The sequence below is a fragment of the Macaca mulatta genome, chromosome 1 (assembly GCF_049350105.2).
Source record: "Macaca mulatta isolate MMU2019108-1 chromosome 1, T2T-MMU8v2.0, whole genome shotgun sequence".
NCBI lineage: Eukaryota > Metazoa > Chordata > Mammalia > Primates > Cercopithecidae > Macaca > Macaca mulatta.
The window spans coordinates 23726172-23870350 of NC_133406.1; the positions used below are offsets into that span (position 1 = coordinate 23726172).

Below are 144179 nucleotides of genomic sequence, written 5' to 3' on the forward strand. Positions count from 1 at the left end.
TGTAATCCCAGCACTTTGGGAGGCCGAGGCGGGCGGATCACAAGGTCAGGAGATCGAGACCACGGTGAAACCCCGTCTCTACTAAAAATACAAAAAATTAGCCGGGCGCGGTGGCGGGCGCCTGTAGTCCCAGCTACTCGGGAGGCTGGGGAAGGAGAATGGCGTGAACCCAGGAGGCGGAGCTTGCAGTGAGCCAGGATCGCGCCACTGCACTCCAGCTTGGGCGACAGAGCAAGACTCCGTCTCAAAAAAAAAAAAAAAAAAAAAAAGAAATGTAATCTCCAGTGTTGGAGGTGGGGCCTGGTGGGAGGTGTTTGGATCCTGGGGGAGGATCCCTCATGTACTGGTGCTGTCCTCATCACAGTGACTGAGTTCTCACGAGATCTGGTTGTAGTAAAGAATGGTACAATCCCCACTTCTTGATCCGCTCTGCCGTGTAAGATGCCTGCTCCCGCTTCACTTTCTGTCATGAGTAAAAGCTCCTTGTGGCCTCCCCAGAAGCCGAGCAGATGCCAGTACCATGCTTCCTGTACAGTCTGCAGAAGTATGAGTCAACGAAACCTCTTTTCTTTATAAATTACCTAGTCTCAGGGATTTCTTTATAGCAATGCAAGAACAGCCTAACACATAGATGTTATACTGAATCTCTGAGGGGCTGCCTTCCTTTCCAAGTTCCTGCCTCCTAGTGTAAGTTGGTAACAAAGGAGCTAAACATAGATACAGGAATTTCCCTGTTCATAGCTTCTGGTTTCTGCCTAAGTGAGCTCACCAGCAGGAAAATCTTTCATTCAGGAGGGAAGGAGGCAATACTGAGCTGGGGCCCTCTGTCAGCTTTGGTGCTAATTTTTCCTGAGACTTTTGCAGGAGCCTCCCTGCCTCTAAGATCACAGGATGACTGGTCACTAAGTAACTCAGCACTCAGACTCACTGTGCATGCACACACAATCACTTTGCAATGAGCTTCAGCCCATTGATCCTGAGACCTCCTGGTGTCTTTTCCATCTTTAGGGGAGATGGAGCTGTGTGATAGGAGAATAACACAGTAAGTAGCAAACTGTCAGGGGAAAGCCTGGAAAGAAAAATATCACAGGGCCAGCTGGGATTAGGTCTGGGATTGGACCTCTTTTCCAAAATGTGTTTCTTCATAGAGCACGTGAATCAGCCTAGAATTCTCTTGAAATCAAGCTTCCTAGAATTGGCCCAGATGAGGGGGATTTCCTCAGGGCTGGGGATGGGAGGTGCCCATCAGTCTTTTCCAGACCTTAGCAGGGCTTCTGGGCACTCTGAAGGATCCCTGACACAGCTACCTCAGCACCTACTTCCCAAGGCAGCAGGAGCCTTCAGCTAGAAAGGCGTGTGGTGAGGGGCCCCGTTTTTGACTGAGCTGGTATGTGGATGAATTGGTGAATCAGTGGACTACAACTGATACTCCCTGGGGCTTCAGTGGTATTTGGAAAGAGGGAAACATAGGGGTCTCACATCCTAAGAGGAGGTGGTTTCCTGAAGCACTCCCATTTCTGTGGTAGCTTTTGGCATGGAATTGAGGCCACACATGAAACAGGCGACTTACTGTTACTCCCCAGGAGTCCCTCAGCCCTTCCATGACCCTGGAATGGGTTCAGAGCTAGGATTGTAGCTAGGATTCAGAGCCAGGATGGTAGCTGTGTGGCAGGTTCTTATGTTGGAGGCTCACACTGCCTGGAGGGCTTATCTCTACTGGAAGCAGAACAGATGGAGGCACAAAACCCAGTGGAATAAGTTGGAACATTCCCTGCCTCTCTCCCACCTAACAGGGGAGGGAGAAACTTGGGCTGAAACTGACCCTACCCTCAGTCCTCTCTCAAGGGCCTTTCCTTGGAGTGGCAGCCTCTCCATCCCTGAGTCGCCAAGACCCCAGCTAGCTAAGAGCAGGGGTGGAGGATGTCTCTCTTTGCTGAGCTCAGGAGAAGCTATGTGGCTAAGCTAATGGACTTAATTGTTGGACCTCAGCGTTCTTCTCTGAAAAAAATGGCATGGCTGCATAACATGTAGGCTTCTTTCTCAGCTTTAAACTTCCACACCAGAGCCATGCCAAAGCACACTGGATAGACAAGATTGGGAAACTTCAACTCAAGCCCCAGCTCTGACATTTATGAGACTGTTTTTTCATATGTAAATCAGGGCTAGTAACACCCACAGGGTTGTTGATAGGATGAAGTGAAGTACCACTATGTGTGTCAAAACTTGGTAAGCCATGAGGCTTTAGACAATTGAGAGGGCTTAGGAATCTCTGAATCTGAGAAAGAGAGATGCATGGAAGTCAGGGGACATAATGGATCTTAACTCTTGGGGAGCTAGGCCTGTTCACTTTTCTTTTAAACTAAATTGCATAGCTATACAAGTGGATGGCAGCCTCATGGCTGCTATTTATTTGACATTGAGGAGATATTTGTGTATCATTAAACACTCAAGAGAATCAGACTGCAGGCCACCTCTTGGTAACCTTGAAATGTAGCCTGGTCATGGGCACCCTAAGTTCTCCTACTTCCCACTGAGGGGCACTGCTCCTCTAGGGGTTGGGCTCTCCGGAAGAAGTATGATTTGGGGGATCATTTCTGCCATCGGTTTAGTATTTTGGAATTCAGGAGTGCCAGAGTCAACTCAGAATTGCCCCAGGGATGAACTCTTCAGCCTGCTGCATTTGCCACTGAATTGTGGACTCCTCTGTTCCGAGTAGGAAAGGGATGTCGGGAACAGAAAACACTCAAAATTCTCCACCAGGTACCATTTTTTTTCATCCTCTCAGAATCTTAACAAAGGGTCCATAGGGCTTCAGTTGGAGCCCATTTCTCTTTCCTCAGTGACAAGAAATAACTGGTTCCTCTCATCTTCAATGTAGATAGTCTTACAGGATGAAGAATTGCCACGGACTAGCTGTTGAGCTGAAACAAAGATACGTTCTAGAATTTGGGGGAAAGATTTGATTTAAAATATTTTATGTCTTGATCAGGCTAGGGACAGAAATTTTTGGTTTGGAAACCATGATCATCATGATTTTAGCATCCTCGTATCTTTGTTTTTTCTTCAGAGATGGGGTCTTGCTCTGTTGTCCAGGCTAGAGTACACTGGAAAGATCATAGCTCACTGCAGCCTTAAACTCCTGAGCTTGAGCAATCCCCCCATTTCAGCCTCCCAAATAGCTAGGACTACAGGCATGTGTCACCACACCTGGTTAACTTTTATTTTTTTTTTGTAGAGATTTCCATACGTTACCCAGGCTGGTCTCGAACTCCTGGGCTCAGGTTATCTTCCCACCTCAGCTGCCTACAGTGTTGAGATTACAGGCATGAGCCACCACACCCAACCTTCATCTCCTTTTTATTTACTCCTGAAGTTATTTCATTTCTGTCTTGGTTCATTCTCTATCTTTCCTCCTGAAAATGAGACTTCCTCACTCCCTTCATTTTGAACCTAGGCTCATTATCTTTGTTTTGGGGGTGGTTTAATCCAATTTCCCTTGGAATCTTGGTGAGGAGCCTCAGAGGCAGGGATAGGACAGTTTTGCACATCCCCAGACTGGGTGGATGGCCGAGGAGCTACCTGTCTTTGCTTGTTCTAAAGTCTCCCACTCTGACCATGGGTTCAGAGCTAGGATTGTAGCTAGGATTCAGAGCCAGGATTGTAGCTGTGTGGCAGGGGAGAAGAGAGAAGGCGACATTTGCAGCTCTCTGAAGGTACACTTTTATTTTTTATTTATGTATTTATGTATGTATGTATGTATGTATGTATGTATGTATTTATTTTTAGGGCAAGAACATTCCCTTTGTAAAAGCACAGGGATGGGGCAGAGAAGCTTCAGAATCTTTTCAGAAAGTAGAGTATGCCTCTCCTCTTATAGTTTGTACCTCCTAAGATCTCCCTTCTAAGATCTGCTAAGCCGAATTCAGTTTTATTTATCAGCTTAGACTGATGGACTCGCTACCAGCTGCCTTGCAGGCCAATGTGACACTTTTTTCTGTTCACTGGTGGGCATTCTCCAATGACTAGGATAACAAAGAGGGAGAGACCTGGAACAGGAATAAATCCAACTGGGTGTTCACAGCCACCCCTACACCCCTGGGAACCATCACAGGCTTGGCCATTTCTCCACACTTGCACTGTGTACACTGAGTGCTGAGAGGCTGGTCACAAAGGCCACGTGTTGGTGCTTCTTCAGTACACGTACTGTAATTATGCACATGCTTTTAGAGAACACCTTAGAAGTGGGCTTGCTTTGAATCCATTTGAATCAGATAATTAGTTTATAGACAGAAAATATATGCTGTTTTAATTTTTCAAACTTGAGTAAGGATTGCTTTGGGAGTTGTGTGCAGTGTGTTATAAAAATAACTCCTTTTAATTATATTATTTACTTAATGAATCACACAGATGATAGGTGAGTGGGGTTTTGAGACAGCCTGCAGAGTTGCCCCAAAGCCTCACATTTGTACTGTGCCTTATGATTTATAAAGTAATTTCACATCCAGTCTTTCTTTCTTTTTTTGAGATGAGATGTCACCCAGGTTGGAGTGCAGTGGTGCTATCTTGGCTCACTGCAGCCTACACCTCCCGGGTTCAAGAGATTCCCCTGCCTCAGCCTCCCGAGTAGCTGGGATTACAGGCATGCGCCACCATGCCCAGCTATTTTTTTGTATTTTTAGTAGAGATGGGGTTTCACCATGTTGGCCAGGCTGGTATTGAACTCCTGACCTCAAATGATCCACCTGTCTTGACCTCCCAAAGTGCTGCGATTACAGGCATGAGCCACCGCACCCAGTCACATCCAGTCTTATGTTTGCAGGGAACATTTCAAGGTTTTGTATACCTAGTAAGAAGCAATGCTGGGTCTCTATTTTAGCTCCCAGCTAAATTTAGCTCTATTCCAGCTTCATGTTTTGTGCTTTTTACAAGTGCATTGAGAAAATCATATGATGAAATCAAAAGAGCCATACTGGAATCCTCACTCTAATGTTTAACAGCTGTGTGAACTTGAGAAAGTCATTTTAGTTTTCAAAGCTGCAGTAAATGGACTCTCCATGGATTATGGTAAAGACAGTAGACGATAATTCTGATTCTGCTCTGAAATGTATAAAGTGTAGATGTGAAGCCTTTAATGGAATAGGATGCCTGTTAATGCATAGACTAAAGGAGGTGCCTGGAGAGGCCAAAAATTATCTTTATTAAATGTAATAATTGATAGCTGCTTCGTGGTATAGCCCAGACATAAAGGGAACAACTCTGTCCTTTTGGTTCCCCTCATCTGTTCTTTTTTCTCCTCCCGTATTTCTCATTGCCTAACATATACAATTTCTATACTTATCATGTCTACAGTCTATCTTTCCTCTCACTAGAATGGAAGTTCTAGGAGGGATGGATTTTTGTCTGTTTGGTTTGCTGAGGAGTTCCTAGCATCTAAAACTCTGGCACATGGCAGTCACATAATAAGTGCTTGCAGAAATAGTTCATCCTTTTGCTCTGCAGATCACTCCAGTGATCTTTAGTTATGAAAATGTAGGGTTTCAGGGAGAAGAAGGGCATGGAGGACATGGGAAGTTCATTAATTTGTAAAGGGAAGCTGGAATTCCTATAAGGCAAGGAACTGACAGCTCAGCTCTGGAACTTTCTATAAGGCAAGGAACTGACAGCTCAGCTCCTCTTCCTCAAGGTTTGAAACAGGGATTCCCATGGGAGCTCCAAGGGGGCCCACACTGGGCTGGCAGCCCAAGAAAATTGGCAGGTCACCAACTTGGGGAGGACAGCGGTTTAGGTTGTTGACTTAGGTGTAATGAACAAACTCAGAGAATTGGGAGGGAATCTGTTTCAGCACAACTTAGGAATGATTCTGGACAGCCTTCCAGTACTGGCCCCTTGGCGTCTTCCTGCTTTGAGAATAATGACTTGGTACACCAGAAGCTATACTAAGGTGACAACTTATGTCCTGGGCTTCCTGGCTGCAATGAACTGCCATCTTCCTTTAGGCAGTGGGCAGGGAAGGCAGGAACAGGTTAGTATGCCCATCTTCTGCTTGGGGTTTTGAATTTCTTGGGACTGAGTTCAGGACCCAGGATTTTTGAGAAATTGGAAGTAGATGGACTGGGAAAACCTTAAAAAGGGATTACTGTGCTCTCTGTTAACAAAACATAAGATGGTTCAAGTAATTAATTTCAAAAAATAAAAGAAATGTGACCATAATGTAACATGGCAGGCTATACCATTTCTTCATGTAGGTAACAATAAATATATAGTTTTGTTTGAATATTGTCTTTGCTCCCCCAAGTGACTTCTTTAAATATATGACAATTTGGTTTTCAAAAAATCAAACACATCCCTGTTCCCTTTTCCAAGTTAACATGGAACTTACAGTTTTTTTTTAAGTGAGAAAGAAATACCACTTGTATTTTCAGTTTGCCTCAACTGTCACTATATTCTACCAACCCTCACTCATACGTTTGTGCTGTATATATACACACATACATACTGCAGTGTGTTCAGCAATTTCCAGTTCCTTATTTATTTCTTGAAATGAATGAACTAAGAAAAAAGTGCCAATTGTTCTTTCCAGAGATCATGCATTCTGATAGAGAAGATGCAGGAATCCCTTTTCTAAAATGTATCTGCAAAGCTGCTTGCTCCAGAGTTGAGCACGTGCTGCTCAAGTGACCTGGTGAGGGTAGAGGGTTATCTTAGGTTAGGTTGGACATACGTATATTTAAAAACATTCCCTCACCCCATGACATGCATTGCAGAGGCTCTTTTCTTAAATCTTTTTTTCCAGGAGTGATAACCACTATTTATCACTTTTTATTTCAATATCTGGGTCTCCTTGCTCTCCTTCTTTTGACTGGTGTGTGTGTGTGTGGGGGGGGCAGGTGGCGGGGAGCGGGGAGAGAGAGAATATGAATGAATGAATGTGAATTAGTGACTCTCAGCCCTCTTAAAACTGTCGACCCCACAGAAGGGTCATATATCTTGTGGAAAGGTCAAGAGTGCAGGTAGTGGGGAGGGACAGGAGGAGGGCTCTGATAGGCTGGGTCTTCAGTCCTGTCAACCTCCACAGTTTTCAGAATCCAAGTACATCTCAAGACCTGTCTTCCAACCATGCAGTTCACACTCTTGCCTGGATAAGTCTGACCATTTACAGATGCCAACACTCACGGAGAGAAGGCAACATTCCAGAAACCTAACTGCCTTCAGGAACTCAGACTTTAAGATGACCTGTTTTGATCAGATCCTAGGTGGCAAACATTAAGCTAAAGTAAAATAATTTAGCAACAGCAAAGCCGAATCTGGTCACGGGTGTTCCACGAAGAAATGGTAGTAGGAAAGAGATGGATGGGCAAACTTTATCCTCTGGTTCTAGAATGTTCTCTTTCTCCCAATTTCACAGCACTGAATCATAGATGAAAAGAGTGCTATGTTCCAATATCTGTATCCCCCACAAATTTGTAATTTGAAATCCTAACCTCCGTGGTGATAGTATTGGGGGGGGGGCTTTTGGGAGGTGATGAGGTCATGAGGACAGAGCTCTTGTAAGAGAGGCACAAGGAAGCTCATTTGTCCTTTGTACCATGTGAGGGCACAGCTGGAAGGTGCCAAGTATGAACCAGAAAGCAGGGCTTCACCAGTCATCGAATCTGCCAGAGTCTTGATCATGGACTTCCCAGCTTCCAGAACAGTGAGAAATACCTTTCTGTTGTTTATAGGCCACCCAACTTACGATATTTGGTTATAGCAGCCCCAAAAGACTAAGCCCAAAGCGTGTCATTAGGGAGAAAGGCGAGGATCCCTTTCTTTCCCTTACAGTTGTCCATGCTTTTCCTCATCTTAGAATTGTCTTTTGGACCAAATTTAGTGGCGGAATTGTGCCTTAGCCTGCCAGAGCTTTCCTAGCTGGGCAGGATTCCTGCATCTGCCCTCTGTATGTTCCAGAGCTTTCTTGTTCCTGGGGCCATCCCCAGGTTTTGTAGAAAACCAGGCACTGCATCTTTGAGGACCAAATTAAAGAGAAAACATATTTTGTTGTTGTTGTTGAATACACACTGTATTTAACTTTTTTTTAATCCCAGAGAAGTGAAATGCAACATCTGTTTGAGTTTATGTAACATCTGAAGACCGACAACTCAGAATTTCCTAATTAAAGTCATTTTTAAGGCACTCTGCAGAGCCAGCTTTCATCTCTTCCTTCGCTGGGTTTTTCTCCAAACTGTAGCAGAATACCTGGTTTCTCTTTCTTCAAAGTGATACACACATGCTCATGCCTTAACCTGCTCTTCTGTCCTCTAGGACAACGAAACACAGCACAGTTCCAAGGAGGAAACGGTAAAGGAAGGAAATACATAGTGTAGGGGAGCAGGGTAAGGAGAGAGCAGGGAGGACACGTAGAAGTAAATTAACTGATACAGTCGGTCGTAGCTGAAAAGAGAAAGAGCAGAAGGGAAATTGAACAGGGTGGGGTGGGCCAGATGGCTGGCAGCCGGTGAAAAAATAGGCTACGTTTCCCAGTGAGATCTAAATTAATTTAGCTAGTTCCTTTTTTTTTTTTTTTTTTTCATTTTTAAAGATAGGGCCAATGCAAGGAAGGTATCTCAAAATTATGGAGGGTATAACGTAGATAGTGTGCTTGCTTGTGCTCATGCACTTACGAAGGGCTGCACTTACAGACAGGTATGACTTGGGGGCTCTAAAATGCCCTCCTGATATAAAAGAATCTCCCTTACTGGCCCACTTCTGTGCCTGAAATTCCCACCATTACAGCCACTCTTTCTGATTAAGGCATTATCTGTAGCCCCTATTAAAACATAAATGTCACCTGGGAAGGGTAACACTCGACTCTTTAGCACCCACTGACTGAACTGTCACCTATCAGAGAGTAGGACCCTGAGAGATGGGACAGAGGGCAGGGACATTTGGACTGATGGGGAAAGGTGGCTTGGTGGTATGGGATGCTGGAGAGGGAATGGCTGGGCAGCTGAGGGGAGCGTGTGAAACCATGCTTGCCCCAGGAAATTACTTAGGTGGAGGAGATGGGATGGCGAAATGAACTTACCCACATCACAGGTTTCCCTAGGCTTTCTATGTGTGTGTAGTGTGTCTAACAGTTTGTATATATTACACATTCTGTGTATATACCTGAAATGGAATTCACTGGGGCCCATCATGAACATAGTACAGTGAAACTCCATCAAGTGAAAGACAACGGAAGCCCTCAATTGTTTTCATGTAAAATGTAATCACATGTAAAGTGAAGTCTGGCATCTCTATATATCTAGATGGTTTATATGCAGATAGTGTGTGCACACGTACGTGTATACACACACACACACACATTTACTCATACTCAGCAGTGGAGATCTTGTAGATGTGAAGGATGAGATGCCTCTTCTCAGCCATCTAGGACATGAATGCACAGTGGCTGCTGCGTTGTGCATCCAAATCCTAGACAGCTGAGAAGGTTGGTTGCTGGAAAATGGACTTGCTGGGGGAGCACTGTGACCCCTTTCTCTGTTAACAGTAGACCCTCATTCAACTCAGTTGGCTCTGCAGAAATGGCCAAGGCTTGGGTTTTAAGACTTACATGGGCCACACCACCAAGATTGGGGCTTGGAGACAGAAATGTCGCCAAAGTGCCCTTTAAACTTTTGGAGTTTGGGAACCTGGAGAAGGTGCCGGTGAACAAAGAATCTTGCAGGGGATAGGTTTCTGCTCCTAGAAAAGCTGGAAACTGTTTGGGAGCAGCCCCCAGGCTAGAGGCAGGAACCAGCCTCAGAGTACCACTTATGGGACCTGCCCCTCTCCAGGGATCTGCTATCGTTGGCTGCGCTGATGGGGGGAAGGTTCAGTGAGGAGAAGGGGCTGGAGGAACGGGAATAGGACTCCAGAAAAGCCTGGGAAGTAAAGAAGAAAGAGTCTGGGTGGGGAGGGGCAAGGGAGAGGTGATACTAGAACTTTCCAACCCTATTTTCACATTAGAGTCATCTGGGTAACTTACAAAACTCCAATGCCCAGGATCTACCCTTCCATGCTGTAATTGGTTTGGGCAGGGGACCAGGCCTGGATATTTTTTAAGCCCTTAGATGATGCTAATGTGCATCTGATGTTAGAATACTACATCAAAGCAGAATGAGAAGTTTTGTTCTGCACTGTTAGGCTGAAGGTGGCTGGTCAATCCCCACCCGAGTAAAGGAGAATGAGAGGATTGGTGCAAGGTGGTTGGGGTGGAGGCCGGATTCTGAGAGCTGTCTGGACAGTCAAGCCTCTGCTGATTTGTGTGACTTTACAGCCTTGTTAGCTGGTGATTTCTAATCCCATGTCTGGTTGAAAACGTGGCTGAGGTGGAGGTGTTTGGGCGTAGGGAGAAAAATTTCCCTCTCTATTCTGAAGCTTCAAAGAGAAATAATTCACTGTGCTCTATGGGCCCAGGAAGACAAATTCTGGGGCTGATGTTTAAAAAATGGAAATGGATTTTGTGTTGTATAATAAATATAAATAAATACATTAGTAAGCAAGCCAATAAATAAACCAATAAATAAACCAATGCACACCAGTTTTGCCCTCTTAAGGTGGTTTTCCCCTCACCCCACTGATCCTGGTGACTTACACTCTGCCCCTGGTCACCTGAAGGCACCTAGCCTGGCCGTGGAAGGGGGAACAAGATGACTGCCTTGGCCCTGGCTCTCCGAGGGTCAGAGAACTTAGAGAAACCTAGAGAGGTCACCCACATGGAGAGGGAGGAGGAAGGGAGATACAAATCCCCCGTTTCCCACCCAAAAGCAAAAGGAGGGAAGGCAGGGTTTGGGAACCAAGGCTGGGCCACGTTAGGTATTTAAAGTCCCAGGCTGACCAGCTTTTCATCTCCGAGAGGCTTCGCTTTGAGGGTTGGTGAAAGGACTTGGGATCTGAATGAACCCCATCTTTCCACACACAAAAAGATACAGCAGGCACAACTCCCACTTCAACACAGCTCCCCATGGGCCAAGCAGGCAGCCCCGTCAGCCCAGGGCAAGTGCCGCATGGCTCGTGGAGGGTGGGTAGGAGGGACTGGTCATGGGATGGGAGGAAGGCGAGGAGGTAGGCAGGATGGTACACGTTTTAATGGGAAATCAGCTGTCCAGGGATTCAGCTTCTGGAGCCGCCAGCCATTGCTCACTTCCTCCTTCTCAGTCTCTGCCATGTGGTTGTGCTTGCTGGGCTTTCCTTGTCCTACTAGGAGACCTGTATGTGGACACGGAAACATGTAAATAAAGTGGGCGTTAAGACAGTGATCAAATTAATTCCCTAAAAGCAGATGGTCATGATCTGGGCTCCATTAATAGATTTCAAGGGGAGATGACCCTGAAATTTTATGCAACACTTTTGTTATTTATTTTCATATGCACTTCTCTATAAAGAGAATCTATAACTTTCATATGGTTATTTTAAAAAGATTAAAAATAAAATAATATTAAAGGATTACAGGTCATTTATATGTATAACCTGTTAGCAAGGCACTGCTAAGCAATCCACGGAAATGGGGGGGAAGTTGAGATCCCCCATGGCATTGTTTTTTAGCATCCAAAGCACAAAGGGACTTGCAAGAATCATTGAGTGACCAGAGCTGTAGCTTACCCAATATTCCTGTGCAAGGGGGTCACACCATGACTGAGCTAAACTTAGTTTTATTCCAGAGTCCAAATCACTGGTAAAGAGATAAGTAAGAGATAAAACTTACTTCTTGAATATGCAACATTAGAGAAAACTGAAGTTATTCAGTTATTCAACCCGAAGTTGTCATGTAATAGTTGTGGTCATAACAAAGTGGGTGAACTAAAGTTTTAAAATCAGAAAAAAGCAGTCTTGAATATATGAAGAGAGTTGCTCTAGCGTAAAGCCAAGCATCAGGCATCCTTCTCTTTTTTTTCTTGATCATTCTTCTGTTTGGTATCTTTGAATTTTTGACATGCTCGGTTTGCTTACAGGGATGTACTGCTATAATGAGACAATTTTTTATGATTATAAATTAATTAACATGTTGCCTTTGCAGATTGTATGCATGGTTTCAATTTTAGAAAAAAACCAAATTTCAAATTCTTACATAGATGGTTAAAAAAAACTTGTTCCAATTGTTTGAAGTCAGTAGACAACGCCATTGCATATATAATTGGGGACTTAACAGCCTAGAAGCCATTCTAGAAAGTGTTCCTCTGTATTCCCTATGCTGTGGAACAGCTGCCATGCTCTTTGGTGCCACTTCCCCTTCCTGCAATGAGATTGGTTAGAATTGGTCAGAGGCACTGACTGTGCTAGGCTTTGACAGCTCTCAATACCTTGTGTGACACAGAATGACAGACACAACAGGAACAGAGGGGAATGAGTAGGGCACAATGTGGCTGCACGTGTGCAGAGGCCTTGAGACACCCTGAGTCTGCCTATTTCTCCTGAACCATACTGGAGAGATGCCTGTGTGCCAGTCACATCACCACAATGACTGCTTTATGTCATCATTATTTCACTATATTATTTCGGTTATACTTATTATACAATAAGGGTGTCTCTGGGTTAGGATAATTTTTCTGCAGAAAATATTTTAAATGCATGTTTGGATTCTATCAGTTTTCTCTAAGGCAAGGCACAGAGGCTCAGGGCTCTCTGTCAAATGTGCTCTCACAAGCCTAAAAACTTTGAGGGTGAATATGGCACTGAGATTGGCCTTCTTCCCATTTCACAGACGGAAAAGCGAAGATCCCAAAGATGGCCTGCATCAGACCACCATCAAGCCAAAATCAGGCCTCGGGGTCTCAGGTCTCCTGGTCCCTGACACCACCCTGTGCCAATGAACACTGTGTTTGATACAGAGAGCGGGCTTGGAGAGATCTAATTCTACTGAAGAGAAAAAGACAGGATCAGGTCAAGCTGCAGAAGCTTTGGAATCCAACTGAGTTTAAAGCTGCTTATTCTTTCACAATAAATGCCCTATTTCCCTTCTGATGAACGTGCCTGAAGAAGGCGTTTTCCTTTGTTTGATTTTGTGAGTGGCTCCTGGGAACAGATGCTTTCTTGCTATTTCAGAAGACTTAGGAAATTTTTTAGGTGAGACAGATGAGTCTTTAGTTCCCTGATGCGTGTGCGTGTGCCTTCTCAAAGAGGTGGGTGGGGCAGCCTCTCAGTCCCTGCTCATCTGATATGCATGTGCAGAGTCTTTCTTTCTTTCCTAATTAATTAGAAGTAATAGCTTTCCATAGTTTCTGGTACGTGAGGGAGTGAAGTGGGAAATAATTTAATTGGCTGTCTTGCTTTCAAAGCCCAGTTTAATGAAATAGTTCTCAGCCTGAAGTGCATGTATTATCTTTCCTGTTATTTTTCCAATTAACATTTCATTGGATCACGTCTGTGTGGAATATTCTAATTGGTTTGAAGGGTGGGGTGAAGGGACAAGAGCAGATGGAGAGATAACCAGCTGTTTCTTTCATCCCCAGTGTCTGTGCACGTACTGACGTGGCTGTAGGTTTTTCCCAGGGCCTTTCCTTGGAAGAGCTCTAAGTGCTCGACAGAAGTCCTGCCCTGTCAACCTCACCCATCCTCATGGAGCCCCTGGGCCAGGAAGGCAACATCTCCTCACAGGCACACTGGCTGATGCACTGGATAGAGAGAACTAAGCAGGCATTTCTGTAGGTTCTGGGCTCCCCTCTGATGGGTGAGCCCAAGGGGGAAAATAAGTGGCTCCCAAAGCTTCCTGTTGGCATTGTCTCCCTGAGGACAGGACTCTGTTTAGCCTGACACATAGGAGACACTCACTACAGACTTGTTGACAGAACAAGTATTCAGAGGGATCCCACAACATCCTTTCTGCTCGATCTTCTTGTGAAGAGAGCAGTGAGTTGGAGGTGGGCATGAAGCAGGGCTGGGACTGGGGGAGGTAAGCCAGGTGCCTAGGGTAAACACTGAATGAGGCTTGCTTGCACAGGGGCAGGTGAGTGCAGGACCCAGTATTTAGGAAGGGTCTTACTCTCAGGCCTGGGCACGGCCTGAGAGTGCCTTCTTAAATACAGGATCTTATGAGACCAGCCTGGGCAATATAGCAAGACTCCAGCTCTGTTAAAAAATAATAATAAAATAAAAATATCCTGGATCCTAGTGCCTGCTTGGCTCACCCAGTCCCAGGACTGGCATGAAGCAAACAATCTCTCCTCCTTTATATTTCCTCTCTGTTCCTAGTAATACTGGCCCTCAGCCAGCCTGAGAACAGCCCTAGGCTCAGCGATCTCACTATCCAAATACTTCATGGCACTGGCTGTATTTCTCACAGTTCCCAGTGAGGTCCGTGTGGCACTGGGTTGTGCTCTGTGTCTCTGGCCTCTCCCATCATTGCTGTAATTCTAATGTTTTCCCTTCTCCCGGGCATTTCTGACCCAGCACTCAGCTGTTTTGAAGATCAACCTGTTTTCTGGGTTAGCCAAGGACAAATGTGGGCCTGGAGGCAGAGGAGGGGCTCCTATGCTTGGCCACATGGCCTGCTGCCCAGAGGCCTGGCTTCACATTTGTCCTGGGAAGAAGAGTTGGTTAGGTTCTCTTGGGGGCCATTCCTAGGCCCAGCTGGGAGAGGCACAGTTTGGGGTATTAGGACAGGGAGCCCTTGGGAAGCAGCCCTGAGGCAGTGTGGCTGGTCCCTGTGGGGCCATGGGGAATGGGGCTGCCTTGGGCAGGTGCAGAGAGACAGAGGTCATCATCATATATGCCTCCAGTGTGGTGAGACAGCCTGGGGACTATAGGATACAAAGAAGTATTTCTTCATTTTATTTGCACCCACATGGCCAAATGTGAAACAACACCGTTAAACTGTGGGGGCCCAGCCAAGATCTGGGACATCAAAAACTGTGTAGAGACCCACATAAAACTTTGAATATATACATATATTTTCCTCTATCTCTTGTCTGAGCCCATAACCGGAAGAATGCAGCTGTTCCTGGCTGGCTTCTCTAGGTTTAAACTATGCAAATTGGGCTGGGATTTCAAGTCTGGCCTAGATTTGACATTCCAGCCTCCTTTCCTTTCCAAAAGGCCTCTTGGAGTTCCAGCTACACATTCTTTCTAGAGCTGCTTCCCGGAGTGCTATGCAAAAATCTTTCTCTCCTTGACCACCAGGGTTCAGGCCTCCCTGAACAAGCAAGGTGGCTGGGGGAAACGGGGCCCACTCTCCGCAGGGTCCAGGCCTCACTTGGCAGGAAGAGCGGGTTCTCCTGAGATGGTTTTGGGCTTCCAAGTAGATGAGGCCAGAGGGCCTGCCATCAGTTTCAGGCCCTGTGATTCTACTCAAGTCTTAGTATCTTACATGAGGCAGCACATCAGGCAATTTGGAGTATTTTCAGACATTGTCCCACTTTGTCTTTCTGATTGTGATGTTGGGTGGGCTGTATTAATATCTCAGTTAACAGAGAAGGAAGCCAAGGCTCAGAAAAGTTAAATGATTTGTTCAAGTTCAGCTACCAGCAGGACCTCCAAGATCTCAAGTCATGCTGATGTCCCAGGTTCTGGCCTCCTACCTCAGAGCACCTCAGAGCACCCAAGTAGGCCTCCCTTCTAATGTGGGATAGGAGAGAAACCACTTGAAGGCACAGCCTGGGCCACCTGAACCCTGACTCCTCAGTAGAGCTTATTCTGTCTGGTTAAATTACAAGAGATCAATTAGGGAACTCTTTCCTAGTCAGCCCTGCCTGAGGAACAGTAGTGGCTGGACAAGCGGAGGAGGGTGCCTGCATTTAACCAGGGAGAGAATGTTCTGTGAGAAAGGAGTAAAGGTCTGGGGTAAAAATATCTGTGTGTAGAGGGCTCAAGTTCTTAGGGCACCACTAAATTAGTGTGACCTTGGACAAGTCACTTGAGCTTTCTGCTTCAAATTTTTCATTATAAAGTGGTGACATAATGCCAAAATATTACAGGATTGTTGAGGATAAAATGGCAAAATATTTGTGCTGTACTATGTAAACTGTAACATACTAATCAGATGGGAGTGTTGTTACTATTAATAACAAAGACAGATCAGGCCAATACTGACTTTCCATCTAGAACAGAGATGCCTTTCATTCTACACAAAGGAATGAAAAACTCTTTATAAAAAACCATAAAGCACTTATACATAAAGGGAATTTTAGGACCCTAAGGTTGGTGATGGGCTCTGTCATGGGCAGGTGCACCGCTGACCTGGGTGGGGGATGGGGATGTTGCCTTCCTGTGAAAGTGTTTGGAATGACCAAATAACCTTGACTGTCCTCTGGCCACTGAACTGGCAACTCTTCTGATGGTCTTCCATAGGCAGATGTCCTACCAGGGAAACTGGAACCAGATGTACTCAAGATCTCAAAAGAAATTAATGGCAGTAAGACTCTGGGGTAAAAATATCTGTGTGCACAGAGCTTACTCACTCAGCTCCCTTTCTATCTAAAGATCATTTAGACTTAATTATAGAGTTCAGGCATTCATTGGGTTTTTGATTAATTTTCTTTTCAGTTTGAAGAGTATGTGAGTGTGGTGGGTCTGTGTGTGTGTTTACATCTTTCCTTGCAACTCAGTTGGGAGCTGGCTCTTGCAATGTTTAATTGTGCCCTCAGTTCTAACAAGCATGTTCAATGTGCCAACGAGGGCTTGGAAAGCCATTGTTTCCACTGCTCACACCCCAAAGGCTGCTCCAGCCATGTTGAGGGACGGCGGGTGGCAGGGCCTTGTTCAGCTGGGACCTAGTTGCAGGATGCATGCTTTCCTTCCCCTTTTTGGCCTTGTGGTGCTTAAGGGATTCTGAGACCAGGAGAGCAGATTTCCTACTCCAATTACCAGTACTCTGCTAAGAGCTGCTGAGTGACAGCTAGCTCACCCACACTGCAGCCCCTGTCAGGCATTATTTTCTGGGATAACCTCCCAAAGGGTTTCTTTACATAAGAAAGCAGTGTTTGTTCTCATATGTTTAGCATATCTATTTAATAGATTGGAAGAGACTACATGACTGTATAGATGAAAGTGACCAGCTTGCTCCTTTCCTTCCTTTTCTTTTGTGCCCTCTAGGCAGGGATGAACAGGAGAAGCAGAAAAGGATAATGGAAGGGCATGGAAGTTGGAGCCAAAAGGCCCCATTTGAATCCTGGCTCCTGACATTTTGTTTGTGTACTCATGGATATGTCACTTAACCTCTTTGGTCTCAATTTATTATCTGAAAATGGGGATAATAAAAGAGTATCACACTCATAAGACTGGGGATGAGAAAATGCATGTGGAAGACTTCTGTAAAAACACTCCATAAATCATAGTTCTTTTATTTTACTGATCAGAATTGCTGCTTAGCACATGATTCTGACCTACGAGATGTCATTCCAGCACCAGGAGAGAGGGAGTTGCACAAAGGTCCATGGAATGGGAGGTGGGTAGGGGACTAGCCTCCAACTTTCTCATGTGCCCCCATCTCATGTGAGATGAGATTCAGGAGATGTGCTTGGCTCTTCTTCTGGCTAGGTATGTGGGCTACAGCAATGACCGAGGAATGTCAAGTGCATGCAGTGAAGGGCCCAGATTAAGGGTTCAACCTCAAAACAGCCGTCACAGATAAAGGGAATCTGCAACATTCAAATTTTCTTTTACATAACAGTAACAGGGATTTTCTCTTGTTCTTTAAAGGATGGATCCAATTGTCTCTAGTTTTTAGACTCATTGATTTGTGGGTGAATGGATTAGGGATGATGATAATGTTTTGGTTGCAGACAAGAGGCTGTGGGTCCTCGCTAAGTGTGACCATGTTGTCAGATGAAATTTGGGAGATGGGGCCTTCTTTTGGCTCTTCAGCTGGCTAGGTATACGATTCTGAATAGATGACCTAATTTAATGAGGCCTCAATTTCCTTCGAGATCATGGACTAAAAGATCTCAAAGGACTTGATTAAGAAAACTTAAGACCTGATGAAATAATTTTTCTTATGGAATTCAAAACTCTTTTGCCACCAAGAAGCCATGTGTTGTGTGTGTCTAAGTCCTGAGACCACCCAACTAAAACTTAAGGCACTAAATGAGCCCCTTTAAACTGATGGCATCTGGCGTCAGGCCCAGGCACTTTGAGGGGAAGGAGGACTGGATGGGAGGGCAGAGGTGACCTCAACAGAGATTTCAAGGTTAATTCTCTCTTGTATGACAGACTTTCATTTGGCAATATCCTGACTAAGCTGAAAGATAATGACCTACAAATCACAGGAAGAAAAGGGGTCATTTCCTTGTAAAACAACAGTAACTTGAAAATAATTGGCCACAGGGCAATAGAGCGTTCTGCCAGGCTGACTTCAGAGCTGAGAGACACAACTGTAGAGTTCACAATGGTATCAATAACAATAATCACAATGTATATGATGCTTTTAACTTTCATAAGCACTTTCCCATTTTTTTTTCATTTTGTCATTACACAATTTCCCAGAAAACTGCTGTGGGGTTCATTTAAAACTCTGAAAAAGTGTGATTTTTCACGGGAAACAAGTCTAGCTAAACATGCTACACCTTGCTTTAGAAATACAGATATGCTTCTGAAAAAGTTATTTGTAAATATAGTTGTGTAAGTCATATAGTATTTTAATGCACTAGGGGAATTTGAAAACATAACTCTTCCATAGCATTTTGTAATGTAAATTCTCATTAATCTGTTGTTACAACTTTGGAGTTTAAAATATCAGGTTTTCGTCAAGTTGGGCCACACGGATTAGATTCTAGGATCAGTATCCACTCCCCAGAATCCCACAGGGGTAGAGTCTAATTCAGTCTGGGGGAGAGATTGCGGCCTGTGGTGTCAGCATGGAAAATAAGCTGCTTTGTGTTTTAGCCATGGAGCTCTTGGGGGCTGCCTTTCCCAATAAAACAAGGAAACATGGGAAGGGACAGAGAATTTCAAATGTAACAGCTGAATTATTTCTAAATGAATGTCTCCAGGTCCTCTGCGAGCCACTGATGTATTATTAACGTGCTGTTATAAATAACTTGCCATCAATAACTAATCTATAACAGAATAGTTGATGGCTGGGGTGTGAGGTTAACACTACATAATTTGGAGCAGATCTGTTAGCACTCTTACGTAAATAAGTACCATCCCCTGGGACTAGAATCTGAAATAAATTACACTAAATTGAATTTTTAATAAAAGTAATAAACCCTCCTGCTTTTTATTCTCTATCCACAAACTCTAGTAGAAGACAGCTCTTTGGAGCCAATCACGAGATTGTAAAACTGCCTTGAACTTCAACTTTCTCCCTCTGAAATTAAGTTAGCAGTGTCTACTTATTAAATCTACAATGACAATGTGAAAATTTTATAATTAGTTTGCATGGAGGGGGTGGTGAACAAGCAAATATATATACAACCATATATATGGTTGAATTACTGAGAATAAAGGGAAAAGTTCTTTTTTTGGAGTGGGGGAGGGGAGGAAGGGTGATTCAAGCTAGAACTGCAAAAATCCTCACTGCAAAGACTGGAAACCCTCAAAAACAAGTTTTATATTGGCCTGATTAAAGTAAACCTGGCCTCTCATCTTTACTGGTTAAATCTTAGCAATACAGGCTTACTTAATATGAGTAGCTTAGATTTTCTTTAAAGGGCTCTAAAGTTAAGTCTTAAGAAATAGTTTCTCACAAATGCTCAAGTTTGAGCTTCTGTGAAACAGAGCTAAAATAAATATATATATAAACATACAGTGTATGTACATACAAAGGCTACAGGTAGATATGTAGGCACTGGTGGCAAATATGCTAGTAATTATGCTATATGCATCCTTCATGTGTGCATGTGTGCATGTGTCTGTGCATACATGTGTCCATTCTATGTGTTCAGATCATTCAAAAACTCAAAAGAAATAGAATGAAAATACTGTTCTTATTTGCTGAAATGTTCTTGAAATCTTACATGGATTCATGGCTTATAATTTTTTAAATATAAATTTAGGGCTAATCATGGGAACAGAATAAGCAGCTGTAAACAACATCACAGTTAGGATTTCACTAAAACATGGACAGAGCCCCAAATATCCTAACTACTGCAGAATACAGGAATTACAAAGCCAAATACTGTGATTAAAAATACTCCGAATAAGCAATCTTTTTGGAAAGAGGTGGGTAGATGGAACTAATGAAGTGTTTCCGTTAGTTCACATCAGCACCTTGGACAGTTCCAAGGAGTCTTTCTCCCTCAGAAAGGAGCAAATATCAATATTTGTCTAGTTTTCTAAGTGTTCATTCATTCCAGTGTGTGTCGATCTGATGATCAAGTAATAAATGCAGAGGTATTAATGTGTAATAAAACCTTATTCTTCCTCTCCCCATCACCCATTCTTTCACCACCCTTTTCCCCAGCACCCTCCAGTCAGACTGCAGGAGTCTGCCTTATGACCACCTGGTGTGGATGTTTTCACTCCTACTTCTTATTGGTTGGGAAGGAGCATTTGCCACAGGCACTGTTTAATTTTGTTTCCATCCCCTGCATCTCACAGGAAAGAAATGGTCAATAGTTCAGATAAAAGAATCATCCTGGTCAGCTCCAAAATATGGCTACTTGCATGGTAATCACAGCAAGTCTCTCAAATCAGTGATTTTTTTATTCCTAAGAGGAAGGGATTTTTCCTAAGGATTATGGTTCTACCACCCAAGGAGCAGCCCTACTCTTCAAAAGTGGCTGCAAAGGCTGGCAAACCAAGAGGTCTGCTTTGGCTCAGAAACTCAGTTTGGCTCCTGCCACCCCTGGCACCCTCACTGCATGTCTCAGAGGCATGTGATCCACACACAATCAGGCCAGTCTGCTTCTACTTAGGAGGGATCACAACCAGAGGTGGCCCCCGCTTGGGCCTCCACATGAGGACCTGGGCATCATTGGCATTGGGTTTCACTAGTGCGTTAGGGGGGATGGGTTCCATCCGGCTCAGGATCCGGGGCTGCTCCTGCTGAGTCCTGCCCACCAGCCGGGCCCGCTGCCCCAAGAGCTGAAGAGGGTCCACCTCAATGTCCACCCTCATCCTCCACTTGATGGTCTGCAGAATGATCTTCTCCTTTGTGGTAGTGTTCATGGCCACCAGCCAGGTCGTGAAACTTTGGTCTCTCTTGATTCTTGTGAGCAGCGGCACATTGCTGTCGCTCACAGGCACTGCCCATGTCACACTGGGGTAGAAGTTGTCATTCATGCTGACGGAGAACCTGGAGATCTTGTTGGTGGGGCCAACCAGGGTCACAGTTTCTGTGGTGTTCCCGTACCAAGGGTAGCTCACCCCATCTGAGTCACTGATGGCTTTTACTCTCCCTTCCCTCAAGTCAGGCAGTTCCCAGCTTGACCTGGCAAAGCAGAAGACATGCACAAGAAAAGAAGAGGCTGAATGAATTTTTCAAAAGCTGGAGAGGTGCTCACTGCTTACTAACATAGTCAACTTGGGCAAAATGAGAAGTTCACAGGGGAATTCAGGTCAAAAAGTTCTATGCTGTGCTGTTTCAGGATTAAACGAGAACAAACCAAAATAAAAATAACAAAGCCATGCCAAAACAAGTTAAACACAACCATGGCTGACCCAGTTGAGAACAGGAAGCTCAAAGAGGCAGTTGTGAGACCACAAAGAGACATCAACTAGTTAAATGATAGTAGTCAGCAATTTAGAGGAATCCCATTACAAGAACCACTTTCTTGGAAATATGAGTGTAAGATTTGTTTTTTGGGAAGAAACAATGGTTGAAATTCGATGTACTTGGAAGGCAGTATCTGGTGGAAAGAAGGGCAAAAGGAGGCAAAATTAAAGGTTATATTAATTTCTTACGAAATCACAGTAATAGAATTTCTACTCAACAAAGAGGGTTGTTTAAATCCTAGGCATCAACCAATTCATCACTTAGGCACAGAAAATCATAACATGAGGAAATAATGGTCATCTTCTGGAAAACCACCTGAAAGTGAAAGTTGTTCTACAGGTTGGCATAAACTCTAATGCACTGCCCTCCCATTGCCTTCCAGTTCAGCCTAGAAGCCTCATAGTTTAGTTTGGCAAACTTGCCATTTAGCACCTACCTACTCCTGGCTGCCTCTGACCTTGTACAGAAGGAGGAACCAGTGTCTCTCCCCACTGCTGTAGACTGTTGCTAATAATAATTGCTGATACTTATTGAGTGTTACTCTATTCCGACCATTGTGCTAAGTACATCATCTCAGTTAATATTCAAAATACTCCACAAGATAAATAAATTTTTATTTCCATTTAACACATGACGGGAGGGAGGCTTAAAGATGTTAAGGTACATGAAAAAGGTCCTACAGAGGGCAAGAGGTGAAGCTGGGAGTTGCCTGACTTCAAAGTCCATGATTTTGACCACTAAATCATACTGCCTCCCAAAGTGCCCTTACACAGTGCTGGAGAGAGCAGAGCAGAGAGGACTCAGGCTGTCCAATGAGTTAGCAGCTCCAGGACCAGTCACGGAGAACTGGACTGGACCCCAATAAGGGCAGAAGTCTAGTCAGCAGAGTCTGATTATGCATTCTTCATATTTTCACTCTGGGGACCAGGGAAGGTGCTTGGTAATAATGCACTAGAATTTAATAATTAAAGAAATGTGACTGCTTTATTCATCAGCTAAGAAGTAGTCATCTTGTCTGATATAAAGTTCTTCCTCCTATGAAGTGACAGAAGATCCTGCAGGGTTTTATACAAGTGGTCTAAAAGGGAGTTGCATTGTCAAGCTGGTGCTGATTAACATCTCAGCATTCTTTACTGTCACATGGGGACACGGAGACACTAACTACTGCCTCCTACTGACCCCTCATAGTACCTCCTAGGCCAGTCAGCCCCAGCCTGAAGTGAAGGGAGGGCTTGGCTGCCTGGGGAGGAGGTAAGCCCACAGCTGCAAGAGCCTTTTCTCTTGTCATGCCCTTGGTAACTGCTGGGAATAATTGCAGTGTATCATGGTTGGCAAACACTAAGTAAGGAACTGACCTGATGCAGAAAGTCAGAGAGAGCTCATTTTGCTACATATGCTTTTGAAGCTGGGGGTAGGAGCGCCCAGGTAATTCTATGCCATTTCTTACTGTACAAAAGGGAGTACATGTTATTTGAGTGGGTCAGAAGTTGGGTAGAGATCCAATCTGCTCATTGGGTTCATGAAATAACCATACTGGAGTCGGTTTCATGCCCCCATGCAAAGGGCTAAGACAATTCTTCAGTCACAATACATCTATTTTCTGTGTTGCCTAAATCTTGTTTTTCATTTTGGTTGTAACCAGTCCCTGCTGGCCTTTGATTTCCTCCTTAGAATTGGAGGGCAAGCATTCCCAGCAGTGGCAGACTGTTCTTGCCCTCCCACCCTACACACTGGGTTTACTGTGGCATATTGCCTGGGGAATTTGGTTTTGAGTGGATGAACTTTTGATATTGTTACAACACAGTCCTTTTCAGGACTGGCTATCTTGCTAGTAGATTCAGTGACTTTATCTATAGAGTCTTTATAGTTCTCATATTTTTGCCTCCTGTCTTCCTGCCCAGAGCTGTGTGAACAGAGACTTGGGCCCAGGGTCTGCAAGTCAGTCTTGTAAGACAAATCATAAAACTTAGTTTGGTCCCAGGTTTTTTGGGGGGAAAACAAAACAAAACAAACAAACAGAGATAATACAATAAAGACACACTCTTGTGGCTCTCTCAGGAGGGAAGGAAAAGACCTTTTTCTTGGAGGAGTTTCTGGAACAGCGAAATATAAACAGACTTCTTAATCATCACATCAGAACAAACACATCTGGCCACATGTAGTCATTGGAGAATAGTGACATTGGAGGCTACACTTTAGTTTCAAACACACTGCTGTTACTTCTGCAACTGTGCTTTTGGGAATTCCTCAGGTCAGAGGCATGTTCTCCTCCATAGCCCTAGGGAATTAGGATTACATCATTAAGGGATGGTTTGATTTTGGAAACAGCCAAAATTCATTATGACTTAAGTCTAGTGAATAGGGAGCTGCTTTAGATTTGAAAAATACCAAATTTTTCCTTTATGAAAAATAGATACTAATGTACACCCCAAGGCAGTGACCTTCCCTTCTTCCCTCCCTTCCTTTCTCTCTCTCTTTTCTTCTTTTTTCCAAAAAGAGAGTTATGTCTATAAAATGCATGACTGGTTTATGTGGCTGATAAAATGTCTTTGGTCATGGTTTTTTGAGAAGTCTCTGAAAAGTTCCAAGAACAGTAGCACTATTTGAGTCACTCAATGACCATTTAAGGGGATTACTTTGAATGGAATGCCGGAGGCATTTCAAACTCCATATGGCTCAAACTGAACTCATCATTTCCACCATAAATCAAGCCGTCTTCCCCTGTCTGTGCTGCAGGGGGTGGCCCACTGCTCACCCAATCTTCCAGGTCAGAAGTAAGGGCCATCTTTGGCTCTTCCCACACCCTCCCCTAGGCTGCCACAGTGACTGTATCACTGCATCCTGTGAATTTTGTCCCATAGTGATGCTTGACTTTATCTCCTTTTCCCCATCCAACTCTTACTGCCTTCACTTAATCCAAGCCCTCAGCATCTCTTACCTGGTCTACTGTAATGGCGCATAACTTGTCTCTTTGCATCCAACTCTGGTCCCTCTCAAATCCATCTTTTAGGCTGCCCAAGTGTTCAAACATGCAAATCTGATCATGCTCTTTCTAAACATAAAATCCTTCCAAGGGTTTTCTATACGGACATCGCTGGCATCACCCACAGGGTAAAATTCAAGTTCCTTAACAGGACATACATGGCTCTCCATCATCTGGCCTCCCCATCCCCACACACCATGCGTCTCACTTCCACTGCTGTGCCCTGTGCCTATGCTGTTCCTCCTCCTATTCAATTTCCACTGTATCGAACTACTCATCCTCTGAGAATCACCACATGTATCACCTCCTCCATGAAGCCTTCTCTTCCGTGTACCCATAGATATATCTACATCTACAGGTGTCAGATTATATTATAAGGATTTATGTGTCTTTCCCATTAGATTATAGGTTTCTTGAGGCTTGGAATTAAGACTTAGTTTTGAATAATTAGTGTCTTGCACATTGCTGGCACATAAAACAATATTTATTAAAAGAATAAATACTTTATTTGAATTATTTTCATGACTATATTCCTGGAGCTTGGTAGAACTTGTATACAACAAAATGTTTTATTACAGTTTTATACTTTACATATTTACTCACCTTTAAAAAAATCTAACATCTACTATTCATTTAGAATCTATTTATTACAATAGTATCATGCCTTGCACTGAAAGTTGCTTATCCTTAAAAGGAGGAGGCACACTTAAATGAAGCTGAATGAATTAGTGAATATGAATGTATTTTAGTGACTACTCATGCCATCATATACCTACATATAAAAATGAGTGTCAGAGACGCCAAGTGATACAGCAATTTGGAGACATCGACAACCATGCAGGCTACAGCAGGGGAAAAGCTTTGTGAAGGAAATGGGATATGAACACTTTGGAATAGAGACAGGCATTCCAGGTGGGAGACTGCGTCATAGGCTAAAGTGTGATATCAAGCATGGATGTGGCGTGTCCAGGAAACAGAGAACACTGGGAAGAGTGAAGACACTGCTGGGGCGCAGGGTACTATCGGTTTGTGGAGCACCTTCAAAAATGGATTTAGGTACTTGGGCTGTATCCTAGAGGTGGTGAGACTTTTGCTCAGGAGAATTAACTGCAAGGAAGAGTAATGAAAAAAGTAGGATTAGAGGGCTAAAGGGAGGGAACGAGGATGTTTAGGAGCTTCTGCAACACTGCACATGATCTTTAATGATGGCTTCATCTAGACTGGTGGCTGAGAAAATGGACAGGTGTCACATATAAGAAATATTACAAAGGTAGATTCTCCAAGGTTTGGTAACCAATTGCCTGTTAGAGACAAAAGAAGACAAAGAAAAACAATCACTCAGAAGAGGCAAGTATGGCTGACTCTGTGTGTGTGTGTGTGTGTGTGTGTGTGTGTGTGTAAATCATTCACAGAAGTAACAAGGTTGTGGTCTCACTGTCCCTGACATTTTACACCCATCCCTGAACCGATCACAATGGTATTTCAAGGTGTAGTACCTGACTCCTGCATTAGAGCATGAGGATGGTGAGGAAAGGGTCGTATTTGTCTTTGTATCCTTTGTCTGGAGCATGGTGTCTGGCACATGATGTATACTTACTAATCTTGTTTCTCTTTATATCTCATTATTTCTTTTTCATTGTCCTTTGCTGGTTCTGCCTCATCTTTCAACCTTTTAACATTGGAGGGCCCCAGGGCTTAGGCTTTGGTCTTCTCTTTTCTATCTATTTGCATTTCCTTGGTGATCTCATCTGGTCTCATGATTTTAAGTACCATCTGCACTGTGACAACTTCCAAATTTGTATCTCTAGGCTGGATTGCTCCCTTGAGCTCCAAATCCATATATTCACCTGCCCACTTGCCAAAAACTTTGGAGTCACTCTTGGCCACTCTCTCACATTCCACATGCTACCTATCAGCAAATCCTGTGGATGCGATCAAAATATATCTAGAATTCAACTCCTTCCCACTACCCCCATCACCATGACACCGGTCCAAGCTAGAGTTGTCTCTCTTAGATTACTGCAGTGGCCTTCTAACTGGTCTCCTTGCTAATTACTCAACTTTGCTTCCCTGGTCTATTGTCAACATGGCAGCCACAGTGATCTTGTTAAATATTTGTAAAATCGTGTCACTTTCCTGCTCAAAACATTTCCATGCCTCCTAAAGCACTCAGGAACAGTTCAGCTACTTAAAATGGCTTATGTGGCCCTATATGATCCAGTTCCCTATTTCCTCTCTGATTGTATCTCCTTTTCTCTCCCTCTTGCGCATTCTGGCCTCTGTGCTGTTCACTGAACATGCCAAATAAACTCCCACCTGAGGGCCTTTGCACTTACTGTTCATTTCACCTGGAGCAATATTCCCTTGGATATCTGAAAGGCTCGCTCCCTTGCCTCCCTCATTCCTGGCTCCAATACCATGTTCTCACTGCAATCTTTCCTAACCACCATATTTAAAATTGCAACCTCCTGCCCCAGTGCTCCCCATCCCCCATCTCTGCTTTATTTTTTCTCCATAGTACCTTCTAATACACTATAACTCACTTATTTTGCTAACAGTCTGTCTCCCCTCATCCCACTCTCCAAATACTATCCCTAAGAAGGCAAGGATTTTATGTATTTTATTCACTGCTATATCTCCAGTACCTAGAACAGTGCTGGAAAAATAGAAGGAGTTCAAAATTATTTGTTGAATAAATATCAAATTGATCTGAAGTGAAAGATGAGTGGAGACCATGAATTTCAATTTGGACACTACTATCTTTGTGGAATTGACTAAATAGGCTGACACTGTGTCTGTGAGTTATTGCAAAGTTGGGTCCAGAGCTTAGAAGAAAGTCAGGGCTAGGGATGTAAATTTGGCAACCATCTGCATGGAGAGGATCAGGTGCTGGGTGAGCTCTTTGAGGATGACAGACCTGTCACATGGCCAGAGACAAAGAAAAGTATAAAAAGCAAAGGAATAGCCAGCAAAAAAGGAGAATTAATTTCCAAAGTCAAGAATTTCAGGGAGTCAGCAGTGTCAAAAGTCACAGAAATTGAAGAGAAAAAGCCATTCAACTTGTTAATTCTCAAGACAGCAGTAAAGATATGCTGGTGGAAGTCATTCTGCAAGGGAATTAACAAGCACAAGAAAAAAAGGAGAAGTGGGCAACAAAGGGGAGAAGAGAGATGAAGTAGAGAGCTGGTCCAGCATCATGGCTGAAAGCAGCATTCTGGAGCCAGACTGCTTAGGCCTGTAAACCTAGTGCTACAGTTGTGTGAACTTTCCATACCAGTTTCCCCATCTAAGAAATAAGGAATAAAGATGATACTTACTTGATGTACTTGGTGTGAGAATTAAATAAGATAATGAATGGGAAGTACTTAGCACAGCTAAATACTTTCATGTGTAAAACAGGAAGAAAAATAACTCCAAGTCTCCCTACATCTCAGAACTATTACAGAAATCAAATGAAGTGATGATGTAGGAGGAAATGCTTTGTAAACTACAACACATGATCTCTCTCTCTCTCTATATATATTTTTATATATTTATATATTTTATATATATTATATTAAAAATATATTATATATATTTTTTGATATGGAGTCTCGCTCTGTTTCCAGGCTGGAGTGCAGTGGCACGATCTTGGCTCACTGCAACCTCCGCCTCTTGGATTCAAGCGATTCTCCTGCCTCAGGCTCCCGAGTAGCTGGGACTACAGGCGTGTGCCACCACACCCAACTAATTTTTGTATTTTAGTAGAGACGGGGTTTCACCATGTTAGCCAGGATGGTCTCATCTCCTGACCTGGTGATCTGCCTGCCTCGGTCTCCCAAAGTGCTGGGATTACAGGCGTGAGCCACTGCGCCCAGACGTCAACATGAGTGATTATCTAATTCCCTTCCTTCTCCTACAATCCTTCTCCTCACTGTGATAAACAGTGTTTTTGCTTCAGACAATCAGCCATTGACCCAAAGCTCACAGCTAACGGACTTGCCAATGGGCCTAATAATGAAAATATCGATTATTGCAACTTTCATGCTTTCTGCATCCCATTTTTAGAAGAAAGAGGCAAATCTCAATCAAATATCATGTTAAGCATTTCATTCAAATAAGAAGTCCATGGGTTTAGGTCAAGACTCCACTCAGACCCAACAAATTCTCCCATTGCCTTTGAGGGGCAGAGCAACCTCTCTGAGAACCCCACTTTGCTCCCCCTGAAGCCCTGCAGTCACTGGGGAGTCTGGAGAGAAGCTGGCAGCAACATTCTTGAAGGCAGGGAGTGGGCAGTTGTACAGGGACTCTCTGATACTAATGTCCCCTGATGCGGTGTGGGATAGGAGTTAGGGGGAACCACACATGGAAGACTGATGGTTTCAAGTCTAGAGAGCTTCTAGGGAAGGCTTTGAAATCTGGGGCAGTACTACCCTTAGACCCAGGTGAGAGGAGCCCTGGCCTGGCCTTACATTTTTTTTTTTTCTTTAGAGATAAGGTCTCACTCTGTCACCCAGGCTAGAGCACAGTGGCACAATCATAGCTCACTGCAGCCTTGAACTCCTGGGCTCAAGCGATCCTCCCGCCTCAGCCTCTGGAGTAGCTGGGACTATAGGCATGCACCACCATGCCCAGCTAATTTTAAACCATTTTAAAAGAGATGGAGTTTTGCTATGTTACCCAGGCTGGTCTTGACTTCCTGGCCTCCAGTGATCCTCCCGCCTCCGCCCCCTGAGTTGCTGGGATTACAGGCATCAACCACTGTGTCTGGATGGCCTCACCCTTTGAAGGGACCCACTCTGGTATCTTCTGGCCATGCTCTTTCACACTGGGTAAGAAGTCTGTGGGGCTGAGAGGATGTGCCCCTCCTTCCAGAACACTCTCTGGGTACCTAGGATCTCAACATTTCCAGCCCACACGCCCCTAAACATGCCTCTAGAGTCTATTCAGGCCTTTTCCCTGTCCTGTCTTTCCAAGGGCAGTCCAGTCCACTGTGTATGCACTTTTGGGCCCAAGGGGTGGCCAGAGGGTGGCTGTTTGTTGGGGGTATGCATGGAGTTTGGGACCATGTGTTTGTTGGGTGCCCACATGCATGTGTGTGATGGAACATCTCTTTCAACAGGGTAGAGAGCCAGAGGTGGGAGGGGAAGTGGGTGGGGCTAGGGGTTGAAGGTCACTTGTTCCTATGCTGCTAGGTTCTGGCACAAAACTTTGAGGAGTCCAAGAATCCTAAATTTGAACATAGCCTTCAGGTTTTTATAAAAGGCATAGTTGTCTAGGTAGGAGGACAGAACTTACTTGATTCAGCCCTCTGTTAGTCTGACCTATAACTTATAAATATTGAGAAATATGGCACCCAGACCTTTGTATTCTTACTCTGAAGCCTCAAATGTTAGGGATGGGCAGAGCTGGAAGATCTAGATGCACAGTTCTGGAACCCAGGACAGTTCCAATCTGGAATATTTTCCTTTTGTTATGTGTGGTTTCACTGATGCTTGTTTAGCCATAACATGCACAAAGCACCCTTACAACCAGAATCACATGTACTTTGTACATCAATTGCATGAGGTGGGCATTATTCTATTTTCCACTATGCAGTAGGGAACCTGCTCAAGATCTTTCAGCTAGGGAGGGGTAGAACTGAGCTGTGATTCAGAATCAGGTCTGTGATTAGAATCAAGGTCTGATTCTAAACACACGCTTTCTCATGCTGCCTCCCTGGTACAAAATTAAGAGTCCAAAAGCTCTGAAAAACAATAAAAGTCATGGATGAGATTAGCTGATACACACTGCTATGACCATGCCAGTTGTTAAAATATTGAAACATTTTTGGAACAATTGCTAAACGACCCCTCTTGCTCCCCGTAATGCCTTCTCTTTGGCCACCCAGGTTCCTCCTCAGCTACCCACCACCACGTCTCCAAAAATTAATCAACTAAAGGGTTAACACAGGCACAGCTGGGGATCTCCAAGACAGGCTCTGGTTCTAAGGCTGAGTATATTAATAGTTCTGATAACATCACCTTGATCATAGCTCACACTTAACCTGAATGCCAGGCACTGTCCTGAGAGTTTGTGGTCTAACTACTATGTTCAGTCTGCTCTTTAAAGGAATCCTGACTACTGTGTTAACTTTACTGCACTTAGAGGGTGGGAAAAGAGGATTCTGCCTTTTCTCTTCATCTTCAGGGCTGGAACCTAAGGTGCTACTATGTGGGTATGTGGAAAGTTTAGTTAAAGAGAGCACCACACCCTGAGCACACTGAGGCTTCCAAAGCTCCATCTAATGTGACAGAGAGCAATGTGCTCCCGGTCATGTGAGTCTTATGTTCCGTGTCACTGCTCACTTTGCAGCAACTTTCTCCTCTCAACCCCTCCACAGGAGCAGCTGGAAATAATGGGACAGTGAAGAGAGAGGAGGCACAGAGCAGGTGGGGAATGGTGTAGGGCCAGGCCCCTGTTACCTGGGCAGCCACCTGGCCCCTGAGACCAATTTCCAGCCCTGGCTCTGGCAGAGGTCCTGATTCTCAGATGCTTTGCAACCATGATTACAGAGTTAAGTGTTAAAATTAGGATTTTCCTCATTCTGCACTGTTTATATCAGACTCCAAGCAGCCTGTAAATACTCCCCTCCCACTTTCCCCTCCGCCCGCTTCCTTTCTGACCACATCCTTTTCTTTTTGGCGCACGGGGAAGCATTTTTCCTATTGCAGAAAAGATCATTTTCAGTGTTTTCCAAGAGTCATCAGTGCGGAGAGAGGCTTCATGTTTGTTACTACCCTTGCGTTCGGTTTAGTGAGTTCTTCCAGCATTGGAGACATCTTCTCACTGTGTATTTCACCTTCACCATGTGGAGGTCAGGTCACCTTGTGCCCTCTAAGTTGCTCCAGCTGGGTTCTCGGAGTCCTTTGCTGACTTGTTTCTATTTGACAGCCCTGAGGTCTGGGGTCAGTGGCCAGTTTTCTAGGTCACATCTGAAAATGGTTGACTTCTGACTCCAATTCTGAGTTTCTTGGGGCAAAGTACCTTATCCCACACAGAGAAGCAGTGTTTGCTAACACCTGCAGAGCGCCGTGCGGCCCCAGGCTGTGTCCCTTACAAGGGTTATGTCCTCTGGCCACACAGCAAGCCCTTTTGGCTCCTTACCAGTCACTGGGCCTTGTGCTAGGCCCAGTGGTGTTTGTTCTCCATCCTGAAGGAGGTCACAGCCCACCCGAGGTGACAGGTCAGATACCCTCCCACAGGAGTAAGGCCCTGCTTATGCCAGGCTCTGGGGGTGCCAAGAGGAAGCAGAGGAAATGGCCTGGGGGTAGAGGTCAGCAGGCCTCTTAGGGGAAATGGGGCTGCAGTGGGACCCCAAAAGATGAGGGGAAATCGATGTGGGTGGCATTCCAGGTGGCGAGCATGGAGACCTGCCTGTCCCTCACCATGCCCCAATCCTTATCTGCTCTTGGACCAACATGTTTCTCCACTATGCCTCTGGAATATGGCCAGAATTCGTCTCTTCTAACCCCATGGCCACCAGCCTGCTCCAAGCCATTTCTCCTCTATCTGGGACCATGCAGGTCCTCTCCTCACTGGGGCGCTGCTTCCAAGCTTGTGCTGCCCCTACAAGCCACGAATGTGGTTTTTATAAGATGTACATCAGGCCATGTCTCATCTCTGGAAAATTCCACGATGGTTTTCTACTGCATTCAAATGTCCACGTTTCCTTATTTGCCCCACCAGTTCTCCATCCTCATTCATCCTCACTCCCTCCCTCCTGGCTCTCTAGATTCCAGCAACTTGAACTGTTCTCATTTTTCAACAAGATAAGCTTCCTCCCACTGGACTTGTTGGGCCTTTGGATTTGCTGTTCCCTTTGCCCAGGACCATTTTCTTTCAGTTCTTTACATTCTGGACTCCTTTTGTTTTTCTGAAAATAGAAAAAGAGTCTCACTACCTTTCCCAGGCTGGTCTTGAACTCCTAGGCTCAAATGATCTTCCTGCCTCAACCCCTACAAAGTGTTGGGATTATGGGCATGAGCCACCACCCTTGGCTCCCTTTCATCCTCAACTTGCAGCTTCAGGTCACCTTCTGAGAGTGGCTTCCAAATGCATACACATTTCAGTGTGCTGATTTGCTTGTGTCTATGCCAGTTTTCCACTAGACTGCATGCATCCTGAGGACAGGCTTTGTTGTATTTTCAGTACCTCCAGAAAAGCCCAGAACAGGTGCTTCCTTCAAGCAGCACAATGAATGGGGCAAGTGTTTCTGGAAGAGCAGGCAGGGCTGGCTGTGAGGTGAGTTCAAGGGAGCTGCAGAGGGAGTAAGATGGGGAAGGCTCTTCTGGAGTCTAGGGGAGAGTCCCACGTGACAACAGAAGGGATGAGTCCCATGTGACAGCAGAAGGGACTGAATACAGATACATTGGAACAAGTGTCCCTGGGGCTCCTGGCAAGGTGCTGAGTGCCTTTCCTCAGACAGCTTGCATTAAATATGAGCCCACCTAAGCTGGGAGAGGATATAGGGGCTGGGTGGTGGTGTTGAGGGGCATGAGGATGCAACACACATTCAATCCAGCCCATGGCAGTAGACTGTATCCTCTACTTCCAGCCCTTGAAGCTAGACAAATGGCAGGTAGAGGAGATGGGGAGTGGATGTGTTTTTTCCTTCCTATTTTGGAATTCTGCTATTATAGGCAGAACCTTAGTTAACCTGAGAAAAGACATTACTGGGTGGATACACCAAAATGTGAAAAGTGGTTATCTATAGTTGTGGGACTATACGAGTTTTCTCTTTATTTTTGTGTATATTCTCATTTAAAAAATTAATTTGTCTTTATTCTGTACTAAAAAGGAATGAGTTACCTCACAGAATTGCACAGAATGAATGTGAAGCATTTCGGGGAAAGAGAGAGAAGGAGGTAGGGGAAGAGTGTGGGGTGGGACTCCCAAGACCTGTATGCAAATCTGGATGTTACCACCTGCTGACCATGTGGCCTTGGACAAATCACTAAGCCGCTTTGGGCTTCCATTTCTTAAGTGAATGAGGATAATAACAAAACCTACTCTGTAGGTTTTCCTTTTTTTTTTTTTTTTTTTTTGAGATGGAGTTTTGCTCTTTCACCCAGGCTGGTGTGCGGTGGTACAATCTCGGCTCACTGCAACCTCTGCCTCTTGGGTTCAAGCACTTCTCCTGCCTCAGTCTCCCGAGTAGCTAGGACTACAGGTGTGTACCATCACGCCCAGTTGACTTCTGTATTTTTAGTAGAGATGGGTTTCACCATGTTGGCCAGGATGGTCTCAATCTCTTGACCTCATGATCTGCCTGCCTTGGCATCCCAAAGTGCTGGGATTACAGGTGTGAGCCACCATGCCCGGCCTTTTTTTTTTAAATGAGAACTCTATGAAAAATAATCTATATCATGCCTTCCTGGCACATAACAGGTCACAAATGAGAACTGTTATTATGGTATTGCTCATTCAAAAAGGACGTTGGCTGGCTGGGACCTGAGCTACTTCAAAGAGTAGGACGCATTTCCTCGCTTTATGCAAGTGAGAACTGAGTATTTCCCTTCCATCCTGACAAGGGAACAGGAGGGTAGATGGTCACACTTCATTTACATAATAAGGACATTGAAGTAGAGAAATGACTAATTCATGGCGTGCACCAAGAAAGATGCACATCCACAGATAGTATTCTTTTCACAAAGGGCACCTACTTTGTTCTTCACATTGCGTTAGGTTTTGTGGATAACAGAGGATGTAGAAACCACACACACACACACACACACATACACACATACTCTCTCTCTCTCCTTCTCTCTCTCTCTCTCTCTGTATATAATTTCATCTGGTGAGGGTCTCAAGTCTAAAAATATCTGCTCTGGAAGCTACCAGCCTAGATGCCCTTTCTGGGATGACTTTTGGGCTGCAATGTGAGCCCTTTCACCTTTAATTTCCTCATCTATAAAACGGAGTAGAATAAACAACCTCATGGATAAGGATATATCCAGCTCCTATAATCTCTGACCAAAGACCTCAGTCCTTGTGCTGATGGCGAATGGGATTTTCAGGGCCACAAGGGACGAGTTATGGTTTCAGAAGAGAGAAATGTGGTTATTCCCAAGGGATGAGTTGCTCCTCCCAGAATACAGGACACCACACAACTGGTTCTCCCTGGGCTGTAAGGCTCCCAGGGATTCAGAGTGGCTTCCCTGTACCCGAGTCCACATCTACTCTTCTATCAGGTTCCAGCTCCTCCTGATTGAGTTGTCGTGACAACACCTGCAGCTGGGGAAGGACTACAGCTCTTGAGCCCTGCTGGATGTCTGACTTGCTGCTTGTCAAGCTTGCCACCTGCGCATCAGGTGGTGGAAGTGGGGCACCACTCCTGCCTGCACATGGCCTGGATTCCAGCCCCACAGCCTGGCCTACCTTGGTGCCTGGACCTGGAGTCTGGAATCTTGTAGGTCCTGTGGCTATAAAAGGCCTTAACACTGTGAACACCTAATGCCTTTTAATTTTTTTCCCTTTGTGCCTGGGCATTGACAGAGAAGGTGTGGTGCACTTCTTTCTTTTTACCTTATTTGTCAAGTAAGATTCCTAGTATGGAATCTTCTGGTGGATCCCCGGAAGAGGAGCTCTTGGGGCCCTCCGCCATTTACCCTGTCTTGGTTAACTGACACAGTTTGGCAATGCATCCTCATCTCATGGACTGTTTTAGCACAGAACATGTGCAGTTTTAACTGTTACTTGTAAAGACAGGACTAGTTTTTTTGTGGCTGAATCTAATGGCAGCACATGCATCTGATGGAGATAATGAACACTGAGCACAGTTGGCTGGGGACCCTGGGCAGCTCAGGGGAAGGAGGGCCACGGTGCCATCCCTTCCCATCTGGACCTAAAGCTGATGTGTTAGCTTTGGAGACTGGGGTCAGAACTCAAGATCTCTTCAGATCTTTTGGCCCAGATAGCAGCACTTCCTGCAATTTATTCCCATCTGATTTGGGAATCATTAAGGAGAACAAATTTTCAAGGTCAAGGAGACACTGTTAAGGACACGGTTGTCAAATTTTCTCCAGGATGAGTCAGGAGTTACTAGATACTTATCAGCTGAAAGAATGAATGAACCAGGGCAGGTCTGCTGGGCACAGCGTGTTGAGCAGGAGTGCAGGGCACTACCAGCCCTTCTATCAGATAGCATTCTTGCCTTTCTCCTGCCTCCCTGGTTACTGAGGCCTCAGTGACCCCATGACAAGTGATCACGACCAGAAAGAACATAACCCATAGGGTCTGGGTACCTGGGAGTCCAAGGCAAGTCTGGGCTGGGGCTCCTTGGCCTCAGTGGTCTGGAGGGGTCCAAAGTCTGGAAACCAGGAAATAAAGAGATGTGTTTACTGGGGCAAGAACAAGGCCAGGACAGTCACACAGCAAAACAGCTGTGGTGATAAAGTTGAGATGATCAAGACAGGCTGGAGGCAGGAATCTCAAATGTCAGGTATTATTAATACTGCTACTACAGGTAAGAGGAGCTAATATTTACTGAAGGCTTCCAGGCAGTCTAAATTCTTGCTATAGTAACCTTCAAAGTAGGTACTATGTTACTTTTTTTTTTTTTTGCATAAAGGAGCTGAGGTTCAGCTAAATCACTCGCCAGTGTCACAAAGCAAATAAGTGGCAGAGATGGGACAAACCTAACTCTGGCCTCTGGCTCTCCAGTACCCTTGACCCCTCTTCCTGGTCAAAACCCAAGGCTTTTGCAGCCAGTACTGACCCAGGTCCTCTAACCTGATTCTCGCTCCCCCACCATCCCCAAAGCACAGGGTTTCCTCATAGGTGACACTAGAGCAGAGAAATGTCCCCAGAGAAAGTACAGTGGCAGAAGGGCAGGACTCTGCTGCTGGAGCAGTCACTTCTCTCATTTCTCTCACTGGTGCTGGGCAGGGTGAGGGTGGGAGGATGGAAGGGGCTTCCCAGTTTCCACCAAATAATGCTCAAGGTGAAGGGGGAAGGGTCAAGGGCATGAAAGCTGGGCAGAGGGAGGCAGATACAGGAAAACAGAAGGGGAGAGGCTGAGGATGGAGTGCTCTAGCAGCACAGACTTTAAAATCAGAGTTTATTGTTTTCATTAACTTTCCACTGTGTGTTCTGTGCATGCCACATTTCACTGCATGCTGAGTAGGCCAGCAGATGTGGGGAATTTCCGGCAGCAGCTGAGCTGGGGCAGGAGATATAAGGATGCTGGCAGCTGAGTGTGTACCCTGGTGACAGGACCATGGAAATGTCTTACTAGGCAGATGCCAGCTTAGAACACAAAAGAACACTAGGTGCCTGTCTGCAGTTGGCAGAGGTGGGGCCACATTGTCCACACATGTGTGGACACAGGAATTCACATGGATATGATCAAACTAGAGGGGCAGAGAGAGACTGCAAAATTCCTAGGGATGCCTAAATGTTCCCCCAGTGTGGCTACATGCAGTCTGGCCCAGGTGAGATGTCCCTCTCAGCGATTGTGGATGAAAGTGGTACACACACTTGCTTTCATTTAATAATGTGCAACAACACTGCCGGGCGGCTACTATGATTACCTGATTACCATCTCCATTTTTTTTTTGACAGAGTTTCGCTCTTTCACCCAGGCTGGAGTGCAATGGTGTGATCTCAGCTCACTGCAACCTCTGCCTGCCAGTTTCAAGTGATTCTCCTACCTCAGCCTCCCAAGTAGCTGGGATTACAGGCGCCCGCCACCATGCCAGCTAATTTTTGTATTTTTAGTAGAGACGGGGTTTCACCATGTTGACCAGGCTGGTCTCGAACCCCTGACCTTGTGATCGCCAGCCTCGGCCTCCCAAAGTGCTAGGATTACAAGCATGAGTCACCGTGCCCAGCCCACCATCTCCATTTTGCAAAGGAGGAAACTGAGACACAGTGATACCCAGGATGACAGCTGGAGTAAACCAGGGAGGCAGGATTCTCACCCTAACAGATACCTCCACAGCCCAAATTTAAGTATTCGTGGAAGGAAAACTACCATGTCTTGAGCACCTGGTGTACTTCAGGCACCATGCTAGGTACTTTGTGTGGGTTAACTCATTTGGTCATCAAAAGTCCTTGTGAAGGAGGCATCGTAAGTCCTGTGTTACAAATGCAACAACTTAGATGGAGAGAAGTTAAGTAATGTGTCTCCATTTGCCCAGCTTGTAAGCAGCAGAGCTGGGACTTACTTAAACCCAGAGGAAACATCCACATGACTGTGTTGTATTTTCAATTTTTTAAAATTACATTACTTATCTGCACCCCCTCAAATGTTTTATTATTAATTGATTGGTTAATTCTTTTAACGGGTAACGTTTGAAATGTGTAGGCATCTAAGGCAGTATGTGGGCCGGGGGGTTTGGGCGGGGAGACACACAAAGATGACTCTGATCTGGCTCCTAGCAGGCATAAGCCATAAGTAAATGACTGCAGTGCAAGGAGGAACGGGAGGAGTGCCTCTCAGGCTGGAGAGCACTCTGGGGTGCTGGGGATGGCAGAGGGTACTTGTGTCTGCTGCTTTTACCTTCTGCACCCTGGGGTGGCTGGTTCAGAAGTCAGCCTGCCCCAACGCAAGGCCCAGGCTGCAGATGCTTTGACCCCATTCTGCTCAAGCTGTTGGTCATCTCCTTCCAACACTCAAGAGACTGGCTTTTGTCCCCGGATGGATCATCTCTGCTTTGATGATTCTGGCATCCATGTGAGAGCCAGCGGGGGAACTGCCATGCAACAGAGGCCTCTGGAACCTCACGCTCTTTAGATGTTAAATTGAAATCAGGCCCTTTATGACTCTTCTGTATTCAGGAGCCCATCAATGCTGCATAGGAGCTGCTGTGGATTCAAAAGAAACACCAGTGTCATCACTGCATGGCCCTTTACTCCACCGGGCTCCATGTTCTCTTCACTCCCTCCCAAGGGAGTTTTCTCCCATCTGCAGACCCTGCTGGGTGGGGCAGAAAGAGCACTGGGGTTGGACTCAGAAGATCCAGGTCCACTAGCTGGTCTGTCACTCAGCAGCATGACTGTCATGAAGGCTCTCCTAGGCCTCAGTCTTCTGAGCTGTAAAACGGAATAATAATGCCTTCTCGCAGAGCTGCCATGTGGGGTTGCATAAGAAGTATACGGAACGGTAGGTGTTACACTTATTGCATTTCCAGGCCTCACGACTGGCATCCAGCTATGGCCAAGTCATTCCCATCCTCTGTGAAGGGCTTCCTGACTGTTCCAGCCTGCCGGACTTCTGGAGGAATGAAGGACTAACCCGAAGTATTTGGCCAACCAGGGGGAGGGGCAGAGGGGGCAGACACTGGGTGAATATGGCTTTGGGTTGTGTGGGGCTAGTGGGCTCCTCCAGTGTACAACTCTTGAGAGGCTTCCTAGTACTGATAGAATACCACCCAAACTTTCCCTAATGTGCTCCACACAGTCCTGCATCCTCTGGCCTCTGACTCCCCAGCTTCATCTCACACCATACTCCCCCATGCTCTCAGTGTTCCACCGCCAACAGCTTTCCACCCCCAATAGCTTTCCTTACGGTCGTCCAACATGCCAGGCTCTTCCCTGCCTCAGAGCCTTGGCACACACTGTCTGGAAGATACTTTTTCCCACTGCTCACTTGGGCAACTGACTAATCCTTAGGTCTAAACTCAAGTGTCACTTCCTCTGGGATACCTCCCCTGATCCATGCACCTCCTCCCACGCTGAACGAAACTAGGTCTCTGCTATAGAACTGCATCTTTTCCTGATTCATAGAACTTATCACCATTTGTAATTATATACATGTGAACCTATTTATGACTTAATGTGTCTCTCTTCATGTGGACTGGAACATCTTAACTGATCACAACTACTGATGAGGACCCACCACCGCCTGGGATATAGTGGTATTCCATCAGCATGTACGAAGAGTGAATGTCTACATGAAACAGGTAGCAACAAGGGGCAAGAGGATGGAGGAGAGTGGGGAGGGAGTGGTGGCAGTGATGTGCCTGAGAGGTATCACAGTGGGCAGCAGGGAAAAAGCAGAGGGCTCTAGGAAGTGAAATAATGGGTCAGGAGGAAGACCTGAGAGTCGGCTGTTTGCAGTTAAGATTTCAGAGGGGCAGCCATGAAGCATGGCCTGTTTTGAGGCTCCTAGGAAGGGGCAGATGCAGCCTTGTGATGGGTTTTTGTGCAGTTAGGGCATCCAGAGTGCCCTAGGAGCTGGGAACTGGCAAGGAAGTAAGAGAGAGCTCTGGAATGGGGGGTGAGGGGGTGGGTACTGATGGTGCCTGTGTCCCTGTGTTATGGGGTGGCCCTGCCCTCCAGATGTCACCAGTATCCCTTGGACTCAGTAAGAGGGAGCTCCCTCTGGGGGAAAGGGAACTCTGTTAACATAACCGCAGTGGGGGTTAAACAGCAGCTTTCCCTCAGTAGTACAGAGCCCTGAGGCTGGCAATGCTGCACAGCTCCCCGAGACTCAGCTCCCACTGTCCCTGAGCCACACTGGGGCTCTTCACCCTCCTGGCAGCAATTATAAAGTTGAACAGCAGAGGCAGGGAAGGATCGAAAGCCAAACAGGAAGCCGGTAATTGCCTCTTGCAGAAATAGCTCTTTCAAAATAAAAGTGAGGTCCTGAGGTTCCTACCCAGGTCAGTTATACAATGCTGCTCCTGTCCCTCCTAGAGCCCTGTAATCTTCCCAGCGTCTACTTTCTGGCCCTGAACTCCAGTATAGGTCAAAAGATGTCCATGTGAAAACTAAGAAAAGAAAAGTCCAATCCCCCACGCAACACTTTTTAGGGCTCCTGAGCACATAAACACGAATGAACATATGACATTTTTTAAGCCTGGTCATCACAATCATCTGTCCACACACCGACACATGAACCTTCTTAGCTCCCAGACAGGCAGAGCAATGCTTCACTCACTGAAACTGACCCCTTACTCAACGGGAAGACTAGGCTGAAAAAAACAAAACCAACAGAGGAAGTAGGTGTCAGGAACCAAAGGAGGAGGCCACTCCAAGGACAATGGAATGAGAGATCTCCAAGGTCACAGGATATTAACTCGGTCCTTTCATGGGTAAAACTAACCCCTTTGAAGGGAATGCAGTCCCAATCAAAGTCAGTAATAAAAGCCACCTCAGAGATATAGTTCATGAGACATCATTTCGAATGATTTCTTCACCACCTGCCATGTGCTTGGTACTCTCCTGGGTGCAGGGGACACCAAGACTAATGAGACAGCGTCCCTGCTCTAATTCTGGGATATAATTAGAGGCAGATCACTTCAATACAATATGGGATATTTGGGGACAGAGACATGTTATCAGGGGCAGCAGCAAAAGCCATCTGGCCATCTGGGAAGAGGTGGATGGTGGTGACCATAATGATGGCTAATGTTTATTGAGGGCTTACTCTGTGCAGGTATTGCTCATGGCACTTCACACGTACCAACTGATTAATCCTCACAACAACCCAATGAAGCTGGTACTAACTTTATTCCCATTTTCCAAGTTGGGGTGGGGGCGCGACTGAGGTTCGGGGAGGTGAAGAAACTGGCCTAGGGCAACACAGGATTTGAACGCAGGCTGACTAGCTCCTGAGCAGCATCCTGGATGAAGGATAAGCAGCAGAGGAGGAAGCAGCGTGAGCAATGGCCTCAAGGTGTGGCACAGGCAGAAAGGGTAGAACTAGTTGTTTCTGTATTTCTTAAACACAATGTTGGGCCAAGAGTGAGGGAAGTCAAGGCTGAAGGGGAGGTGGTGGCCTTGACAGCTCCCCCATGAAAGCCTGGTTGGGTTGGTGCAAGAAGGATGGTGATATGGTTTGGCTGTGTCCCCACCCAAATCTCATCTTGAATTCCCACATGTTGTGGGAGGGACTCGGTGGGAGGTAACTGAATCATGGGGGCAGGTCTTTCCTTGCTATTCTCATGATAGTGAATAAGTCTCACGAGATCTGATGGTTTTAAAAAGGGGGAGTCTCCCTGCACAAGCTCTTTTTGCTTCCTGCCATCCATGTAAGACATGATTTGCTGCTCCTTGCTTTCCACCATGATTGTGAAGCCTCTCCAGCCATGTGGAACTCTAAGTCCAATAAACCTCTTTCTTTTGTAAATTGCCCAGTCTCAGGTGTATCTTTACCAGCAGCATGAAAACGGACTAATACAGATGGTATCTCAAGCCTAATTCTTTACAGGTCCCACCACCTGACACTCCCACGGACACCTGACACCTGACACTGCCATAAGGATTTGGTGGCTGAATGAATGGGAAAGTAACCATAACCAGATATGGACTTAGTACTTTACATTTCACAAAACAATCCCATGTAAATGATCTCATTTAATCTTCACAATAATGCTATGAAATAGGTATTATGTCCTCTACCTTAAAAACAAGGAAACCAGAACTCAGAAAGGTTACATGATTTTCTCAAAGTCCAACAGTTCGTAAGTGATGGAGACAGAGGACTTAAACCTACATCCACATTCTGTTAACGTTTTCTACCACACTACCCCTGCTTCTCAATGAGGCAAGACAGCAGGAGAACCTAGACACTGTGTAGTTAACATGACTGAGTCATCATATTTTTTTTGTTTTTGCAAAACAAAAAGTGGGAGAAGCTTATGTATCAAAAATCTAACTTTTTGAAGAATTTTCCAGAACTTAGCGCTCAGGAGGATGATCTGCCCAAAATACCAGTAGTATACTTGGTAAACATGAGCCAGAAATAATTAGCTAATGAGCTACCATCAATGTTAACTAACTGTACCAATGGAAGCGAGCACTGATATGGAGAATAAAAAGTGTGGCAGTGTCCCTTGGATGGCAGAGCCACAGCCCTCCTCCTCCCAGTGGGGCATGCTGAGTTGTCCTACCCTATGTGCAGCCTGCACCTCCAACCCTCCCTGGCATTGCTAATCACCACCTGCCCACCAGGGGCTTGTTCAAAGGGGCCCCTCCAGGTGGTCAGTGCTCTCAACACCTCCTCTACACCTCCTCCCACCCCTAGTTAGTCCTGCCCTGCTTCTTCTCTTCTGTAGACCCCTTGCTGTGGATTCACAGTTTTGGTTCTCTGCCTATTCTATGCCTACTGGTCTTTAGGCCTCAAGCTTCCTTAAGCCTGATCTTGTCATGAAGGATGCAGACTCTGAGTCCCCTTTACCCCATGCTCCTCAGCTGCAAGCTGGCTTTGCTCATCCAGAACTTCAATCCTGACCCCTGGGACCCTGGGCGTGGGCTCCCCAATATGAATTCTGTGTATACAGCACAGCTTTCATTTTAGGTCCAACCATCCCAAACACATTCTTTAAATTTGATGACATCTGTCTAGTTATTTTTATGTGATACAGTGAGAGTAAAAGAGGCCTTCAGAAATGCCATTCTAATATACATTTTTGATGAATGAAGGAATAAGTAACTCGTTAAATCCTCCCAACAATGTTGGTTAGGTTGATATGATCATCATCAGACAAGCTTGCTGGATCTCAGAGACATTCTAACTTGCAGATAAGTGGCCGGGCTGAAATCAAACCTGGGTCTGAGCCCCAAACCTACACTCATACAAATCCACTTATAACAATATTAGTTAAGAGTATATTTAAAAAATAATAAAATATACTTGGGTAGATACTCCTAAAAGGAGCCCTGAGAGAAGCATTGTTTGGAATAGAAAACTCTTTACATAATACATAAATAAGCACCTATTAAATTTTCCTATTTTATATATTTTTTCAAATATATCTCTCTCCAGCTTCTTAAAGTGAGGCACGCAGTTTGTGAGAAATGGCCCAGAACAAATATTTGGCAGAAAGGTGGGAAGAAGACACGGCCAAGTCTTGTCTACATTCCAGGTGTGAACAATGGTTATAATCAGCAGGAAAATGATAAAAATGATTTTAAATCCTCATCTCCAAGCAGAGGTTCCAAGTCCCTGCCCTTCCCATTGCTCCCACCTCTTGTCAGAAACAAGAGGCCGACAGGGCATGTGTCTCCTTTTATTTCCTTTACTCCTGGGTCAAAGGCAGAAGAGAAGAAACAGAAACATTACTGCCCTGACATGTTTGGGCAGATCCTATATGACCTATATGATCATGGAGCTGCGTTTCAAAGCCAGGGGCTTGCCTTCTTTTACAGAAAATATCTTTCTATTCCTCCTCACATGTAAAGGCTCTAAGAGACTGAATCTTTGCCAAATTAATGGAGGACAAACTCATGAGAGAAAAGTATTTCAGGGCAATTCTTTGCAGAATAAAATAATCCTGATCAGCTGAGGCTTCTCCAGGGCCTGTCAACGGCAGACAAGCAGGTCACATGGGAAACACTATGTTTTTTTTTAAAGAAAGCAATAATATTAGCAGTTGTAGATTGGGCTCTGGTGGTAAGGCAAGCACTGATTTTCTTAGGAAAGATCTGAATTATACCTTGATGTGTCTTGATTGGCTGGGACGATACAGAATAGGGCTGCTGCAGAGGGACCTGCATAGGCCCAGGATCAATGATGGTGCACGGGGAGAGAGGAGCAGGATGGGAGCATGGGGGGACAGGGAAGAGGGGCATACAGGGCTTGTGAATGACTGTGTGTGTGTGTGTGTGTGTGTGTGTGTGTGTGTGTGTGTGTGGTGGTCTTCAATCTGCTTTATTGAGCCAGTGGTGCAGCAAGGGAAGGAAGCAGGACGGTGGGATGCAGGACTGATCCCAAATAGGAAGCACTGAATGCAACCCTGAAGCAGAAGCCACCAGAACAGACAGCACTTAGGAACATGCCTGTGCCTACAGCCAAGGGACAAATGATGGCAAGTGAGGAGCAGGAACAGAGGTGGCAGGAATGACTGGAGGGAAGTGGGCCCTGATGGAGCAGGAGGCTGTAGTTTGGAGGAAACAGAAGCAGAAGGCTACCACCCTGCTCTGGGACGGCTATAAAAAGAATCTGTGTCCCGTGTTCCACGTAGGGCTCAGTCTCACGCCATGGCGGGGCTCTCCACTGCGAAGTGTGCATGCAATGCTGACACCTGCACTTTGACAGAGAGCTGGTGGGCATTTCCCAATCACTATGGACCTACAACTGCCTGTGGCCAGGCTGCACTGTGTGGTGATGAGTCTGTGAATTTGTGCCATTGTGTTCTGTCAGGGCAGATGTTCCTTGACTTCCAACAGTCTGCACTTTTCTTGGAAGACTGATAGTGCAGGACTGTCCTATAGATGTGGAGACAGAATGTGCCTTAATGTTTCTGCAGTGAATATTCTGACCCTATATGGATGCTCCCGTGAATCAAAATGGTCACATATTCTGGACGGAGCCCTGAAAAGAAGAGGAGGACATCTGGATGCCAAGTCAGGTTAAGATATGCTGGGAAGGACAAGACAGAACTTCCTTGGTCGTGACAGCAATAACAGTGCTAGTAACACTTACTGAGGTTTATACACCTATTGAATGCTGGAGGGGGTAGAGCATGCTACATACATTTCTTTGCTTCATCTTCAGAATGACCATTCTGCCTAGTAGATATTATTAGATCGGTTCTGTCTACGAGACAAGTTTAGGGAGCTGAAGAGACTTGTCTAAGGTGACTAAATCAGCAAGTGGCTGAGCTGACAGTTCTGATGCTCAGGACACTTTTGCCTTCATCATTAGATCTGGTCTAATGATGACTCTGTCTGTCCACACCAGTCCTTACAGAGTCATCATCATCCTTGCAGGAGCAAGTCTGCTGACAACCCTTCCCTCAGAGGCTTGGAAGGTCACTCCTCAGGGTGGCTTCATTTCCCCGTTCCCAGAGGGCTTGCCCATGCCCTGTGTGCGGGGTGGGCTCCCTTCCCTTGAGCACGGCATACTCGATGCAGCAGCCCCGCAAGAGCAGCCAGGGTGCAGGTGGCAGCAGAAGAGCGTAAAGCTATCACAGGTGAGAACAGAGGTGTGCTGAGCAGTCTGGACAGGTTTAAAGATGGCAGAGGGGAGGGTAGAGTGGTCAGTACAGCCAGTGGGCCAGGAGCCAGGACAGGCAGACAGGAATGCTGATGAGGCTCAAATAGGCCTGGTGCTGCCCTGAGGTTCAGGTGCCTTTGGGGGCGTGTGTACTCTTCCTAGCCAATGCTGGGGCATAGGCAGGGGAAGGGAGATTAGGAACTTCGTACTTTTAATAGGAACATTATGGCCAGCCCCTCCACCTCTGCCCCAGTCATTGTGAGTCCGCAGGAACCCCAGGCCCACCCAGAGTCCCCTCTCCTCATCCTGCCTAAAAGGGGGCAGGGGGAAAAGGGCAGGGAATTGCTTATGTGATAGACAGTGAGTACTACACAGACCACCCCCAGTCCCAAGCCAGGGAGAAGGTCTCTGGGACCTGAGTAGATGAACGATTCAGAACTGTTCTGTGTGTGTGTGTTGCGGTGGCAGGGGGTTTGTGTGGGGGGGCAACACTCCAGTGGCACAGAGGAGTAAGGTGCTGGCTCCCAGGATCAGTGACAGATTAAACACAGAGAAAAATCAAATACTAAATGCAGGAAGCTGCAGACAGAAATGTAATTCCCAGCTGGAAATGGCAGCACCTAAAAATACTGAGCCGTGGTTCTCACAGGAATGCTCAATGCCCCACATTCAATCTAGAATGGCTTCTGGATTATGGGTTAGAGTAAATAAAAAAGATACTCTAAGCAATGTAACCATAGGTTTTTAGCTTAAAATGACATCTGGTATCAACATATTATCTGTCTCTAAGAAACTCAAATTGCCAGTCGTCCCACGAGCCTCTGCTGCTCTCAGCAGATTTTCATCCTGACTTGCTATGACTGCTGGGGAGAACATAAGTTTGGATTTCAGCTCTCCCTTGGGTTTTGGAGTTCTACTATTACCCAGGAGCCACTGTTGAAGGCAGGCTGGTCATTGGTCAGCACATGGCCTGGCCACTCTGGCATTGCACAGTGAGCTTGGGCTACTTACATCTGTGGATGGGCAGCTCATTTCACTGGCCAACCCAAGCAGCCCCATGCATAGATCACTCTACATCCATCTCTTCTCCAAGAAAAACAACTTTGTGTGTACAACCTCTCGATGGTGTCAGTGGTAGCATTTTGTTGTTGTTGTTGTTGTTAAGAAGGAAAGCCTGCTCCATAATAGATCTAATTCCTGGTTCTACAAAGTCCTAGCTATATGACCTAGGGTGAGTCACTTGGCTGCTTTGTGCCTCGGTTTCCTCATCTGTAAAAGAACTAGAGTATCTCCGACTGTCCTGAAGTAGTGAGAGAGGCCTGCCTCAATGTTCTTGTCCTCCTCTCCTTACCCAGTTGGTCTTCTCCCTGAATACCTACTATGGCAGCTATGCCTGCATCCCACCCTAGGCTGACCTTTGACTCCAGAAACCAGCCTGGAGTCCTGGGATCCAGAGTAGATGAAGAGTTGTCTTCAAAAGAAAAAGAATGGGGCGAGGGGAGAGATCATGGTGGACGGGAGGCAAGACTAGATTGCAGCTCTGGACACAGCAGCGGGCAGTGGCTCACACTGTAAGTTGTAGCTCCAGATCGACTGCAAGAACAAAACAGCACTCCCGAGAGGACCCACAGACCCTCTGAAGGAAGCGGACTGCTCCTGCAGGACCCAGGACATCACCCGCCAAAACTGTGAGTGCCCCAACTGCAGAAGCAGGAAAGGGAGACCCTTCTCTCTTGAACACACACCCCTGCTGGAGAAGCTGAAGGTCTGTTTGTGGGAGAAGTTTCTGACTTTACCTGGAGTTGAGTCAGTCTGGAGAGCTGAGCGAAATACTGGAGTAGAGGAAGCAGCAGAAAGGCCCTGGGAGCTCGCTGGGTTCCCTAGCAGGCCATTCCTGCCTGGCACCACAGGGATCCAACAGGAGAGGAGTAGGGGGTAAAACTCCACAGGGAAAAGGAATTCTCTAGCTGAACTCTGTAACAACTTGAATAGGGCAAGAAGCCTCCTGGCTGGAACTCGGGGGAGGGTGCAAATCCAGTGTATAGACTGCAGAGGCAGGGGAAGAACCAAGCCCCTTTTCTTGCGTGGCTGAGAGGCAGATAGCCGGGGGCAGGTTTTCAAGCCCATATGGCTCTCCACCTGGAAAGGGTCTGGGGACTGTTGTGGGGAGCATGGTGGGAGTGAGACCAGCTCTTTGGGGACTGAGACCAGCCTTTTGGATTGCATGGGAGCTAGATAAGGCCTGTGACTGCTGGCTTTCCCCAACTTCCCTGACAACCTATGAGACTCTGCAAAGGGAGCCATAATCCTCCTAGGTATACAACTCCAGTGACCTGGGAATCTTACCCCCATCCCCACAGCAGCTGCAGGAAGACCAGCTCAGGAGAGTCTGAACTCAGACATGCCTAGCCCCACCCCCACCTGATGGTCCTTCCCTACACACCCTGGTAACAGAAGACAAAGGGCATAGAATCTCGGAAGTTATAGGGCCCCACCCACCACCAGTTCCTCCCCATATTACCACAGCTGATGCTCTCTGGAAAGTGCCACGTCCTGGCAGGAGGCCAACCAGCACAAAAATAGAGAATTAAACCGCTAAAACTGGACGGAGTCCTCACGGAGTCCACTGCACACTCCCACCACCTCCAACAGAATAGGCACTGGTATCCATGGCTAAGAGACCCATAGACCCGAATCACAAGACTCTGCGCAGAAAACCCCAGTACCAACTCAGAGCTGAGGAGACTCACTGTGTGGCTAGACCCAGAAGACACAACAATTACTGCAGTTTGGCTAACAGGAAGCCACATCCACAGGAAAAGGGGGAGGTACTACATCAAGAGAACACACATGGGACAAAAGAATCTGACAACAGCCTTCAACCCTAGACCTTCCCTTTGACAGAGACTACCCAAATGAGAAGGAACCAGAAAACCAACTCTGGTAATATGATAAAACAAGGCTCTTCAATACCCACCCTCCAAAATCACACTAGTTTACCAGCAATTGATCCAAACCAAGAAGAAACCCCTGATTTACCTGAGAAAGAATTCAGAAGGTTAGTTATTAAGCTAATCAGGGAGGGACCAGAGAAAGGTGAAGCCCAGTGCAAGGAAATCCAAAATATGATACAAAAGGTGAAGGGAGAAATATTCAAGGAAATAGATAACTTAAAGAAAAAACAATACAAAATTCAGGAAACTTTGGACAAACTTTTAGAAATGTGAAATGCTCTGGAAAGTCTCAGCAACAGAATTGAACAAGCAGAAGAAAGAAATTCAGAGCTCAAAGACAAAGTCTTCGAATTAACCCAATCCAACAAAGATAAAAAAGAATAAACTATGAACAAAGCCTCCAAGAAGTCTGGGATTATGTTAAATGACCAAACCTTAGAATAATTGGTGTTCCTGAGGAAGAAGAGAATTCTAAAAGCTTGGAAAACATATTTGAGGGAATAATCAAGGAAAAATTCCCTGGTCTTGCTAGAGTTAAGACCTAGACCTCCAAACACAAGAAACACAAAGAACACCTGGGAAATTCATCGCAAAAAGATCTTTGCCTAGACACACTGTCATCAGGTTATCCAAAGTTAAGACAAAGGAAAGAATCTTAAGAGCTGTGAGACAGAAGCATCAGGTAACCTATAAAGGAAAACCTATTAGATTAATAGCAGATTTCTCAGCAGAAACCCTATAAGCTAGAAGGGATTGGGGCCCTATCTTTAGCCTCCTCTAACAAAACAAAAAAAGCCAAGAATTTTGTATCCAGAGAAACTAAGCATCACATATGAAGGAAAAGATACAGTTGTTTTCAGACAAACAAACGATAAGAGAATTTGCCATCACCAAGCCACCACTATAACTGCTTAAAGGAGCTCTAAATCTTGAAACAAATTCTGGAAACACATCAAAACAGAACCTCTTTAAGGCATAAATCACACAGAACCTATAAAACAAAAATACAAGTTAAAAAGCAAAAACAAACAAAAAACAAAGTACACAGGCAACAAAGAGCACGATGAATGCAACTGGTACCTCACAAATCAATACTAACATTGAACATAAATGGCCTAAATACTCCACTTAAAAGATGCAGAATCACAGAACGCATAAGAACTCACCAACTAACTATCTGCTGCCTTCAGGAGACTCACCTAGCACATAAAGACTCTCATAAAGTTAAAGTAACGGTGTGGAAAAAGCCATTTCATGCAAATGGACACCAAAAGCAAGCAGGGGTAGCTATTCTTATATCAGACAAAACAAACTTTAAAGCAATAGGAGTTAAAAGAGACAAAGAGGTACATTATATAATGGTAAAAGGCCTTGTCCAATAGGAAAATATCACAATTCTAAACATATATGTACCTCATACTGAAGCTCGCAAATTTATAAAACAATTACTAATAGACCTAAGAAATGAGATAGACAACACCACAATAATAGTAGTGGACTTCAATACTCCATTGACAGCACTAGACAGGTCATTAAGACAGAAAGTCAATAAGGAAACAATGGATTTAAACTATACTTTGGAACAAATGGACTTAACAGAGATATACAACAACCACAGAATACACATTCTATTCAACAGTGCATGGAACTTTCTCCAAGACAGACCATATGATAGGCCATAAAATGAACCTCAATAAATTTAAGAAAAATGAAATTATATCAAGCTCTCTCTTAGATCACAGTGGAATAAAACTGGAAATCAACTCCAAAAGGAACCTTTAAAACCATGCAAATACATGGAAATTAAATAACCTGGTCCTGAATGAGCATTGGGTCAAAAACAAAATCAAGATGGAAATTTAAAAATTCTTTGAACTGAATGACAATAATGACACAACCTACTGAAACCTCTGGGATACAACAAAGATGGTGCTAAAAGGAAAGTTCATAGTCCGAAATGCCTACATCAAAAAGACTGAAAGAGCACAAACTGACACTCTAAGGTCACACCTCAAGGAACTACAGAAACAAGAACAAACCAAACCCAGACCCAGTAGAAGAAAGAAAATGACCAAGATCAGAGCAGAACTAAATGAAATTGAAACAAACAAAAATACAAAAGATAAATGAAATGAAAAGCTGGTTCTTTGAAAAGATAAATAAAACTGATAGACCATTGGCAAGATTAACCAAGAAAAGAAGAGAGAAAATCCAAATAACCTCACTAAGAAACAAAACAGGAGATACTACAACTGACACTACTGAAATACAAAAAATCATTCAGGGCTATCATGAATACCTTTGCGCACATAAACTAGAAAGTCTAGAAGAGATAGAAAAATTCCTGGAAAAATACAATCCACCTAACTTAAATCAGGAAGAATTAGATACCCTGAACAGACCAACAACAGACAGACTGAAATGGTAATTAAATTACCAACAACAAAAAAAGTCCAGGACCAGACAGATTAATAGCAGAATTCTACTAGACATTCAACTAAGTATTGGTACCAGTCCTTTTGACACTCTTCCACAAGATAGAGAAGGAACTCTCCCTAATTCATTCTATGAAGCCAGTATCACCCTAATACCAAAACCAGCAAAGGACATAACCAAAAAAGAAAACTACAGACTGATATCCTTGGTGAACATAGATGCTAAAATCCTTAACAAAACATTTGCTAACTGAATTCAACAACATATCAAAAAGATAATCCATCATGATCAAGTGGGTTTCATCCCACGGATGCATGGATGGTTTAACATACGCAAGTCCATAAATGTGATACACCACACGAACAGAATTAAAAACAAAAATCACATGACCATTTCAATAGATGCAGAAAAAGCAGTTGACAAAATCCAGCATCACCTTATGATTAAAACTCTCAGCAAAATAGGCATACAAGGGACATACCTTAATGTAATGAAAACCATCTATGACAAACCCACAGCCAACCTAATACTGAATGGGGAAAGGTCGAAAGCATTCCCTCTGAGAACTGGAACAAGACAAGGATGTCCACCCTCACCGCTCCTCTTCAACACAGTACTGGAAGTCCTAGCCAGAGCAATCCGACAAGAGAAAGAAAGAAACGGCATCCAAATCAGTAGAGAGGAGGTCAAACTGTCACTGTTTGCTGACAATATGATTATTTACCTTAAAACCCTAAGGACTCCTCCAGAAAGCTCCTAGAACTGATAAAAAATTCAGCAAAGTTTCCAGATACAAGATTAATGTACACAAATCAGTAACTCTTCCATACACCAACAGCGACCAAGTGAAGAATCCAATCAAGAACTCAACCCCTTTTACAACAGCTATGAAAATAAATAAATAAATAAATAAATAAATAAATAGGAATATACCTAATCAAGGAGTCAAAAGACCTTTACATGGAAAACTACAAAACACTGCTGAAAAAGATCATAGATGACATGAACAAATGGAAACACATCCCATGCTCATGGAGAGGTGGAATCAATATTGTGAAAATGACTATATTGCCAAAAGCAATCTACAAATTCAAGGCAATTCCCATGAAAATACCACCATCATTCTTCACAGAACTAGAAAAAACAATCCTAAAATTCATATGGAAACAAAAAAGAGCATGCATAGCCAAAGCAAGACTAAGCAAAAAGAACAAATCTGGAGGCATCACACTACCAGATTTCAAACTATACTATAAGGCCACAGTCACCAAAACAGTATGGTACTGGTACAAAAATAGGCACACAGACCAATGGAACAAAATGGAGAACCAAGAAATAAACCCAAATACTTACAGTCAACTGATCTTTGACAAAGCATATAAAAACATCAAGTGGAGGAAAGGATACCCTTTTCAACAAATGGTGCTGAGATAATTGGCTAGAAACATGCAGAATGAAACTGAATCCTCATTTCTCATCTTATACAAAAATTAACTCAAGATGGATTAAGGACCTAAACCTAAGATCTGAAGCTATAAAAATTCTAGAAGATAAAACTGGAAAAACCCTTCTAGACATTGGCTTACGCAAGGATTTCATGATGAAGAACCAAAAACCAAATGTGATAAAAACAAAGTTAAATAGCTGGGACCTAATTAAATGAAAGGGCTTTTGCACAGCAAAAAGAACAGTCAGCAGAGTAAACAAATGGACCACAGAGCAGAGAAAATCTTTACAACCTATACATCTGACAAAGGACTAATATCCAGAATCTACAATGAACTCAAACAAATTAGTAAGAAAAAACCAAACCAATCCAATCAAAAAGTGGGCTAAGGACATGAGTAGAAAATTCTCAAAAGAGGATACACAAGTGGCCAACAAACATATGAAAAAATGCTCAACATCACTAATGATCAGGGAAATGCAAATCAAAACCACAATGCGGTATCACGTCACTCCTGCAAGAATGACCATAATCGAAAAACCAAAAAACAGTAGATGGTGGCGTGGATGTGGTGAACAGAGAACACTTCTACACTGCTGTTGGGAATGTAAACTAGTAGAGCCCGCTATGGAAAACAGTGTGGAGATTCCTTAAAGAACTAAAAGTAGAACTACCATTTGATCCAGCAGTCCCACTACTAAGTATCTACACAGAGGAAAAGAAGTCATTATTTGAAAAAGATACTTGCACATGCATGTTTATAGCAGCATAATTCACAATTGCAAAATCATGGAACCAACCCAAATGCCCATCAATCAACGAGTGGATAAAGAAACTGTGGTATATATATCTATATGATGGAATACTATGCAGACCTAAAAAGGAATGAATTAACAGCATTTGCAGTGATCTGGATGAGACTGGAGACTGTTATTCTAAGTGAAGTAACTCAGGAATGGAAAACCAAACTGATATGTAGGAGTTAAGCTATGAGGACACAAAGGCATAAGAATGATGCAATGGACTTTGGGGACTTGGGGGGAAGGAAGGGGGAGAGGGATAGAAGACTAAATGTGGTGCAGTGAATACTGCTTGGGTGATGGGTGCACCAAAATCTCAAAAATCACCACTTAAGAACTTACTCATGTAACCAAATACCCCCTGTACCCCAATAACTTAAGAAAAAAATAAATAAATAAGAAAAAGAATGGGGATATATCACTGGTCCTGATCCTGCTATTCCCCGGGTACCATGAAATCCCAAACTCAGACCCTCCCTCTGCATAGCTGGGCATCTTTGAAGAGTCAGGCAGTAAGAGATAACAAATGAGCTTTTACTTCTGCCGTTTTGGATGTGACTCATTATTATTATTATTCTTTTTCCCTGTGGCTGAGGACAACACAAGTGGTAAGCAATCAATGGCTTTTTCTCCATGTGCTAGTACCCAAAGCCCAGATGAGAGTTAACTTCACCACTGCTTTCTTGCTTGCCTGTCATGGAAGCAGTGACTGTACCACCCGTGCACACTGGCTAGTGGCTTGGTGGGCAACAGTGACTTAAGATGGTATTCATCTTTGAACGGAGCCACACGGGGAGACCCCAGGAGTCTCTGCTTTTAGACAGTAGAGCCTATGCCCCCAACTATTAGAGATTCAGCTTATGACACCTTCCCAGAGCATCTGGCAGAGTTCTGTGCAACTGAGCACATTTAGACCTGAGAGGAGTGAGGCAGAAGTTATAAAGAGATAAAAAGATATTAGGACAGGCTGTGAATTAAGAGGTTACAAGTGTGAGCATACATTAGCACTATATAATCAAGCTTTGGAAAGTCTGTGCCCCTATAAATGTATATAGAAATGACAGAAACCTGAAATGTCCCTGCTGGGCAAATATGAAGGAGGACACAGGAGTTGAGGTGAATAAAATGACCAGTATGAACTACCATCTGGACAACCCAGCTAGTGGGGTGGAAAGTGTAAGGTCTCTCTGCGAAGATAAGCTGACAGGGCCACTGTAGATAGGTGTCTCCTGACCATCCCAGAAACACTAGCCCAGACTTGGCCCTTCTCTTTCATATCTCCTCTGGGTCAAGCAACCGTGAGGTCCAGGTGGCTAGGATCTGTCCATGGATCAGCGCTGCTTTCTGCATCAAGGACACTCCAAATGTTGGCAGAAACAGGAACTCTCTCCAGGACTGACGGGCAGGGACAGGAAGGGTAAGGTGATATTGAATTTTGTATTTGCTCTCTGCACTCCCACCAATGGGCCTCTGCTTTCAGAGGTGGGTTATCAAGTTGAGAGGCCTAATACACAGGTGTAGAGAACAAGTTAGAAATCTCAGATATGTCCAGGGCTCCCTGTTATATAGGCTGGAGCAGTTGTCTACAGCAGTAATACATCGACTGTGATTCAGACAGTGTCCCTGCTGTGCCTATAGTCTATTTTGGAAATGTAAAAAGTCTCTTGCTTTAGTTACAAGTAACTGGGAATATCACTTCCTTTTGGTCACCTGAAGTGGGGGAAAAGTCAAACTCCCAAGGTCAAAGTCTACGTCTTTATAACAGAAAACTGTCAAGGGGTAACTGGACTGGGATGCCCTCTGCATGGGGGTTTTTCAGGGGATCCAATGAATGCAGGTCATCGAAGTTCACAGCACAGTTCCTGGCACATAAAAAGCACGCAGCAAATGTGCAGTTATCGAATTTCCTCTACCATTTAAAATACAACTAGCCATAGAGCAGGGTTCCTGGCTTCCCAGAGGCTATATTTCATTGCCTGTTCCATTCTTTATTGCTATCTGGCTAAATTTCCATCCAGGTCATAGTGATTTTGCCTACGAGAATGTAAGTTGAGTTCAGTTAAGTTGCGTGATCCAGGCTCCTGAAGTCACGTTTTCTTTATTATAACATCAGAAGACATGACTCAGTGCTGTGGCCTTCCCTGGCTATAATTCTGCAGTTTCATCTCCAGAAGCAGCCTGGCCTCTCTGGCATCACTGCCCCTGCCTAAATTCTTGGGGTATATCTGTCCACTGCTCTGCAATTCTCTTCCAGCTAGCTCATTCCCATCTTCAAAACAGATTTACCAGGGGTTAGCCTTCTTACTTATTTACCACATTTCTATTATAATTGTGCTCACAACCCTGGTCCTTGGATTGACAGACACAAAACAGATTAAGGATGAAGAAAATAAAGGTGTGAGCCCAAAGCAGAGCGGAATTCTATGAAGCCCCGCTGATTTCATTTCTTGTGATCTTCACCTCAATTCACCCTGTTTATTAAAAAGTACTCATCAGGTTTTTTAGGTCAACAGTCTGAATTAGTCTAGGAGTGAAGTCTCCGGAGTTTGAAAGGGCACCTTCCCATAGAATCTGCCACCAAATGCTGCAAGACCAAGTGCTCTCATGGGTCTGCCTCAGGGAAGGCCTTGAAAAAAAGATACTAATTCTTGGATTCTAATGATGACAAAAGGAGTATACACTAATGTCCCATTCCAGCTGCTCCTTTCTGAGGATGCCCTATTATTCAAGGAGTGGCTAGAATATGCTGGTGCTCCATCACTCCATAAGGCAGGCATTATCCACACCCCTGCTCTCAAACCAATAACGGATAGAGATATGGCAGCAAGGCCATGGTCCACCTTGGATTCTGTGAGCACTTCCTACATGCCAGGCCCTGTGTAAATACTATGCAGGCGACTTGTCTTCCCAACAATCCTATGAGGTACACACTAGCATTACTCCCATTTTACAGATGTGGAAACTGAGGCCCAGAGAGGTTATATAATTTGCCATAGTCATATCACTAATAAGTGCCAGAGTTGAGAAATAAACTCAAGTCATTTGACTCCAAATATCTGTATTATTGGGAAATCCACTTAAAGTGCATTGTTCAATTATCTAAGTTAGAGAAATGAGAGATTTTTAAAAATCTGTTTTCTAATTTAAAAAATGAAAATACAGAAACCTATTGTAGGGAAAGAGGCTCAGCTGTGCTGTCGGATGCTCACTCAGCTGAAAGATGCTCAGCGGCCCCAGACCCTACATATCCTGTCCTGGTCAAGGTGAGGAGGTGAGCAAACTGACTCTCAACACGGCCTCTGGACCAGGTTTGTTGGCCTTGACCAGGACCCTCCTTTGGTGGGCCCTGCGAATCCCCCAGTCAGGGTTCTGCCTCCTTACAGACTTCCTGGGAGAAAAAGACTTGCTTTCCAGGGGGATAATGTTAGGTTTGGAATCCCATCTCTGTTCCTTGCAGATGCATGTTCAGATTACTTCACTGCTCCAGCTCTGGTTTCTTCATCTGTTAAACAGGGCTAATAGCTACTTCACAGAACTATGTAGATTAAATTAAATGTGTGATGAGATAGCACGTGTGAAAGCCTTATAACATTAGCAACTAAGTATACAACTACATTTATTTTCACTGGGGTGTGAATGCCCATTAGGATTTACCCTCCAAGGATATCTGCAAACAAATGATGCTCAAATTAGTGGGATGTGTATGTGGCATCAGAAGTTAAGGAGTCCTGAGACTTCCTCCAGCTGGCTGGAAGGACTGGAGCCACACCTGCCACCCTTCTGCAAGGCGTGTCCTGCCATAGTGTCCCAGCTGGCTTTCCCTGAGCTCTCACTTAAGAATTTTGCCTTAAGCAGCCCTGGGCAGCAATGAAAGGGTGTTTCCTGGGACAGAAGGGATGCTGAACAGGCATAGGAGATGGGCTGGTGTGCAGATGGGTGTACCTTTGAGACCACCAGGCCTCTACTCAGCTCTGTCCTCAGTGGGGAATGGAGAACTGGAGAAGGTGCCATCTTCACAGGGGCAGTCTCAGGGTCCAAACTGGTGAAAACCATTGAAGGTCAAATACAGGTCAAAAGAAAGCAGCCCATCAGAACCCTTAGCACTGTCCACCACACTAGGGCCCACCAACCTGAAAACAATTGTTAGACATGCAAATCCTTTACCAAACAAGACATGGGACAATAAATAAATAGACATAGACACCAATTATCCTTTCACCGTTCAGCCAAAGGCCTCCTCTGTGCACACTCTATGCTGGGCACACCTCTGGGTGCACGATGATAAAAATAAATTTCTGTTGCACATTTGAATTTTTGAGGTGCTAACACATGCATGATCCAACTAAATTCTTGACACAAACCTGTGCAGAACATAGTCTAAGAGCCCATTTAGAGGTCGGGAAACAGGCTCAGGGAAGAAGAGTGCCCTGGGTCATAGTAATTAAATGACAGAGCCTGTGCCGAAGCCGACTGGTTCACTCATTAATTCACAAAATGGTTCAAATTTTTCAGAATTAATTTTGATCCAGTTTGGAATAGATGTGCCACCTTTTAGAAAGACTGGCATTTAGAAAGTTCTGTGTGAATACTGAATACTACACTTCCCACCAGGATGGGGTTTATAATAGAGACAAATTCTCCAGAACCAATTTTCAAGGAGAAAAGAAGAAATGCACTGCAAGCAAGAAAACTGGGTGTCTGGGAAGGTTTCCAGCCAGGAGATTTCCAGCAGGACTTGAAAAGACTTGGTCCATCCTGCATTAGAACAGATAGTGGGAGTAGGGAGGAGGTGGCCTTTACTCATTCCTCCCTGTGCTAGTTACCTCAGAGGACATGGGAGGGGAAGACAAGGAGCCTTCACAGAAGAGAATAACAATGTGGATTCTTTATTTTAAAAGAGAAAACAATATAGCGTATTTTCTTGTTGTTCTCTTTTTCCTCCCCAAACTCAGAAACCATGGCCATCCTGGCAAACAGCTTAGAGTTAGACTACATCTGACGCATGTGTATCCTGGGGCCTCCTGACTCCCAGGGAGATAGTCTGGTCTTCTGGAACAAGTTCCCTTTAGCTTTCTCCATTGATAGCATCGAGGTGGTGATTCTCAAATTTTAGAGGGGAAGGGAAAGGGTGAGACTGACAGTTTTGGGAGGAGCATGTGGTATGACTGTCCTCTCAAGATGCGACAGAAAACACCTTTGGGTGCCTGAACATGAACCAGCATGGTTTGTTCGTTCATCTGACAAAAGTCTACTGAGTGCCAGAGACCACTCCAAGCTCTGGGCTCACAACAGTGAATGAAACAAAGCTCCCGCTCTCAGGGAGCTTACATACTGGCCGGGGAAAGAGACGATACACAAACAAGATAAAGGTAATGAGAGATGGGGCTGCTTTTTAAGCCAGAAGGCAGAGATGGCCTCTTTGAGAATGTTGTCACATTGTCATTTTAAGCAAACCCCCAAACGAAGCGAGGGAGAGAATTGCATGGTTATCTGGAGGCAGTGTTCCGGGCAGACGGGACAAGCAAGGGCAAAGGCCCTGGGGTGGGAAAGTGCTTTGTGCATCTGAGCTCCGCTTGGGAAGGCAGGTAGGGGTGAGGTCAAAGAGGTAGCAGCCCAGCAGCAGGACAGATCCTATGGGCCCTGGAAGCCATGCTGAGAGGACCCTGAGTACTTATTGTGCAACATCTATGTGCCAGGGATGTCCTAGGGCCTGAGAGGAGAGAAAACCATGTCATGATCCCTGCCTTCACTGGGGCAGCTTATGATCTATCAAAGGGTGACAAAGGAAGAGGTGAGTCCAGGACACTGTGGTAAGTGCTGAAAGGCATTTGGAGGGGCTGAGGGCTCAAGAAAGGGCTTCCAGAGGAGATGACACCAAAGCTGGAAGGAACAGTTGTGAAATAAGCCAGAAGTCAGCTGTGTTCTGGAGCCACTTTTGCCCATTTCCCATCTCAGTCAAATCCTTGGAGCTTTCTGAACTTCAACTTCCTTGTGTAAGAAATGGAAACAACAATACTTGTTCTCTAAAGAGAAAACAAGGTCAAAGGTGTGAAGGTCTTTTCAAGACTGTAATGTTCTAGAGAGGTATAAAATACTCCTACTATCTCACCACAGTGCTTTCTCTTCCTACAGACCTGCGACTGTGTGTGAGTGCACACAGCTAAGCGCACAGGCTCCTAGCACCTCTCCTTGCACCCACCAAAGCTGGTCAGTTTGTAAAGCCAGGCTTCTTGGCCCAAGGCCTGGTTGCATTCTGCAGCTTTCACGTGTCTTGCGGCTCTTGGTGGGGCTGCTGGAGACACCATCCCTGTGGCATTTTCTCCGCTGGTTAACTGGAATTCCTCAGACATGTGTGCAGACTCCTGTTGGCTTCTGGGCTCCTCATCCTCTCTGACCAGAACCAGAGATGGGATCCTGCCCCTGCTTTCCAGGCCTCAGAGAAGAGGCGGCCACTAGGCTGCAGGTGCTTGGTCATCCTGCATTGCTGTTTGAATGCATTCAGGTGGGGGATGCTGTTCCCACATAGGCCAGGTTTGGCTCTGTCCAGGGCAACATTTCTCCGTAGTGACAGGCGCTCAGCCAGGGAAAGAGAAGCGTCTGCCCTCTCTATTAAGAAGGTACTTTGGGCTGGGTGCAGTGGCTCATGAAGTTAGGAGATCGAGACCATTCTGGCTAACATGGTGAAACCCCGTCTCTACTAAAAATACAAAAAATTAGCTGGGCGCGGTGGCAGGCACCCGTAGTCCCAGCTACTCGGGAGGCTGAGGCAGGAGAATGGCATGAACCCGGGCGCGAGCCAAGATCGCGCCACTGCACTCCAGCATGGGCAACAGACCGAGACTCCGTCAAAAAAAAAAAAAAAAAAGAAAGTACTTTGGGGGACTAAATTTCCATCAGCAGATTGGCAAGGTCATGGTTTAAAACCAACAATGAAAGCCAGATTGCAGCATGATCCACCTGCCCTCTCTGGGGTTAAAAAGTTCTTTTTATCTAGGACCCTTCAGAAAGAAGAGTCTATTTTCACCAACCCCAAGGCTTTAATGTATTTCATCTTCCAGTGTATTTTCTCCAATCAGAGCTGTCCTACAGTAATCTTACCCTCTTCAGCTGAAAAAATCCCCTTTCAACTTATGGGAAAACACTGGCTGGGTTCAAGTGTTGGTTCTGCTCTGTGACCTTGAGCACCCCTTTGGCCTCAACAATGATCTGTAAAATGGGAGGATTAAGAACAGGTGAACCTTAAGGCTCCTTCCAGCTCCAGCCTTCTAGGATCCCATGACCCTTTGTCTCTAATGGGAGCACCCTGCCATCTGTCTTGGCTAAGGAGTCACCACATCCCTTGATGTTGACCTTGACTTCTGCCTTTTAAAGTAATAAATGAAGCCTATAAATGCTAAATAAAATATGTGGTATTCTCCTACTTTGACAACTATATCCTCATATCTGGAAGACCAAATTCAAATTTAGAATTTTCAGACCCCCCAGAACTCTGTGTCGCACTATGGTCTCTTTCTGCTGTTTTCCCCCTTAGTTTAAGGAGACACACGATCTCCCTGAGTAGAATTCTTGTTGAATTCCAGTAGAATTCCAGAATCCTACTGAGCAATCCCTGAGTAGGATACTTGTCTATTTTGCATTTTGTATCTTGTGGGACATGTAGTTTGCTGTTGCTGTAGATACAACAGCAGACTAACGGACCTCCAAATAGCACATTTTTTCTCTCTCCATTTTTTCTTTTCTCTTTTTTTTGTAAGGGGATGAATATTAGTTGTGAGGCACATTTTTCTTTCTTCATTTAGACAATCAGCTGTTAGTCTTAGCACCCCATATCACATTTCCTCGTCAGCAGAAGCCGCTATTTCTCCTATCCATTAATTTCCATGTGAAAAGTGCAGCTTCTAAGGTCCCCATTTCACTACAGTTTTAATGGCGCTTATTTTTCTATGGATATGTGCTTTGTTAGCATAGGTTTCCGTCAAGAAGGCAGTTAGTTGTTTTATTCAAGGCAGGAGTGGCAGACCTATGGGTATTATAGGTACGTGGAAGGCACTGGAGGTCTCACTGGTCGAAAGAATGCCCTTTAAATATATAAAGGGTTATGGTATATTTTAAACCTTTTTCCTAGAGGAATTAGGACCTAGGGGCTGGACACAGCAGGGCTTCTGGATATCTGGGAAGAGCACAGAGGTTGAGTCGAGTGGGGTCTAAAAGACAGAGTCAGGAGCACAGCTGGAACGGAAAGCCAAGCAGACAGTCCCGGAACAGAACTGCTCACCTTAAAAATCTGGGCAAGGGCGAGCAAACCCGACATGAGGCAACTGGGAGGGGCAGGGGTGCTGGGCCCACGGTCAGGTTCAGACTGGAGAGGGAAGGAGGCAGAACTGAGGTGGTCCTCTGAAGCAAACCTCATGGACTCTGTAAGAGAACCGCAGCTCCATTCCTGGAGACAAAGGTAGAAAGAAAAGGTGGAATGAAGGAGCAGGCATAACTAGGACCGCTGGGAGAAAGTCACACGGAAGCAGATTCCGCCTTCACTAAGAACCTGCTCACAGACACGAGCTTGGATGGTGTGGGCTGCCGCCTTAGATGACAGGCTTTTTGCAGGATACAGATAACCAGGAGTTAGGAACTTGTCGAGCTTTCAGCATGGAGGGCGCAGTGGCACTCTATGATTGCTAAAATCTCTTTGAGCTCTAAGGGTCTGAAATTCCATGAGATTTTTAAAAAGTCTGTACCAAGATACCTATCTAATGTATAGTTTCAGTTAATCACATAGCAAATAAAAGAACCAATAATTTCACACACTAATAGGTTTTGTCTTCACAAGATAAAACATATAGCTTTGTTGCTAGAAATAACCTTACGTGTAATTTAATCCAGCACTTGACAAACTATGGCCTACTGCTTGTTTTTATATTAATAAATGAAGTTTTATTCAAACACAGCCATGCTCATTCATTTATATATTCTCTTTGACTGTTTTGGGGCTATCATGGCAGAGTTGAGTGGCTGCAAAAGAGACCTTACAGCTCACTAAGCCTAAGATACTTGTTCTCTGGCCCTTCAGAGAAAATGTTTGTGACGCTTTGATGTAATCTAACCCCCCATTATGCAGATAAGAAAACTGAGGCCTTCAAAGTTAAGGGCTTACTTCGAGGCAGCTAGGTGGTGACTGAGTTGCGGCAAAAACCATGACACTTGACAGCTAGGCCTTTGTTTCTCCACTTCCGCTCCCAGTGTCCCATCCCCGGCTCCTCTGCTGATGTGCACCTCTTCACACCATTCCATTTTGTCATTTTGCAGACACCAGGCCCGAGAGGCAGAGGTGAACTGACTGGCCCAGGGTCACTCTCACTCTGCCTGTCTGCCGGCCACAGGACAGGCCTCACACTTTCGAGTTCTGATCCTACAGAACCGGCTTCAAGTGGTACTCTAAGTAAGAGTAGAAGAGAGAGAGAGGAGTGGAAAGCAGAGCTTCTAAGAGCTTTGAAGACAAGAACTCATTTGGCTCCCCAAGTCCCTCTCAGCATTAGCATTCACCTTCTGCTTTCCAACAAAAGGACACATTTACAACTGTCTCGAGTTCAACTTGAAAACCCTTTTCATAGGTTTCCAGGGAAATTACTCCAAGCAGCCCTGTTGGGCTAAAATGATTTCAACACACCCAGCTGTCTTCAATTCCTTCAGTGGCATCTGCTACAAACAGCAAAACATATGAGTACCTGATATTTACCTTCCTTTGACATGAGAGATTCCAAAGGAGATAACGCACAGGGTAAAAAACAAGCCCTATCTACCCACAATCACATTTAAAGAACAAACAGCCAATCTGAGGCCCAGATCGGGCCTCCGTTCTCTGTGTGGGAGATTTCCCAGAGCGACAAGAATCAATCAGCCCATTAGCATGCTCTACATTTGTCCAGGAGAGCATCGGCTGAAAGCCGACCCCGCTTTAACCCTTCTTCCAGCTGCCTCCCTAAGAGAGCCGATTTCCTCCTCTTTGCCATTTACAAGCCTTTACAGTTTCTGCATTTCCACTTCTATTACGCATCTCTCTTGGACAGACAGGAATGAATATTCATCCAAGAGATTAAAGCGCATCAGCAGTTCTAACATAAGTGGTCAAAAGAATAAAGGACGCGTGTCGTAAGTGGCCACACGAGACTCCCTGAAGCCTTGCCAAGGCAATACGCTGAACGTATGCATGGTTCCCCAGGCCCACAGAGCTTCTGCCCAGCTCAGATGTAAGCCTGAATTTCAAGGGTGACATTTCCAGCCAAAAGAGGGAAGCTAAGCATGAGAGAGATGCGTCAAGAGAGGCAGCTCTGTCTGGGGCTCAGTCTGTGGATCTACTGTTCCTTGTGCCTCTGAATTCAGCCCACTCCCTCCCATAAAGTCAGCTCCTCACAGCTTAAAGGTGAAAACCAATAAGGATTGTGAGAGGCACCGGGTGGGCTGCCAAGAATCAAAGGTAAATCAAGTCCTTGTCTTTACATTTATTGAGAATCTCTCTGTGCCAGGTGCTGTGCCGGGGGCTTTACATATGCCATTTCTTTAAATCCTCACACAGCCAAAAGGTCAGCATTATTTTCCTCATTTTATACACATAGAACCCACAACTCAAGAGAAGTTAAGTAACTGGTCCAAAGACACACAGCAAGTTGGTGGTGGAGCCAGGCATTCAAACTCACAAGTGTGCCTGTGTGCTTTCCATCACACTGCACCATATTCGATGCCTGGAGGCTTTCTTTCATCACAGTTGCGGGCTGACCGTGCCACGCCCACTTAGCAAGGTGCCCAGCAATTGTGGGAACACGGGTCGAGGCTCAGGTGCATTCAGTGTGCTGTATATCATGTTGAAACGAGAGCACGTTGAGCTGAAGATCATTTGGAGAGCGGAGGCAGAAGAGTGAAATGAGAGAACAAATCCAACTTGTGTGGAAATATAACTTTGTGTTAATGTGAATTATTTGGATTGATTGTGGCTGGTGGGAACTCCAGACGTACAGACAACAGTACTTGTTTGGATAACAGGGGTCCTGAAGATGGGTTCCTGTGGACCACTTCAAGGGAGGTTTAATATAGCAAAAACACAAGCTTCCAGCAGAATCTGAAGTGAGGTGGGTGGATGAAAACAGAAGGAGCTAAGAGCTGTCCCTAAGAGCAGCAGCAGGTGGTGAGCAGAGGACATCCATGGTGAACTCATAGTTAACTGGGGCAAGGGATGAATGCACTAGGCAGGAGACTCCAGAACTCTTGCCATATCTGCAAACACCATTTGTCTTGTTCTTTACAGCTAAGTTTCCAACACTTTCCCCTTCATCCACTTGGCCAAAGTGAGTAGATGGAGAAGTGTGAACATAAGTCAATACAGTAATACTATCACTTCTAGATGCTGTCACTAGAGCTTCAACTCAGGGCGACCTTTCTTGATCTCATTCTTTACCAGCAAGATTATTATCACCAGGTATACTCTTAAAATTTGCAGAGCCTCAGGCAAATTTTTTAAAAAGCCCACCTATCATATGACTAAATATTTAAAAGTTATAAATCAAATCTACAAATGGTAGATAAAAGACATGTTGCACTATGGGGCAAAGGATGGCACACACATCGGTGTCGACACCATCAAGGTCCACAAGGGTCCACATGTATATGGTCCTGGGGACTTCAGCATCCCACCATGGTTGTGTAGCTGTGGTGGGATACTGAAGTCCTCAGGACCCGGTTCTGTCCACACCCTCACCTCAGTCACTCTTGGACACCTGAGGGTTCACAGGGTAGTGGGGCCCACCCTTAGGAAGCAGACTCAGGGAAAGTGTCCACACAGGTTCTGGGAGCTCTAGACTGTCTAAGCAGGGAATTCCAGGGTCCTGGCTACCACTGAAGAATAGTCTAGAAGGAGAGGTATGGGCCTGTGTTCTTGGCCCTTCAGAGCTCCATACCCTGTGGAAAGGGACATAAGAGAGGGCCAGAGCAGGGCCCTCTAAAGCATGGGTCCCAGGGCAAGGGACTCCAAGTGGTAATGACCTTTGACAGCACCACGCACTAATAATGCTTCTAATAATTAACACCACGTGCCAAGGTTTAGTTGTCCCAAGCATTTTACATGTGCTAACTTGTTTAATCCTCCTAACAACTCTATGAGGTAGGTACTATTACTACTGTCATTCTACAGATGAGGAACCTGAGACACAGAGCAGGTAAGCAACTTGCCCAAGTTCATAAGCGATAGAGCCAGGTCATCTGGCTGCAGGTCCTCACTCCTACTGACTACACCATGCCCCTTCTAAACACAGCAGGGCCCACCTTTGAGGCACATACTGGCCTATAGGTCAGCCTCCCAGAACTCAGCCCTGAAGGCAACTCCCAATCAGCCACTATGGAGCACCTACTGTGTACTCATGGCCTATATTCATGAACATGTGGGACAACTCTTCGTCACATCTCCACACTTCTGACTGCTTTGCAGAATCACAGATTAATTCCCAGATCCGTCCAGTAGGTTTGCTGAAGCACCATTTTGGAAAGTTGGAAGTGAGTCACGAGATGGCTTTTTTTCCTTGCCTCAGCCAGGATAAGGAATGAAATCATCACCTATGGGAGGGGGTAAGCATAGTCTGAGGGCATTGGTGGTTTGATGCCACAGCTGATAATCAGGAGAAGGCTGCTCTGCCCAGGGCACAGATCTGCCTGAAAGCAGGAGAGATGGAAAACACCCCAGATGAGTGGGGTTTCTAGCAGCCGGTGATGATAGCTGCCCTTGAGTTGGGAGAAAGTACAAGCCAAAGAAAAGAGATCTCAGTTCTCTTGAAAGCTTAAGCCACCTCTATCTAAATCAGGTAACAAATGCCAAGGAAAACACCATCAGCTTGATATTTATACATGTTTATAAAGCTTATTATCTAACATTATATAAGCCAACTCGTATCTCAGATATTAATAGGTCTCAGAATAGAGATTTACTACAACCCACTCACAAATGCTTAAAGAAATCTTTCCAAATGTGGAAAGGGCATTGTGTGAATCACCCGGAAACTGGGTTCAAATCCGCATTCTCTCTCTTAGCAGCTGTGTGGCGTTGTATATGTTATTTGATTTCTCTGAACCTTGGCTTCTTAGCTGCAAAATGGGGATGGAAAATATCTAACAGGATTACTGCGAGAATTCAATGAAATAACATGTAAATGCTCTGGTATACAAAATCTGCTTTAAATATGTTACTTTTCCCCCTTCTTTGGTCATTTCCAGCTTCTCCTCCTCCCTCCTGGAAGCCTCTGTTCTCAGGTTCTCTTTAAGATCCCATGGAATGGGTTATTCACAGTTATCTGAGGCCCCTCTTTTACATGGGGGAAATGTGGTCGGGCTGAGAGCTCCAGGACGAAGGTATAAACAGAGGGCAGAGCCTGCTTTTGATCAGGGGCCACTCTAAGAAAGGCAGGAAACTAGATAAATACATTTAAAAGAAATTTCGCAGTGGCAGGGACAGCAGAGCAGCATGGGGTAGATCCCGACATGGAAAGGTAACAGTGTGATATGGCAGAAAGGCTTTGGTTGCAAGTGGAGAACAGACGTATCTGGCTGCCTCTGGCAGCTGCCTCCTTCTGGGCCTTGACCTTTCAAAGCCAGGCCAGGCATCCCCTACCTGTACCACCTGTAGCTGGTTCAGGGGCCCCAGGCTGGGCTTCCTAGGTGAAAACACAGCTGACTCCGTCTCTGGCTCTGTCGGCTCTTGGCCACCCGGCCGCTCCCATAACTGATTCTCAGGTCAATCCGTCTTCCCCATTCCTACGTCAATGACCTCAGGTCAGGCCCTTGCCACTTCTCTCCTGGACAACGATGACAGCCCTTCACTGGTGTCCTCGTCTCCAGCCTCTCTAATTTATCCTCCACAGTGCTGTCAGAGTGACATCTCTAAAACACAACGACCCCAATTTAATATTCTTCAATGGCTTCTGAGGACGAAACCCAAGCTCTTTAGTCTATTAGTCAGGACTTTTTCATTTGCAAATATCAGAAACCAACTTGAAGAAGCTCATATTAAGAACGAACGAAATGATTTATTGGTAGGATACTGGGAAAGTTCCTAGCAGAAAAGAACCATAAGAACTGGGCAGTTCCTGGGATCCCAGGGGTCAGGGCAGGGGCCTTCACCATGGGGTGAGGAAGAGGTGTTTAGGGGCCCACAATCACACTCCTCCAGCAACACGCCATGAGGGGCAAGCTAGATTCTTCCACCCTAGCTCCAGCAGAAATCCTGGACAAACACTGCGACTGGCCAGCTTGGGCTGCATGCCCATTGCTTGATAATTTTTGTGGACAGAATGGGGAATGTGATTGATACCTGGGTCCTAGGCCTGGGCCTAGTCCAAGGTGGGAAGAGGAGGAGTGGGATCTGGGCTGCAGAAGCCAGGAGAAGGTGCTGAACTGATGAGGACAAAAGCCCCCCATAAGCTGACCCTGCTTTGGCCTCATCACTCACTATGCCCCACTCCGAGGCGGCCACCATAGCAACACCAATCTCCTTGCAGTTTCCAGCACACACCAGTATGATTTATGCCTCTATGTCTGGCTCATGGGTTTCAACACCCTTGTCCTGGAACATTCTTTGCACCTTCTTTGGTTGGGTAATGCACAGTCATCCTTCCAGATTCAATTCACAGTTGCGTCTCCCCAGAATCCTTCCCAGAGCTCTTAGACTAGGTTGCTTCTTTCTGGGCTCTCAGCACACCTGTGTGTCTTCATTGTAGTTACTACAGAGTAACACTAAACAATGACGATAATAACAAAAACAAACACACGCAGAACTTACTATATGCCAGGCACTGTTCTAGGCATTTGGTATATTTTAATTCACTTGCTCCTGTAACAACCCTATGAGGTGGGTACTACTACTAGCAAGTAGAGCTTGCTTTATTGAAGCAAGGAAACTGAGGCACAGATAATTTATGTCACTTGCCTGAGATCACAGAGTTATAAGTAGCAGAGCCAAGTTCAAACCCAGGAAGTATAACTCTGAGTTCTGCTTTAGAAATAATTTAACAGGCTTCAGTCTACCCGGTTAGGCTGTGAGCCCTCCAGGGCAGATACTGTGACAGCCATCCTTGCACTGCTGGTATTGGCTGAGTCCCTCATGAAATACTGTCTGAGAGCACTGAACAGAACCTCCTCTGTTGGGCAGCAGGAGGAGGAAGAGGGAAGTAGAAAAGGCCACTTGGGCCCTTGGGAGCAGGATCATAGAGGGCTGTGGAAGGAATGGAGTCACTGGAGTCCGGTCCCAGGTTGGCTGCATCCTTGCAGACCTGGTGTGGGAGAAGGGACACAGATGCCCAGCAAGCTGGACAGTACCCTACACCCACCAGGTCACCTGAGAAATGTCTCTTCCCAACTCAGCTACACTTTCTCTCTCCAACTTGTTTCCTATTCTTTAAGCAAATCTGGCTTCTTCTATGGTCAACTGAGACTTGCCAGCATTGAGCTCTCACGATTGCAGTACTTTTCCATGTGTAACTTGATAAGGCCTATGTTGGGGTATGCATGTTCTGGAGTGATTTTCACTCAGAGCTGATTTTCACCCATTAACTAAATTGAGCTAATCCCTTAGTTTAGCTTCTTTTTCCTACAGTTGTGGGATCAAGGGCCAGGCAGGTCTCTGACTCACTGTCTGTCCTTAAATAAGCCATTGAATGCCCCCTGACAGTTTCTCCAGTTGCATATTGAGGCTGAGTCTAATAATCTGCCTCAATGGGCCTCGGAGCTCAGTATGAGGGCCTATTTGTCTCCACTGGGAAGACTAGTGGCAGGAGGGAGGGACTGCAACCATTATGGCCAGTCATTAAACATGGTCCATCTTCCCTGCCAGTGGGACCTGAAACTTAACTATAACCCGACAGCAAATTTATCAAGGTCAAAATCAGATATGATGAGAGAAGCCTTATATTGAGTCCTTCCTATGGGTCAGGCATTGAGCTAAACTATTAACAAATACAATTGTCCCTCTCTATCTGTGGTGGATTGGTTTTATGACCAATTCAAATACCAAATACCCAAATCTGCAGATGCACAAGTTCCATATATAAAATGGCACAGTATCTGCATATAACCTATGCACATCCTCCTGTATACTTTCAATAATCTCTAGCTTACCTATAATACTGAATACAATGTAAATGCTATGTAAATAATTCCAACACCATATTGCTTTTTGAATCTCTGTTATTATTGTATCACTACTTTTAATTTTTTTTTTGAGATAGCGTCTTGCTCTGTCACCAGGCTGGAGTGCAGTGGTGGGATTTCGGCTCACTGCAACCTCCACCTCCCGGGTTCACATGATTCTCCTGCCTTAGCCTCCCAAGTAGCTGGGACTACAGGCACATGCCACCATGCCCAGCTAATTTTTGTATTTTTAGTAGAGACAGGGTTTCACCATGTTGGCTAGGATGGTCTCGATCTCTTGGCCTGGTGATCTGCCCGCCTCAGCCTCCCAAAGTGCTGGGATTACAGGCGCGAGCCACCGTGCCTGGCCTATTACTTTCAATTTTTTATTTTCTGAATATATTCAATCCATGGTTGGCTGACTTCTTGGATGCAGAACCCATGGATACAGAGGGCTGACTGTCCAATCTAATTTAATCTTCACAAGTCTGTGTTAATCCTTTGACAATTATGATTAAGTACCTGTAGATGCCAGGATCTATATTGGACATTTGGGAAACAGCAGTGAATAAAACAAAGATTTCTGACTTGTATACCGACAAGCAATAAACAGAATAAACAAGTAGTAAACTACAAGGTAAACCGTGTAGTAGGTTAGGGAGAAACAGTATGGATGAAATAGCAGAGCAGGTAAAAGAGACTGGGAATGCCAGGGGAATGGTCCAGGTAGGCCTCATTGAGGAGATGGTAACTGAGCAAAAATTTGATGGAGGTGAGGGAGTCAGCCATCTGGGGGAGAGACATTCTGGGCAAAGGTCTAAAAGTGGGAGCATGCTGGGGTGCTCAGGGAGTGGTAAAAGGGCATGTGAGGCTGGGAAGGAGTGATGATGGAAGAGATGAGGCGAGAGAATGAGGGACCACATCATATGCGGTGTAATATACACAATAATATGTGATAATTATTATATTATGTAGGCTACAATATTGAGTACCAATATTAGCCCCATTTTATAGATGAGGAAACTGAGGCAAAGGAATATTACATATCTTGTCCAAGGTGACATAACCAAGTATTGGAGCTGGGAATGCACCCAGGTGGTCTCAGCTCAGAGCTTATGTGTGCATCTTAATGCTAACACATGGAAACCAAGATGTTTCATGATACCTTCCCCTGTCAACCAACTTAGGCACAGTGACATTTGTGATCTGAAAGGAATCCAAGAGATTTCATCTGATTCTGTTGTGGTAGAAGGAATAAAAGATTTTGAGGCTGAAGCCTGGGTTTTTCTCTCTCTTACTGGGTGACATATAATGTAACCTTTCTGAATGTCAGTATCCTCACCTGAACAATGGAGAAAATCACTCCTGCTTTACAGGGTTGTGAAGATTGAAATGGATGCATGTCCAAGGGCTTTGAAAAGTGTAGCAGCTCCTCTTTCATTTCCTACCATGTCCCCAGCTTTTGGCAGCTGCAATCACTGACAATTCATCTCCAAGTTCAATTCTGCCATAGACAGAGACTGCATCTATATTGGCTGCCTCTACCCCAATCACCACCAGTCCAGGAGGGAGCTTGGAATTAAGTCTTTCCCCAGCCTTTGGGCAGAAGGGTTTACCTACGATTGTGGAGGACCACCTCCCTTTTTGTCTCTACTACATGGAGAGTCCAACTTCCTTCCAGGCGACTCAGGATCTGGTGCTCGAGGAGTCTCTAACCTTGAGACACTGTAGTCCCTTTTCTACCAATTGGGGCCTACTGTATGTGCTCACAGCTCTGTTTAAAGTGTTAGACACATATTAGGTGCTCAATAAACAGCTGTTACTGATAATAGTACTAGTAGAAATGGAATTTGTTGCTACCAAAATGTACCGCCAGTTTGAACAGATGTTGGTAAAGGAAAGCCTGGTGATGAAAAGAGAAAGACAAATGTAGTTCAAAAATGTGTCTGACTGCTACTGGGTGTCTGTAGCAGGGAGAGGGGGTGGGTGCAGTGACACAAACACACTAAGGTCAGAGAGCACACAGACCACTGCTGAGGTTAACTCAAAGGCTAAGGATGGTATCAAGATCATATCTCACCTGCAATAGCCCTGGTCCATCAGGTGGCAAATGGATCCACACATAATTACTTGCCACACGCTTATGATTATTTTAGAAGTAGCTGGTATAAAATATAGAGCCACCACATCAGACAAGATATTTTGCTATTTGATAAAAACCACCTATGAAATTGGCCTCAGTAGTATAAACTTTATTATAGGAGCACTGGAAAACTTATAGTAAATAAAAGCCTAAAACACAGGAAGTTAAGGAAATGTGGAAACTGAGAAATAGGAGAGCTAAGCCAACAAAAGTAATTCTGACACCCTATTATCTATAGGAGCCAAACTTTTCTTCTCTGCAGTTCATCTCCTTTTATTCCTCTTTTATTTATTAATTCATTCACTTTATACTATCCTCATTAATTTTATACATTTATTTCATTCCTCCTTTATTTATTCCTCACTCCACGAAGGTCATAATGAGCGCTGAATAGACTGGATGAAGCCTGCAGCAAGAGAAAGGGATGCAAAGGGCCGTGGCAGAAGTCAGCAGGTGGACAGAGCCTGGGCTGGCAGTCAGACACCTGGGGTCTGGTCCTTGCACTGGCACTGAATCACGTCCCTCCCTCTCTGCACTCTGTCCCTTATAAAGCAGGCAGTTAACGCCTGCACTAGTTTGCACTGTGACAACTGAATGCACTAATGTTGGTGAAAATGCCTAATTGTGAAAGGCTATCCCCATGTAAATCACTGTTCTTTGGTTGTAAGTCAGAGAATAGAGGAGAGAAGGTTTCACAGCTGGATACCACTGCTAACATTCACAAGCTAGAGCCAAAGGAGGTCTGGTCTTCGGGCATCTCTTTCCACTTTCCCACTGGGAGAGAACATGGCATTGAGTCTGTGAGGGCCAGTGGGTGAGGCAGGCTGACTTGGTTCCCTATGACGGACCCACCAACACATGGAGCTTCTCTTTGGCTGGCTAGTAGATAAACATTAATGACTAAATATGTATGCAGGGTAGAAGACAGATGGGTGTCCTGGGAGCCATCACTTTGATTGTCCCTTCTTAGATGCATTTAAGGATCTCAATATCGTAATTGCATAGAGTGCTGGAATGAAATAATAGAAAGCGTGGGAGGAGGTGAAGCAAGCTCCATGGGAGGAAAAATAGACGAAAGTCGGGTCACCTGCTGGGGTGCCGAGATGCGAATGTGATTGAGTTGTCCCTGAGAACACAAATGTGAGGATCCTGCTCACACCCTCAAGAGTCCAGGCGATGCTTCTCTGTCTGGGTGTGTGAGTGGTGGCAGAAGGCCCAGCTGTGCCAATTCAGTGTCCAGAGCCCCTGCTGTGGGCGCACTCCTGTGTATATAGATTCAGAGCATCCCAGTGTATTGTTAGAATATTAGAAAAAAGCAGCATATGGCATATGCTCTGCATGCAATTCTGCTCCTGCTGTTAACTTAGTTAAATCCAAAGTCTGATTCTTTCTGCTCATAAAAAGGTGCTTTGCACAGGAACGAAAGCCCCAGGCTGAGTTGCTTTTTTCTTTTCTTCTTAATGTTATTTTTTGAGGGCCACATAAATAGTCCTTAAACGATAAATGGATTCAAGAAGCCCATCTCTGCAATAAACAAAGCATCGAGCAAACTCTCATGTGCCTTTTCTCCCGGGAAGCATGTGAGACCTTTTCAGGCATGGATATGGACGAATTTAGGAAACCCTCAATTTTAATGTTTTACCTTGGCCCTTCTCCAGTGCTCGAACTTCCTGATTCCTGGTTCCTCCTCTTTCTCCTGTTCTATTCTGGGAAATCCTTTTCTCCAAGCTCCAGAGTCAAAATTGTAGTCCTCTCCTCCTCCTCCCTTTCTTCACCTTCACAGACCCTGCTGCTTCTCCTCCTGCACTTTCTCTTCCATTAACCTCATCTCCTCCCTTCTTCTACCACAATCACTCTTGTGATTGGCCTCTTGTGCTGGCCTCTCCCTACTCTAATCCATTATCACATGACCCCTTCAACACAGCTATGGCCATGCCATATCACTGCTAAATTAGGGACAATGAACACATTTGGCATTCCAAGCCTTCGCAGACTGACCACAAGGTCTTATCTCTTGCTACCTTCTCATCTAATCCTATGTGCTTTCTACCCTGGGTTACACCGCTCCCTCTGATTCAAGCCCCTTCAGGCTATACCAGCCTATCTCCGTCTACTGAAATCCAAACATCACCTCCTCTGTGAAATCCTTCCTCTCTGACACCTGAGCATGACTTTCTGGTCTTAGTCGTTTCTATGCTTAAATATTCCTCCCATGAAAATGTGTCATCCATGAAAACAGGCACTGCTACTCACCTTTGTGGCTCTTCACACACAGTAAGTATCAAGTCCATTAGAAAAGGAGACACTTAGCTGAATTGCACAATGTGAAGCATGGACATAACAAGTCACTTGCTGGACCATGTAGGGATGTAGACAGAATATGCTGTTTCTTCTTTCTGCTTCTACATAAGTATAGACAATCAGAGAAGACTGGAATGCCAGAGGAGGAGGAAGACAACCATGATGTCTTGTATTTTCACACAGTTATTTAAAGTATCCTGCTAATCCTATGAGTTAATGCAGTGGTTCTCAACTGGGGGCAAGTTTGCCCTTCAGAGGACACCTGGCTATGTCTGGGAACACTTTTGGTTGTCACAGCTGGAAGGTACTACTGGCATTTAGTGGGTAGAGGCTAGGTATGCTGCTAACATCCTACAATACACAGGACAGCACTCCGCTGCCACTCCAACAAAGAACTAACCAGGCCAAGATGTCAATAGTACTGCTACTGAGAAACCCTGAATACTTATTAGTTCAAATAAGTATTATTAATCAAGTTGAAAAAACTGACGCACAAACAAATGAGGTGGCTTGTCCAAGATAGAACTATTTAAGTGGGAGATACAGGCCCAAGCCCCAGTTCCCTGACTCCCAGACCTGTGCTCTCTCTCCTGCATTGTGTGTACACCTGCACAGCCAGATACTGTGGCAGAACTGAGAAGAAACAGAACCAACAAAGAATGCTGTCATTACTAAGCTTGGCAGATGTCACAAGGCTGTGGGCCCAGGAGGTAGAATAACTCAGTCTATCCGCATCTCCCCTACGTGCTTTTTTTTTTTTCTTTTTTTTTTTGATACAGGAGTCTTGTTCAACATGTTGCCCAGGCTACAGTGCAATGGTGCAATCTTGGTTCACTGCAACCTCCACTTCCCAGGTTCAAGTAATTCTCCTGCCTCAGCCTCCTGAGTGGCTGGGACTACAGGTGCGTGCCACCACACCTGGCTAATTTTTGTATTTTTAGTAGAGATGGGGTTTCACCATGTTGGCCAGGCTGGTCTGGAACTCCTGACCCCAAGTGATCTGCCTGCCTCGGCCCCCCATATCGCTGGAATTACAGGAGTGAGCCACAGTGTCCAGCCCCCTCGGTGCTTTTTAATAGTATCTCCAAACTGTGTAGGACAGTGAGAGGCAATGTCAGAAGCCCAGCAGACAGCTAAGGCCCATCCCAGTAGTCCAGACAAAACTGCTCTAGAGTTGAACCAACTCCACTGGTCCACGTTATAGAGGGGGTTAAAGGATAGCAAACTACCTCGCAGTAGTGGGCAGCTGAACCCTCCAATAGACAGTGACTTTACTGAGACCAAGCAACAGCAAGGTTAGTTTTCCTGGCTCAGAGAGCTGCGGTGAAGTCTGGGAAGCAGCCCAAGGAGAGTAGATATCTTTGTGATGGGAGTAACATGCTGGGAAATCTAACACCACCCTTCCTTGGTTACTGAATTCCTTGACTCAAGAGAGCAGAGAGGTAGCATGCTGGCACGGAGGAGGAAGCGCTTAACAAACATAGATCATAGATGCCATTTTTCCTGAGCATTTGGGCCCGTGTCCTAAAACCTACCACCTGCATGAGTGGTGGAGTAGAGGGCTGGGGAGGACTGATGCGGACAGAACTGAGGCGGGGGGGCACAAGCACATCCTGAAGTCTGCAAAGTGGCTATGTGTGTCTGTGAGAAGAGCTATCTTGGGGGGCTCTGGTGGGCAGAACTGGGCTGCATGAAGAATAAAATTTGACCGATTTGGGCTCAATATGAAGAAGACTGGGGAGAACTATCTAAAATGGCACAAAGTTCCATGTCATTGGGGTTCAGGTAAGTTGGGTTTCTCCTAAGGGACACTCAGTGTCAGCTGATATCCCTATAGTAAGGGACACTCAGTGTCCCTCAGAAGAAAACAGGAAACATATTTTTACTATGTTTTATGAAAAAAGTAAGGTTACACGGCTATGCACTAGTTGGAGGGCCTGAACTGAAGACCCCAGCGGCAGGGCTGTCTAGGGGTGGGAGATAGAACTTGAAAAAATCCTGCCCTCACATGGCAGAAAATAGTCAGCTGGGGGCAGAAGACCCAGGTCTTAAATTGCAGTGACAGTGGTGTACGTGCATTGCTCTCCCTCTGATGAAAGCTGTTGACTTCAGTTGAGAGAGCCTTCTGCTTCAATCTGAGGCTGAATGTCAGGAAGGCCATATAAAAGGCAAGGCCTAAACACAATTTTCTCCAATTTTAAAAACTTGTCAGCAGATATCTCTACAGTAAGAGCAACAGGCTATTGGAAACATACTGGAAACATACTAGCTGTCATCATAAAATAAGAATAAAGTAAGTATGACATGTTTAGTGATGTCCTATCATTACCATTGTGTAACACTAGAATTAAGCAGTTCACATAATAGCTGAAAGGGTATGTTTTGGTTTTTCTGTCCTCTCTTTGCTACCTAGAAGAGTGGTTCCAAACCTCCCCTCTCCCCTAACCCTGGCAGTGTGAAGAACATGACACACTGGACTTGACTAGCAAAATCTAGCTTGCAATTTAACAGTGTGACCCTGGGCAAGTCAAGTCATTTTTATTTTGCAGTTTCCTTATTGCAAAATGGAGACAATACTACTGCTTACCTTTATTAGGTAATTGTTGAGGATGAAGTGAGATGTTTGTGAAGTGCAAAAAAACCCAGGTGTGTGCAAAGTAAGTGGCTTGTGAATGTCAACCATTATTACAAAGGGCTTTACCACATGCTATCTCCCTTCTTGTACAGCAGTGGGAGATTCCCTCCATCCCCCCAATGAATGAGTCTCCACCTGACTATTGCTCTCTCTTGCCAAATCATTCCACCTAATTAGACAAAAATTTTCATGTTAGGATGAAGTCACCAAGTTCAAAAGCCACTTGCCTCTAGTTGTTTTCTGTGAAGAAACCACTATAAAGATAATACTACATCAGCTAAGTGTACCAGAAAGGCCAGCTTTATTTTCTGCCCGATATTGTTAGATAAATGTGACTTGAGTTACAGTACCAGCTTATCAGTGTGATGAAACTGCTTCGTAGTATCTGCTGGTTTCTCAAGATAAACCATGATTAAAATGGTAAGGGCAGTTTGTAGGAGTGTCACTGGCATATTTATGCCCTCTGGGATACGAGAACAATCTCTGGGGCTGGTCTAAGGTTATCAGCAGCACTGAGAATTTGTTGAGGAACTGGAGCTTCCAAAAACAAGGAAAGGTATGAGTTGTTCATTAAACTGGTAGATCTTGGCAGGGCAAGGAGATTGCTGACTCTGAGAATAGCAGAGTGGCCCTCCTTTTCTCTTTGAGAACAGTATTTCTGCTAGAGGTTAGACCCCAGCGTTCTTCTATTGGCTTCCTGGAGGAGGAATAAGGGCTGAGCTCTGCACAGCTGCACATCCTGACCTAGCGGCTTCATAGTAGTACGGGAAACTCCTCATAAGGTCCACTCTGGTCTTCCTCAAGAGTTGGTTATGAGAATTCTCAGGAGAAGAGAGGATACTTGTTATTGTGCAACTTTAGGTTTAGAGTTACATTTTCCTAAAGATAAGATGTATGTTAGAGGTAGAATTTCTCACGCAAAACCAAACCTGCAATTTGCATATTCTGCCAGCAGGTGACAGCGATATGAACCAAAACACAAGTTTTGCTTCATGTGGGGATCTTTCTGCAAATCCCACAAATGTGTAACTGTTAATTTCAATGATTTATTAAAATATATGTAACTTTTAAATAATATTAATCTGTAAAGTTGAACAATCTTAAAGAAAAAAGAACCATAAATATAATGTGAAAGAGTGAATCTGATTTTTGGTGGTTAGAAATGTATTCCAGTGCTAATCTTATGCCTAATTAGAGTGGGCCTTTGCACAGCTGTGGGCTTCAGGATATGGCCTTTCTCAGGATAAGGCTGTCTGCTTCAATTGCGCTGGCTTCTCCTTCTCTGATGGCTACTCACAAGGTGTTTACCATTATAATTGCCGTTTTGGAACTCCCATCTCCTTTCTTTAAACATTATTATTTATTAAGCACTTACTTTATACCAGGAACTAAATGAGATAACTTCATGCCACTAGTCTCATTTCATCCTCACCACCCCAAAAGTTACATGTACTTACCTCCATTTTACCAACAGGAGACTGAGAGTCAGTGGGTGACTGAGCCCAGACCTGCCTAAATCCCACCCTATGCTCTCCCAACTATCTACCTTCTCAGGTTCAGAGAAAAGAAAGTTCGGGGGGTTTCCCCATGCTGACAGGGGCTTCCCTGCACTGTCCCTACAACATTCATTTTCTCCTGTCAGAAGAGAGAAGTGCTCTACTTTATCCTCCACCCCTGGTGGGCAGTCCCCCACCCCACGCCCAACCCCATTATTCTTTTATTCTAGGGACTCCCTGAGTGAGTGTGCATATAATATTTATTTACTGATCCATAGTATTTTGCTGCCAATGGGGCCTTGGAGGGCATTTAATCCAACTCCCTTTCTTTGCAGAAAAATGAAGCAGAAGTGCAGTGTTGCCCCTAGTCAAGCAACTAGCTAGTGGCAGAGGCAGGACTGGAGCTTAGGTTTCCCATCTTCTGGTTGGGTTGAGTACCCCCTAGCTTTTCCAATTCATTTCAGAGAGTTCTGAAGAAGTGGCCATTTGAAAGACACCAGAACATTAAAATAATAATAATATGTATAGAGGTTAAACTGACCTAAAAAGACTGGAGTATAAATAGGTATAGAGGTTAAACTGGCTTAAAAAGACTGGAGCATATGAATTTAATAACACCTCAGTAGGTCAGACCAGCATTCATCCACCTAACATTCTGTTCCTGATTGTGGTGTCATGAGGGTCACTGGAGAATATGGGAGATCCATTCATAATGATAACTTAAAACGATTAGAAAATGCCCCCAGCGTCCCTTTAATAACTCAATTTATATCTGTCATCCATGACGCTCTCTAGAAGTTTGTGTCTGGCATCTATTTATAATTTCAACACATACTGTTTCTGGGAGTAATGATTTTCACACATTTACTACCTACGGTGTAAAGTACTACTTTCTTTTATTTGTCCTAAAACTATCAAGCTCTTTGGCTCTGCTCAGCAGGGCAGGATGAGAAGCCATTAACATCTTTCACCTGAAGAATTATTTTTAAAGAAGCTAATTAAATGTACAATGAAAACAGGTATGTTACTATGCAAACACATTAATTAGGTCAATTTTGTGAGGTTCCTACACGTTCCCCGAAAAAGTTCAGTCCACCTACAGAGGTTAATTTTCCCCAGATGACTTCCAGTTAGAACTACTTCCATAGGAATTTTCTCTAAACAGCTGTATCGACATGGCTTATAACTACCCCAGATGAAAAAGTGATAAAAAGCAAGACCAGTGGGCAGGAATGTATAAGTTACAAAGTCTAACAGCAATGACATCTTGAAAACACATTCTTTTGTTTTCAGAGTCCAAAACTCTGAAAACAAAGTTTTTGGACAAAGGGTACATTGATAATGGTTAACCAACTCCAGTATCTAAAGCTAACGCTGGAAGATGGTATAGCAGGAAGCGTCATCCTGATGATGATTCACATGGCAATACCTGAACCCTTCCACATCAGGATTTATAACGAAAGCATTTATCATGTATTGCTCCTTGTCTGTTTCACTAGCAATAAGTAGTAAGATTCCATTGCTCTTCTACTCAGTCCAGTAGCATGAGACATGCTGGGTGAAGACATTCTGCTTGAAGATTCAAAGAAAGGACAGAGATAGATAGCACCCTCTGAGTATTCTTTTGCAGCCAGGTGGGGAAAAGGAGAAGGAACCAAACTAGAGAGAATTCCAAATGGAGCTGTTTCCACCATGGTCTCAGGGTTCTGGACTACCTGCCCCAAACAACACCAGAGCAGTCACAGCACTTTTAACTCAACACCATGACTTTGTCAACTGCGGAGGGGAGGTTTAGGCCCAAAGACATTTCTTTCCTCTGAATAGTCACATTCGGTGTGTGTTCTGCAAAGATGGTGCAAAGGTTAACAATCCAAGGTATTTTAGAATCAGTACAGACCAGACCCATTTTCCAGAAGTTGGTTTTTGACATATTAACAAGAGATCTAGTCTCCTAAGACATAGAAAATCCCCAGGGGTTCCTGCATTCTCAAGATGGAGCAGAAGGAACGTTGTAAGCCTCAATGCTAACATTTTTCAAATAGCTCTTTTAAAGGGGACTTGTCTCTCATGAGTATTCTAGGTGGACTAAGTTCAGTGTCTTAAACAAACCCTGCCAGTAATTTGCTTGTCTGTGGGACCAGCTGGGAACTAGCAAAGGACACTGAGGATGTAACAGAACAAGACTGTATGAATTCTGATGCATGGAGGGTGTCAGAGATTTAATAAGAGTTCAATCTTTTAGCCATGCCTGAATTCACAGCATGGCTTTTTCCAAGAAGTGCCAAGTGCTTTAAAGATGACACGCTAATCTTCACAGAGTCTGGGTAATGGAACGCCTGAGCCTGCAGGGACAGGGTGTGAGGGTTGGAAGCTGACTTCTAGCTGTGTGCTGGCCCCAGTGAGCGGATCAGTGACGTAGGTAACAGAGCAGCCATCTCCAGATGCCTTCTCTCTCTGCCCTCGCAGCTGCTGCTGTCTCTGCCAACTCTCACTCCAGGGTTATTATGAACCAGGATCCCTTCTTCTTCCCCTCTTTAAAGACAACAGCATAACTTTATCGATAAGTAATGGCAAAAAATAAAGGCACCAAAGAGCAGACAAACAAGTAAAGGGCAACAGGAAGATCTACCAAAAAGAAAAAGCAATGAACTCCTGGAAGGTAACGTTATGAGATTAAAAAAAATCCACCTCTACCTGAGGCCCTAGGCTACCTTGCCCCTAACTGGGCCGGTGACTCTGATTTAGAACAGTTGCAGCAACACAACTTGCCTGGATGGTCAATAGTCTAAGCTCCTATTCAGTTCCTGAGAGGGAAGAGGGTCTAGATGCCTGGTGGGGAGCTCAAGTTGCTGTGTGTTAGCACAGTGCCTGGCACACAGTTGTCAAGCACTGACGTCTGCTAACTGAAAGTACTTGTATGGCTCATAACTAACATGTGAGGTAGGTGTTATTATACTCTGTGAGGATACTAAGCTCCTAATGGAAAGAGAAGGGTCCTGAACCTAGATCTTATTTTAGTCCCTTACTTTTCCTACGGATCTATAGAAAAGGAGTGTTCCAGGATGACGTGATGTAGAGAACATGAGGCTGGAAGGGAGGAGACCAGTTTTCTATGCCCAGAATGCTAGACTGGAAAAAAACTTGGAGAGCTAGTTGAGGAATGGCAAGCAATTTCCTTTTATGTGCTAACCCTGATTTTCAGCAGTAGTTGCTGGCTCCCAGGAGCCCTGTACTGAGGACTCTGGGCTGCATCTGGCTCAGCAGGACAGTGAGCTATGATCAATTAGCCATGTCTGCCACAGGCGTGCAAAGGACTAAAAGGACTAAAGATGTCCACCATCCGCCATATTTTCTTTTTCTAGTCCAACCTATTTATTTTATAGATAATAAAATTAAGCATCAGAAAACAGATGTATTCTAAGTCACATAGCTGGACAGTAGCTAATATGTGAACCCAGGATTCTTGACTACAAGTCCAGTACTTTTTTTTTTTTTAAACTATGTTAGCTATCCTGGTCCTAATACTAGTTATATTATAGCTCCACAAGTATGGATAAATGTGCTCCCTGTGACTCAGTTTCCTCACCTGCAGATCAGAGGAAATAATTCCTGTTTTATCTACCTCACAGAAATACTGACAATCAAATAAAATACTAGAATTCCAGAACTTTGAGTTCTGAGGCCATGTTCTTGCTGTCGTACCACGATGTTATTAGTAAATAGATGTGGAAATACTGAAAAGCACAAGCAGCACTACAAAATGCAGAGTAGTAGTATCGGAAGTAAGGAGTCTGGGCTCTAGACTCTGCTTCAATTGCTGCATACCTGCAGGCTTCCTGTCTACATCCCCACAAGCAGGAGTGCAGGAGGGAACCAAGGCTAACAGCAGAAACAGACCCTGGTCCCCCTGCAGGCAGCTGGTCTCAGGTATGTCTCAGAACAGAGTGGGTGTCTGGAGGCAAAAACTCCTGGCAGGGCAGGGCTTCTGCCCTCTTAGAGCTCTCTATCCCTCCTTCCTGCTCTCACAGTGGATGTCCCACTAGTCCATGAGTATGAACTTGTGTTTGCAACCCGGGACACTGCACCTAGACTCTCACCTTTATGAAAAGAGGATGACGGCAGTAGGACCTAGAGCGGAGGGAGGCCGGGTTTCTGGGACTTGAGTTGGTGGTTTCCCTGTGTCTGTCTCCTACTTCTGCTCCTCCTCACTCCCCTCATCAAAGGCTTCACCCCACCTCTCCTGCTCTCTGTCTCCTCCTTCTCTTCCTCATGACTCACATTCTCTGGTTCTTCAGTGAAGTTGCCCACCCACTGTGTTTCTCTTTCCTCATCCTCAATATCACAGGGATCTCAAGAAAAAGCAACCCCTCCACCCAGACACCCACTACAATGCACATTTCTAAAGTACTTTTTTTTCAGTGCCTTTTCGTAAGAACAGCCCGCCGCAACTACCTTATCTCTCTTCCTAGAGTGACAGTTGTCATTGAGTGGAGGTCATGATTTGGCTTAGCTGGTGTTAGAACAGAGAGATCACACATCTTCACTAGCCTTAGGTTCATGGGATTGCCGGGCTAAAAACACCTAACAAGGTCATTTAGTCTAAGCAGCCACTGGAAGCAGATTTCTAAGTACTAAACGTATTCCCAAACACAAAGAGCTCAATAGTTCACAGGCAGTTCGTTTTGAGGGTCCAAGAAGCTCCTCTCCATTGTGTTTATTTTTGAATTGTCTCTGTTCACTAGAATGTCAACTCCATAAGGGCAACAAGATTTTTGTCTGTTGCATTCATTACTGCATCACTATTGCTTAGAACAGTGCCTTGCACATCGCAGGTACTCAAAACATTTGTTGAATGAATTAATAATTGGTCTTGTTTATAACCTGTGGGGCTTTTCAAGATAATCTAATCCTTTTCATCTTCTACAAGATAACCCCTCAAATAATTCCAGACAGCTGTCATGTTCCCTGAGTGTCTCCCACCCTGAATATTTTATGAAGAATTTCCAGACCCTTTGTCACGTTGGGGTGTTCTCTGAATGTACTCCAGAATTACAAAGCAGCAAAGGGGACACCAGAAATTTTTCTAGCTAGCTCACACTCTCATTTTACAGACAGGAAAATGGAGGTCCATAAAGGTATAGCAGGTTTGTTAGAAGGGGAAGCCTAGACTCAGAGTTTTATCTAGTTGGTGATGAGCCAACATAAGAAACTTTGTAGGCAAAACAAATCCCAGACCAATACATTTCCCATCATCTTGATACTGTCCATATCAGTAGAAGAATTCCAAAACAAGTGTCTCCAAAATCAAACCACTGTAGCTTTACATGCAAGCAGATTCTTTATTCATTCAATAGGCATTGAGAGTACTGTATGTGCTATGAACTATGCTGAGTTTTGGGGATACAGAGTTGAAACAAAAGTCTCTAAACACTTGATATTTACAGTCTAGTGGAGACACCAAGCCAGTAATTAAAATTCTATAAAATGACCACAGTAATAGAGGGGCAGAGTTGAGAGGGAACAGAGAAGGAGCCCATAAGGCACCCTTGGGGAGGCGAGGAAGTCTTCTTGGAGGAGGAGGTGGCATTTGAACATCAACAAGACCACACTCATCTGGGATGGGTTCGCGACTGGCTTCAGCACCAACTCTAGCATATATTGGTTCTACAGCTGACAGAGGAGCCTGCAGCATTGGTCTTAACCAGACTAATGGATCCCAAAGGCTGTTCTTCCTGTGGACACCATCAACCAGGTCTGTGCTGCCCCAGAAATAGCACAGTATGGTCTTTCAACCAGAGAGGTGAACAGCCTCATGAGGGTCTCCCTGTTGCTGTTGCTTCCTCATGAAAATCCAAGTTTGGCTGTGCTGCTTTGAGGGTGGAGGGAAGAGGCTGGGCTTTCCCACATGTAAAGCCAGGTGGCGGCCTCCCTACTACCACGACCAGAGGAACCTTGGAACAAGGATGTGACAAAGGCCACGCAGGATGGAGGACAGGGTAAAGGCAGGTTTCTGCAGACCTTTTCAGGAGACTGCTTTAAATGAGCAGGAAAGAGCTTAGAGCACACATGCTTCTGAAGCCTGTAGCAGGGCTAGACTCTTCTAAGGAATAAGATGGCCTTTCTAATAGTGGCCTGGACATTCCAGGAGCAGTAGCATTGCTCTCTACCCCAGCAAGGCTTCAAATGTGCAGGCTACACATTCACTCTTTCCATGGCACAATCCACCGTCAACATGTGGCTTCTAAGTGTCCTGGAGAATGAAAGCTGACTTGCCAGGAAAAAGTGAGCCCACAATCGGATGAGGAAGCAGCCCCAGCTTGATTGCTGCATGGGAGGATTTGGATTGGACGGTGAAAGTGAATATGTAAACCGAACTCCAGCTATTGTTAGGGGCTAGAAACCATGGTCATAAATCTGGGAAGCCAGACAACAGCATTACAGGACTTCGGGCCTTCAGGAAATGATAGTTAGGATGACCAATAAATCTGAAACTTGACTTCTTAACTGAGCCAGAGCAGCGAGAAAGGCACCATCATCTCTGCTTAAGAGAAGGAAGATAAAGCTAATCCAAAGGAGACTTCTGTCTTTTGTGAGGCTGCTGATGCTGAATAAGCCATCAAGGTGTGCCTCAGTTTTCCTTATTGCAAATGGTGGGATAAGTGGCTGATTACTAGAAAACAGTGTGGTTTGTTGAGGTTCTCTAAGAAAACACTTGGGGTAAAATACAACAAAGAAGCCTTTCTTTGGCATATGATTTGTATCCTCCCTGATCACTGGTCCACCACTGATTTGTACTATGGAGAGGAAGTCACTTGAAGTTTACGAAATGGTTTTCCATAATTCTGTTCACTCTCAAACCAATCCTGTGAGACAGGTAATATTATCATTAGCGCTCAGAGGAACCAGGCAACTTACTTGGAGCTCACAGCCAACAGCAGAGCTTTGAGTGCAATCTGGTCTTTAAACACCAAAGCCAGGCTGCCGCACTGCCTATGTAAACAAATGCAGCACAATTAGAGGGGCGTTAATATATCAGAAATGCTCTCCTGACATTAAAGGCCAGGCCAGTGAGCAGGTGGAACCCTCAGAAAGGGCTCACCTGCCGTAGTCCAAGAAATATGTATGAAGTGCCTACTGGGGCAAGGTGCTGTGCTAGGTACTGGGGACAGTAATGTGCAATGTACATAGGTCTGATCTCTGCCCTCATGGTCTCTAGTGGAAGACACAGACAAGATGCATGTAGGTATGTCACAGTGAGACAAATGGTTGAGGGGGCAGGTTCCAACACTGACCACACCATAGGTTTGGGGACAAAGAAATCTAAGTGGGTTTTACTCCAGTTATCGAGCAAGATATTCCTCTCCCTGAACATCCTTGTCATAGAGATCGTTAAACAACTGAAAAAACAGCATGGACTACTACTTCTTGTATACTCTGCACATAGTTTTGAAACTCCTTTGTCTAAGACAGATTTTCTTCAAGCTATTGTAATTGAGTGTTTACTATGTGCTGGTAGCTAGGCCCATAATAGGTACTGAATAGTTGTTAAACTAGTAAACGTAGAATCTTCAAAAAAGCTCTGCAAAGTAGGCAGGTTCATACCCATTTTACAGAAAAGTAAAGTGTATTCCGGCTTGGAGGTGATGGGAGGTACATATCCATGTGAGGCCTGTCAAAGGGTGACTGACAGATAAGTGGCAGCTACCTCTGGTAGCTACCCAATGCACAGTCCATCACAGCTTGATTGGCTTTTGCATGGACACTGACAGATGCAAAGCTGTACATGCCAAGCACAGACGAAGAGTGCCCTGGAACTGGAGGAGGGACAACGCTTTGGGATGGATGATCGTTCATCCAAATCATCCAATGCTGGATGAGCATTCATCCATATCATATTGATACGGAGAAAGCGAGGAGGCAGGCTGACAGATGCTGGTCCTGCGAAGTTGTGGTGTTCTCTCCTGGTCTTGGAAGGGCATGCCACCTGTGAGAGGTCCCAGGTGTCCTTGCCCTGAGCACAGCTCCTCAACGATCAGACTGGCTGTGAAGGTGAGTGGCATGGTGACCAGCCCTGCTCTGACTTGGGGTAGTCTGCATGGAAGGGGACAGCTGCCTTGCGGAGAGTTATACCCAGGCAGGTCACTAGAGGACATTATGCAGTGGAAAACCATTACTGGGGAGTGGAGGGTTAGACTGCACTTAAAGGAGGTTCTAGTGTCCCGAACTACTGGGCTCTATTGCAGCTTGAGACTCTGTACCCAAAAATCTACTTCCAACCTAGACTCTCCCAGACTCTCTCTGTGCCCTAAGTCTTCTGGGTGCCTGCTACCAGCCAGGCCTGGGAAGACTGCATAGCTGAGGCTAGGACATGGGGCAGCAGCAGAAGCCTGAAGTCCACAGACAGGGTCAATGGTGCATTAGCACCAGCACTTGCTGAGCACTGGGCATTGACATATGCATGGTACACTGTGGGGTTCCTCCCCTCAAGGATCTTGAGGTCTAGGTGGGAAAAGAGGGAGACTATTTTTACTTGAGGATTGACCACAAAACAAAGAAACCGGTTTTGTTTGTGATTTGAGGGACTCATTTTCATTACTTCAGGTTTGGGTATAATCTTTATCTCTTCAACCAAATTCTAAGTTCCTCAAGGGTGGAGCCTTGTCTTCTAAGTCTCTTGTCCTTACCACTGTAGCATATAAAAGGCCCTCTAGGCACTTTTTAAATGAAATGATGTATGGGTAACAGGTTGTAAAAGGTGGGCTAGTCTTAAATCTACTGAATACCAAGGGCCTAGAAGGATAAATAGGTTGCAGGGTTAATTAAGAAGGAATTGTGCTCTTGCCCTATGTCAGGGCACAGGGTGCAAACATGAGCAGCACATGGTTTCTTAGTTCAGGGAGCTCAGTCCAGAGATGGTCATGGTTTGGTCAATGGTACAGCAGTGTTAGAGGCCACAGAGCCCAGTGGTTATGAGTGTAGACTCTGGAGCCAGATCATTTGGGTTCAAATCTCAGCTCTTAAGAGCTGTGAGATGTTGGGCAAATCAGATAATTTCTCTGTCTCAATTTCCTTATCTGTAAGTAACCATAATAATAACAGTACCTAATATAGGGTTGTTGTGAGGATTAAATGAGTTAAAACATAAAATATTTCTGAACATATGCTAACTATGAATATATAGTAGAGGCTGGGACAGTGGCAGGGAAGATGAATAATTCAGACTGCGAGAAGGGTGCCAAGGAGGGCTCTGAGGAGATGCACAGGTGTCTTCTAGGAGAGGAGAGGGTAAGCCTGGTTGGGGAACAGCATATGCAAAGGTCTAGAGGTATCACGGCTGGGAGCTACATGCCATGTGGTATAGCTCTGCCCCAGTGCCAAAGAGAGACTGGCAGATGAAGACAGGCCAGAGATGGTTCTGGTTCCCTATCCAGGAAAGGTCAGGCCAACAGAGGCTTGGCATTACTTGCTAAGGCGTGTAAATTTTATCTTGAAGGGAATGGGGAACCTTAGGAGGCTTTTAAATGGGAGAGGGTGATATGATCAGATTTCTATTCTGAGTTGCCTACTTGGGCTGTGGTGCAGAGGACAGGTGGTGGAGGGGAAGAACGTGGAGCCGGGAAGAACAGGGGCCCAGCAGGAGGCCATGGCAGTAATGAAAGTGAGAGGCAGTGAGGGTTGCTCTAAGGAAGTGAGGTGGAGAGGAAAGCACAGATCTGAGAAAGATCAAGAGGTTAAACAACAGAACTCCATATACTAAAACACCATCACTGACAAAGCATTGGGCTCCTAACCACATGTCAGGCCCTGTGCCAGACACTTTGCATGGAGCATCTCTTTTAGTTCTTACCCAAACCCTATGAACCACAGTGTATGTGAGGGTTGAGGGCAGAATGGGGAGGGAATGTCCCTCCTATTTGGATGCTATTTTGACGCATTCAAAATAGCTGATAAAAGGCACCAGAGAACTCCTGGGCCCAAATTAATGGGGGTCCAGTAACCAGGGTTCCCAGGAATGAAAGGCTTGGTGGGTGCCCACTTCCAATTATTTAGGAGATGAACACCAAACTCTTCATTTCCTGACAGTCTGTCTTGTGTGTGTTAGCGTTTTCACAGATCCCTGCTCAGGCATTTGGATTGGGGAGAGCTGTGAGTAAGGCCGGAGGGTGGGGGTGGGGGTCTAGAAATGGGCCTGATTTTCTTTATGAATGATCTTGATGTGGGTGTCACAGGAATGAAATCAACAGATGGCAATACATTTGTAGGAAATGAGAGAGACAGATTTAAATCCAGAATCGCAGGAACCCTTAAACTGCCTCTATGCAAGGAAGGCACATGAACATTAAATATTTTTGAAAGGATTAGCTCAACTCTGATCTGTCTCCGTCCAAAGGTGGGAGGCAGGGATGGGGAGGAGGAGATTGGCTGTTGTCCTCATAATGGAGAAGGAAAGATCAGAGAGCAATAGGGTGGGCGGAAAGAGGGGCAGAAGGAGGTCCCCATTCATCTTAAACCGTACTGGCTCTTGACAGACAGGGAGTGGGTGGCTGTTTATCTCTCAATCCTCAGCTATTTTCTCCAGCAACAAGGTGTAAACTAACTTTCCCCGAGGCAAAAATCTTCAGCTGCAAGAGGGGAAAAGCACATCAAAGGTATGGAGCCCACAAAAGAAGGAGAGACCTGCCACTTCCTCATGGGAGAAACCCCCTTCTGTTCTTCATCATGGCACATCACCCAGGGCTTTTGCTGTGAACCCACCAATCTTTCCATAAAAAGGCAACCCACTCCTTTGATTTCCTGTTCACGGAAGGGAGAAGTTTGGGGTTTCTTTGGAAAAGATAGAGGTGGGGTGGGGGTTGGGAGGACTCACACCACCTACCAGACTTGACTATCATTTTAAAGGATACTTCAGTCCCCAGTTCCTTGAATCTCAAACCACACCAAAGACAACACGTGGGAGGATGGGGGAAATGCCCTCAACTTGGGTCAGGTCTATTCCAGTCATGGTGAAGATTATAACAACTGGCTGGCCCTGGACAAAAAAGCGGAACCCCTCTCAGTTTCTGATATCCACAAACTAAGGAGGCCAAGCACTGCAGGAATCACCATCCCTGCCTCAGACTTCCACCTCTTCCATCAAAGCTGCTTCCATCAAGTTTATCTTTGCAAGTCAAAGGTGCCTCCTAAACATGGTACCAAAGCAAGATTTTACATGTTGGGTGTGCTTCCACCTGTCTCACTCCCCTGTCTGAAGCCTACCTTCTCAGGGTGCACCAAGGCATCCTGTAGGTTGGTACCAGGTGCCATCATGGCAGCAGCACTTTGCCCATGCTTTCAAAGGGAAAGAGGGCTTTTTGATGGGCAAACAGATGCCTGCGTACAGGATATTTGCCTGCCTCTCAGTTGCAGGGAGGAGGGAAAGGGATGAGTCAGATGTTTTCCAAAATTCTCTTCCAGCTGCTTTAGGACTCTAAGGCCACAATGCATTATCTTAGCAGAAATCCAGCAAAACATCTAGTCTTGGATCTGTAACTTATCAAAGACAATCTCAAGTCAGACACATTTTTGGCACCAAATGAAGCCCATCCATGCAAGCTTTTCAAATGAAATGTGACTAACACTTTTTCTTGGTTGGCTGCACATTAAACTGATGCTAAATTCACAACCTGAAGGCTAGTAGGGTGGTAAAGTAGACAAATACTGGATAATGAGTCAGAAGATACTGTTTTAGTCTTTTGTCTCCTCCTTCTGGCCTTGGACAAGAAGAATAAGTTCTCAAAGTCTTAGCTCTTTTTGTTTGCGAAGGAGAGATGATAGCTTCTCTGCTTCCTCTCACAGCTACTGTGAGGAGCAAAAGAAATGTGAATGAGAGCACTCTGTAAGCTTCTACTACCTGTATGAAGGATGAAAGATGGTTATTATTAACATTGCTCAAAAGGTCCAAAATATTCCCTGAGGGCAATTCAGGGGGATGCTTTAAAACATTAGTTCAATGGACTCATGTCTCATGGTGCCACTGCCATTCTGTTGAAAAGACTTCTGACCCAAGGACTAATTTCTATGTTCTTCACTCAGGGTTTTACGGCATCTGGGACCACAAGGCATTATGTTTATTTAGGATACCGTCTGAGACATTTCTTCTACGTTGAATCAAACTTATTGATTTTCATAGTCCTCTAGTATCTAGTACGGTGCTTGCTATAAAGCTGGTGCTTGATAAAATAGATAAAATAGTAAGAGCTACTGACTGGACAGGTAGGATGATGCAGTCCCACAGGAATGAAGATGGACAGAAAGTTGCTCTTGTTTACCAGTTTTAGGAGGAGATTTCTAAAACCTAACTGGGCTAAAAGTACTCCAAGGTCAGAGATCTACTAAGCCAAGGGCAATGGGGGTCTGAGGCTGCCTATGACAGTCTCCACACATTCAGAAAAAGGAGGTTGAGAAGTTGTGAATATACAATGGGTCAAGGGCGGCACATTAAGCTGATGCTCAAATTCAGAACGCAGAGCGGAAGTGGGATGTTAAAAGTAGACAAATTATAGATAATGAGTCTTAGGAAACATCTCAGTCAACCTCTCAACAACAGTAGAAATGGCCTTCTGAGCATCGGCATTCATTTCATTTGTGCTGGCAGGGGTTATCCTGAGCTTCCTCTTTGCAAGCTTCGGGTCATTCACCTCCCTCTGTATTGAATGCGCAGGCTCAGTTCACCACTCTGTGAGACTAACCTGCGATGTCTCCTTGCAGGTCTGATCCTCACATCACCAAGCACATACACAAAGCTGTAAGGTTCCTAGACATTCTGAGCTTATAACCTCATCCCAGAGCTTTGAGTTCCAGGTCTGGTACTCACTTGACTGGAGTTCATAAGAGACCAGATCTAGGAGGAGATAATCAGAAAGAGCCTTACCCTAGGAGAGGTGGTGAGGAAAGAACAAAGTTCAGCTTAGAAAGTGCAGCAGTGGACACAAGGAGGGGAAACTTGCTCAACACCATGACAGGAAAGGCTGATTGTGTGTATGGTGAGCACACTCAGAAAAGTCCTAGGGGTTGCTGAAGGTAACAGCCAGCCTCTCTTACTGGCCTGCTAAGGTTTCAGAGACAAAAAGCAGGCAATGCCAGGATAATAATGCCTAAATGAGCATCAGTGGGCAGGAGGCCCAGGGATGTCCTCTCATGGCTGCAGCCAGCTTAGGCCAGACCCCAAGAAGTTCCCCAAGAAGTTGGGGAACCGAGTTCAAAGGATGAATAAGTTAGAACCCGTAAGGATGCTTTAGAGAATTCGCACAATTCTGTCTGGGGAAGGCTGGATGAGAAATTATGGTATTGTCAAGCTGTTTTTATGGGTCTCCTGCGTTCCCCCTGCTCGGACAATTAATGTGCCTGAAATCACAGCTAGTAAATGGTGCAAGCAGCATTTGAACTCACATACTAAGGTTCCAGAGACCATGTTTTTTTTTGTTTTGTTTTTTGTTTTTTGTTTTGAGACAGGATCTCACTCTGTCACCCATGCTGGAGCGGAGCAGTGCAATCATAGCTCACTGCAGCCTTGACCTCCTGGGCTCAAGCAATCCTCCCACCTCAGCCTCCCAAGTGGCTGGGGCTTCAGGTGCACACCACCATACCCCAGGCTAATTTTTGTATTTTTTGTAGAGATGTGGTGTTGCGCTTTGTTGCCTAGGCTCGTCTCAAACTCTTGGGCTCAAGTGATCCTCCCACTTCGGCCTCCCAAAGTGCTGGAATTACAGGCATGAGCCACTTCCTTGGCCCAAAGTATGTGCTTTTTAATGTTGCCTGCAATCAAAGAGGGGTTAAGGGAAATGAATTCTTGGTGACTGGTGACTTCTGAATCTCATGCTCCTCTCCACTGTGGTACACTCTTTCTGTTAATTTAACACTTCAACTTTAACAACAGTGAATCTCTTTTTGTAGAAACCCATCTAGCAATCTCAGATGAATGCAAAGTAAGATATGAGGGATCTAGAGAGCTGGTAACTCAAATAATTCAACTCTAATCAAATGTTTTAAGGAGTGTCTTATGGCTAACAGATAAATCTCGAAATACCTCTGGTACAGTAATTTGGGAAGAGTGATTGCAATAGTTTCACCATGAGATGTTCAAATTATTTGCTGTGCCCAGCTTTCCCAAGCCCTGCTCAGAATCTGAGGTTCCCTTTTCTCTTTTAGGTGAAGCATCTATATACACATGATGGTAGTCAGAGGCATAGCTTTGGAATTCTTCGAACCTGGTGTTATATTTTGATTCCAGCACTGAAAGTTTGGGCAACTTACATGGTCTTTCATGAGCCATAGTTTCATTATATGTGAAATAGAGGTAATGTGAATGAGTGTTAAATGAGATATCATTTGTGTAAACGCCTAGCACCTCATGTTCATCTGTTCCCATTAGGTGATGAATCAATGATGAAAACCTGCATTAGAAAAGGATCTGCCCAACGGTGGGCAGGCAGCTGGGATGCAGCTCAGACTTCTAATGGGAACTCAACGGAAATGAGAGAGAAGACAACCTGTGCTGTCACTTTGAGCCAGGAAGGTCAGGTGACAAAGGGAGCTCATATCCTTTCCTCCCAATGCAGTTGTCCATTCGGCTAGGTTATTCCTGTAGACTGTCATCCCACCACAGAGTGGGTTTCTCAGAGAAGCGATAAGCATTCATAAAAATTACATTCACTGAATTGAACTGTTATAAAAAACAGATATTTTAAAATAAACTCCATCCTTTGAGGATCTCTTAGCTTTTTGTATGAGCTTGGGCAATTCCTTTTTACCTCTTTTTACATGTCTTTTCACCTGTCAAGTCAAGGAAGAAGACTGGAATCTCCAAGGTCTTTTCAGCTTCAGAAGTTCTATCACTTTCCCCTTTTCCAGCATCAGCTACCTAAAGGGAGTAACTAATTTGGAATTGGATAGGGAGTGTGGCCACCTCCTAACCATGTAAACCTGCTGAATCAGTTCAGCATGTGGAGCCTTGGTTTTCTCTCATCACATGGAGAACAATAATACCATTTCTAAACGTGAGTGTGAAGCTCAACAGGAGTAACATACATGGGAGCATTTTTGTAAACGTTAAACTTCAAGCCTAGCCTTCTTCATTACATTCAAGGTTTATGTGGCCCCAACCACCTTGAGCTCCATATCGCAGAATAGCTCCACACAGGGAATCCCCATGCTCCATCCCCACCTCAGTGTCAGCCTGCTGAGTGCAGGGTGATACTAGGCATGTGTGCCTTCTTGGGGGTTGCTGGCTGCACCTTCCAAATGACATTGCTTTGCCTCTTGGTCTCCTCTCCCATCTCCCCTCCCTCTGCTGGTCCTTCCTAGAGCCACCTGGAAGAGAAGAAAGCAACAAGCTTCCTGCCTTCCAGAAGCCAAATGCCAGTGCAAAGTGAGCCTTTGAGGTAAAGTCAGGGAACAGGTGCAGAGAAACCTGGAGCTAGCTACTTCACATTCTGATACTGCACAGGGACAATGAGGATGGCTGTGCATCAGGGGGTTTGAGATGTCTGAGGAATGCATCTCAGAGAAACTGGGTCTGCTGAGGCAGCAATATACCCCAGGTGGTTGTGCCTAGTGCACAGTGGGACAACGTGCTGGACTCTCTTGCCCTTGGCCTTAGACCCAAACCCTCCCAGTGCCTTGGCTCCCACTTCACCCCTAACAGTGGGGTGCTAAGTAAAAAAAAAACCTCAGTTCTTTTTATCAAAGAGCCTTGCCTAGATAGGCAGCTTGCTTTGAAAGACATTCATTCAAATCAGAAACAGGAGACATGAAAAGCTCACTTTTGTCTATAACTGAGGAACAGAAGAATATAGTAAGTAAATCATAATAGACTAAATCTCCTGAAAAACTCCCACATTCCAAGTTTCTTCTTGAATACACAGTTGAATTTGCAAAAATAAATTCCTAGGGGTCAAAAATGAAGAGGAAATCCACAACTCAAGAGGTAAGCAGCCTCATCCTCAAAATGTATAAAGCAAAATATGAAAAAACTGCCAAAAGAGTTATGACCACACTAGCATACACAAATTTCAACAGACTTTCTCAACTGATAGATCAAACATAAAAATTACCAAGAATGGCTGGGCGCGGTGGCTCACGCCTGTAATCCCAGCACTTTGGGAGGCCGAGACGGGCGGATCACGAGGTCAGGAGATCGAGACCATCCTGGCTAGCACAGTGAAACCCCGTCTCTACTAAAAAATACAAAAAAATTAGCCGGGCAAGGTGGCGGGCGCCTGTAGTCCCAGCTACTCGGGAGGCTGAGGCAGGAGAATGGCATGAACCTGGGAGGCGGAGCTTGCAGTGAGCTGAGATCCGGCCACTGTAGTCCAGCCTGGGCGACAGAGCGAGACTCTGTCTCAAAAAAAAAAAAAAAAAAAAATTACCAAGAATATAGAACATTTGTACAATACAACTAGCAAGTGGGATCTTATGGACAACAAGAAATACACATTCTTTTAAAGTATACATAGAAGCAGGCTGGGTGCAGGGGCTCATGCCTGTAATGCCAGCATTTTGGGAGGCAGAGGCAGGATTACTTGAGCCCAGGAGTTTGAGACTAGCCTGAGCAACATAGTGAGACCTTGTCTCTACCTATATTTAAAAAATAAAAAAATTAAAAAGTATAATAGAGATAAATCAGAAACGTTTAGAAGTTGGATGGTATGACCCAGAACTGGGGTTTTAATCTGACATAGAAGTTGATTTTTGCCAAGGAGCTTGCAGGGGTATTCACCTCGGTTCTGTGCTGGGTTATAGAGGACAGCATCAGAGAAGTTGAACGCTTGAGACTGGAAACAAATGCCTGTAGGCTTGTAATAGCTCAGGAGTTCAATGCTACCCTGTAAATTGGCCTGTGCTTTTGAAATGTCTCAATGAAGACAATCTGACTATCTCGTCTACTTCTTTCTCTCTGGTTACTCTGCTTCAGTTTAACCAGGGGCATTTCTGATAGAATATTTTTTCAAATTTTTTTTTTTTTTTTTTTTTTTTTTTTTGCTTTTTGAGGATGGCATGAAAACATTCCAAGATTTTCCTTTTTGTGGAAAGTCATAAGTAGTAAGGTATAATTCCAGATTCTAATTCTGATGACCAGACATTTCAGGAAGCACCAGATGTTGAAGGTAAATCTTGAAAAAACCCTCCCAGCATCCAAGGAAGACTCTTCCCTCTTAGAATAAAGCTCTAAACATTCCTGGGTTCTGATCCAGAAGCATCCTGCTCTTCTTGGCTCAGCAGTGAGTTTGTCCAATTGTTGGCCTAGGATCCCTCAATCTGAAGTCATTGATACAACCACAGAAACCATGGCCAGATGTAAGTGGACAAGTAACCATCTTAGCCTCCAGGTGTTCACAAACACTCCTCAGTAGGGGCTGTACCCAAGTATCTCTGCTTCAAGTGCCAGACCTACTCAACTGTTCAACCATTTGGCTAAAGAGAATTAGCTGCTTCATGAAAAAGTAACTATGTACAGATCCCAAGGTTAAAGGTCGACAGACAGGGTTTCCGCAAAAACTTTATCATGTAGACAAATGCTACCTCTCCCCTTCCATTCAACTTTGAGGGCCTGGTAGCAGGAAGGAGCCCATTAGCACTAAATCCACACCAGTACTCAACCTTCCCTGGCCCCAACTCTCAGCCTAATTATACAACAGTCCCATCTCTGAAAGACTTTTCAATTGTGATTAAGCAACCCCATAGTTACCCAGATTAGATTATCTAGAGTCTCTGTCAGATTCTGAAAAGACAAATTTTCTCAAAGACATCTGGGAATCCCAGCAGCCCAGGCACTGGCCAGGGAGAAGGATGTCCACCCTGGCTGTAGAACGGCCCTTCAGTGTTCCTAGCGCCTCCCCTCTCTGGAATCTTCTACCTAAAGCCATCTGCTCAGCCGTCCAACTGGAGATGTTACCTCAGGGAACTTTGCAGCACAGAAGCCTGTGGTGGTGGTGGTTCTCAGGTGTCAAGGATAAGGATAGGAGCAGCTGCTAACCTTGCCTAGGCCTTTCAGTTCTGTGCTGTCAGGACACAGCAGTACCTAAGGTCAAGAATTTGTCTGGTCTTGTCGTGAGGAACTAGGCTCACCATAGCTTCTCTTGGCCCTGCCTGCACCCCATTAATTGTTCTCTTTTCCACATTTTAGAATCTACTCTTGATATTCAGGCCTTTAAGATGCTTGCCAAGAGGACAACCATGTTCTTAAGCTTCTTTCATATGCCCTCTCTGCTGCAGACTTGCTGTATTTGAACTGGCCTCGGACACTTGTTGAATCAATCCCCCTTTAACCTGCGCCCTCTGGATTCCAAACCCCACATACTCAGAGGAAGTTCTCAGTACTCTATTTTTTTTTTCTTTTTCTTTTGTAAGATGGAATCTCACTCTGTCACCAGGCTGGAGTGCAGTGTCGCGATCTCTGCTCACCGCAACCTCCACCTCCGGGGTTCAAGAAATTCTCCTACCTCAGCCTCCCAAGAACTACAGGTGCACGCCACCACACTTAGCTAATTTTTGTATTTTTAGTACAGATGAGGTTTCACCATGTTGGCCAGGATGGTCTCGATTTCTTGACCTCATGATCTGCCTGCGTTGGCCTCCCCCAAAGTGCTGGGATTACAGGCGTGAGCCACCACGCCCAGCCGGTACTCTGGTTTTAACTGTTCCCAGCTTCCTCACCAGCCACCCAAAACTCTAGTTGAGTTGCCCCTTTAGATCACAAGTAATTTTCTTTATAAAGATCATCCGTGGTTTTTGGAAACCCGCTCATGAGATGAAAGAAGAAGCCCAGCTAGGCATGGAGGCAATGTGCAGGACAGAGTGACTCACGAGTTCCCAGGAGACGGGTGAATGGTTCTGCTCCAAGGGTGGAGGACAGCTTTGCTCCTCCAGCTGTGGTTCCTTCCATATTTCTCTCTCCAGAGGGAGATGGGGAACACAAGTCAGAAGGTCAATGAGAAGTGGGGGGGAGGGTCCAGGGGTTTGGGGAAGGGCATCTAGCTAAAGTCCTGCAGCTTGAAAGAGTGACCATTCTAAGACAAGCAGAGGTCAGAAATCAAGCCAGCAGAACTTGGGATGGACACAAAGATGAACAAGCAGTTCAAAGGCAGGCAGGAATCTGGCAACAAATACTGAGTATCAGGCAGCAAGGCTGATCGATCAGACAGGCAGGAGCCCTGCGAGCTACAGGTCTCGAACAGGCCATGCCAGGCAGGCAGGACAACAGTGAAGGGTCCACATAGCCCAGGAAACATGAGGATGCCTCTTTCTCTACAGAGGCCCCCAGGGAGGGCAGAAGCCAGGTCCCAGTGCAAGCTTGGAGAAGGAGGGCCAGCCTGCAACAGGACTATGTAAAGAGGAGGTGGACCACATGACATCGCCCTGGATTCCCAGAGTGCTCATGACAGGCAGCGTGGAGTGGTACATAGACTACAGCTTTAGAGTAAGCCAGACAGGCAGTGGTGGCAGGCTGCTCAGAGGTACACACTCACCTCCCTCTCCAGTCCTCCCTCTATACCCCTCTTAGATCCCAACAAGGACAAAGCAAAATGGCGTGTTGCCTGGACCTGTTCCCTCCCATTCTTCCCCAACCACACCTCCTTTAGGGTAAGCAGACACAGCACCATCTGATCATGCCCCTATGCTGAAATGCCTCAATAAAACAAAACAACGACAAAAGAATTGACTGAAACCAACTAAAAGTCACAACACAGACAGGGTCTCCACACTGCTAGGATATCCCTCTCAGACTTCTCCCATCTGTTCTGCTCCACAGAGGCCTCCCAGCTGAGCCCTGCTGTCAAGGGAGGGCCCGTGGCCCCCTCACAATCTGTCATATTTGACACTACTTGGATCTTATTTCTTCTAGAGCTGCCACGGGCTATGACAATACCTTTCCTGTGTGTGGGTAGGGGGCCAGGAGGGCCCATGCATGCCATCAGCACAGGGGCTGGGGTGAGGCGGGTATTGAGGGGTGGAAGAAAGGGATTCTGGGTTGTTGGGAATCCCGGCTAAATCTCAATTTCTCCATACTTTCCCCTTCCCTTGGGCTGCCAAGCCCTCCTATCTCCTGCCATCTGTGATAGGTGTCTCTGGGGAGACCCTCTTCTTTCTTGCTTGCTAATCACTGCATATAGAGACTGAAAATAGGCTGGACTCTCTGCTCCTGGCAACTGTGTAGATATCCCTTGGGCTGATTTGAGTTCCTCTCTGCTGCCAAGGGATGGGTTCTTCTTGCACCCTGTGCACCTTTCTTTCCTGGGCAGGTGGCCATCTCTGCCTGAAGACCTGGACCCTCAGCAAACCTGTTGGGGGTGGGGGGCTGGCAGTGATGAAAAAACAAGGGGTGATGACTGCTGACTGCTGCTTTGAAGACTAGGTGTGCTGGGTGCCTCCAGCCTTGACCCACAGAGTGAGCCAGTGACCCAGGCTGGATCTGAGTCCTGGTTCTGTCCCTCACTAGTTGTGGCACTGCCCTTTTCTGGGCTTCAGCGTCCCCATATGTAAAAGCAGCAAATGAACTAGATGATTTCCCGCACCATTACAACACCCTGTGAGTTAAGGATGGTTCTGTTGATCTACCACTTGCATTCTTCTGGCCATTTCTCTCCTCTTTAATCAAGACCCTGCTGTGACTGGTAGCTAGTAACAGTCACCTGTGAGGTAGCTGAAAGGACAGAGCACTGCGTCTGGTGCTGGGATGGTCCCTTGGGTCTGGTCCCAAGACCCTGGTTTCATTATTATCACATCCTGAGCAGCTGAGTGAACCAGGCAGCTGGGAGGCGAGGCGGCTAGCCATTTCCAATTTGATTTAAACCTTTTGTTTCCCAGGTCTCCTCAGCAAGGACAAAAGCAAACACTCAAGCAATATCCTGAACACCTCCTGATCATTCATTCATTTGGACATTCATTCGTTCAACCCTTATGAGGCAGTACAACATCATAAGGAGTCACAGGAATTAGCTTGACCTGCTTTCTAAATCTGGCTCTGGCACTACTTAGCTGAGTAATGCTGGACATGTTATCCAACCGCTGTAGGCCTCCGCTTCCTCTCTAATATGAGGAAAATAATGGTGCTATCTACTTCACAGACAGTACATCTGAAGCATCTGGCACTAGTTAAGTGTTCAACAACTAGTTGTTGTTATCATCAAGTTGAGTAAGTTTCTTATGGTTTCATGCGGAGACAGATGATGAGTACATAGCTGCCCATCACTCAGTGTGTGCAGGTTTCTTAGCAAAAGACAGGTTCCTGGGTTCTGAAAGCCAAGAAAACAACTTCAACAGGAGTTTGGGGGTCAGTTTGTGGCACAAATCACTCATCCTTCCTAAAGAATGTGAAGATGGTTCCTGGAAACTTGAAACAGACCCTCAAATCATTAAGTCATAACAAAAAATCTGTTCTTGAATTGATTTGCCCAGCTCAGGTGTGGGGACTGCCATTTTGGAATGGAGGTTCAGCGTGTGTGGTCTCGGGAGAGGGACTGGAAGGTAAGTAAAATTCTGCTCTCACAGAACGGGCATGTCTGATTCCCTTCACGCCTCTCTTCCCCTACATATCCCAGCCTGCGCCCCCATGCCGAGGGCAAAGCAACATCTAATTTGCCTGTTTCTGGCAGCTCTTGGACTTGCCAAAGCCCGTACCTGCCGCCACGCATGCCCCAGAAGCCTCTGCCTGCTCCCTCAGGATGTTGCCGAAAGTGCTGACTGCGGACGCCGATTTACTGCTTCCCATTAGCCAGGCCTCTAACAGCCTCTGAGAGCCTGTGCCGGACACAGGCCCACCAGACAGCTCTGAAAGGTCAGGCCCCAGGAGCAGGAGCCAGGCAGGGGCTTTGCGACAGTGACCCTGTTGATGTGCCATCCTTTATTTTGTTTTAATAACAAAATGGCCTTATTTATTTTGTTTTAATCTGACAGCCTGAAAATTTCTCTTTGCGCTTGTTGAAGACATTTAGGTGGTCCTGTTTACCCTCTCTTGTCTTCAGACACCATAAATGATGCCCCTAAAAGTGTCCACATGCTGGCTGAGCCAGAGGTGCCCAATGCACACGGCTCTGAGGATGACCTCTCCCATCCCCGACTCCCATTCTTGGTTGGCTGAGTATGGACTCAGTATGGGGGGCACTGGGAGAGGAGGTGGGACGCCTGAGCATCAGGCCTGAGTCTACCAGTGCTTGCCAGGATGACCCTGGACACATAATTTAATCTCCTTAGGCCTCAGTTTGCTTATCTGAAATAGGAATAACTATTGCCTTAAATGTTTCATGATTATGGTGAGGTTAATTGTGACAGGTCCCCTTATAAAGAAGACAAAAATCATGAAAGGGGCTTGCAAAGAATAAAGTACCTTAAACACAGCTTTGGACACAAATGACTTCAGGTGTTGGTCTCACTGTCCACCCAAGCCAGACACTGCACAACCTTCCTGAGCATGAACAGCATGGCTCACATGCTCCAGCATCACCCAGCCCTCAAGTCCTTGGTCTGGACAAACTGTAGCTCCTTCCCCCAACCTGAGTGACACTGTTACCAAAGGAGGGCTCAGGGATGGGGCAGGAAGTCCCCACAAGGATGTGGCTAGGCTGCAGGTGTCATGCCTAGGGATTAGGAGCAGCCAGGGTCCCGGAGGCTTCCCAAAGTCTACAGCTTAGAGGAGAACAAGGAGGGTGACTTCTGAGTGACATGACGTCGGCGGGAGGGGGGCCTCCAGTGCCCTCCTCTGAGTTGGAATAGAAAACAGCCCAGACTCCAGAGGTACAGAGCAAGCCTTTCTCCTCCCCTCTATCTCTGAGTGGGTTTGTAGGGGAAGTTTGTATAGCTGACAGACCAGAGACCCCTCTCCAGAGTCTGAATGCTTCTCTGTCCAGGGAAGTTGCAGGGCCACAGCCACAACCTCCCTGTTCCTTAAGGCTGATCCAGAGTCATCCTCTAGCCATAATAACGAGCATACTCTGTAATAACAAAAATCACAAGTGTTGATTCTTAATCCCTATGGCATTAGGATAGGGGAGATCTTATTACTGTCCATTTATGTACAGGCAAACTGGACGCTGACTTGTTAAGGGACCTGCCAAAGGTCATGCAGCTGGCACTGGGACCCAGGTCTTCTGACTGGAACCCTGTGCTGGGGAACCAGCAGCTAAATCTTCCACTGGCACAGTGAACAGTTCCAACTGGCATGTACCCCAGAACCTAATGAGGGAGCAGGGTCCACATGGCTAACATGGTAGCCTGAAGGGGCCTCGAGAAAAGGAATAGTGCAGGAATTCTGGGGAGCCAGAGGTATCTCCACTGAGCTGATGACAGAGCCAGGGGTCCCTTCCACTACCAGAAGGGAATCCTCGTTCTCCTTCTCTTCCTAATCATCCACCTGAACAGCAACTGCCTGGAGAGTTTGAGGGATGAACAGAACTCCATATCCAGTACCTGGGTGGTCTGGGTGACTGTCTGCTAGGGCCCAGGGCTGCCCATTAGGGCCTGAAGGTATGGGCACAAGGCTAAAAGCTACCGCCCAGATCAACCAGCTTGCAGCCCAAGAGCTGAGGATGTCATCTTCCTGCTCCCAGGGAACATGCTCCTCGGCATGAAAGGAGCTTATTCCCTGCTGTCTTTACTCCTGGCCCCTCACAGAGATACGGCTCTTGGCCGGGCGCGGTGGCTCACGCCTGTAATCCCAGCACTTTGGGAGGCCGAGGCGGGAGGATCACAAGGTCAGGAGATCGAGACCACGGTGAAACCCCGTCTCTACTAAAAATACAAAAAATTAGCCGGGTGCAGTAGTGGGCGCCTGTAGTCCCAGCTACTCAGGAGGCTGAGGCAGGAGAATGGCGTGAACCCAGGAGGCGAAGCTTGCAGTGAGCCGAGGTCACGCCACTGCACTCCACCCTGGGGGACACAGCGAGACTCCGTCTCCAAAAAAAAAAAAAAAAAAAAAAAAGATACGGCTCTTACAGCTACCCACCAATGCCATTCTCAGGGGGAATGCAAGGAGGTTCACATACATGATCTCAGAGCAACTTACTCTGTTTCCAAAGGAGGGAGGAAATAGAGAAATCAGAGAAAACCGATAAAGCTAGGTCCATTATTACTATTCTGTAAAGCAAGTTCAGAGAACCTCCTTCCTGGGAGATAAGGCCATTGTCTATTAGAAATAGAATATTAGTCAGGTGTGGTGGTACATGCCTGTGCTCCCAACTACTCGGGAGGCTGATGTGGGAGAATCGCTTGGGCCCAGGGGATCCAGCCTGCAGTGAGCTGTGATTGTGCCACTGCATTCCAGCCTGGGTAACAGAGCAAGACCTTTTCTCAGATACATAGATAATTTTTAAAAAGAAACAGAGTAGTCAAAGGACATGGGCTTGACTCCTGGCATGACACCTTGCTGGCCATGAGGCCTTGAGCTAGTTACTGAGCATCCCTGGACCTCATAATAGGATAACTTCTCTCACTGGGTAAGATTTCCATGAGGCCATGTATGGAAAGCACCCCGCACAGTGCCAGGCACATAGACCTTTCACGTGTGTTATTTCCCTTGTCTTTCTTTTCCTTCCCAAACAGCATCTCCAGACATTCCTCGATCTGGACAACTCTCCCGGCACAGGCACACTCACACTTTCTTTACTAAAACCTGAAACAACAACAACAACTCTAGAACCATCCTTAAATACCACACTGATTTGGATTCATGAGAATAAGAGGCAACTTGCCTCACGACTCTGCCTCTGTGGGGGAATACCCTACTTTGTGGGCAGCTCTGCTGTTGGTGTGCAGGCGGGCATACCAGGGACCCTTCCAGGGACCCTCAGCACCACGAGGACTCTGCTTCATGAGTATTCACCAGGACGCCCTGCTACTGCTAATTTCCTGTTATTTCTCTTCTCAAAGGAGTCCATAATAACCAACTTATAAGTGACAGCCACTTCTTGTGGCCTGTTTGGTGTTAACACAACAGAAGTTGTGGCCCCTCTGTTATCTGTGACAACTTTTTCTTATCGGTAGACCAAAGTGGTCCAGGGAAGGAAGCTGGGTAAGAAGAAAGCCAATGCTATCAACTACTTGGAGCCTCTGGGCAACCCTAGGCTTCCTTACAAGCAGCTCTGAGGAAAAGCGCTAGGTGCATGATGACAATAACAGCGGCCATGACTACTAACTTTTCTAGTGCTGATATGAATGGAGGGCTGACCTGTCCCCTCACAGGCCAAACTGTGGCAGTATACAGAAAGCCAAGACCCAGGGCCAGAAGACATGGCCTGCAGTCTCAGCTCGGCCACTTACTTGACGTATGGCCTCAGGCAAGTTACCTGACCCCCTGAGACTCAGTTTCCTCATCAGTAAGATAGGCATGATAATAGTACCTTCTCAAGAACCAGGTGGGTCAGACGAGAGGGTCAGATGAAATCAGAATGCAGTACGAATTAGAAGGAAAGGGGGTATTTGGGACCGCACACCCCACAACAGACTTTGCATTTCCCTTTCACTTGCCAGTCTGCATCCTTAACCTGGAACATGATGCCTCTGCAGACCTGGCCCCTAAAAGAGCATATGCCCCTGCTGCCTGTGGAAGGTCACCAATACCTTGCAGTCTGATGCCCTCACAGTCCATCTCCTGTCCTTGCTTTCCCCAACCCATCCACTGCCCTGGAGTGCAGATTAATATCCCAGGTGACACAAGCCACATTTTGTTAACTTTCTATTTGTTTCTCCCCCTCTACATCTTTTCCTAATCATTTGTTTCCTCCCCTATCTCTCCAACCCCTCCTCCAACTCCAGAGTTGTGCTTTATCTCTAGTGAGCTTAACGCTTCCCTGATAAGACCGGTTAATCCTCTGCTGCTCCTCTTTTGCAGAGACGGAGGAGATTACAGGCAAAGGGGTTAGGCCATCTCCCCTTCAAGGGCACTCAGGACTTTAACAAAGGAACTGGATCACACTTTCCCATCTGATACTCCAGACTGGCATCCCCAGTGTTTCTGCTGAGAAGCAGTTCTGGTTACTTCCAGACCGTGAGCCTCCTGATTGGAACAAAATGGAAATGGGGGTGGGGGGGAATGGGTATTGGTCAAGTGGCCTGGAGACTCATCAGTCTCCCTGGACAGATGGGCTGATCTGGTCCTCAAGAGCAAAATGCCCAACTGTGTGACCATCTCTATGGTCACCACTGAGGCCACACTTAAAGCCACACTGGGCATGTAGCAGCATGTAACTGGTATCAAGAAGGGGAACTCTAGCTTGGGGGACATAACTGTACCAGCCAAGGTCTCTAGCCTTCTCCTCCACAAGTCCTGGGATTAGCGAGTTAGTGATGCAGGTGGCACAGTGCTACATACAACAAGGTCTCCTTGGGTACACACTGAATGCCACTTTACAGCAGGTAGGTGATATGAGAGCGAGGCTTCAGTGTTTGCTGAACACCACTCCCGGTGTACAGAACACCTCAGGGAGACAGAGGAAGTGACAGAAGTAAGCTCTGTGCTGAGAAGCAGACCATCTGGTGGGGTAACACAGGACAAATAACGCAAAAGCACAGCAGAGTTAAACTATAAGCTAGTGCTAAGTAACTGCTGGAGTGTCTTGGGTTCAAGATCTTTGTGGCATCAGGCTTAGGTTTAACATGAAAAGCTAATTTTGAAGAGACATGATGTGTTGAAGAGGACATAGACTATTTGAGGTCAGAAAAATAGTTCATTCATTTATTTTGTATCAAATGTTTATTGAACATCTGCTACGGGCCATACACTGTTCATAAACAAGATAGATATGACATCTGTTTTCATGAAATTTATACTGTAGTGGACAAGTCAGAAATTAAGTAAATAACTATATTCTCACTCCCATTCTTACTAATGGTAACCAGTACATGAACAGGGCGTTTTGAAGGAAAAAAACAGGAGGATCCTAATTTCAGCTGTGAGATCAGGGGTAGCCTCTCAGAGGAGATAACGGCTGAGACCTGAATGAGTAGCAGGAATTAGCTAGAGCAGTGCAGGAAGAAAGCACATTTCAGATGGAAAGCAGCATATGGAAATGTTCTGAGTTGGGATAAAGTTGGTTCTTTTGAAAGACTGGAAGACATCGCTTAAGAACAGAAATTCACAGAACAGAAAGAGATTTTCTTTCTTTCTTTCTTTTTGAAACAGAGTTTCACTCTGTCACCCAGGCTGGAGTGTGCGATCTTGGTTCACTGCAACCTCCGCCTCTCAGGTTCCAGTGATTCTCATGCCTCAGCCACCTGAGTAAATGGGGCGTGCACCACCATGCCCAGCTAATTTTTGGAATTTTTAGTAGAGATGGGGTTTCACCATCTTGGTCAAAGCTGGTCTTGAACTCCTGGGCTCAAGTGATTTGCCCCCACTTGGCCTCCCATGCAAGAGATTTTTCCCATTTTATTCCAATCGCAATGGTAAGTTATTAAAAGGTTTAAGCAAGAAAGTAGTAACATCTACATTTTTAATATATCACTCTGGCTGCTATGTGGGAGGTAGACTGGAGGGGGACAAGAATGGTGGTGACAGGTTCAGTTAGAAAGTCTCTGCAGGAACAGGTGACAGTTGATGGTGACATGTCCTGAGATGGTAGCAGTAGACAGAGAAAGTGGTGGCTGGATTACAGATATATTCTGGAGATGGGATCACTAGGATTTAATGATGGGCTGGATGTGTGGGGAAATATCTAGGGTGACATAGAGATGGTTTCACTCGAGCAACTCAAAGAGTGGAGGTGTCATTTACTAAGATGAAGAACGACAAAGGTGCAGATTTTGGGTGGGAGCTATAGTGGGGATCAAGAGTTCGGGTTTGGATACCCTAAGCTTGAGATGTCTTTCATTGTGTCACGTCATTATTGTGCGAAGACACACACATATCTAGACTGGAGGCGACTGTGTATCTCCCACAATTAGGACGGATGAAGTTACCCAGGGAAAGCACAGAACCAGAAGAAAAAAGTCCCATTAACTGTATATTGAGGTAATATGGAGATAGAGAAACAGCGGAAAAAAATAGCATAGAAGCTAAAAGATAGGAGCGGTTCCAGACAGAGAAGCCTGTCTACAAGGAATGCTGCTGAAACTGTGTGTCTCTCAAAAGTGTCTGAGGGATTCGGCAACATGGAAATCACAGACGAACTTAGCAAGAGCAGTTTCAGAATGGATAGAAATCAGCTTGGACTAGACTGAACAGGCAACAGAGGTGGGTAGGTACAGCCAAATCCTCAATAACCCTGGCTCTGAAGGAGGAGTAGAGGGACAGGCGGGAGCTGTCTCTTGAAGCTATGACTGAGCTATGACTTCCTAAAGTTTCACACAGGCCAAAGTTTTCCAAATTGGCAGTGGAGATGGTTTCCACACTATCAGCCCTAGCCTGACCATGGAGAGTTCCCTTATAGCCCCAGAAGACTCAAAGAGAATGAGAAGGGCCTTCAGCTATTGCTGGTTTTCCCTGACCTTGTCTTCACCTCATATCCTGGCACAAGAACCCCATTCCTTGTTTAAATCTTACTCAGGAAACCTCTTCAGCGTTGTACTCCAGCATTCAAAACTGTTCCATTATAAACATCTTCCACCTCTGTTGGAAAGCTTCTGCATACTCAAGAGGTATAAAGAAGGTACGAAGAGCTTTCTGACACCCTCTGTCTGGTCAAGATCAGACTTTAATCTTTCCCTTTACCAGACTGTGTTATTCTGGGCCCACCCAACAGACCCAAGCTACCTTTCAAACCTCATCTCCTACTGTTCTCCTTGAACACTCCACTCCAGCCAACTTATGTCCCCTTAAAACACCTTCTATTTTCCTACCTCCGTATCTTTGCTGGTCTTCCCCTTTGGAATCAGTCCCTCCTCCTTGCCTACCTGAATATTACCCATACCTCAGAGTTCGCCTTGAGTCCATTCACCTCCAGAACACCCTGCCTGGCCCCCCAGCTCTCTCTCTCAGGCATTTCTTTCACACTGCCCAAGAGCACTGCTTTTCTCTGCATGTGTCATCTTAGAATGAGAAGCAGTGAAAACCGCCTGCATATTCCTTTGTTTCCTTTGGTGCTGCTGCCTGTACATCAGAAGCATTTGGTAAATGTTTGTTTACTGACAGGTTGAGAAAGTCAGGAGCCCTTCCTCCCCAAGGGATGAGACTTACAGCAGTCTGTTCAAGGCTGCAACAGCAAGATTCACCAGGGCCAAATGAGAAATAAATAGGTGCCACAACTATTCACCAGCCTGGTTTCTATAGAATCATTCGAGGAAGTGCCATGGCAATGAGTTAAAGTTCAAATTAAACTCTGGTCATCATGGCCATCAACTATTTCAAACGTTCTTTTAGAAGCCTACCCCTTCTTGGAAAAGTTTAAAATTTAAACCACAAAACCTCAGACTTTCTTTCAATCCTGTAAAACAGAAGTTTCTTGCCATTTTATGCTGTGGATTTCCTCTGGCACAATCCTTCTCAAAATATTGAAAAGGCAGTTTTCTAACCCAGACCCTCTCACCATATTGTGGTTCATGTGACAGAACACTGCACAGGGGTGAAAATTCACTGCATGCTATTTTTTACAATCCAGGTATTGGCTAAAGTACACATAATAACTAATAGACTGCTGTAACTTTCATGCAATATGAGTTCCCATTAAAAAGTTTACACTAGCAAAGTTTTCTGGGCATAAATATCTTGTGGAAATTGGTTCATTCAAATCTGGGCTCCAAAGTGGCCTTAAACACATAGCAATTATTGCAACCATGAAGAAAACAGGTAGACTGTGGACACAAATCTATAATAATATGCTTTATTACTCACTGGGGGTCTATTTTTTGCTCTCCTACATCTACATGAAAACCAAGATTCTTAAAATACCAAAAGTGGCAGTTTAAAAACAAAACCTCTTTCCAAATCCCAAATGCAAGGATTCAGTAGAGAAGGGTCAGGAATCCTATCACTGATTCATATCCATTAAAGTTGGTTCCAATGAGGACATCTTCCCTACAGATTCCACGAAGCTCAACTACCATGTCTGTTTATATCTCAACTTGACTTCTCCTAAGGTAAAATAAGTTTTATGGAAATAATTCTGTATTTACGTATTTGCTTTTGATTTACTTATTCATAAGAGATTTGAGGCAACAGAGAGCTCCGCTGTGCAGTCTTGGGAAAAGTGAGGCTGCTTCTGCACAGTCACTCCTGGCCTCCTCTACCAGAGGCCCCAGGCTGTTGAGGGGAGTAGTTGCTGTCCTCCAAAAACCCACCGTCATCAGGGTGACGCCAGGGGAATGAGAGGGAGGGCTCTGGCCCTGCCTGTGGCTTTCTCTGACTTGGCTGGAAATAATGGATTTATTTTAAAAAGCAGTTTTAAGAGACACATGTGTTCACATATAATCATTCTTTTGAGGGTGTGTCTGTTTTTAAATGACATGATTCACCCAAAATAAAATATCCTTCATTTCTCACATCTAGCTGTCTTCCAGAAAGAATACAGTGTGCAGAGGCATATTGGAAACTGGGCCTCACATTTCTTCACTAGAAATTGAGTTTTCTCTAGCATTAAGCTTTTGTGCTCAAAGAGTAAAGTGCAAAATCTTTGGGAGGAAAAAAGGAAACAACGACCTGTCAAAATTTCTGTTAGCGCCTATGACTACTGTTAACTTACATGCTCTCAGAGTGCAATAAAAAGCCTGCAAACTGCTGCTAAAAAGATGGTTTGACCTTTTAAAATAGGAACTCCCCCACCCCATATCCATATTAAATAGGCAAACCTTGGGAGCTCTAGAGTTTTAGATCAGTAAGTGAAATGAAGTTGAATTTCCAGAAAAAGGGTTTCCCTGTAGGCTGCAGGCTAATTAGAGTGTTCTAGACCTACACTGTAACAGCAGGTAGAAGGCAGGCCCTAAAACCTTTTAGCTATTGTCGTTGCCACCTGCTCAGAGTCTAGTTCTGAAAGGAGGCGGGTGCGGAGTTATGAAAATTTGGTAAATATAAAAGTCCTGGACGCGATCGCCCGCAGCCTGCGGCCCCTGGCGGTTGAGGAGCCGCGGTGATCCTCGGTCTTCACCGCAGCAGCTAAGCCCGGCGCGCACCAACCGGCGCTGCTGAAAGTTGGAGAGCTCCCAGCTCGCCGATAGAATTCGGCGGTGGGCGCCAGGGGAATCCCTTCCAGTGCCGCAATTAGGAAAGTTTTGAAAAGTAAGGACCCTAGACAGACAAGAGACCCATCCTTCCCTTTAGCATAAGAAACACTCTGCGCCGCGCCAGCCGAAGGCTGCTCGCACAAGGCCATCCGCCCTGCTTCGCCGGGACGCACCCGGTGCCTTCCAGCTCCCCACCAGAACTGGTCCAGGGGATGCGGAGACAGAGAGGCAACTATGTCCGGCTTGTGGTTCCAGACGGAAACGCCTCCCGGCTCCCTGGCCTCGGGGAAAAGGGTTCGAAATTCAACAGTCGCGAGGGCAAGGACAGAACTACCAACTCCCGCTCGGATGCCCGGGACCTGCTCTTCCAAGCCCGCTCCGGTTTCTCCAAACGACACGCGGCACAGCCCATGCGTCCCCAGCACTCCACTCCACTCCTCTATGGTTTCCCCCAAACTCTTCCCGGGGAGCCCCACAAAGCACAGACGGCGCCCTGAAACTCGCCGGGCACTCGCCAGCCATCCCCACCTCCGCCTCTCGAACCCTCCTTGTCGCGTTCTTCCCGCCCCGCACCGTTCTCCTCGCGTTTCTGGGGAGTCAGAAGCAAACCACGAGAAAATGCCTTCGCGAGGAGCCTCCCTACACCCGCCCTGTCACTGAAACAAAAGCGTAGGGAGGAGGGAGGTGGGAGAGGAGGCGGGAGGAAGGTTTAGAAAGACGATGGGGACAGCAGTGGGAAGGAGCTGGGGAGGGGGGTTAAGGTGGCGAGCAGAGCTGGGGGCCCAGAGTCCGCTCCCGTGCCGCGCGGCGGGTCGCTTACATGCCCAGGTCGCTGTAGGTGTTGAAGAACTCCATCTGGTTGCACGCCTGAATCCAGCCCACCACCCAGGTCTCGTGGCGGGGGATGGGGGGCATGACCACGCGGGCCGAGGCTTTGAAGTACGGGGTCTTGTAGCGCAGGACGATGGGCGAGGTCTCCTCGATGCGCGTGGGGCACTGGTCGATGGTGGCGCACACATCGTACACCACGATGTTCTCGCGCCGGATCCGCGCTTTGCAGGTGATGCTTTGGATACAGCCCATCCTGCAGCCCGGCGCCGGCACGCCGCGGCGTGGGGCAGCGCGGGGGCCCGCGCGGGCAGCCGGGGGCGCGTCACGCCGGCATGGCGACGCGCCGCTCGCTCCCGGTCAGACTCAGCTTGCACCTAGGAACAGGGAGCTGCCGGGCATACTTGGGGAAGCCCCCTCCTCTTGCAGCCGCGCGGGGTCTCCGCTGCCCCGACGCCCGCCCACGCCCGCCCCCTCGCTCCGGCAGGGCGCGCGGAGGGTGCACTCCTAGGAGGCGAAGGGTGCCCTCGCCGGCTCCAGCGCCCGGGCGGAGGGCAGGGAGGGGAGCGGCGCTGCGAGGAGTGGTGCCCACCCCGGGCCGGAGCCCCCCGCCCCTCGCCGGAGAGGAGGAGGTGGCAGCGGCGGCGGCATGGAGCCGGGGGAGGGCGGCGGCGGCAGCGCCCGGTCTGTCTGCCTCCGCGGCGGCAGCAGCAGCAGCCGCCGCCGCCGCCGCCGCTGCATGAACCTCTGCACCGCGGCTGCCCCCCGCGTGCAGCGCACCCAGCGGCGGGCGAGCGGGCGGCCCGAGCGGCAGGCGGAGGCAGCAGCGGCAGCGGCGACCGGAGCTCCCGCCGGCCCCGCCCCGTAGCCGGACCGCGTCGACACTCCTCGGCCCGGCCGCCCTGGCGCTGTGGCCCGGAGTGGAGGGCCCCAACGGCTGGGGCGGCACAGGACGCGCTCCACGGAGGAAACTGGCTGTACGCCATGAGTTTTGTCCCTCTCCGGATGCCGTCCGGGTGGGGGGGGTAATGTGTAAGGGTGGGGGTGTTTAAAGGGCCGCTAGCGCCGGGGTGGGGCCCCGCACGTGGGGTTGGGGCGGGGCGGGGCCCTGGTAGGTGGTGCCCTGGGGTGGGGGAGTAGGGCGGGCCCAAGCGCCACCGGGTGGGTGGGGCCGAGCAGGGCGCGGCGCTGTCCAGAGTCCACTGGGGAACCCAGTAGCCCGGTAGGGGCTGTGGAGTGTTTCGGGCAGCAGAAGGGTTAGGGGAACAGCTTTATCAGAGATTGGTCGTTACTCAGAATCTAGCTTGTTGGATTAGATTTAGGCTTGAGCCCTCTTAGTATCCTCCCTTCAGGCTCCAGCAGTGTTACTAAATGCAGTGTATTTGCCTCTTTCCCTGACTGGATTTGTTCTGGAAGCTCTTCTTTCCACCAATGTGTAGTGGGGATACCCGAAGAATCCCTCCGTACTCCAACACTAAGTCTCTCATATGCCAGAGTTTTGGCAGACATTGGGCATTGTGTACAGTATGACCACGGTCATGTGTCTGATACTGCAGTCTAATGTGCCAAACAGGAAAAAATATTTAGCAGATGCTTTTACTAGGCATCTTCTTACATTTATATTTTCAAAGCCAATAGCTTCTAAGTATTTCATATCCGATCATTGAACATTTGCTGGATCAGCTGCCCAAGTGTGAAATACTAACAGGCCGCAGGAGGTGCTAGAGTTAGTCTTTAGCTAGGACAGATGTGTCGAGTAATTTTTAAATTGATTGAGATCTAAAAGCACTGTTCATCCTTGTTTTAACTGTTCTGACGCCTTGGTTCACTTTATAGTTAACAAAAAAGCAGTTTTTCCCTTTGATGACTCGTCTCTCTCATTTTACCATGTAGCCACAGACCTCAATCACTGGTCCTTTCATTCAGCAAAGGCTGACTGCCTGGCAGGAGCCAAACATCGTGCTAGGTACTAGGGATTCAAAGTTGAACACCAGAGCACATGGAACACTGGAGAAAATAAACCTGTTAACAGATTATTATAGTAAACTGTGACACCTGCTTTAGTGGGGATGTGTATCCAGTGCAGTGGAAAGCCAGACGTGTAAATCTCTGGCCACATGTAAATCTCTCAGTGGCCAGAGATTACATGTGACTTTGCTCAAGTAGTGACATTTAAATTGAATACTGACAGACTACAGAGTCTCACTGAAAAGAGAAAGGTGAATGAGTAGTACAGTACCAGCATTTGGCAAATGCAGAATGTATAGAGATATGAAAGAACTCATCCTGTACTGGGGGGAGAAACAACTCATAGTCAAGGCGTTTCTCAAAGTGTTATGTATCGACCGTGGACATCAGAATCACTGTCCAAGAATCAGTTGGTTGTTGATAGACCATATCTTTTTTCTTTTTAAAATTAAGACTACAGACTTTATTTTGATTTTACTAGTTTTTCCACTAATGTCTTTTTTATTTTCCTAGAATCTAATCCAAGATATGATGCTGCATTTAGTCATTACATCTCCTTATTCTTCTCAATCTGTGACAGCTTCTCAGTTTTTCTCTGTTTTTCATGACCTTGACATTTTTAAAGAGGACTGGTCAGATATTCTGTAGAATGTTCCTCATTTGCATTTATCTGATGTTTCCTCATGATTAGACCAGGGTTTTGGATTTTGGGGATGAATACCACGAAGATGAAGTGCCTTCTCATTGCATTATGTCAGGGGTACGTAATAGCAATATGACTTATTACTGGTGTTATTAACCTTGATCACTGGGTTTGGTGAATAATTTTTTTTTTACTTTTATTTTAGGTTCAGAGGTACATGTGCAGGTTTGTTATATAAGTAAATTGCATGTCATAGGGGTTTGCTGGACAGATTATTTTATCACACTGGTAATAAGCATAGTACCCAATAGGTATTTTTTTTTTTATCCTATGCCTCCTCCTACCCTTCAGCCTCTAGTGGGGCCCGGTGTCTTTTCTCTTGATAGGACCTTATCTTAAACCTCAGTGGAAGCCAATGAAGGCAAGCCATGCATTTTGAGAAAAATTACTCTGCATCAATATAGAGAATAGAGGAGGCAGAGTTTCAGAATATTGTGATGACAGATGCTTTGACCGTCGGCTACCTTGGGGCAGTGCTGTGGGGCTGGTGAGGCCTGGCTGTATTTGCATTTGAGAATCACTTAGGAGGTAAATTTATTTACTCGATAACTGAACAAGGAGATAGAAGTGGAAGCAGCTTGGGATTGTGGGTGATGTCATATTAAGTTTGAGGTTCTTGGAGGTATTTGGGAGACGGGGTGGGGTCAGTTTGAGTTTCAGTGGTTATTAGGTTCCAGGCAATAGACCAAAAGGAAAGCATTTCATTGGGGAATATAGTTATCTTTCTTAATTTGAGTTGCTTGTCAGGCTGCAGTTTTGTGGACAAATAACTCCTTTGTCTTCTGGTGACACATGTTAAACCTTCATAAACAGGAAGGGGAATGGCAGCCTTTCCCAAAATATAGGGAAATCACATGAGAGAGAATATCTTACTTTTCAAACTTAAAATAAGATTTTGTTATATTTAGTAAAGCCAATAAAATGTAACATTATTCATGGACTTGGACCTTTGACATTCTCAGAGGGTTCATCCATGACCTTGGTGAGTCTCCAAAATCATGAACGTCATCATGGCATATAATTTCCACCATAAAGTACAGTAAAGTGTAACTGAAAAATGTAAAGAATCTTTTCAGACTCTTAATGGTTCTATGAATATGGGGCCAAAGTAATTTCTAAAGCTACTTAAATAAATTTTGCCATTAAAATAAACTTCTTGGCCAGCACGGTGGCTCACTCCTGTAATTCCAGCACTTTGGGAGGCCGAGGCAGGCGGATCACGAGGTCAGGAGATCGAGACCATCATAACTAACACAGTGAAACCCGGCCTGTACTAAAAATACAAAAAATTAGCCAGGCGTGGTGTGGGGCGCCTGTAGTCCCAGCTACTCTGGAGGCTGAGGCAGGAGAATGGCGTGAAACCAGGAGATGGAGCTTGCAGTGAGCTGAGATCGCGCCACTGCACTCCAGCCTGGGTGACAGGGCGAGACTCCGTCTCAAAAATAAAAAATAAAAAAAACTTCTTACTTCATTACCTTATATCTTTACCTTATTAACGCCCTATTACCCTTATTCTGCGAAGAAAAAAATTGATCACAGTATGAGAATTATTGTGTGGATGTCGATGAGAAAGGAAGGAGAGCTAAGTGGTACTGGGACACAAATCCCAGTGTTAGGAGTGGTCATTCACTAGCTGAGTGGCTGGCAAGCACAGTCTGGCCTCCTGGCAGCCCCATTCAAATCTGTGTCTCGGCAAATTACCTCATGACAGGGACGTTTTGGATTACTCACTGGGGGTTTTTATCATTCATGCATATTCAGTCTGCAAATGCCAATGCAGGGCTATCTGTAGCTCAAATGAAATCCCCAGAATTGCAACAGTTTCTCTGTGCTGCTCTTCTAAGTTTCTCTTTCTCTCTCCTCATGGTAAGTCCCTTGCCTCTATTAACACATTTAATGCTATTTCACAGTTCCTTGCTCACACTTTGTCTCTCCCAATAAGCTGTTCACTCCTCAAGCGAACGCACCATCATGCCCTGTTGCCCAGCCTAGTGCGTGGCACCTAGGTGCTCCTCAATAAACATTTGAATGACTAAAAGTATTCTTAAAAATCCAATAAAGCATTATTTCCCATATATCATATTTAGTAGAGTGCCAGTAAAATGTAACATGATTCACAGACATGGACCCTTGACATTCCCTATAAGCTTCCCTCTAAGCTCTGTCTCAATACCTGCAGCAAGCACGTGTTTTTATTCTAATTCTTTCTGCACTGTACCTCTTTGTCCCCCTACTCTTTTCTTAATGTGCCTCCTTGATGTTAAGTGATGCCCTTTGTCTTCGAGCACTATGCATGATCTCAAGGGTTATCAGTTCTAGACACCACGAAATGGGAAAACTCCAATGACAAGACCTTGACAACAATCATTACTTGTGAATAATTTCATTGGAGTTTATTCTCAGGGAACAGTACAAATGATCCTTTGTACTTCAAGCTTCTGATGTTCTTGGGCATGACAGAGCTCCTCAGTTCCCCGAGTTAGAGCCGTGCTGTACACTCTCCAGGATGCTGGCCTCTGTGCCCCTTTACAATCCACTCCTTCAGCTGTTGATGACTCGTTCCTTCCAGAAGCAGGGTAATCTCTGACTTTATTTTTCCTCTTGATTGACTCATTACTCAATTTGTCAAGTGGGCTTTTTAGAAACTCTGGGTCACAAGGGCCTATTTTCTAGTTGACCTTGACAAGGGTTTTCAGAAACTGTAGAACAGACTACCAAGAGATGTTGAGGAATTGCCTCTGGAGCTGTTAAAAACAGAGATGAATTTCTGTCTCACTTAGATGGCCCAAAGACAGGCAAGAGGTTAGCCTCAGGCCCAAGAGTGCAGGATTAAGGAAACAGCTCCTTCTTGGTTGTGACCTCTCCCTACCACCACTTCAGAGCCAGGGTTACTAATTTCTCTTCCAGGACAGGCTAAGAAACTCAACAGGGAGTGGAATATGGCAAGAGACTAAGGCGCTGTGCAGAAGTCATTCAGTCCAAGATGTGGCAGCTATTGTGTGGTTCAAGTAGTCAATATTTATCAAGCTTTTTCAACCAGCCTTGCATTAGATTAGGTCACAGAAACTATGAAGAAGGATACCTTGGTTCCTCAGCTATTCTGTTGCAGATCTGCTGTGCCTATCTCTGCCAAATTCAAAGTCATTTTCTCTGTCCTGATCTGTCAGGTTTAACACTCTTAAAAGAAAACTACTTTGAATCCCATGATTCCGCAAATCCTGATTCTCCTTTTAGCTTCTCTGACTCCTCTTGCTTTCCTCATTTTCCAGGGTCGTATTTCCTAAGGGTCTCCCCAATTCTACCTGAACTCCCTCAGGGTATTTATCCATGTTTTAACTGGTATTTTTCATGGATATCTTCCAAGTTTGTCTTGCCAGCTGAGCATTTCTCCTGAACTCAAGGTCAGCAGGCCCATCTGCCTGCTAGATGTTTTCATTTGGATGTACTGCTGTATCCTCTTCCATCGCAATGAGTTTTGATACCTCTCTTTCTGTGAGCCAGTGTCTCTTCCTGACTACCTGTTCCTGGCTGAAGGCACCAGTGTCTTCCTACTCTTAAAGTCCAGAACCATCTTGGTCTCCTCCCTCTCCATCTTTGCCACTCTCATCTAACGCATCAAGTCAGAGCAAATTTTGATCATGTGTTTCCCTACTGTGGAAACCTTCTGTGTTTACTTATTACTATTAAATTCATCATAAATCCCTCAGGTTGGTATTGAAGTGCTGCACCATGATGGGACCCCAACCAACCTGCGTTTCTAGCCTTCTTTCCCTCTACTTCCTACCCACCCTGGGCCTCAGGTCAAGCAGATGACTCACCAGTCCTTCAGCAGTTTCCTCTCCTCTGTTTTGGTTAGGCCATGTCCTCTGACTGTGTGTTCAAGCCCCACCCTGTTCCATGACAATTATAATAACCGTGTGTATCTCATTTATTCCTGGAATAAGTCTGTGAGGTAATATCATTATCCTCTTTTACAGATAAAGGTGCAGTGGAAAAGAGAGTAAGAAACTTCCCCAACGTCACAACTGGCAAGTGGCCAGGCTAGGACTCAGACCTCCATCCAACCACACGCTAATGACCCTCTGGCTCCCCTGAGAACTTCTGGGAGCATTTCAGCTATACATGATCTTTCCCACCCTAGAGTACTGCTCAGAACATGAGTAACTGATGCCTGTAGACACTGAGTAACTGATGCCTGAATAAATAAAATAACAAGGTTTTGTAATAGATTTATAGAAAGATCAAAGGAGAAGGAAGAATCAAGGATAAATCCAACAGGCTAATAGCTTAAAGGACAGTAATACCATTGTCAAAGTGAATCACCTGAGACGAGGAGCGTTTAGTAGGTTGAGAACTACAATGATCTTGATGTTAAAGTATCCAGGTGTTCAAGTGAAGTGAAGATACCCTGTGGGGGAAGTCACTAATGAACACATCTTGTTTGAGTGGTCATTTAAAAATTATAGCTTAGTGCACCTCCTTCCTTCTCCTGTTTCTCCCTCCTTTCCTTTCTATCCCTTTCTTTCCCTTCTTTACTTTCTTCCAGAAATATCATTGAGCCTTTTCTTAGTGCCTGTTATTATGGTGGTGCTTAGCGATTCTGTGGCATGTAAAACCTTATTAATAGCACTCATACTTTAAAAAATACAATTTATTTATATGTCTGTCTCGTGAATACATTATCATTGTCTTGGGTTTGTGCATTGTGTTTAATTTGATTTTGTGTCATCAGTTCTAAGCACAGTGCCTGGCACTTTGTATGTGCTCAAACCATAATGAATAAGAGGTGGCCTGGTGAGAAGTAGGGGAAAGGGTATTGCAGGTTAAGACCAATGCTTCTCAAATTATTATGCACATACACATCACCTGGGAATCTTGTTAAAATGCAGATTCTGATTCAGTAGGTCTCAGTGGGGCCTGAGATTCTGCATTTCAAATGAGCTTCTAGATCTTTGTTACTCAAAATGTAGTCTGAGGACCAGCAGCATTGGCTTTCAAATTCAGGAAGCTCGATAGAAGGGATAATGTTCTAGGGAGAAGCAGGAAGTTTAGTATGGCAAGCATAGCACATGGGGTGCAGGGGTGGGGAGAGGTAAGGTCAAAAAAGGAGAGTAGGACCAGAGCCTGCAGATCCCAATGTCTACATGAGGCAGAGGGAGATATAGTGAAAAGCTAATGCAACTGGAGTCAGACATACATGAGTTCTAATCTCACCTTGGACAAATAATAGCTGTATACTTTCCATATCCCTAGGCTGCATGTTCCTTGTTTATAAAATGAGAATAAGGAGAACACAATGTCTTTTTTATGAGGTTGTCACGAGCATGAACTGAATGTAAATCTCCTAGGGCAATGCCTGGCCTGTGGTACGTACTCAATAAATGGTAGTGAGCATTGTCACCATTGCATGTGATGGACAATATGATAGAGAAGACATAATCCCTGCCTATAGGAATTTCCAAAATGGTCAGTTTCCAAAATGAGCCTCCTGGCTATGGCCCCTCCATTTTTCCTGTTTCAGTTTCATGACTAAAGCAGGTAAATTGTCAGTTGGTTGCACAGCTTGAGGCCCTGGGTGGGCTTGCCACTTGCAAAGAAACCCAGGTCCGTAAAACTATCAGCAGAAGGTCATTACCTTCTCTGGATTTGCTTTGGACTCATTCATATTTCTTCTAGTCACCTTTCCTCTTTTTTTCCCTTCTTACTTCGCCCATGGGTTTCCCTACCAAACACTGGCTGATCTTGGATAAGGTGTGTTTTACCGTGATCCCTCTGCATGGGTCAGAGACTGGGATTTAGTCTGAGGATTTATCCAGCATCATATTAGAGCAGCAGCTCAGTGCTGGTGCATGTCTGCAAGCATTCCTCATCAGCAGGGTTGGCAGCTGTCCAGCTTGCTGCTGTGTGGAAGGCAGAGCCACCCCTTGTCCTCTCCAACTCCCTTGCCATTGCCACTATTCAATCTTCATCCACTAGGGCACTGGTCTCCAAAGGGTCTACACTGGAGGAAAAGAATGATATAAGAGAATTTCTATTTTCCATTATTTTAAACGTTTTCTGTTAAAATTTATATTTTATGTTTTATTAGTTAATTTATCAGTGTTGTGCTACTGACATATATCATTTATAAATAAATAAATAAACAAACAAACCTAAATGGCAACCACTGATCTAAACAATTGCAATTCCTTCTAGCTGATCTCCTTATCTCAATCCTTTCTTTTATATTACACTCTGAATTATCTTTCAAAAACACACTTCTTATTGCTCACTGGTTTATCTAAAGCCATTCATTCACTTATTCATGCATTCATTCATTCATTCATTCATTCACTTGCTGAGCAGCTGCCATCTGTCAACCATTGAATGAGGTGCTGGACAGATGAAGATGGATAAGATACTGCCCTCGTCCTTACAGAATTCAGGGCTGCTTGTGACCTCCTGCTCCCCTGTGTGGTGAAAAAGACTTTGTAATCTGGCCCCTTCCTGCAGCCTAAACTCTCACCCCTCCACTCACATTTAGCCACATCGAGATTCTTAGCGTTGCCCAAACAGTTTGCCGTGTGCTTTTTATTTTTACATCCCACAAGCATGTATACTCTGTGAGGGTGGGGTCCTTGCCTTTTTGTTCACTAATCAACCCCAAAAGCTTAGTATAGCACCCAACATAGAGTGGGCACTTAAACAAATGTTTATTGAATGCATGAATGCCTTGCACATGTTGATTCCTCTTCTTTGAGGTCTTTCTATCTGATAAAATGTCTGTCCACCCTTTAAAAGTCACTTCCTCTGTGAAGCCTTGAAGCCTCCCTGCTCCCTGGCCCCCACATACATACCCTCCCATGCGCAGTGAGCTCTTTTTCTTTTTCCGGGCTGCTCTAGTGAATATTCCTCCACATTAGCAATTGCCAGGGTGTCCTGCAACTGCTTATGTGTCAGTGTCTTCTGCTAGTGTATATGCTCCTTTTGGGGTTGTCACTATATGTTTTCCATTTTTATATCCTGGTGCCTATCTCAGACTAAATATTTAATAATAGTTTCAGAAAGGAAAGGGGGATGGAAGAAGTGAAGGCTGATGTCCTTGTAGATCTTGCTGGGCAGAGAGACTGTGATGTATAAAGGGCTAGGTCAGGCCCTGGTGGTCTTCCCTTCAATCACCCTCCTGTAAAGTATTGAATTGTGTGCCCTAGAAGAGATCTTGAAGTTCAAACCCCCAGTAACTCAGAATGTGACCTTATTTGGCACAGTGTTGTTGCAGTTGTAATTAGGTAAGAAGAGGTCATGCTGGAGAAGGTGTGCCTTTAATCTAATATGAGTGGTCAGTCCTTATAAGAAGACACCGATGCAGTGAGAGAATGCCCTGTGATGACAGAGGCAGAGACTGGAGTCATGCAACCAAGGAATGCCAAAGATGGATGGTCACCATCAAAAGCTAGGAAGAGGCAAGAAAAGATTCTACCCAGAGTCTTGGAGGGAGCATGCCCTGCTAGCACCTTAATTTTGGACTTCTAGCTGCTAGAACTGGGAGAGAATAAAATCTCTGTTGTTTAAAGCCCTGCAGTTTGTGGTGCTTTGTTGTTACAGCAGCCTAGGAAACTGGAACACCTCCCTGACTTCAGATGAGGCTCCTCCCTGCGTGCTCTGCATCACCCCTGCCTGGACAATTAAGTTACACCTGACTAAGGTCTGCCAGAGGCCCAGCGACACCCTCTGAGCCTTAGCAGTGCCAGCGTATCCTGGTTGTGGGCTGAATCTGATCTACAGCCTTGTTCCCAAGGCTCACTTTGGACTCTGGTCCTTGTCACAGAGTTTCCACCTCTTTCCTAGGATCCGCTGTTTACTCCATGCCCCACTTCTAAGAACTGGCATCCCTCTGTTTTCTTGAGTGTTCCAACTGGATTCTCCACATTTGCCCTTCTCCTTTGCCCCTAACCTACTTTTTTCACACAATAATCAACATGATCTTTTAAAAACTGGAATAAGATTGTGTCCCTTATTCTCAAAAAACATTTCAATGGCTTCCTACCTCTCTTGGGACCCCATTTTCAGTCTTACCATGTGGTGTGACTATGATAAGGTGCTTCATGAGCTGGTTCCTGGCTGCCTCTCCTGCTTTATCCTGTACCATGTCCTATCTCATCTGTTCCGTCTGCACAGTTTCCTTCTTTCATGTCACTGAATGAGTCAAGCCTCACTTTCTGCCTCAAGGCCTTTGTGCAAACTCTTTCTTCTGGTGAGATCAGTCTTCCTCCTGTACCCCTGTCCTGACCTCCAACCTGCAACCTCCAACCTCCACCCTCCAGCCTCTGCACTTTCACATAGCCAACTCATCCTTTAGGTGCAGCAAACCTAAATGCTGCATTCTCAGAGATGCTTTCAACCCCACACACCCAGACAGGGCTCATTTTTGTGCATTCTTGAAGCCCTCTGGACCTCTTTCCCACAGGACTTATCATATGAGTAATTAAATAATCATTTCTGTGATTATTTAATTAATTAATTGTTTTTTTTGAGATGGAGTTTCACTCTTTTTTTTTTATTATACTTTAAGTTCTAGGGTACATGTGCACAACGTGCAGGTTTGTTACATATGTATACTTGTGCCATGTTGGTGTGCTGCACCCATCAACTCGTCAGCACCCATCAACTCGTCATTTACATCAGGTATAACTCCCAATGCAATCCCTCCCCCCTCCCCACTCCCCGTGATAGGCCCCGATGTGTGATGTTCCCCTTCCCGAGTCCAAGTGATCTCGTTGTTCAGTTCTCACCTATGAGTGAGAATATGCAGTGTTTGGTTTTCTGTTCTTGCGATAGTTTGCTGGAGTTTCACTCTTGTTGCCCAGGCTGGAGTGCAAAATGGCGTGATCTCAGCTCACTGCAATCTCCGCCATTGAGGTTCAAGTGATTCTTCTGCCTCAGTCTCCTGAGTAGCTGGGACTATAGGTGTGTGCTGCCATCCCTGGCTAATTTTTAAAATATTTTTAGTAGAGATGGGGTTTCACCATGTTGGCCAGGCTGGTCTTGAACTCCTGACCTCAGGTGATCCACCCATCTTGGCCTCCCAAAGTGCTGCTATTATAGTCATGAGCCACCACGCCCAGCCTATAATTATTTAATCTGTCTTCCTTGATAGATTATAAGCTTCATGAGGGTAGAAACTATGTTTGCTTTTTTCATTGCTATATCCCCAGCCCTCAAAACAATGCCTGATACCTAGTGACTGTTGAGAAAATATTTGTTGAATAAATGAATGAGGTTGAGACCTGTCTTGGTAACCTGCCTAGTATCCCAGTCCTTATAGAGACATTGTCCTACTTCACTCTCAACACTCCCTCACCCCCTTGAGTGGGAGAAAGATCCCCTAACTCCAGCGTAGTGCAGGGGTCATGCTACTTCCTCTTAGATTTCCCTCACACTGCCTGCTTCTGGCTGCTCCTGGATCTGTTTCTGTTATGTCCCCTGCCAGGACATGTTCATTGTTCCATCTTGGAAGCTCTAGTGCCAAGGCCAGGGCTCCTTGATGACGTGTTGTACCTGTGGGACTAGACACATTTCTCTCTGCACTTGCTTTGGGATCTCCACATTAGTTCCAGGTCCCACCCCTCCTGGTCTGCCCCATCCAGATTGTCAGGGTCAAGTGTCTGGAGACACAGCAAGAGGATTTGAGAAGCCAATGATGGGATCTTCAGGGATCGATTGTTCAGGGAGTGCTACTGTATGCTGTGTTTACTTAGAAAATCCAACATGGGCCTCAGTCCAGGCTAAATAAACACAACATAAGGGCAGAAACTTTCGTGGCATTTACCGCTAAGATAAGTAATTATTTTTATTACTGCTAGAAACTATTGAGTTATGAATAGAAAGGAAGTCCAAATCATATTCAAATAAAGGGAATGAGCAATATAGGAAGAAAACAATACAAAAGGGAAGGAGAAAACCTGAGAATCCCTTTACGTTGGGTATTGTGTTTACTGGAAGAGAAACTAATTTTATCTGTATCGCTCAGTAAGTATCACACACAGTGGAAGCAAAATAACATTAGTGTTTACACTTCCTGAGGCAGCTGGGGACAATAGCCACAATCCTGCACTGACATGAGATAAGCATCGAGCAGGTCACATAGCACAGTTTCATTTCCCAAGCCCCCCGTGGTGCTAGATGGGGAAGGCTATGCTGTTTCCCTAAAATGTTTGAAGCACAATTGATGACGTCTTACATAAGCCCACAGCCTGGCACTGGGAGCTTTATAGGAAAGTTGTGTGTCTGAGACTTTGTGCCTGTCCGTTAACAAAGGACTGGTAGCAGTAGTAACTCCTTTGGTCTTGGGCAAGTCACATAAATTCTCTGAGCCTCAGCTTCTTTGTTTGCATTTGTAATTCAAAAAGATCTTCATGGCTGTTTCCAGATTTCCTCCTGTTTTTGTCTTGGGAAACCCCTTGATAACCGCCTGGGACAGGAGATGAGTATCTGATAAAGAACTTGAGATCTGGTAAAACGATGCTAGTCAGTTCTTCCATAGAAATGAATATCAGTTTGGGGGATGGGAAGAGACCAGGACAAAGAGAAGACAAGGGAGAGAAGAGAGAATGAATGGCCTACTAAGATGTGTAGTGTGATTTACCCGTTAGAATAGGGAGATCCAATGTTCAGTTTTAAGTGGTTTCTATTATATTTTCATGTGAGAGACCCACTTCTCCATATCTCCAAGTCTTCAACACAGTATTCTTTACATACACAGTCCCTGTATGTATATGTGTGTGTCTGTATGTAAATTAAAGAATGAGTTCTAAAGCTGGGTTAATTATAGGGCAAATATATAGAAACGACTATGAGTCAAAGTAGAGACCAAGAGTTGAGAAGCTACATGAAGTCAGAGTCAAGGGAGACTATGAGGACATAAGCCCCCTGGAATTGACAGAAATCTTGAAAAGGAAATTGGATTTCCTAGCGACATGGGATGAGAATTTAAGCCAATCTAAATCTTTCTCAAGGAGAAGGAAAACCTAAGCACAACTGGGTGACATATAAAATGAGAAAAATAAGGATGACACAAGAGCAGAAATCTTTGTGGACGCTACCTTTGGAATGAGTAATTATTTTTATTACTGCTAGAAACTTCCTTGCCCTGATTATCTTATATGGTTGTCATGAGTTGAGAAGGATAATGCATGTGAAAAGATTATCGATGTCAAATAATTACTATTTTAGGGGACTTAAAGCCTTCTCTGCTTGTGTCCCAGACTTTATCACCCAATTTCCAATCTGGAAAGAGTTACACAAAGGTTATTTTTTTGTTTATTTGTTCTTGTTTGTTGGAGATTAAGGGCCACCCCATGGGACAGCATCTTCCTGAGCATGCTATGGTAATAGCTAAAATAAATGCAAAGCTGAGCAATTTGGCAGCGGTCTAGAGAGATTGAGCAATTTCCTGCTTGAAAAGAAGAAATTAAAATACTACATTAAACTTATGAAAAAAATGAGTGACCAGTGAGAGGCAGTTCAGCTTCTTTTCCAGATGAGAGAGAGTGATGGGTCCTGAAAAGGGGAATCTAAAGAAGTTCTCCAGGTAAGGAGTAGAAGCGAAAGCAAAAGTGATCTTCTCTGTTTCTTATTTATTTATTTATTTATTTTAGAGACAGGGTCTTACTCTACCACCCAGGCTGAAGTGCAGTGGTGCCATCATAGCTCGTTGCAGCCCCAACATCCTGGGCTCAAAGAACCCTCCCACCTGAACCTCCTGAGTAGCTGGGACTATGGGCATGTGTTACCAGGCACAGCTAATTAAAAAAAAAATTTTTTTTGTAGAGACAAGGTGTTGTGATATTGCCCAGACTGGTCTTGAACTCTTGAGTTCAAGTGATCCTCCTGCTTCGGCCTTCCAAAGCACTAGGGTTACAGGCTTGAGCCACAGCACCCGGGCTTCTGTGTTTCATCTAAGGTTTACAGGGATGTAGAAACAATTGAGCAGAATGTGTCAATGTGAAGACATTTGAGCAGAAATGCTAAAAACCAAAAACAGACTGGGAAGTTAGTGTGATGAGATACGTGTCAAACAACAAGAAAACCACCCCCAGGCACATTAGACTAGGGCAACGACCCCCAACACCCCCCAGGTGGAAGCTACTGTCACCATGGAACTGGCAGGCTTTGTCTGGAAGATTAGATGATTTCTAAGATGTAAAATGGTAAACTTTCCAGGCATCAATCTGAGGAAATTGTAGGGCTCTCCTCATTTGTTTCATCTCTTTCAGGAAAGCCTATTCTTTACTTCCTGTTGTCCAATGGCTGAAATCTTGTTTTATAAAGTTTGTTCAGTTTTTAAATTATTTAACGAGGGAAAGAAACTTAGGCTATTTTTACTCCATCTTGGTTGAAAGTGAAAGTAGACATAAAATAGCTTAAGGTGAAATTGCTTAAAGATCTGACTTTTATGGAGCCTCAGTTTCAAAAAATAATGCCATGTTCATGAAATCCTAGAACATGAAAACCCTAGAGTATCTAGGGAGCAAGAGGACAATCTCAACATGCCTAAAATCTGCACAATTTGTTCCATTCTGCCTCAGATAGAAGCACATGTGGGCCCTGCTGAAAGCTTTACTAGAGTAAGATAGAGGAGCCGCCAGTCATCACTGGATTCTGAGGCTCTGAGCTTACCCTTCGTTTCAGTGAACCCACCTGCCCCACCCAGGGCCCTGGTCACAGTAGATTTGCCTGGTTTCCTTGAAGACTATTTCTACCCATGTTTCCAGGGAAACAGGCCTGAGCCCTATGGGGCCTCCTAACCCCTCAACATTAAAACTCAAGACAGAGACATGAAGCCATCCTCCCATCTCCTATGGCTGGCCATAGGAGATGATGAGGAAGTAGCATGAAGTGACTTTAAAACACAATTAACTCTGTTGCAGCAGATTTATGATAAATCACTTTCTTTCCTTACAGAAATTCAGATTTCCTGGGTTGGAGGGACCTGTTGAAATAAGGAGTAAGAGCTGGGCAGCTTCCTGTGCTGTAGGGGAACTGATGGCCTGGATGGTTGAGCATCCCTGAGGACTGCCCTCTGGGAAAAGATCTTGAAATAGAATTCTCAGGGGGATAAGCCTCTCCTCGAGCCTAGATTCCTTGTTTCAGAGAGTCTGGCCAAATGGCCTAGAAGAGTCTTTTCTAGTACTCTTTGGAAGTCAATATCATTTCCCTTCCAGTTTATTTTTATTGAATCAGAGAATAGAACTGAATAGAAACCAATACCGAGGAGGTGCAGTCAGGGTGGCCCTGACAAGGGAAGCTCCCACCTCCTTGAGTGACCATGAAGTGTTTTTTGTTAGGGCAAACTGTGATGGTTCCAATAATGATGATAGATTACTGTAGTGATGACAGATACCAGGTGTCATTTCTGTGCACAATACATAGCAGGCCCTGTTGATCACAGGGTACGAGCACAGGTGTGTTCAATGCTTCTGAATCAGCAGCAGTGCCCATCATAGGTCAGGACACACAATAGGTATATAGCAAATGCTCACTGAATGAACAAGCCACAGAGTTCCATAGTTGTCATGGACTTGGACAGGGCCACGTTTATTGAGCTCTTCCCACGTGTGTGGCACCAACAATGTGTCATACAAAACTCAAAAGACCTCACCTGCCACAGGGAGTTTTCCAATCTGGGAGTAAAAACTGTAGTACAAAGTTGTCATGTCTACAAAAGCAGTGCCTCACAAGTCCCAGAAGAAAGAGATCACTTCATTCTATGTTTTTGCTTAAACAGTAGCCCTCTGCGGCACTCTCTGTTTTCTAATCAGCCTGTTCTGAAATGCTTCCTATGTTTTAGGACATTTTCTGCATTGTAAATCTCACCTCCTTAAAAGGAAAGCCAGATACTTGCTTTGCCACTTCCTTGCAGCTAGAGCATATTTACCAGATCCAAGTTTTGCCAATCAGACCCTCTGATGGAAGACTTCAATTAGGGAAAGAACAGAGTGAGGAAGCAAGGGCTGTAACCCATTTTCTGATGAGGATAACTATGGGGCACTTTGTTGTTAGGGGTAACAGAGGTGGAGTTTTGGGCTTCCAGGGCCCCGTATCGGGGCTGGAGTCTCTGTTGGAGCCAACCACAGTGTGGTCCAAGTGTTGTCCCTGATCATGTTACCTTCAAGCTTGGCTTTCTGACTCTCCTGGAGATTTTCTGAGCTACCCAATATCTTTTAATAAATTCTTTTTCTGCTTAAGGTAAGTGGAGGAGGTTCTGCTATGTGTAACTGAGAACCTGATAGATACGCCTCTTGGTTGTTGGTTGTTAAGGGCCAGTGCTTCTTGTTTATGTGAATGCAAATTAAACTCATTTGTTCTGTGATTCAAGGTACAACGTTCTAAGAGTTGCTAGGTCAGAATGAGCAAGCAGGTCCCAAATTACCCTTGAAGGAGTGAGTAGAAATCTCACTTCTGAAAGCTTCCTTACAGTTTCTGCATTCTAAATATACTCAGAATGATTCACATTAGTTTGCTTCTGTGCCTGTACCATCCATTTTTGGTAAGTACACCTGGATACCCAAGCCAGAGATGTGCAGTCATCCCAGACTCTTCCTCTCTCTCACCTCCCAGCCACAAGCTTCTAGAATTTCATTTCATTACCATTGTTTAAGTAATTGCTCTTCTGCACATCCCAACAGCTCTTGCCCTGGCTTAGACCTCCATTCATGGTATGTGTCTCCCCGTTCAGCTCCCTGCCTCTAGCCTCTTCACATTTCAGGTCATCTTCCATGCCACTCAATTTAGTTACGCCACTCTCCCTTCTAGGAGGAGATGAGTTTTCAAGCTTCTTTGTGATCTTGCCCCAGACAACTGTTTTAAACTCACTTCCTGCTACTTTCTCATCATCTCCTATGTCCAGCCACCCACCAGTCTCCAAACACCAGGTTCTCATTGCAGCATCTTAAGAGTGCACTGCTCTTTCTTCTCAAAATGTCCTTTATCAAATCATGCATCTGGCATACTCCTACACATCCTTCAAGATTTTGCGAGAATGCCACCAACTCTGGGAGACAGATTCTGCCATTTCCAGCAAAGTGAAGTGCTTTTTTCCCCCACTGTGCTCGCAAGGCACCATTCCCCATTCTTCTAGTATATCACTTAAGTACTTCAGTGTAGTTATTGACAAAGAGTGTATTTTTCTATTAGATGATGAGGATGTGAGGGGTAGACCTGGAGTCCTCTTCATCTATGAATCTCCAGGGCTGAGGATGGTGCCTGACACTTAGTAGGTACTCAGCTGATGCTTATGAAATTAATTAATCAATCAATGATAAAAACAATTTCAGGAAAGAACCTTGAAACTAATCTAAATTTGGAAACTAAACTAATTTGGGAACCTGCACTTCCAAATAGAGGCTGTTACTAAAGTAGTAAGATTCTATTCACTCCAACCATACATGTCTCCTCTTCACTGGGCCAAAGGCACCCTCACCCCCCAGGGGAATTTTTCTGCCCAGGCAGCTTAAAGGCAGACCCAGAAAAAGAAATTACATGTACCTGCTAATTTACAAACACCTAGATATCTGGAATAGTAATTAACACAGAGCTCACTAATAGGGAGTAATTAATAGTTAAACGTTGGCATTTAACAAAATGGTGTTTTCCCCTTTTTCTACCCAAGCAATGAGTTTAAGTTGAAGATGCTCAAAATGGCTTGAAATGGGAGGAAATCCTTCCAGACACCACGTGTATTTAAAAGGCAGTGCCACTTGTGGGCATCCTTCATTGCTATCATTAACCACAATGGTAACAGCAAGCATTTACTGAACATTTACTGCCAGCCGAGGCAGAGGTGCAGAATTGAAGGCAGGGCCACTTTCATAAAAGTCTCTCGTACAAAAACAAATTATGCCTGCAAATTAAATAAATTTGAAGTGAGACAGGTGATAATTCACAATCCAAAAAGACCCTCTGCTATACCAAAGGATCTCCCACAGGGCTGTTTTGAATAGGAAACTCCGTGAGAGCACTTAACATATCATTGAGTTTATAAGGAATCGATTAAGAACGAATTCCTTTAGAAACCAATCTATTGCATAATGGGGGTGTAGCTCCCTTTAGAATTGCAGCTCCAATTTTTGCCTTGTCAGCAACCTTCACACAGCAACACTATGCAAAGGAAAGTACATGGACAGAGTCTGGAACCTGGGCTTGAGTCTGGCCTTTGGCCATGCTGACTGAGCATGGGCAAGCTAGCCTCAGTGTTTTCATCTGAAACTGGGACCAACAATCTTGGAGCAAAGAGGTGAAAAAGAGACTGAATGTGAAGGGCCCATGACATAGGTGGTTGTTCATTCATTGGCTTACTAGGGCTAGCATAACAATTTACCACAAATTGAATTACTTAAACAACAGAAATTTATTGCCTCGCATTACTGGAGGTTAGAGATATGGGATCAAGGTGTTGGAGTGGTTCCTTCTGAGGGCTGTTCCACGTCTCCCCCCTAGCTTCTGGTGGCTTGCTGGCAATCTTTGGCTTTCTTGGCTTCTGTTGTGTCACTCCAATCTTTGCCTATATCATTATATAGAGTTCTCCCTGTGTCCACATCCAATACGACCCCATCTCAACAAATTACGTCTGTAATGACCCAATTTCCAAGTAAGTTCACATTCTGAAGTATTGGGGGTTGACACTTTAACATACTAATTTTGGTGGGGGACCCAGTTCATACCATAACAACTCATTATTGTTCTCAAGTCACTGAAATAACAGACAAACTGTGTTTTTCTGTTAGATATTTTGCTTTTCTTGGCTAGATGTTGCCAAGTGAAAGGTATTTTTATAGAAACAATAGCAAACCACAAAGAGAAGCGCTTGGACACAGAAACTCAAGGCAAAAGGGACGTTTTTAGCAGAGAGCAGATTGGGTTACAACTTGGGCAGCAAATCCAGTAACAGTTTCATTTATTCCTGCCATCCGTTTTGGGAAAGGAAGTGTATTCAGTGTATTCATCAGCGTTTTGGTCACATCCTCCTTACCACATTGAGGAGTACGAGGGAGGCCTGGCATTCTTCTTGTCATGACTCACTTTTTTGCAGGAAGATTTCTCACACACTGGAATAATCCTTCTGTCAGGTAGAGACAGCCCTCTGCCTCCAGAGTTCTGCCAAACCAGTTACAGAAACAACGAATCGGTAATTTCTTTCTAAGCATGGGTTTTATTATTCTCCCAAAAAAAGTGAATTGATGCTACTGTCCTATAGATTCTATTACCATTGAGTTGCTGGAGATTTAGAGGTCAGAAGCTGGAAGAAATAACTTTGGAGGCTTTCAAATCTGTGACGTACTTGTTTTGTGTTCTGGCCCGCACAGGGATCCTGGGCTATTTGGGTAGATTGTGTTAATGGCCCCATTTGTTCCCATCTTCCTGCGTTCGTGCATTTGGTAATGATCTCCCACACTGCCTTCTGGTACAGCCAGGTGTCTTGCTTTTGCCAAAGGGAGTAGCTTGAAAAGAGCTTGTGCTTTAGGGTTTATCCTTTTGCTGCTCTAGCAGCCTCTGCCTCTGCAAGCTCAAGCTAGCCTGCTGGAGGAAGAGACAGCACATGGAACCGAGACAAGCTGTCCCAGCTGAACCTTATTAGATTAGCCAGCCAGCTCTGCAGCTGATCACAGATGTATGCAGGAATCCAGCTTATATTAGCTGAGCCTGGCCCAGGCTGGCAGAATCGCCCTGCTGAGCCAAGCCCAAATTGCAGATTCTCCTATTTGTGAGCTAAAATAATGCTTTTTTTGTTTGTTTGTTTGTTTTGGGTTGTAAGTGACTTGGTTTTGGGGTGGTTTGTTATATAGTAAAACCTTACTAAACACAGATATTTCCCCAAAGATTTTTCTAGAGTCTAGTACCACTGGTAAGATCATGTGTTTTGGGATTTTGGAAGCAGTTTTCTATAAAGCTGGGTGAAATTAATAGATACTAGATCCTAGGCTAGGAGGTGGGACACCAATCATGCTCTCTGTCCTTTGGGAGCACAGGCTTTCGAGTCAACTGACTTCAAATCATGGCACCGTGTCAAGGTGGGGTAACAGGTATAATAAACAACATAAAAATCTCTGTGCTTAACACAATACAGATGTATTCCTTTTCCATGTCAAGGTCCAGTTATATATATTTGGTGTCTTATACATGTACAATCAGCTGTGGAGTTGGCTGGGGGCTGGTTAATATAAGAAAGCTCAGCTGGGATGTCTTGTCTCTGCTCTATGTGATATCTTATGCTCCAGAATACTAGTTTGAGCTTGATCATACTTATATATGTATATCTCTATGAAGAGATTCAGGGACTGTGATAGTTAATTTTATGTGTCAACTTGACTAGATCACAGGATGCCCAGATCTCTGATTAAACATTATTTCTGGTTGTTTCTTTCAGGCTGTTTCCTAAAAAGACTGGCATTTGAATCTTTTTACTATGTAAGAAGATCACCCTGGCCAGGCGTAGTGGCTCATGCCTTAATCCCAACAATTTGGAAGGCCAAGGACAGCCACTTAATTGAGCTCAGGAGTTCGGGACCAGTCTAAACAACATGGCAAAATCCTGACTCTACAAAAAATACAAAAATTAGCTGGCATGGTGGCGTGCACCTGTAGTCCCAGCTACTTGGGAGGTTAGGTGGGAGGATCACTTGAGCCTGGGAAGTGGAGGTTGCGGTGAGCCATGATTGTGCCTCTGCACTCCAGCCTGGGTGACAGAGTGAGACCCTGTCTCAAAAACAAACAAATGAAAAACTCCAGAAGATAGACCTTCCCAGCGTGGGTGGGCCTCATATAATCCTTTCAGGGCTAGAATAGAACAATAAGGTAGAGGAAGGGAGGATTTGATGGCTTTCTCCCTTAAGGCTTGAGCTGGGACATCAATATTCTTTTGCCCTCAACTCTGTGGCTCTTAGCTCTTCAAATCTACCCAGAGGAAAAGAAGTCATTATATGAAAAAGATATTTGCACACACATGTTTATAGCAGCACAATTCACAATTGCAAAATAGTGGAACCAACCCAAATACCCATCAATCACCAAGTGGATACAGAAACTGTGGTATATATATATGATGGAATACTCAGCCATAAAAAGGAATGAATTAACGGCATTCTCAGTGACCTGGATGAGATTGGAGACTATTATTCTAAGTGAAGTAACTCAGGAATGGAAAACCAAACATCATGTGTTCTCACTGACATGTGGGAGCTAAGCTACAAGGAAGCAAAGGCATAAGAATGATACAATGGACTTTGGGGACTTAGGGGGAAGGGTGGGAGGGGGCAAGGGATAAAATACTACAAATAGGGTGTAGTGTATACTGCTCGGGTGATGGGTGCACCAAAATCTCACAAATCACCACTAAAGAACTTACTCATATAACTAAACACCACCTGTACCCCAATAACTTATGGAAAAATAAAAAATAATGTTTTTTAAAAAAAGATAGTTCTGTTCAGTTGTCTTCTTGTCCAAATGCGTAAGTCCAACTCTGGGTGGATCAATTATTGCCACACACAACTCCTTTTCCAAATGTCTCACATTCTTACATTTTTATGTTAGTGGCACTGTTCTTCTCCCAGTCTCAGTAATCTTCAGCCCTTTCTCTTTTATTTTCTGTAGTTATTCAAGTTCTTTTCTTTTCCATCTTCCCTGGTTTGGACTCAGGTCAGCTTGCATCACACTCCCTATAACGCATCTGTGCTCTGCTGCCAAATGAACCTTCCTGAATACCACTTTCATAGAGTTATGGTTCCCCTGAGAATCTGCAATGCTTCCTGCTGCTATTGCATCACGACTGCCTCCCTTAAGGCTGGAGGAGGCTAGAGCCAGTGATTTGGAAGCTGCCAGCTTCCAATTAAGGATTTTTTTCTCAGATCTATGTCTAAGCCTCATTGTTCAGGAGAAAACATGTAAGGGGGGCAAAAGAAACACCGTTTTTCCTCCAAACCCGAGAGGGCTGAGCTGACCAATTTAGGGGCCCAACAGACATTGCTTGAATAAAGAAAATAACTTTTGGATAGTGTATGAAAATATAACTTCCTTAAATGACATAATTTGCCCATATTCATTCATTGATGCCACTTTAGTTATCTGTAGCTACATTAGCAAACTATCCTAAAATTTAGTGGCTAAACACAACTATCTTATTTTATATTTCTGTGAGTTGATTGGGCTCAGCTGGGCAGTTCTTTTGCTGGTCTCTCTTGGGTTCTTTAGGCAGGGATAGTCAGAAAGAAGCTTGGCTGGGACGCTGGGACAGTGGGGCCTCTTCCTCTCTTCCTGTAGGCTTAGAACCTGTGTCTCCCCATGTGGCCTCTCCATGTCATCTTTCAATGTGGTCTTTCCAGAAGGGCAGCCAGACTTCTTATATGGAGGCACAGAGTTTCCAAAAAATGTAAATGTGGAAGCTTCCAGGCTTATAACGCATAGTCCTCTAATTGGCACCATGTCAGTTGGGCTATATTTTGTTAATTACATCAAGTCTCAGGAAAGCCCAGCTTTAATGAATTCACAATAAAAGTGTGAACATGGAGAAGTGTGGCTCATTGGGAGCCATCTTTGGAGATGAGCTACTGCCTGTGGCTGTTCATGATTCATGACCTTCCCACATAAAAAATACACTCACCCTTGCAAATCTCATTCCAATATGGTATCAGCTTGAAGTCCAGGATATGGTGCACTAAATCATGTCCCAGAATGGGGCTTCTGGGATGAAGTTCCTTATGTGCATTTTCTCAGTTGCAAGGACCAAGGAAAGAAAAGGACAAGTATCTGTATCCCACTCACTAACATTTAGTTAGTTGAAAATGAGACAAGAAAATGACAATTGACTTTCCTGTTCAAAAAGAGGGGAAAAAAAGAGAAATGATCAGTCAATGATTCATAGCAATTCTGAAATCCAGACTGACACATGTCCCAATTTTTCTGACTTGAGGCAAGGGATATTCCTGATGAAGGCTCACTTTTGTTCTTTAGAAGTGGTTCTGCTCAGCTGTTGGTCTCACCCTCTGGGATTCGAGCTCTGCCTCTGAGTCATACTTCCTTTGTCAAAGAAATGGCGCACATTTGTAACTGCATATCTGTAATCCCGCTTTCTGCCCTGTGGGAAATTGGGGCCCAAAGCAAGAGAAAATTGTGGTGGCTCACCTCAAACATGCCTCAGTGAACCCTACCTCCTGGTACTCATGTCCTCCTGTCCCTCCCTCACCCACTGAATTTGGGCTGGCCGTGTGGCCTGCTTTAATCAATGGAAGAAGGCAGAAGGAACACAGCCAGCTCTGGGCAAAAGGCTTAAGAAGCCCTGACAGTCCTTGATTCTGTACTTTTGGGATTCCTAAGAATATAAAAAGTCTGTCTACCCTGCGGGAAAGACCACACAGAGAGTCCACATACAGAGGGAGAGGCCTGAGAATACAGAAAGAGGGAGAGAGGCGAAGTCATGCCAGCATCTCAGGTGAGTTTCCAGAAGCTCCATGCTATCTGAGTTTCCATTTCATGGAAAGTACACGTGAGAACCCAAGTAGGACTACAGAATAACTTCCCATGGAGCCCAGCCAACCTATGGAACTGTGAGAGATAAGAACATGAATGTCTTTTTAAGCCATTAGATTGGGGTAGTTTTCTTTGCAGCAATAGATAACCAAAACATATGTACTCACTCACTGAAAGTTATTTAACTATCCATTGGTGCCTGATATCCATCTGTGCCTGATATTGTGTTAGGCCAGATAGATGCAAAGCTAAATAAAGCATGGATTCTGAACTCTATCTTGTTTATATATGTTTGTTGGTGAAAAACCTTTGTAAATAGAACTATTTTAATTTTACATTTTAAAGGCAAAATATGTTTAAAATATACTTGTAGTGAATCCTTTCATAAAAGAAATAACTACTCTGAGATGTGTCATATTTTTCATTTTCTTCAGGTTAGACTTTTTAAATAGTGAAGTATACCTGAAGTTTTAAAAATGTAATTTAATTCAACAAATATTTTCTGAGTACTTATTATGTACTTCTTTTATGTAATTTTAAAATCTATGACTCAAGTGAGATTAGGTTGAAATTCAGGTACTGTTTTCCATCTGACTTCTATTAGCTCACATGGGGTTTGTTGTCCTAAGTTACTTGGGGATCCTGTTTTTGTCTATTAGCATATATTCTTGTAACTATTATGCATCCCCTGACTGTTTTCTTATTACTTCAGCAAGAACTACATTCAGTTGTTCAGTTTTTAAATGACCTAATTAGCAGCACTATTTTACATTCTCTTTATAATTCTGTCTTCAGTTGGACTCCCTCCCCATCACCCTCTCTTCCTCTCTGCGTTTTACTCAACATCCTGCTAATGAGTTCACGTTCCACCCTTGCTTGGCCCTCCATGAATTACTGTCCAGGCATTTGCAGACCTTCTTGCCTTAATTATCGGAGGAAAAAAAATCTCATATTGGTTTTTCCTTGTTAGACTCTAATGGCTTTGAGCTTCCAGTCAACTTACGGCTCATATGTCTTTGTTTTTCACAAAAACAGAGATCATAAAGCAGAGAGGAGCCCTGTATATCATATAATTTTACAGACGAGCACACTTTGGACCAGGGAGCCAATGGACTTGCTCACAGAATCACTATCGCCGAGGGCAGAGCCAGGACCAGAACCCAGAAGTCCTGGCTTCACTAATGCAATGAATGCACTGTGAAACCTCATCACACTGATGTAAACACACTCACTGATGATTGATGAGTCAGTTTTTATTTATAATTATTAATGGACTTTAATTAAGCCTCTGCTCTATTTTCAGTCTTAGGCTAAAACTGGGAGAAAGTAAGAGAAAAAAAGAGAAGTATGGTGGATTCAGAAATTGTAAATTATGTAGCAGTAGGTCATAGTGTTTTCAGGGTTTAGAATTTTGGTGAACATTCTTGCACCTCATATTAATGTATTCAATAAATATTTATTGAGCACCCACTATATGCATACACATAAGCATGCATGCACACATAAACCCAACACATATTTTCCCTAGAAATGTGTGAAATAGTGTACAATATCCTCATAAATATATTTATACTACATACAATTACAAGTTTCATGCCTGTTGCAATGTATCACAGATTTGTTGCTTCTTTGGGAAAATGGACACTGTGATTCATGGGTATTTTCTCTTTCTAATAATTCCCATGTCACCAGTTGTTAGAATCATCTGATCATTGTATTTCATAATAAGGGATCTCAAATTCAAATGTGTTCCCAGGTCATGCAATCAGTGTGAATAAGTGAAGCAGGCTGGGTGTTCCACAGGTAGAGGAGGGAACTGTGGAGCCTTGAGACCACAAATCCTGTTTAAAGGGGGCAGTTGCTACGTCAGATGGTTGTGGTCATGTGAAAATTCAAGGGCCAGTATTTGTAAAACTTCTGAATTTTCAAGGGATGCTGGAAATCTTTATTTTTGTGCAAAATCTCCTGAATTTTAAAATGTTGGTGATCAACTAAAAAATGTAAAACCACTGTGTGGGCCAAACTAAACATGTTTATTAGACTCAACTCCTAGGCAGTTTGCCCCACCACCCTGGTGTGTGCCTTCCTCATGGCCAGGGATAATGGTATCCAAACTCCTCAACCATGAGATTTTCTCATTTTCAAAGAATTCTGTAAGTAAGAGCCTTGAGTGCAGTGGCTCTTATTCACTGACCTCTATGACATGGTCAAACAATCACCCAATTATTTGCTTGACCAGCCTCTAGTTGATATCATGAGAAAATAAAAATCCCTTACTAGACTAAATGGGGAAACAGTTGCTTTTAAGATGATCCAAAAAGGGATTGCCTTTGCCTACTTTTTACTAGTTAGAAATGTATTAATTATTCTAGAAATTAAAATATAGGCCTGCACGCAGTGGCTTACACCTGTAATACCAGCACTTTGGGAGGCTGAGGTAGGCGGATCACTTGAGTTCAGGAGTTCAAAACCAGCCTGGGTAACATGGCGAAATCCCATTTCTACAAAAATATATACAAAAATTAGCTGGATGTGTTGGTGCACACCTGTAGTCCCAGCTACTTGGGAGGCTGAGATGGGAGAATAACTTGAACCTGGGAGGCAGAGGTTGCAATGAGTATTGATCTTGCCACTGCACTCCAGCCAGGGTGACAGAGCAAGACTCTTGTCTCAAATATATATATATAGATATACACACACACATATATATACATATAGATATACACACATACATATATATGTGTGTATATATATACACATACATATATATAGTATTGGCAGTGCCATCTGATGAGTGTGTTAGACGCCCATTCTTATACGGGTCATGCTAACACGTCTATACATGTGCTTCTTCAAACCCCAAAATGTTTATTCAACCCCCAAATAAGTGTCTGGTATTGGCTCAAACTATTCAGTTCAAAGTCCTCAAAAGTCTCTTCAACTTCAAATTAAATTTTCTGTCCTCATTGCTTGTTTATCTCATTTGTTTATTTGTCAAATACTTAATGAGCAGCTTCTGGGTATCAGATACAGTTTTAAACACTAACAATATCACAGTGAATCACAGAGACATAGCCTATTCTCTCATAAAGCTTACACCTACCGAGGTAGCTGGGAAGAAAAAGTAAAGTAAAGAAATGAATAAATAAGATGGTTTCAAATAGTGATCGCTGTTATGAAGAAGGTAAAATGGGGAAAGGTGATAACATGATTAAGGGAAGGCTATTCTGTAGAGTTATTGGAGTGGGAACCTGAATAGTGTGAAGTGGGCAACAATGCAAAGGTATGAGGGCAAAGGGTTCCAGTCAGGGAACAGACCTGGGCCAAAAGCCTCGAGGTAGAGATGGGTTTGAAGTGTTCAAAGATCAAAAAGAAAACTTATGTGGCTGGACTTCCTAGCCTAACTTCTCTCCAGCATTTGGCACTGTTTACAACCCTAGTCTTGGCACAGCACTTGCCTGCTTTCTGCTCCTCAAAATCCGTTTCTTTGTCTGGTTCTCTCCAAGGTCCTGAATATAGCTGTGCTTCCTTATGAAACTTATTATTTCAGATGAATTTTAGGCGCAGAGAAGGGGCAAGGCTCACTACCTTCTTCTTAAAACTTAAGGCTTTCTTCTCTCTGGAACCCAGACACATTTTGTAATAGTTCAGAAAGATGATGTCCTGAACTACAGTGATAGCGGGGGTAGAATCATTGGTACCTGATAGCCTATTAGGCATATGTGTGTAGGCCTGGATGTGTGTTGTGGGAGTGTGGGGACATATTCAGGGTGGGTGATCCCAGAGCATCAAACCTGAATAACTGGGTAGATAGTAATGCCACTCACTGAGATTCAGAAAGCAAGAGAAGAAGCAGGTTTCATTTAGTTGCAGAGCAGGGTGGGTGGGGACACATAGTGGAAGATCAGACAGAATGGAAAGAGTGTTAAAAAGAAGTTCCTGAATCTGAAGCTTTGACTCTAGGAAATGGGCTTTTACTGCCATCTCATATTGGAATTCCAAATTAGGGTTGACATAATGAGAATATGGTTTCATAATGCTACTGGACCCCATTATTCTTCTGTGTTAGAATAAAAAAATTTATAGATTGGTCTAGAAATATTACTCAACAATAAGAGAACTGCTTCTTAAAATCAGAATGCTGCAAATGTTAAACATTTAAAAAGTTAAAAGTTGAGGCAATTTCCTGAGAAATTCAGGCCAGAGTTGTTTGGTGTCATTTCAATTTTCCTTCTACCCAACTAAGTAGATTTTATTAGCATAATCATTGGTTTTGAGAATTAGAGGACAGGTGGTAGACATGGCCATCATTATATCCTGGATAGTGTTCATCAATCATTACACAAAATTTATTAGGCACTTACTACGTGCCAGACGTCATGCTAGGTGTTAGGGATACAAAAATGAGTAAGGCACAGCCCTTGCCACGAAATTATCAACAAATCATACCTGTGCTGAACTTTCAAACTAGTGGTTCCTTTTCTTAACTGACAGATATTGCTTGCTAAAATAGTCTGTTAATGTATTAAGAGTGTGTGTGGCAGGAACAGAAAATCAAACACTGCATGTTCTCACTCATAAGTGGGAGTTGAATCATGAGAACACATGGCCAAAGGGAGGGGAACATCATACACCAGGGCCTGTCAGCGGGTGGAGGGCAAGGGGAGGGAGAGCATTAGGACAAATACCTAATGCATGCGGGGCTTAAAACCTTGATGACTGGTTGATAGGTGCAGCAAACCACCATGGCGCATGTATACCTATGTAACAAACCTGCACGTTCTACACATGTGTCCCAGAACTTAAAGTAAAAAAGAAAGAAAGAAAAAAAAAAAGATTGTGTGTGAGCCAGGTGTAGTACTTTACTCTGAGAGGATGAGGCGGGTGAACTGCTTGAGTCCAGGAGTTTGAGACAAGCCTGGGTAATATGACAGAACCCCATCTCTACAAATAATACAAAAATTAGCTGGGCATGGGGGCACTTGCTTGTAGTCCCAGCTACTTGAGAGGCTAAGGTGGGAGCATTACTTGAGCCTGGGAGGTGGAGGCTGCATTGAGCCAAGATCATGCCACTGCACTCCACCCTGGGCAAGAGAATGAGACCCTGTCTCAAGCAAAACAAACCGAAAAGAGTATGTGGGACCCACTTGTGTTTACTTTTTTGCCAAACAGCCCTACAATTTCGAGAGACCGTAGGTCATTTTGAAAAGGGAAGGAATCTAGTAGTGGTCAAAACCTGCTTCTGATTATTTTTTCTTTAAGAGTTAATTCCACTTGGAAATAGTTTGCTTGGTTGTTACTTACGAATCTGCTCACTGGGAACTCTGATACAGTAGCTCGAGGGCCTGTGTTCTGGCATTTTGATGGAATGGGTTTATTTTTTCAACCCTGGACACCAGTTGCTACTTGTGAAAGACAGCAGAGGATTGAATCTCTCCCCTTTAGGCTCTTGGTAGCTCTGTAGAAAATCTGGCCACTGAGCTGGCCCAGGCTCTGTCACTGCCCTCCCTAATAGGTGTGTGTGTGTTGGGCAGGGGGTGGCGGCGGGGCGTGGTGTGGAGAGAGAGAGAGAGAGAGAGACAGAGAAATGTGCTTTAATTTCCTTATTCTCAGATGGGGATAGTGTCCTCTGCCTTGCTTGTTTCACAGTGTTGCTCTGAAAGTAAAATTATACAAAAGAGGAAAATGAATATGACTGTGCTTACAAAAAATGAGTTATGACAATTTAAGATATTATTAATTAGTGACACTAAATCAGTATTACTCTGCATTCCCCTGAGATAGTGTAATCTAGTGGTTAAGACCCTGTTTTGGCTCTTACTAACCATGTGATTTTGGGCAAGTCACTTAATTTATTTGAGCCTCCGTTTCTTTATCTGTGAAAGAAAGATAACTTTCCTGACTTCATGCAGTTGCTGTGAGGTTTGAATAACTTATTACCAGTAAAGTGATTACCCTAGTGTCTAGCATACGGAAAGTGTTTGCTTCATCAAGTGTTTGCTTTCCTTATTCCTGCCACGCCCAAGAAGACTACAGCTCTTTGCAAATGTTTTTGCACAGAAATGACCTCCTGTTCCTCTTATGACCCATTGAAAACCAAGAATATTTGCAAAATGGAGAGACAACATGGGCCCAAGGGAACAAAGAGTTGAAAGATCCTAATTTTAATTCTGGTACTTTGGCCAATTGGCCAGGTGATCTTAGACAGACTCTTTGTTTATGGTGGTTAGCATGTCTGCAATATACAAACAAGGGAGCTGAGGTCCTGATTCATCCCCCCAAGCTAAAATAAATGCTCAAGTGTCTCCTACCTTTAAAAACCAACCAACCAACAAACCAGCCAACCAATACTCAATCAAACATTTCAATAAAATATTTTCTCTTTTTGGTCATAGTCAAACTTCTTAAAAGTTGTCTGCATTAATCTCATCACTTTTTTCACCTGGGTTCACTTCCTAACAACAAGTGTAGCAGTCTAATTTGGCCTTTATCACTTTGTTACCCCTACTCTGGTTAAAATCTTTTCACTGACAAAACCAATGGACAACTTTCAAACTTCATCTTCCTTAACTTTTAGACACAGAAAAGAAGGCAAATGACCTTCATGGATGATAAATAACATTTTCAAGTTTGATTCCAGACAGCAATTCTTGATGCCGGAATCAAAATTGCCATTTAAAGGAACTCTATTCTGCTGAAAACATCCCATATTCAGATACAAAATGTGAATTATTCAAGTAATCAAGGAAACTAGGTCTACTAAAATATCTTACTGTGGCATCAGGCACCAAGAGTGAAGTCTGATGACAAGAAAATGATTAGAGCACAAAGCAATCTATTGCTTTGTTCTTATATGAAATAGTGATGGTGAAGTAGGCACCTGCTGCCATTTGTACCTGATGGATCCTAATACATCTAATCATTCTACCTCTGTCCAATCAAAATGTATTTGTCCTGTGTCACATACCATCAAACCCTTCTTTGTTAAGAAGCCTCTACAAAGATCAAAGCAAAATATAAAAAGTAGTCATTTGCCTTTCAACAACATTTTCAATGTATAATTTTAGGCACATGGGTAGGTGAGTATGGGCAATATTTTTGGTCATGGGTATCTTTTCCAAGCTCCCTGAAATCCCCACCTGGTCATTTGCCTTTTAATGGGACATTTGGTGAAGCTGCTACCCTGAGCTGAGTCAGATCTTTGTAGAGAAGGTTTATCATTCTGTGAAGCTGTCAAGATGATTAAATAGGGCTGTTGTGCAATAGGTCCCAAGCAACAGCAGCAATAGAGCGGGATAAACACTGGACTGGGAATCAGGGAACTGGTTCCATGACTCTGGCAAGTCTCTTCCACTCTCTTAGCCTTGGTATTGTCACTAGTAAAATGAGGGGCTGGATTAGATTATTTCTAAAGTCATGTCTAGTCAATGCTTCTGAAGTCGTTTTTAAAATTTCCTTTCTCTACTGACTCTGCAGCTCTCCTCCTAATTTCTTTGACCTATTTTTACCTTACCTGATTTTACCACTACTTTCCAAATTGATTATTTCTTATCTCTCTGCCTTATCACTTACTTTCTAGCTAATTCACTCAAAGATAAGCCCAGGAAATATGTATCTCACAAACAAATTGTCTTTTTCTTTGGAGATAGTATATCTCTCTGCTAGGTTCACAGCAGGGCAATTACATGGCAAATCTGGGATGTGTCCAGAATATTCATGCTTACAAAGCAAGGCTCTTTAGCTTGAACTCTTGGCCCTTTTCTGAAGTTTGAAACCAGATAATTCCACTAGACTACAGGGTCCTATAGGGAGTAGACTACAATCTCCCCATGCCTCTGCTCTGAAAGGAATTTTATCTAAAGATTTTCAAACTCTGGGGTTGATGAAACTGTTTATATATGTTTTTTCTTGCTCTGGTTCCTCAAACCCAAGCTAACAGAGGGCTGGAACCTGTAGGCTGTAGTGATCCACCCACTAAAGATGTCAACAAGAACTATACCCTCTTTCATGGGCTCATTTGGCATCAATATGACGAGCTTTTAAAAAATAAAAAAAGAAATTGAAACCCTCACAATTAGAAATACTGTGAAATTTCAGAACATCAAGGAAAAAGAGAATATACTAAAAACTTTCCCTGTAGGGTTGACAGATAAAATATAGGACGCCAGTTAAATTTGAAGTTCATGTAAACAATGAATAATTTTTTTTTTAGAATAAGCATGTCCCCAATATTTCATTGTTTATCTGAAAGGTAATTTTAATCAGATGTTCTGTATTTTTATTTGCTAAATGTGTCTATCCTAGTCCCTAGAATAAAGCTAGATCGCCCAAATATAGCATCAGTAACAGTGGATAGTAAAAGGCAATGTGAGTGCTGCTTTCAAAATTCCAAGACACAATCATTTTTTAACCTAGAATCCCATACCTACCCAACTCATCAATGAAGTATAAAGGGGAAATTAAAACATTGAAAGACATTCAATGACTCAGAAACATTATTTCTATAATAGATATCTTGGAAAATTATCCAGCACGTGTTCTAGTAAAAGCAGGGAGTAAATCAAAGGAGAAAGACAGGGGGTCCATGGCAGTATGACCCAGGTTCAGAAAATCAATGAAGGGCTACCTAAGATGACAGGTGCTCAGCAGAACTCAGGTAACAGGTAAGCTTCTTTGACTGAAAGTAACAGAAAATCCGACTCAAATTGGCACGAAAACAACAATAAAAAGGCAGGGAGGGCTCTTAGGTTGATTTAATGGTTCAAAGATCAACGAAGATCCATACTTTTACTGTCTCTCTGTTCTGCCATCCTCGGTATTGGCTTCTCCAAAGGCTGCTTTTCCTCTTGGTCAAGATGACTGCCAGAAGCAACCTAAGCAATGCTTTTTGTTTGTACCTAGTGGGAGAGAACTGACTTCTCCTTCTCAGAAAGTCTCTCCTCACATCCCATTGGCCCAAAGTGGCCTATGGCTGCCCATTCCCAGAAGTGTCTAGCAAAGAAGATGGAGTGGCTTTGATTCTTTCATTCAGTGTCAACTGTGTATGAGGCGCTGTTCTAAGCACTGAGGATAAGGCAGAAAGTAAAACAGACAAAACTTCCAACTTTTACGGAGCTCAGATTTAGGAAAACAGACAATAGACACAGTATGTAAAATATCTGTATGCTATATGGTGGCAGGTGCTGGTGAGACAAAGCAGAGGAGAGACTAGGTAGTATTTGGGAGGGTGATTAAATTTTAGGGAAGGTGTTCAGGAAAATCCTCACTAAGAATTAATGGGGGAATCAACCACACGCTTCCTATGACATGTACAGGACAAAACATCCAGGTCAAAGCAGAGGGACATAGAGCCTGGGGAGGGAGGTCTCCTGGGCAAAAGGGGGACTTCTTAGAATACTTGATATAATGGAAAGTTAAAAAATAGTGTTAGAATCAGGAGAAATAAAAACATGTGTAGGAAAGAAATTACACTTACAGAATACTACTTGACTCCTCCACGAATTAACGTTTACATAGTCACAATACTATAAATGCTGTTATTAGTTTTCATATTTTAGAATGAACTGTTGGAAAAAGTATGGATGATGGAATTATCATTACCAAACCAAATGTAAATGTTATCAACTTGAGTGCTCTAAGGTTGCAATCCTGAATATGGGAGGTAGAAGAGCTTAGGACAAGGCTGAGAGCACCAGTCTTCTCTTTGTACCCACTGGGGTGTTAAGAGAGACTATCTATGTTTGGCGGAATAAGAAGAGATAGTGTATGTTTATTACTTAAACTTTCAAAACTAAGCAAACAATACAGGAACTAAATATGATGTTATAATTGTATCGGGAAGTTGGGGAGGAAAGGTGGGAGGTGATGTAAATGAGTTAAATCTTACAGAAACTCATATATACCATAGAACCACAAAAGAACTACAGTATTTCTATGTGACTATAGAATAAACGTGTTGAGTGAGTGGGCTGACTTTGGGAAGGTAAGACTGAAGGTGAGAGCAAAAGGCAAACTATTGTTTTTGTTGCTAGTTCTTTGGCAAAATTTGACTTTTGAACTGTGCATTCATTACTTTGTCTTAAAAAAAGTCTGGTCTCCATTCTATAATTTTTTTCTATATTCTTAAAATTGACACATGCTTATTATGGAAAAGTTTGAAAATATGGAACATTGTAAACTATTGGTATAT

General features: G+C 44.8%; 1 protein-coding gene across 1 annotated transcript; it reads right to left on the reverse strand.

Annotated features, from left to right (window-relative positions):
- Window positions 1-18374: 18374 nt before the first annotated feature.
- FAM78B (family with sequence similarity 78 member B) lies at window positions 18375-110498 on the reverse strand. The gene is made up of 2 exons (XM_028849989.2): window positions 109811-110498; window positions 18375-21325 (listed from the first exon to the last, which is right to left on the reverse strand). The coding sequence occupies exons 1-2, from the start codon at window positions 110071-110073 to the stop codon at window positions 20803-20805; spliced, it is 786 nt and encodes a 261-aa protein (XP_028705822.1). The 5' UTR covers window positions 110074-110498; the 3' UTR covers window positions 18375-20802.
- Between the last annotated feature and the right edge of the window lie 33681 nt (window positions 110499-144179).

Excerpts from the sequence above, each read along its gene's own strand:
- FAM78B (XM_028849989.2), bottom strand. The coding sequence starts at position 110,073 with ATGGGCTGTATCCAAAGCATCACCTGCAAAGCGCGGATCCGGCGCGAG. Across the intron at positions 21,326-109,810 it reads ACCTACAGCGACCTGGGCAT|GTCAAGCTGGGAACTGCCTG; the intron begins GTAAGCGACCCG and ends CTGCTTTGCCAG.